The sequence below is a fragment of the Saccopteryx bilineata genome, chromosome 9 (assembly GCF_036850765.1).
Source record: "Saccopteryx bilineata isolate mSacBil1 chromosome 9, mSacBil1_pri_phased_curated, whole genome shotgun sequence".
NCBI classification, from domain to species: Eukaryota; Metazoa; Chordata; class Mammalia; order Chiroptera; family Emballonuridae; genus Saccopteryx; species Saccopteryx bilineata.
The window spans coordinates 92,546,777-92,690,955 of record NC_089498.1 but is presented as its reverse complement, the minus strand read 5'-3'; the positions used below and the strand labels follow the sequence as shown (position 1 = coordinate 92,690,955).

Below are 144,179 nucleotides of genomic sequence, written 5' to 3'. Positions count from 1 at the left end.
CCCAGGAACCCAGGCAGTGTCTTTGACCTCTCTAGGGTATCGAGGAGGGAAGACAAGGTCACCACAGAGATGAAGAGACCTGGAGGTCCTTTACCAGGACCCCTAAGTCAAGCCCTTAGACTAAAAAGTGTTCTACACCTAGTTTCTCCTGGCCCACCCATCCCTGTCCTGGATACCCTGACCTCGGGCCCCTGGATTGGAGCCCAGTACAGCAGCCTCTCTGAAGAATAGGTTCCTACCCTGACATAGGGAGTTAGGCCTCTCCAGTTTCCCCAGGCTCTGCCTCTCTGGCCACAGTCAGGTTATGATCTCAGCCTGAGGAGAGGCCTGTTGGATGCGGTGTCTCCCCTCCATGTCTGCTCGGCATCGCTGAGGCCCTGGGTGTATGCAGCCTGCTCCTTAGCCAGCTGTTTCTGTGAGAAGCCACTGTGTGTTCTCCACTTCCAGCTGTGTTTGCTCATTTCCCCGTGCTTCTCATGCCTTCAGCCCCACAGCCTGACAGACAGGTGGCTGAGCCTGGGAAGCACAGGCCTGCTCTCAGCCCTGAGCAGCTTAGCCCCGCCCGGTCCAACCCGGGGGCTGCGGTGACCCAAACCTAGCTTTGCCAAGGGCTCCTGGGTGCTCGGCCCCAGCAAATGTTGGATCTCAATTCCTCTAAAGTAGGAGGAGTACTTTCCCCTTCCCAGGAGTGCCCTGAGAATGAATTATTTACCATTTGTAAAGCTCTTTGTAGGGCTCAGTCTCATTGCACAGGAACTAGAGAGCTCAGAAGCAGCCCTGGATGCCTGACATGGTGGTTGTTACTATTAAGCATTTATATAGCACTTTACATTTGCCAAGAGCTTCCCAATCATTTATTAGTTAATTCTCCCAGCACTTCAGAGCTGTCAGCGAACCTTAGTCGCCATGTTCCCCCACACCTCGGTGAGGTTGCCAAGGTCAGGAGAGGCTGGCCAGTAACCTTGCCCAGGGTTACCCAACACGGTGGCTCTGCCTCTGGCCCGTGAACTTGCCTCAGGTTTCACTTCTTATGGCCTTGTCATCAGCCTGCCCCAATCCACCAGTGAGGCACCTGAGAAGGCTTGCTGTGATATATGACCTGGGTGACATCCCAGGACATGCTCTCTGTTTACAGCCAACTGTATCATGAAGGGAGGAACGCTGGCTTCGGAGTCAAAACACAGCTGTGTAGATTGTAAGACGTATTACTGTAAGCAAATGTCTTAATAAAATCCTGAAGGTCAAGGTCCTTGATGATTGATCAGAGATAGCAAAAACCCGTGAGTCTCTTATGAGGACTGTGAGGATCAGGAGTATTAAAGGGAGAGCGTAAAACAGAGACTTCATACTTGTTAGCTCCAAGCCTTTTATCATTGTCACGGCACAGACAGGCTTCAGCTTTAGACATGACACAGGCAAGCCCACGGGGAATGACACCAAGGAAAACTTTGGCTCCAGAAAACCCACTGTGACTCTATATCATTACTGCCATTACCTTAGGAGCCTAGGAGCAGAAGGTTAAGAAGAAAGAAAAAGCTGAAACTACAACTATTTTCAGTATAAAATAAATCATGCTAGTTAAGATCCATACTGCACTTCAATAAGTTCTTTTCATTAATGAATAAATATTTATTAAGCACCTGCTATGAACCAGGCACAGGTTCATGAGTGAAGGACGTGGCACTGAACAAGATAGAGACAAAGACTAAAGGGATGCTTATCGGGCAATGGGTAGGGCAACCATGTATTAGGAGAGAATGGTATTTGCAAATGTCCTGGAGAAGAGATGACTTCAGAATGCCTGAAGGGCTGAGAGAACACCTCTGTGGCTGGAGTAAGGGAGGGAATGGTGAGGAAATGAGCTGAACAGTTGCAGCTCACACAGAGCCCAGGACCATTGAGGGACTGTGATTTCATTTCCCATACAGCACCGCTGAAGGGCTGTAAGCAAGGGGGTGGCATGAGCCCTCAGGTTGCAGGGTACATCGTCATACCTTCATCAGGAAAGAATCTGAGAGCCCAGTTCTGTTAGATTGTTAATATCTCAGCTCTAAGAAGTTCACAGTGTGCTTTCTTAGTGATATAGGCTGACCCCAAATGCATATGTTAAAATTTCATTGCCAATGATATAGTATTTGGAGGTGGAACCTTAAGGCGATGATTAGGTCATGAAGGTGAAGCCCTCATGAATGGGATTAGTGCCCTTCTAAAGAGATGCTGGAGAGCTGGCTTGTCCCTTTTTCCTATGAGGACACAGCAAGAACCCGTTGTTTGTTAACCACGAAGCAGGGCGTTCAGTAGACATAAAACCCACTGGTGCTTTTTATCTTAGCTTTCCCAGCATCCAGAATGGTAAGAAATAAATGTTATTTATAAACCTCCCAGTCTGAACAGAGTGGGCCACTTAGATCATGTCTGAAACACAGAGCCCAGTGAAGAAAACCCTGCAGAAAGGCTACTCCGCAGCCTGCCGAGGGGCTGCTGGCTGCTGGGTGCAGACGCCACCCCGCCAGAACCGTTGCTTCGGAATGTCCTCTGATCCACAGCTGGCTGTTAATTCTCATAAAAACCCAACAGGCTCAGAGGAATGAAGCAGCTCATGTGGGCTCCACGGCTGCTAAGGGCTGGTGTTAGGCGTACAGTACATCCCAGCACTGAGAGGCTCCTTCCCTCTGCACTTGGTGGTCCTCTCCTGCCTCCCATTGTGAGGGTTGCCCACAAACTGGTGATGGAGGACTAGTTTATCTTTTTTTCTTTTTCTGGCAGTCTGGAGAAACCACTTACTGCCTCATCTCAGAACTCAGCAGATGCCTGTGGGCCCCAGACCCTTTTCCTAGGGTGCTGACATGCACTCTGAAGGTAGGACAATCTGTTTGGCTTCACAGATCTTTCTGAGCAGAGTGTCCTGGCCTGCTAAGAGCTTGCAGTCTGGGTGGAGAAACAAGACTTCAATGCCTTAGAAATGGTACTTATGGAGGTGCAAAATTCTATGGCTGGAAAAAACCTTAATGTCTTCTGGTCACTCAAGATAATGGTTGCAACCACCAGGCCACACTTAATTAAGTACTGAACGCATCACTCTGACAAGGCCAGGAGTCAGTGCCCAGCCTAATGGTGAGTTTCCCTGAAACATCAGCACAGGGAAACCCACTGTTGAAAAACTTTTGAGAAAAATAGGGCTGGAGACCTGAAGTCATCAATGAATCCATGAAGCACTTACACATAAATTCTTTTTACATTCAATACAATAAAACAAAGGCCACATACTAAATAAATGCTGGAGTGCTGGCCTCTGACACACCATGAAACTGTAATAACAGGAAGTTTGTAATTAATTTCCATTTACCATCCTTTCCTTTCTAGAAACTTTTGATGTCTCTTCCTCGCAATTTTGGCAAGATGCTTGTGAATTCACTTGGCTTGTATTCAGAGAACATGTCTGAAGGGATAATATTTGTGAAGTGTTTTCATATCCAGTGCCCTGGGTGCCCCACCTGTGTTGGACAGAATCCTCACCAGCAGACACCAAAATCCGTACTAGTCAGTTTAATCAGAGAGTGGGTTTAAAAAATCATGTTAGTTTGCTTACAGGGTCTCCTGGGAAACCGGGAACTAAACTTGGCTGCCTCACAGCCAGGAAAATTGCCTGAGCATACACAGGATGATTTTGTGAAATGCTGATGCCGCCACCCACTGCTGACTCTTAGGGCACCAGGCACTCAGAATCCCGTGTCAGTTGCTAAGAGGAGCCATTGGCTTCTGCAGGCGAGCATTCTGGAAAATAGCACATCTGGTTGTGTGGCCCAGAGTTCCTTGCTGTTCATTTCATTTTCCAGGTCACAAGTCAGAGTGTCAATGTGGCAGATGCCAGATTTGTCTGGCAATAGCTTCCCTAGTCCCTGTCTCTACAAAACAGAAAAAACAGAAAGTCTAGTGAGATGAGATTTGCCTGAGGGGTTGCCTCATGGGATTTGTTGCACCCCCGCCCCCTGTTGTAACAACAGGCTTCAGTGCTCCTGGCAGAAGGCAGATATGAGCTAGGAGACTGTGTCATTACTCAGTTGTGGCTTTTCAAATTAAATGCTTTTCGGCTCTCTAACAGGACAGTGTTCTTAAGAGGCAGAATTCGTAGAGGGAGGAAACTTCTTATCCATCCTCAAAGACCCCATCATAATTTTGGTTGCCAGGTCTCAGCCAACATGAACAGCAAGGTTACAAAAACACACAGGGTAAAGACACTCATGGTATGCTATAATCATAGCCACTGCTACATTAGGACAAGGGAGGAAAAAGTTCCCCTGCCCACTCTGGAGGGCTGCAGCAGGAGAGGAGAGGAAGATGTAAGGCGCACTGGTCAGATACAGTCTTTATCTTCCCACTCTTGGGGATACAGCTGGATGGCAGTAGTGATGCTTACAAACATTTCTCCCCTCCCCCCTGCCCCCCAAGTATTAGGATTCCTAGCTCACTCTCCTGCATGTTATCCTTGGAGGCTGTGGGCCTTGAGAGAACATAAGTGGCAATTCATAACCATTGTTTACCTGCAGCAGCTGCCACTGTGGGCCCATGACAGGAGAGGTGGCCGGGTAGGCACACCAGAGGAAAGGCTCCTGGCCGGAGGGCACCACACAGTCACTCAGAGGCCCACGCTCTTCAGTTTAGTGGCTTTGTGATCCCCTCAGCTCTGAGTTCTCTGCTGTATCCTCTCTATTGACAGACCAAAACAAGCAAGTAACAAGAGGGAAACTGATAGGAGGTTTCAGGAGTTTGGCTGGCAGGTGGTGTGTGCCACTTCCTCCGCATCTTAACCAGATCTCGGTCATATAACACCCGCTCCCACTCCAATGACAGAAAAGGATGGACAGTGTAGCATGGCTATTTGCCTGTTAGGGAAAGGAAAAGGTTTCTGTCCCAAACCAGGGATGCAGAAGTGCTGTGTGCCTTGATGAGAGGACACAGGTTCTGACAGGCAGTGGCAGTGCAAGGTTGGAGGGGCTAGGAGGTGCCATATGCAGGGACTCCATGGCCAAGTGAAAATGGTGGAATCTAGAGCTCAAGACGTTGGGACTGAATGGGGTGAATAGCTTCTCTGTGGACAGCACCTTGACCAGCCAGGTTGTGGCAGAGGTCAGTGAAGCCTCAGCCTAGGTACAAGGCCTCCTCTTTCCTGCTGCTCCAAGGACACAGGAGCTGACCACATGCCCAGATTTCACTGTAGTCTGAGGGCATGGTTGGCTATCTTTTACCTTTCTTCTCCCACCATCTTTTGGCTCTAATTCCTTGAGGATTAGGGCAAGGATGGATGGCTAAGGAAAAAGGCCGAGCCTTCCTACATAATTGACCTTGTTTCTCTGGCTAGTGATGAATCTCCACTGATACATTTAGTGCAATTGGTGTCCACGCCATGGTGTGTGTAGTTTTCTGGGAGCTCCTCTGCAGGAACTTTCCTGAAATGGGAAGCTCAACTTCAGCACAATCTCCTTCATTCCTCTCCTTCAGCTCCTTCAACAGCCTCCTTCTGCTGAGATCCATCTCATGATGGGCTAAGCTCTTGGATGGCATAGCAACAAAATATCAAGCCAGGCCACCTTCTGGAGCATTGCTTGACACACAGATAACTCATATTCTTGCTGGTCAGATTATAAGAGCAAGGGCTGCTTGGCTATCACCCTCTTCTTGGCCATATTTGTTTTCCACTCCATTTTTTCTGGCTGACATGGATATAGGGCTGATGAATAATTCTAACCAGTTCAATCAGGGAAAATAAGGAGCAATCTCTTCTTTTCGTGGGCAATTAAATCCCTTGGAGTCCCCCTCTCATTCTTGGCTTGGTGGGGTGAGGAAAGAACCTTCCTACCCAAAATGGGGAGGAAGATTCCTCCTGAGGCCAATGACACATTTCTTTCTCCTCCCTAGTCCTGGTCTATCTGCTTCTATAATATTTAATGGGATTAATGTGGTCCGGAGTGAGAATGTGTGTATTAGTCAGGTTCTTCAGAGAAACAGAACCAATGGGATATATGTGTGTGTGTATTTATTATAAAAATTGGCTTATATTATTATGGACGCTGGGAGCTGGCAAGTCCAAAACATGCGGGGGCTGGCTGGAAGGCCAGACTCAGGGGAGTGCTGATGGTGCAGATCATGTCTTGAGGTTGTTTTGCTGAAGACCCAGAAAGAGCCAATATTACAGTTCAAATCTGCAGCCTCCTGCTGGAAAAGTCTCTCTCGCTCAGTGGAAGTTAGTCATTTGTTCTATCCCAACATTCAACTGATTGGATGAGGCCCACCTACATTGTAGAGAACAATGTCCACTGATTAAAAGGTAAATCTCATACAGAGATAATCTTACAGAGAAATATAGAATAATATTTGAGCAAACATCTGGCATCTATGGCCCAGCCAAGTTGACACATAAAATTAACCACCACAGTTGGGGTAACTGAGTGGGTTTGCTCTCTTTAATAACCTCTGGAGGAACAGTCTGATTCCAATTGCTACTCACTCCTTTGCAAGTCCTTAATGACTCTGCAGAACGGGGGGCTCCAGCTTTTTTTCACAGTCACAAATTTGAGGGCAATAAAAAAAGTTATAGTAAAAGTGAAACAAATGCCTTCCCTATATAATTTGCCAGAGATAATAATTATAGATGGCATAATGCTTTTCAATTTTTTTAAAAGACATATATTCTTTCTCTCTCTCCCCCTCTCCTGATTACATCCATATCTGGGTCTATCTACTTTTTGTTTATACTGCTTTATTGGATATAATTCATGTGATATACAAGTCACCCATATAAAGTGTATGCTGCCATGCACAACGAGCACCATAATCAGTTTTAGAACATTTTCACCATCTTTAAAAAAAACCCATACTCTTCAGCTATTACCCTCTCAGCCCCCATCTTCATTCTCTGCCCTAAGCAGCCACTATTGTATTTTGTATCTTTATTGATCTCCTCATTCTGGGCTTTCATATGAATGGAATAATATAAAATGTGGTCTTTTGTGACTGACTTCTTTCTTTTTTTTTTTTTTAATAAATTTTTATTAATGGTAATGGGATGACATTAATAAATCAGGGTACATATATTCAAAGAAAACATGTCTAGGTTATTTTGTCATCAAATTATGTTGCAAACCCCTCGCCCAAAGTCAGATTGTCCTCCGTCACCCTCTATCTAGTTCTCTGTGCCCCTCCCCCTCCCCCTAACTCTCTCCCTCCCTCCCTCCCATGTTCTCCCTCCCCCCCCACCCTTGGTAACCACCACACTCTTGTCCATGTCTCTTAGTCTCATTTTTATGTTCCACCAATGTATGGAATCATGTAGTTCTTGTTTTTTTCTGTTTTACTTATTTCACTCCTTATAATGTTATCAAGATCCCACCATTTTGCTGTAAATGATCTGATGTCATCATTTCTTATGGCTGAGTAGTATTCCATAGTGTATATGTGCCACATCTTCTTTATCCAGTCTTCTATTGAAGGGCTTTTTGGTTGTTTCCATGTCTTGGCCACTGTGAACAGTGCTGCAATGAACATGGGGCTACATGTATCTTCACGTATCAATGTTTCTGAGGTTTTGGGGTATATACCCAGTAGAGGGATTGCTGGGTCATAAGGTAGTTCTATTTGCAGTTTTTTGAGGAACCACCATACTTTCCTCCATAATGGTTGTACTACTTTACAGTCCCACCAACAGTGAATGAGGGTTCCTTTTTCTCCACAGCCTCTCCAACATTTGCTATTACCCGTCTTGTTGATAATAGCTAATCTAACAGGAGTGAGGTGGTATCTCATTGTAGTTTTGATTTGCATTTCTCTAATAACTAATGAAGCTGAGCATCTTTTCATATATCTGTTGGCCATTTGTATCTCTTCCTGGGAGAAGTGTCTGTTCATGTCCTCTTCCCATTTTTTTATTGGATTGTTTGTTTGTTTGTTGTTGAGTTTTATGAGTTCTTTGTAAATTTTGGATATTAGGCCCTTATCTGAGCTGTCGTTTGAAAATATCAGTTCCCATATAGTTGGCTGTCTGTTTATTTTGATATCAGTTTCTCTTGCTGAGCAAAAACTTTTAATTCTGATGTAGTCCCATTCATTTATCTTTGCCTTCACTTCTCTTGCCATTGGAGTCAAGTTCATAAAATGTTCTTTAAAACCCAGGTCCATGATTTTAGTACCTATGTCTTCTTCTATGTACTTTATTGTTTCAGGTCTTATATTTAGGTCTTTGATCCATTTTGAATTAATTTTAGTACACGGGGACAGGCTGTAGTCGAGTTTCATTCTTTTGCATGTGGCTTTCCAGTTTTCCCAACACCATTTGTTGAAGAGGCTTTCTTTTCTCCATTGTGTGTTGTTGGCCCCTTTATCAAAGATTATTTGACCATATATATGTGGTTTTATTTCTGGGCTTTCTATTCTGTTCCATTGGTCTGAGTGTCTATTTTTTTGCCAATACCATGCTGTTTTGATTATCGTGGCCCTATAATATAGTTTAAAGTCAGGTATTGTAATGCCCCCAGCTTCATTCTTTTTCCTTAGGATTGTTTTGGCTATTCGGGGTTTTTTATAGTTCCATATAAATCTGATGATTTTTTGTTCCATTTCTTTAAAAAATCTCATAGGGATTTTGATGGGAATTGCATTAAATTTGTATATTGCTTTGGGTAATATGGCCATTTTGATTATATTTATTCTTCCTATCCAAGAACAAGGAATATTTTTCCATCTCATTGTATCTTTTTCGATTTCCCTTAACAATGCTTTGTAATTTTCATTATATAGGTCCTTTACGTTCTTTGTTATGTTTATTCCTAGGTATTTTATTTTTTTTGTTGCAATCGTGAAGGGGATTATTTTTTTGAGTTCGTTTTCTAACATTTCATTGTTGGCATATAGAAAGGCTATGGACTTTTGTATGTTAATTTTGTATCCTGCGACCTTACTGTATTGGTTTATTGTTTCTAATAATCTTTTTGTGGAGTCCTTCGGGTTTTCGATGTATAGGATCATATCATCAGCAAAAAGTGATAGCTTTACTTCTTCTTTTCCGATATGGATGCCTTTTATTTCTTTGTCTTGTCTGATTGCTCTGGCCAGAACTTCTAGCGCCACGTTGAATAAGAGTGGAGAGAGTGGACAACCCTGTCTTGTTCCTGATTTAAGGTAGAAAGTCCTCAGTATTATGCCGTTTAATAGGATGTTGGCTGATGGTTTATCATATATGGCCTTTATCATGTTGAGATATTTTCCTTCTATACCCATTTTGTTGAGAGTCTTAAACATAAAATTGTGTTGTATTTTATCAAAAGCCTTTTCTGCATCTATTGATAAGATCCTGTGGTTTTTGTTCTTTGTTTTGTTGATATGGTGTATTATGTTAACCGTTTTGCGTATGTTGAACCATCCTTGAGATTCTGGGATGAATCTCACTTGATCATGATGTATTATTTTTTTAATATGTTGTTGTATTCGGTTTGCCAGTATTTTGTTTAGTATTTTAGCATCTGTATTCATTAGAGATATTGGTCTGTAGTTTTCTTTCTTTGTGCCATCCTTGCCAGGTTTTGGTATGAGGGTTATGTTGGCCTCATAAAATGTGTTTGGAAGTATTGCTTCTTCTTCAATTTTTTGGAAGACTTTGAGTAGAATAGGAACCAAGTCTTCTTTGAATGTTTGATAGAATTCACTAGTATAACCGTCTGGGCCTGGACTTTTATTTTTGGGGAGGTTTTTAATAGTTTTTTCTATTTCCTCCCTGCTGATTGGTCTGTTTAGGCTTTCTGCTTCTTCATGACTCAGTCTAGGAAGGTTGTATTGTTCTAGGAATTTATCCATTCCTTCTAGATTGTTGTATTTGGTGGCATATAATTTTTCATAGTATTCTACAATAATTCTTTGTATATCTATGATGTCTGTGGTGATCTCTCCTCTTTCATTTTGGATTTTATTTATTTGAGTCCTGTGTCTTTTTTCCTTGGTGAGTCTTGCCAAGGGTTTGTCAATTTTGTTGATCTTTTCAAAGAACCAGCTCCTTGTTTTATTGATTTTTTCTATAGTTTTTCTGTTCTCTATTTCATTTATTTCTGCTCTGATTTTTATTATCTTCTTTCTTCGGCTGGTTTTGGGTTGTCTTTGTTCTTCTTTTTCTAGTTCCTTAAGGTGTGAAGTTAAGTGGTTTACTTCGGCTCTCTCTTGTTTGTTCATATAGGCCTGAAGTGATATGAACTTTCCTCTTATTACTGCTTTTGCTGCATCCCAGAGATTCTGATATGTTGTATTTTCATTTTCATTTGTCTGTATATATCTTTTGATTTCTGCGCTTATTTCTTCTTTGACCCATTCATTTTTTAGAAGTATGTTGTTTAGTTTCCACATTTTTGTGGGTTTTTCCCCCTCTTTTTTGCAGTTGAATTCTAGTTTCAAGGCTTTATGATCAGAAAATATGCTTGGTACAATTTCAATTTTTCTAAATTTGCTGATATTGTCTTTGTGGCCCAACATATGGTCAATTCTTGAGAATGTTCCATGTACACTAGAGAAAAATGTATACTCTGTCGCTTTGGGATGAAGTGTCCTGTAGATGTCTATCATATCCAGGTGTTCTAGTATTTCATTTAAGGCCACTATATCTTTATTGATTCTCTGTTTGGATGACCGATCTAGAGCCGTCAGCGGTGTATTGAGGTCTCCAAGTATGATTGTATTTTTGTTAGTTTTTGTTTTAAGGTCAATAAGTAGCTGTCTTATATATTTTGGTGCTCCTTGGTTTGGTGCATATATATTAAGGATTGTTATGTCTTCTTGATTCAACTTCCCCTTAATCATTATGAAATGACCATTTTTGTCTCTGAGTACTTTTTCTGTCTTGTAGTCAGCATTATTAGATATGAGTATTGCTACGCCTGCTTTTTTTTGGGTGTTGTTTGCTTGGAGTATTGTTTTCCAGCCTTTCACTTTGAATTTGTTTTTATCCTTGTTGCTTAGATGTGTTTCTTGTAGGCAGCATATAGTTGGATTTTCTTTTTAATCCATTCTGCTACTCTGTGTCTTTTTATTGGTAAGTTTAATCCATTTACATTTAGTGTAATTATTGACACTTGTGGGTTCCCTACTGCCATTTTATAAATTGCTTTCTGTTAGTTTTATATCTAGTTTGATTCTTCTCTTTTGTTTTTCTATCATTTGTTTTTGTTTGTTTGTGTTCCATACTTCTTTCCTCTGTTGCTACCTTTTTTAAGTCAAGTGTTTTTGTGGTGGTTTTTTTAAGGGTGGTTACCATTAAGTAATGAAAAGGGTACCTACCATATTCATTGTAGTACCCTATCTTATAAGTATTTCTGCACTTCATCATCCTTTGCTACTGTTAATCTCCATCCTCTCCCCCCTTTTTTTCCTTTGTTGTCACAGTTTAAGTTTGGTTTTATTGTGTTCTTGGTGGAGCTGTTACTTGTGGTGTTGTTTTCTTTTGTTCTTTGAATCTGGTTGGAAAACCCCCCTTAGTATTTCCTGGAGTGGGGGCTTTCTGTTGATAAATTCTCTCATCTTTTCTGTATTTGTGAATGTTTTTATATCTCCTTCATACTTGAAGGATAGCTTTGATGGGTATAGTATTCTTGGCTGAAAGTTCCTCTCTTTCAGGGCTTTAAATATTGGGGTCCACTCTCTTCTAGCTTGTAGAGTTTCTGCTGAGAAATCTGATGATAATCTAATAGGTCTTCCTTTATATGTTGTACTCTTCTTTTCCCTGGCTGCCTTGAGAATTTTTTCTTTGTCATTGGTTTGTGTCATCTTTATTATGATGTGCCTTGGAGTGGGTTTGTTGGGGTTAAGAAAACTTGGTGTTCTGTTTGCTTCTTGAATTTGAGGCTTTAGTTCCTTCCACAGGCTTGGGAAGTTCTCGTCTATTATTTGTTTGAGTATATTCTCCATTCCATTTTCTTTCTCTTCTCCCTCTGATATACCTATTATTCTTATGCTATTCTTTCTGATGGAGTCAGACAATTCCTGTAGGGCTTTCTCGTTTTTTATTATTTTTGAGTCTCTTTCTTCTTCTCTCTGTTGTGCCTCAAGTTGTTTGTCTTCTATTTCACTAATCCTATCTTCAATCTGGGCTGTTCTGTTAGCTAAGCTTGTTACCTCGTTTTTCAGCTCGTGAATTGAGTTTTTCATTTCTGTTTGATTTGTTTTTATAGTTTCAATTTCCTTGGTAATATATTCTTTGTGTTCATTGAGTTGTTTTCTGATCTCCCTATATTGCCTTGCTGTGTTTTCTTGTATATCTCTGAGTATTTTTAAGATTTCTATCTTAAATTCTCTGTCATTTAGCTCCAAGGCTTCCAATATGTTAAGTCTTTTCTCCATAGATTTTTCCACATCTATTTGTGTTACCTCTCTTTCTTTTGTATCCATAATATTCGATTTCCTCTTTCTTATCGGCATCTGAGGGTGGTCTTATTGATAGCACTAATTAGAATTAATAAAGAGTAAAAAGTAAAAAAAAAAAAAAAAAAAAAGGTAAAACACCCCACAAAAAAAAAACAGTAATAATTTATTATTTCCCCCCTTTTTTCTCTCTTCTCTTTCCCTCCTCTCCCCTTCTCAGGGAATTATCGTGCCTATAATGGAGGGCCTGATTTGGGGTGAAGAGTTCAAGGGGCAAAAAAAGGGAGTAGGGACCTACTAAATGCAAAAAAAAAAAAAAAAGGAAGAAAATCTTAGACAAGCATAAGATGATTTGCTTGTAAGTGATGGTCAACTAAGAGATATAATGAGAGGGATAAGAGGGAACCAGAAAAAAGGACCAAAAAAGAATAATAAAGAAGAAAAAATAAAAATAATAAGTAAAAATCTGTTGTATTAAGTGGAGCGAAGACTAAATACAATGGAGACCTTGGGTTGGGAGGACCCAAAATGCCACAAAAATAAAAAAACAAGAAAAAAAAATAAAAACAAAAGCAAAAAAGAGAAATAAAGCCAAAAAAAAGCCTTGAGTCCCAAATTAACTAATTTGTTCGTGATTGAGGATTATATAGGAGGAAAGTAAAATGAGAAAAGAAAAAACAAATAGAAAGGAAAAAATAGAAACAGAAAACAAATAGAAAAAGAGAAAAACGAAGGAAGAAATAAAATAGGAAGAGAAAAAAACAAAATAAAGCAAGACAAAAAAAACCCCAAAAAAAAAACCAAAAGAGGAGAGAGTGAGAGTTAAGTGTTTTGGAGTATAACCTTAAAGGAGGGTGAGGATGAAGAAGAAAAATAAAATGCAACACTCATGGGTAGTGTAGTTCAAGAAAGGGGAAGCATAAGATGGGCAGAGAATAGAAGGACCGAGGTGGAGGAAATAAAGGCAAAAAGATAGAAGAAACAAACAACAACAACAACAACAAAAAATTAGTGGATCAAGTTGTAAAGTCTGTGGGTTTTTCTTGATTTTGAGAGGTTAACTTCTTCCTTTTTCTCTCCCTCTTCCTGGTCGGTGACTCTGTACCCCAGGCTCTGCCCCTGTGTCACTCTTAGGTAGGGATTTGCAGTTGATGGGATTCTATGGCAATGTCATATAATTGGCTTTAGTCTTGCTGGAAGTAAAGGCTTGTTGGCGTTTGCAGGGTCCAACGATGAGAGAGTTTGCTTTCCTGGATTCTCTCTCCTAGTCCCCCCTTTCTGAATTAGCAGCCTGGTGATCCAGCTATAAGGCTGCAACTGCTTCTGCCTGGGGAGTAAGAGGCTCAAAGAGCTGGGAAATCCCCACTCTATCCCCACTCAGTGCAAGGCTTTGGGAAAGGCTCTGACAGTCAGGGCCTCCAGTGTAATCAGGCGAGGGTGGGAGTCAATTGTTGTCAAGGTGACTGTTCAGCGCCTATCATTTAGTTGGACCTCTCAACCCAGGCTTTCCACACTTTGTAGCCTGTTTTTGCAGGGAAGAAGAGGCACTAGTCTCTGCTTACGACTAGTGTAGTATAGACCTTATTATCTGCCAAGTCCTTCTTGTTAGCGTTTATCCCTGAATATGGAGGCTCTATCAATCAGAAGTTGCCCCCGCCCCTTTAGCGAGAGGCACTAAAAAATATCACGCCTCTTGTCTTGGATCGCTGAACTGAGAGAGATCTTATCAATTAGAACCGAGGGTGCGCAGATTTTATGGGTTAAGCTAATTTCAGTGATTGGGTCGCAGCTGTGCTTCCGAAGGTATTTTAGGCTGCCTGCGCGCACCCCTCCCCCAACGCTTGATTGTTAGCTTGAATGGCTGGGTGAGGTGCCCCACCCACGGAGAGAATCTCCCAAGCCTCTCCCGCTGGCCCCGCCGCTGGCGGCTGGACCGCACCAGGCGCAGGATAATGGAGCCCCCTGGGTGTGCGGGCCAGCAGGGCGCCCTGGGCGCATGGAATGCTCAAGGCACGCGCGTGAATGGGGCGCTCCGGGCACCGGTGGCCGGCGACCCCCACTCACAGTGTGCGGGCCGCTGGGAACGTCAGCGGTGCTCAACCGGACCGGGCGCGCGCGGCTGCTCTCGGTGGCTCCCGGCGGCGGCTCGTGGCGGCGGCTCGCGGGGGCTCGCGGCTGCTCGCGGCGGCGGCTCGCGGTGGCCGCTCGCGGCAGCTCGCGGTTCCCAAGTATATGGGCTGACTCACCACAGGCGCACTTCCTTGCGGTTTGAAAGAACGTCCCTGTGGTAGATTCCTCCACACCCTCGTCTCTCAGATTCAAGTGATAACAGTCCTTTCGCTATCAGTTTGTGTGGAACTCCGGAATGCTCCGAGGATAAATTTTTCTGTTTCTAGTTGATAAATTTGTTGTGATTTGGGCGAGAGCTGTCGGACGCGCTGCTCACGGCGCCATTTCCGTGACGTCACTCTTGACTGACTTCTTTCAGTTAGCATGATGTTTTCAAAGCCCGTTGATTCTGTAGCACATAGCAGTATTTCATTAATTTTTACAGATGAATAATATTCCATTGTATGGATATACTGCATTTTATTTATTCATTCACCAGTTGGTGATTACTTAGGTTGTTTCCATCTTTTGGCTACTATGAGTAACACTGCTATGAACATTTGTGTGTAAGTTTCCAGGCATATGTTTTCATTCTCTTGGGTATATAAGCAAGAGTGGAATTTCTGGGTCACGTGGCAATTATTTGTTTCATTATTTGAGAAACTGTTTTCTGAACTGACTGATCATTGTACATTTCCACCACCAGCAGTGCAGAAGGGTTCCAGTTTCTCTATGTCCTTGACAACAATTATTATTATCTGACTTTTTGCTTCTAGTCATCCTAGTGGATATGAAGTGGTATCTCACTGTGGCTTTGACTGGTGTTTTTATGATGACTGATGATGCTAAGTGCATTTTCTCTGTTAGTTACTGATAAAATATGGGTTGGAGTATCTGGCTGCCACCAAATTCTGCTTAGCTTTGCTAGAAAAGTTGAGCACTGGTAGTACTTTTCCCATTATTGTCTTTCCCAAAGTTATTATTTGTCTAGAACCTCAGCTCACCTGGCTAGGTCAAATAGCCTGAATTTGCAATCGACCCACAGCCTCGCTCCTGTCTCTGGTCCTTTCCTGCATCTTCCTTAAGTGTTTTCTCCTCTCACACCCCAGCCTGCCCTCCCATACCTCCTTCCAGAACTCAGCACAGCTAGAGCCATGGCTGATGTGAGCAGGGCTGAGGGAAATTCAGGGATTCTATTCCATTGTCGTAGACCTGGAAGGTCATTCCAGTATAGGCTGATTATGCCCCAAAACATATGACATGAGGTAATGTGTGATGCAGCAAATCAAAGTGATTTTGCCTGACCTGTGGTGGCGCAGTGGATAAAGCGTCAACCTGGAAATGCTGAGGTTGCCGGTTCGAAACCCTGGGCTTGCCTGGTCAAGGCACATATGGGAGTTGATGCTTCCAGCTCCTCCCCCCTTCTCTCTCTCTCTGTCTCTCTGTCCTCTGTCTCTCTCTCTCTCCTCTCTAAAAATGAATAAATAAAATTAAAAAAAAAAGAAAAAAAAAAAAAGAAAAAAATCAAAGTGATTTTTTTAATATACTCCTTACTGCCTTCTAAGAAGCATGTGATGTGCTAACTGGAAATTCTTTTCTCTGCTCTGAAGTAAACAGTTCTCCTGCTCTGTGTAATGGCTTCTGAAGACGTGACTCTATATTGTTTTGGGTGTGTAAGTTTAAAGACAGAAACTAGAAAATAATAAATTGCTCTCCTTAATGAGAAAGGAGTGGCAAATTGAGTGGCACTCGGGAAAATCTAAGAGTGAGAGGTAGTCACAGAGGAGATTTTTGACCATAAGTTGGCACTCCTTTTCTTAAGGGCCAGATAGTAAATATTTGGGGCTGCATTTTAGGCTTTGTGGCTCATTCTGCCTGTCCCAGTGACTCAACTCTGAAATTGTAGTGTGACAGCAGTCCTGGAAGAGGTGGAAATGGTGGTGTAGCTATTCCGACAAAGCAGGTGATGTAGTCTGCTGAGCTTGGGAATATTGAAGGAATGGAGAGAGAGAGAGAGAGAGAGAGAGAGAGAGAGAGAGAGAGAGAGAAGGAAAGGGGAGGGAGGGAGGGAGGGAAGGAGAGGGAATCTCCTGGCTAGTGGCTGAAATGTGACACTTGGAGAAGAGACATGACTAATAGAAAATTTTCAGCTGTGGCTCCAAGTGCCCCACAAGCTGCTTCTGATGTGGACAGAGCTGCACCTGGGGTGGCCAACATAGAGATTCTAGCAAGAAGTAGTGGCTAACCCAGCTCTTGGTGTGTAGGAAATATTAGTATTGTGTTCAGCTCATGCTAACCAGAACCAGCATTGTGGTCCAACTTGCAGCAGTGTGCCTTTATCTCTGGAAGGCCGTGTTATTGTAGATATGTTGTTTGACTTATGAAGCCCCTCCATCTGCTTGTCACAGAACTTTGTTGGAGGCATCCTGTCGGATGGGAGCTCTGCATTCTCTATCAGCATTCACTTTGTCACACATCGTGCATGATTGCTTAGGATGTGCTGCAGAGATGAAAAATAGGGAGAAAGAGGCAATGCCAAGGCAGCAGAGCCTGGGGTAGCAGGGTGAGCACCCAGTAGATGGTGGTGTGGCCTAACCATACGTTACCTACTTGATGAACATGGGTTGCTTACTGGGACAATGTGGGGTCAGACCTTGGCATTCTTTTCTGTCACAGTTTTGGGTTGATTTATTTAGAAATGCATTCTTAAAGAAATACTTTTTTTTTTCCTGTAGAAATAAATATTGTGTTATCTTTTTTCCCCTCTAAGGATTAACTTTATTTGGCTACTATAATGTCCTACTTTTGCTAATCATGAAACCAATTTGGTTGCTAGGAAAACAGTACAAAGACCACATCAGCCATTTTTAAAGCTAGTTATTTTGGTCATGAAGACAAAGCCAGGACCTTTGGTCTATGCTGTAGTCCTTGGCAAATTATCTCAAAAGAAAATCATTTCACGATATTTTATGTTCTGGGTAAATACAATTATTTATTTTCTAAACAAATGGTTGCCTCACCAGGACATGAAGCTTGTCCAAGGGAGAATAGGAGAGGTAAAGTCACAGTGGCTGTCTAGTTGCTATAGCCACACATTCTTCTATTTAAGTGAATTTTTCAGGAAAAACATTTGAGACAAACATGCTATGAAAGGTAATATCTTTATTACTCAAAGAGCTCATGCAGATTTTGAAGAACATTAAGACCTCATCAGAGGCATAGAGACAGAATAACTCACAAAGGAAGAATCAGAAAGACGCAAATAACACAACCCCAGCACCAGTTAAAAAATTAATGCCTGCTCCTAATGGTTAGTCTCATATGGTGTAAATTGAGTCTCATATGGTGTACTACTTTTTGGAAAGCAATTTGGCAAAATGCTTCAAGATTCATAACAGGATCATGCCTCTGATCCATAAATTCCACTAAAATTCTTTCCAAAGGAAAGAACCAAAATCAGGAAGAGCATTACATATTTGAGTGCACTGAGTGCAAGCTACAACTTCAACAACAGGTGAATGACCTAGTATATTATCTGGCTTATGATCTAATATGCAGCCATCAAAGAGCCAATTATGAAAACTTTGGGCCTGACCAGGTGGTGGCGCAGTGGATAGAGCATCGGACTGGGATGCGGAATACCCAGGTTCGAGACCCTGAGCTCACTAGCTTGAGCGCGGGCTCATCTGGTTTGAGCAAAAGCTCACCAGCTTGGACCCAAGGTCGCTGGCTCGAGCAAGGGGTTACTCAGTCTGCTGAAGGCCCATGGTCAAGGCACATATGAGAAAGCAATCAATGAACAACTAAGATGTCACAACGAAAAACTGATGATTGATGCTTCTCATCTCTCTCCGTTCCTGTCTGTCTGTCCCTATCTATCCCTCTCTCTGTCTCTGTAAAATAAACAAAACAAAACAAAACCTTTGGTCACATTAAAATGGACAGTATTCAAATGGTGTATACATCATTCCAAAGGCTACAAGGGATAATGCATAAAATAGCATTCTTTTTCAATTGTTGGAGTGATGAGTATGGAATTAAGAAGGACTTTTTAAAAATTCTTTTTGATTATGAAATTTTCAAACATACATGCAGGCAGAGAAGGTAATAAACTTTCCCAATTAATAACTTTTTGTAGTATCTGTTTCATAAAAATCTCTAATACACAATATATCGTTTTTTAAAAGAGCATAACCAACATGAGACAATCACACCAGCAAAGTAAGTGATTTCTTTCATGTGTGTCTTTTCCAAAATTTGGATATAATTTTAGACTTCCAGAAAAGCTAAAAGAATGATACAAAAAATGTCTGTAAACCCTTATTATAGAGTCTCCAAATGTTAATGTACTACCTCATTTGTTCTATTCATTCTTAATCCCTATAAACACACACAGTCTTTTGTTTTTTCAAAACCATTTGTCTTAGTCTGTTCTGGCTGCTAACAAAAATATATCATAGGCGGGGTTGTTTACACAATTATTTGCCACAATTCTGCAGGCTGGATAGTCCAAAACCAAGGCACTGGCAGATTCAGTGTCTAGTGAAGGCCTGCTTCCTGGCTCATAAACAGTAATGTTCTTGCCGTGTCTTTACATGTTGTGAGAGTTGAGGGAGCTGTTTGTGGTGCCTTTTAAAAGGGCACTAATCTCATTCATGAGACTGCATCCATAAGACCTAATCCCCCCTCAAAGGCCCCACCTCTGGATACTGTCACATTGGTTGTTAGGCTCCAACATATGAATTTGGGGAGGAGGGACACAAGCATTCAGTGTCCCTATATTTGAGAATAAGTTGCAGGCATGATGCCCCTCTATTCCTAAATACCACAATGCGCATTTCCTAAAAACAAAGGCATTTTCTTGCATCCATGGAGTCCAGTGATTACAACCAGGAAATTAATACACAGTCATAGGTATGTGATCTGTATGGTGATTGCTACTTTTCTCATTTCAATTTTTTTCTACATTTATTTATTGATTTTTCTGCTATAAGAAAGAGGTTTTCTTCCCATTGATTGATGGGTTGATTGACATCAGCATGGACTTGTGGATTTATATTTCATTCAATGGGTTATTATTTGTTATGCCATTATTTATTTTGATGCTCTAATTCTTCCATATTTGTCCAGTGAAAGTTCTTCATGGTGAATCCTGTGTCCTTCTGATATGTCTCTGTAATATCTTGACTATTTTCTAACTTTCTAGCACAACTAGATATTCCAGTTTTATCTTGTCCTTTCCATCCTCAAGCTCTGTAATCACCCATTTTACCGAGGAAAGCTGGCTTCTTTAATTAAGGATTGTATTTAGGAACTAATATGAGTGCCAGGTATACTCATTGCTTCTTGGCCCTCACATGGACCAGACAAGGAAATGCATGTTTGTACACAAACTTTCATCCACACATGCACCTGCACAACATGCTTGTCTACATATTTCCATAGCCATTTATACACACACATGCATATATTGCAATATATAAATATGTTCAGTATGTACGTTTACATGACTTGACTCTTTCCTCCAAATCCAATTCAACACCACAAATTTCATTTATTCTCTCACTTTTCATATTTGTAACTCCTGTCTCTAGCCATAATAATAGATTTAGCTAACTACTCACAATGTGATTATTTGCTCAATCAAGTAATTTCAATTTTGGACATTTCTGTCTTCTTCTAATTATATGGAAAGTTACAGGTTTTAGGTTTTTTTTCCTTCATTCCCTTCTTCCTCCTTCCCTCTCTTCTTTTTCCCTTTCTTACTTTCTTTTGTAGGTTACGTTGAAAGATTTGATTTAATGTACTATCATCTTGGCTTCTAACAATAACTTCTTAATATTATCTAATAACCTGTTTGTGTTTAATGTTTCATGATTTTCTCTAAAGGGTCTTTTTATAGTTGACTTTGTCCTAGTCAGGATCCAAACAAATTTTATACTTTTGTTTGGTTATTAGTTTTTCAAAAGCTATTTAAATAATTTATAATAGCATCCCCTATTTTATGTGATTTATTTTTGGAGGAACTGATCACCTACCCTGTGAATCTTCTACAGTCTTTATTTGGCTGATTTTATCCTAAAGATGTCATTGAATGTATTTCTCTCACCCTCAGATTTCCTTTAATTGGCAACCAGACCTAGATACCTGGTGATGTCTATGTTCTGTTCTGTTCTGTTGTGGGAGGAACCCTTGTTTGATGGTGTTATGTTCTTCCTATTGCAATATATCATAAGGAGCATCATGTCTGATAGGAGCATGTGCATGATGATTGATTAGACCCTACTGATAGGTGATGTCAGTTTCTATTATTATGAAGTTCCTGTCGACCTTTTACCTAATGGGATGACAGCTATTGATGACTATTGCCTAGATTCACCATCTTGAGATGACATGGTGTGATTTTCTAATTCTATTTGTATGGAACATCTCTCCCCACAGTTTATGCAATGTCACAATATACCTGTAATTTAAAAATATATAAATATGTAAGAATGAATGTTTACACCAGTATCAGTAGTAAGATGAGGCCATAATGCATTGGCCACATAAAATTTTTTTAAATTTAGTTTTACAGATAACCTATTGACTATTCCTCTTGAGAGTGCACTGGAGTTTTCAGAGGCTTAGGGGTTTATTTTGGAAATCTGTGTGGCCAATGAAATCCCTTCACAGAAAAGAAAGAAATTAAAATGCACATACCCTATCACTTACTCTTTTCATTTTGGTATTAACCCCGTGACACAATCATCTTTCTCGGGGTAATGACTTTCATCATCTTGAAGGCAGAAGTGGTCTGGAGTGTCAGCGTAGAGGTAGAAACCAGGAGAGATGTGCAGGTCTATTCAGTGTGGCAATGTTTGCAATAATAACCAACCCTAACAACCTAAAGATGGCAAGAATGTGGAAAAAATGTAACCCATGCAAACATAGGAACCCGGTGGAGCAGGCCAAAGGCATAGATTTGAACTTCCCAAATCCACATGAGTCTATCTCAAAACCCTGATGTTGAGTGAAGCAAAAACTTGATGTTGGAGAAAATATTAAAAGCTGCTAGAGAAAAAAAGACTATCACCTACAAAGGAGCCCCCATAAGGATGACTTCTGACTTCTCAACAGAAACACTTGAGGCCAGAAGGGAATGGCAAGAAATATTCAAAGTAATGCAGAACAAGAACCTACAACCAAGACTACTTTATCCAGCAAGGATATCATTTAAAATTGAAGGAGAAATAAAAAGCTTTACAGACAAAAAAAAACTCAAGGATTTCACTGCAACCAAACAAGGCTGCAAGAAATACTAAGGGACCTCTTGTAAACAGATCAAAGGAAAAAAAAGAATATAGCAAAAGAGAAAAACAGTTTTAAAGAAAAAAAAAATGGCAACAAACAATTACATATCAGTAATAACCTTAAATGTTAATGGATTAAATGATCCAATCAAGAGACATAGGGTAGCTGCGTGGATAAGAAAACAGGACCCATACATATGCTGTCTACAAGAGACACACCTTAAATCAAAAGATGCACACAGACTGAAGATAAAAGGATGGAAAAAAATATTTCACGCAAATGGAAATGAAAAAAAAGCTGGGGTAGCAATACTTATATCAGACAAAAATGGACTTTAGAACAAAGACCATAGTTAGAGATAAAGAAGGTCACTACATAATGATAAAAGGAGCAATCCAAAAGGAAGATATAACCATTATAAATATCTATGCACCTAATATAGGAGCACCTAAATATATAAAGCAGACTTTGATAGACTTAAAGGGCGAGATCAACAGAAATACTATAATAGTAGGAGATTTCAATACCCCATTAACATCATTAGACAGATCCTCAAGAAAGAAAATTAACAAAGAAACAGCAGACTTAAAGGACATATTAGATCAACTCAATTTAATAGATATCTTCAGAACCTTTCACCCTAAAACAGCAGAATATACATTCTTTTCAAGCGCTCATGGTACATTCTCTAGAATAGACCACATGTTAGGGCACAAAAGCGGGCTCAACAAATTTAAGAAGATTGAAATCATATCGAGCACTTTCTCTGATCACAATGGCATTAAACTAGAAATCAACCACAATAGAAAAATTAAAAAACATTCAAACACTTGGAAACTAAATAGCACGTTATTAAACAATGAATGGGTTAACATTGAGATCAAAGAAGAAATTAAAAAATTCCTAGAAACAAACGATAATGAGCATACATCAACTCAAAATTTATGGGACACAGCAAAAGCAGTCCTGAGAGAGAAGTTTATAGCATTACAGGCATACCTCAAGAAGCTAGAAAAAGCTCAAATAAAGAACTTAACCATGCATCTAAAAGAACTAGAAAAAGAACAGCAAGTAAAGCCCAGAGCTAGTAGAAGGAAGGAAATAATAAAGATCAGACCAGAAATAAATGACATAGAGGCTAAAGAAACAATACAGAGGATCAATGAAACCAGAAGCTGGTTCTTTGAAAAGGTAAAAAGATCGATGAACCTTTAACAAGACTCACCAAGAAAAAAAGAGAGAGGACTCAAATAAATAAAATTAGAAACGAGAGTGGAGAAATAACAACTGACACAACAGAAATACAAAATATTGTAAGAAAATACTATGAAGAACTGTACGCCAAAAAACTAGACAACCTAGATGAAATGGACAATTTCCTTGAATCATATAATCTTCCAAAAATCAATCTGGAAGAATCAGAAAACCTAAACAGACCAATTACAACAAATGAGATTGAAACAGCTATAGAAAAACTCCCAAAAAAGAAAAGTCCTGGGCCTGATGGCTTCACAAGTGAATTCTACCAAATATTCAAAAAAGAACTAACTCCTATCCTTCTCAAGCTATTTCAAAAAATTCAAGAGGAAGGAAGACTTCCAAACTCCTTTTATGAGGCGAGCATAATTCTGATTCCAAAACCAGGCAAAGACAACACAAAAAAGAAAATTATAGGCCAATATCTCTGATGAACTTAGATGCAAAAATCCTCAACAAAATATTAGCAAACCGGATCCAGCAATATATGGAAAAAATCATACACCATGATCAAGTAGGATTTATTCTTGGGAGGCAAGGCTGGTACAATATTCGCAAATCAATCAATGTGATTCATCACATAAACAAAAGAAAGGAGAAAAACCACATGATAATTTCAATAGATGCAGAAAAAGCATTTGATAAAGTCCAGCACCCATTCATGATCAAAACTCTCAGCAAAGTGGGAATACAGGGAACATACCTCAACATGATAAAGGCCATCTATGACAAACCCACAGCCAACATCATACATACTCAATGGGCAAAAATTAAAAGCAATCCCCTTAAGATCAGGAACAAGGCAGGGGTGCCCCCTTTCACCACTCTTATTCAACATACATAGTTCTGGAAGTCCTAGCCACAGCAATCAGACAAGAAAAAGAAATAAAAGGCATTCAAATTGGAAAAGAAGAAGTAAAACTATCATTATTTGCAGATGACATGATATTGTATATAGAAAACCCTAAAGTCTCAGTCAAAAAACTACTAGACCTGATAAAAGAATTTGGCAAGGTGGCAGGATATTAAATCAATACTCAGAAATCAGAGGCATTTTTATACACTAATAATGAACTGTCAGAAAGAGAAATCAGGGAATCAATCCCCTTTACCATTGCAACCAAAAAAATAAAGTACCTAGGAATAAATCTAACCATGGAGATTAAAGACTTGTACTCAGAAAATTATAAAACATTGATCAAAGAAATCAGGGAAGATACGAATAAGAGGAGGCATATACCGTGCTCATGGTTAGGAAGAATAAACATCATTAAAATGTCTATATTACCCAAAGCAATTTATAAATTCAATGCAATACCAATTAAAATACCAATGACTTACTTCAAAGACATAGAACACATATTCCAAAAATTTATATGGAACCAAAAGAGAACACGAATAGCCTCAGCAATCCTGAAAAGGAAGAAAAAAGCGGGAGGTATCACACTTCCAGATATCAAGTTATATTATAAGGCCATTGTACTCAAAATAGCATGGTACTGGCATAAGAACAGGCACATAGATCAATGGAACAGAACAGAGAACTCAGAAATAAACCCACAGCTCTATGAACAACTGGTATTTGACAAAGGAGGTAAGACAATACAATGGAGTAAAGACAGCCTCTTCAACAAATGGTGTTGGGAAAACTGGACAGCTACCTGCAAAAAAATGAAACTAGACCACCAACTTACACCACTCACAAAAAAAACTCAAAATGGATAAAAGACTTGAATATAAGCTGTGAAACCATAAGCATCTTAGAAGAAAACATAGGCAGTAAGCTCTCTGACATCTGTCGCAGCAATATATTTGCTGATTTGTCTCCACAGGCAAGTGAAATAAAAGACAGGATAAACAAATGGGACTTTATCAAACTAAAAAGCTTCTGCACAGCTAAAGACAATAAGAACAGAATAAAAAGACAAACTACACAATGGGAGAATATATTTGACATAGCGTCTGATAAGGGGTTAATAACCAAAATTTATAAAGAACTTGTAAAACTTAATACCAGGAAAACAAACAATCCAATCCAAAAATGGGCAAAAGAAATGAATAGACACTTCTTCAAAGAGGACACACAGATGGCCAATAGGCATATGAAAAAATGTTCAACATCACTAATGATTAGAGAAATGCAAATTAAAACCACAATGAGATATCACCTCACACCAGTCAGAATGGCGCTCATCAATAAAACAACACAGAATAAGTGCTGGCGAGGATGTGGAGAAAAGGGAACCCTCCTGCACTGCTGGTGGGAATGCAGACTGGTGCAGCCACTGTGGAAAACAGTATGGAGATTCCTCAAGAAATTAAAAATCGAACTGCCTTTTGACCCAGCTATACCACTGTTAGGAATATACCCCAAGAACACCATAGCACTGTTTGAAAAGAAGAAATGCACCCTCATGTTTATGGCAGCATTGTTCACAATAGCAAAGATTTGAAAACAGCCCAAGTGTCCATCAGAGGACGAGTGGATTAAAAAGCTCTGGTATATATATACTATGGAATACTACTCAGCCATAAGAAATGATGACATCGGATCTTTTACAACAACATGGATGGGCCTTGATAACATTATACTGAGTGAAAGAAGTAAATCAGCAAAAACTATATGTTTCCACACATAGGTGGGACATAAAGATGAGAATCAGAGACATGAACAACAGTGTGGGGGTTACAGGGTGGGGGGAGGAGAGGGAGGAGGTTGGGGGAGGGGAGGGGCACAAAGAACATGGCTTTTCAGCATTTGCCATATTCCCCCCTTAATCTATAGACAGACAGCAAATATTTACGTATGGTGTTCCCACTATAAAGACTGCTGTCTTAGGGACAAATGCTGATAAACTATTTCAGCAGTTCCTCCTTCTTCAAAGACTTATATGTCAACATAGAGCTCCATGTTTCATAGGGCATACTCAAGCTCACTCCATGCTCCCTGGTGCTTTAGCACAAGGGAATGCCCCCCCCCTTTTTTTTTTTTAGTATTATTTATTTATTTATTTTTTGTATATTTCTGAGGATGGGGATGGGGAGGCAGTCAGACAGACTCCTGCATGTGCCTGACTGGGATCCACCTGGCATGCCTACCGGGGGGAATGCTCTGCCCCTCTGGGATGTTGCTCTGTTACAACCGGAGCCATTCTAGCGACTGGGGCAGAGGCCATGGGGCCATCCTTAGGGTCCAGGGTGGATTTGCTCCGGTGGAACCTTGGCTGTGGGCAGGAGGAGAGAGACCAAGAGGAAGGAGAGGGGGAGGAGTGGAGAGGTAGATGGGCGCTTCTCCTGTGTGCTCTGGCCGGGAATCGAACCCGGGAATCCTGCACACCAGGCCAATGACTCCGACGGGTCTACCATATCATGCTTTTTACTTAAAAAAAAAAAATTTACATTTCTTTTGAATGCTGATGAACAGGAGACACCAAATCTTTTTCGCCTGCAAACTACTACCTTCTTTATTAGATCTAGCAAATAACACTGTTCTGTCCTTTTTCCAAATAGCTCCAGATATATGGAAAAGATTTATATAGGCGGATGGGAATCCTCAAACCCTTCAGCGAGATCTTCTGAGAATGGCTTTTAAGATACCTAGAGGCAGAAAAAGCCCAATAGAGATCAGGGGAACTACCAGCTTTAAGGATACACCCTTAAAGGCTCCAACACCCCAAAGGGTCTCATAGGATGCCATCTGGGTCCTGCTTCAATAGTGGAAAGGAAGGTCATTGAGCTAAAGCCTGCCAGGCTTACACGCCTCTGTTGTGAGGAAACAGGGACACTGGAAGGAGGGCTTCCCCCTCGCTCCTCTAAGGGAGGGTTCAGTCTCTTCCAGCCCTGCTCTAGCCACCTATGACCTAACCTTGCCCAGAAAGCTGGGGTTTGCCACTGAAGGCTGAAGGTGCCCAGGGCCGTCGGCCCCATCTACGACACTGTGGACGAGCCTAGGGTATTTCTTCCAAGAAGCAGGTAAACTGATCTCATTCGCACAAGGGCCACTTAAGTATGTTTTGCCTGAATAGTCAGGTTTTTTATTCTTCCCTCAAAGATCTCTGTTGTGGGTGTTGATAGTCCTATTTTCTGCTGCTTTGCTTAATATATAGTGTTTCCTTTATCCCTCCTACCTCAATGCCCCACTCATATTTCAGGCTGAGACCTACTCTTAATTTAGAGCTCTCTTTCCTCCTTTTGCCAACTTGTATTATGAATTTACCTTTGCCACCCAGCTTAGTGTATCCCAAGGTTCTCTTTACCAGGCCACAGCCACAGAGCTCCAGGAAAAAGCAAACTGGTCTCAACTCTCCAGGCAGAGGAGAACAGAAGCTCCATATCCACGCATGCTGCAAATGGCTTTTTCCTGTCTGCCTGAATCATTACCAGCTAGAAGCAGCGGTCATTGGGACTTGGACATGAGCTGCAAAGTATAGAATGGTGACAACAATTCCAGTGCCATGCGGTCTTTTCCTGTGGGGAACTTTCCTGGACTCCTGCTCCCTGTGACAGCTCCTAACAGACTGAACTGTGGTTGGGTTGCATTTTTCAGGGATTTGGCATGGTGATGGGGCCAACTTGGACTTGGGGAACATGTTAAAGGACACTACTCATTCATGGATTCTTGCTGTATTGACCAAGAGTTTGCTTAAAGGCTGTTAATCACTGTAAAAAAATAGAGGACTGGATGAAGAAGATGGGGCACATATACACCATGGTATATTATTCAGCTAGGAGAAATGGTGACATCGGATCACTTTTAGCAGTATGGTGGAGTCTTGGTAGCATTGTGCGGGGTAAAATAAGCGAATCAGAAAAAAAACAGGAACTGCAGGATTCCATACATTGGTGGGACATAAAAGCGAGACTAAGAGGCATGAACAGGAGTGTGATGGCTATGGGGGGTGGGGGGAGGGAAGAAGGGAGAGCGGGAGGGGGAGGGGTACAGAGAGAACTGGATGGAGGGTGGCGGAGGACGATCTCTCTTCGGGTGATGGGTATGCAACAGAACTAAATGACAAGATAACCTGGAAATGTTTTCTTTGAATGTATGTACCCTGATTTATTGATGTCACCCCATTAAAATAAAAATTTATTTATAAAAAACAAAACAAAACAAAAACAAAAAAAAAACTTGATGTTGAGTGAAAGAAAAACAAACCAAGGCACAGGAAAGTGCATTTCCATGCCAGTTACAAAAATACGAACATGTCAAATAACCTTACTTATTTCTTTACAGATATGTGTATCTATCCATATAAAAGTAAAAATAAATTGAAGGCAACATGAAACTCATTCTAGAGCTAACCAGTAGGTTAAGGTGATGGGAAAAGGCTTTAATTTCAGTGAAAGTGTTCTAACCGTGGTTAAAAAGAAAAAGAATTAATATAGAACTTGAGTAATTTTTAAAAAATATATAAGCACAGAAAAAGATGGAGAAGAATATACCAAAATAGTCACAATGGTTAATTTTAGGGGTCTGAAACATAAGCATTGGTTTTTTTTTCCTTTGTGTATTTTCCGCCCAAAATCATAAAAGAAGGGCAGTGCCTTGCTCAGCAGCAAGAACATGTTAAAGAAGACATGAGTGTGCAAGCTCCTTGGAGGGGAGGGCTCTCACTGCTCTGTGAAGGCTCCATCTGGACTGGCAGCTCTCACCAGAGTGGCCACCAGCCCTGGCAACAGGGTCATCCCTCTGGGGCCTGATGGGCTCCTGCGGGCTGAGGCCATCCTGAGGCCAGGCCTCCTGATACAAACTCGTCTGCCTTTTTCCCAGTGGAAAACCTTAGCCCTCTAGAGTCTTCTTCCCCTCCTTCCCACAGGCCGGCTGCCCCTGAGTACCATGGTCTCACCTTTCATCACCACCCCACCCAGACCGCTGGTGCACTCTCTCTCTCTCCCTCCCTTTCCCTCTCTCTCATCCATGTTGCATAAGGACTCCAGACTGGCCTTCCTAAATGCTGTGGCACACCTGTCACTCCCAGGTACACAGATTCTCTGTAGTCACTCATGGAGGATGGGACAGAATCTAAGTGGCTTAGCCTAACATCTGTGGTTTTCTCTTGACTCCAAGCCCAACCTCTTGCCTGAATTCTCTTTCCCTTTCTCCCCATGTCTCACCCCTACACTATTTTTCTAAGAACCTCTTGCTAGAGCCAAACAGTACACAGTGTCTCCTGGTGGCACCTGGTTTAAAATGCCCTCTCCACTCTCCTGGCTCCTTTCGGCTCCTCTGTGAGCCTCCCCTGGCTCTCAGTAACTTGTTTTCCCTCCAAGTGCCTGTGTCATGTGTTATCCATGTCCCACACATTTCTTCCTTACCTATTATAAAACAGTAGTGAGGCAATAACTACTGCTTACTGTGCACTTCAATGTCAGGTGCACATGGAGTTATTCACCCAGGACATTAGTTTGATGTAGGCCAGAGAGACAAGAAGGCAAGAGAGGGTTGGCTGGGTGTAGCCTGTCAGGCCTTACCTGGATATGAGCTTCCCTGGCATGCAGAACTCCTTCGGCTCAAGAGAGCCACACAGAAGATGGTCTACTTACTTGAGGTCGTTTGGGGAGCCCAGGTGGGAAATACGGAAAGGGATCATGTTCAGATGGCTATAAGGGAGCACTTTGGGGCTATACCTACTGGCTATCTAAATGGTCTGCTTGAGGACCATGTCCATGCTGATCCATAGCGTGACCAGACCGGTAGCACCAAGGAGAAGGGAGTAGACACCAGCATCAACCCTGACTCCACCCCCACCTCACCCCTGCTCCCTTTCCCTACCCACAAGCAGGTTCTGAAGAGTAGGGGGCTCTGGAGCCTGGCTGCCTTGCCCGGCCCTCTGGCCCAGTTCTGGGTGCGCTGCTCCCGCAGTCTCCTGTCCTCCAGGCACTGCTTGCTAGACTACTGTCGTTCCAAGTCCCTGTGGGGAAATCTGCCAACAGTCCCTGTTTCAACATTCTTTTTCTGCACAATCTCCAGCCCATCTTCTCCCCCCAGCATTTTGGGGTTATCTCTAGTTGTTTTCTCTAAGTAGCCATCATGGTTTTTGTCTTTGGGCCCCAGAGTCTCAGCAGCTTGGTGGGGCAGGTAGAAGGAGAGGCTGAATGAACTCTTCTTTAGGGCTCTGCCTATTTGTCTAGGTGGCCCAGGTCCCCTCACCACCAAATACCTTCACAGGAAAAAGCAACTGCATAATTCCCAGATAAAACCAAAGGATTTTTCCCCCTGCATAGACCAGTGAAAGAAAGCCAGACCTGCACAGAAGGCTTCAGCAGCATGTCTTTGAATTTAGGGGCCACTTAGAGATAAGACTCCTGGCCTCAGCAGAGCTGTGCTTCCCTCCAAATGCTCAGCCTCCTGCAAACAGCCAGTGGCATCAGCCACTTACCAGGAAGCTTGAGGAAAGGCAATGCGTTGAAGGGAGTGTCCAGAACGCTGTCACCTACCGGAATGAGTAACGTGTAGTTTGCACATGAGTAGTTTTATTTTTACCCCGTGTTTCTGGAGAAAACCTAATGGCTTGGAGTGCTCCTCTCCATTCGTGAAATTAAAAAGGGGGGAAGGGAATGCACATATTATAATCCCACAGCAGGGTAATCGGCTGCCTCTGCCTATTAGGTCCTATTAAAGATGTAATATCTTCAGCGTCTCAGGAGAAATTCTTATTTATGCTCAGTATAGGGCAAATGTTAGCATCAAAACAGGATGCAGTTAAGTCTAATCTGATGTCACAGGCAGAGTCTGCCTTATAAACAAAATAAGTGGAAATTACTTTCAAGCAGAACTAATAATTTTTTTCAAGAGATTCCATTTCATGTTCTTCAGAAACATCCAGCGAAGGAAGGTGTGTTCCGGGAAACGCAAGCTTCTCCAGGGCATGCTTTCTGATCACACTGTCCTTAAATGTCCAGATGCAGGCCACGTGGCTGCCTTCTCCCTCTTCCTGTCTAGGCTTCCCTTTGGGACCATATGCAGGAAATACAACCCAATACAGGAAATGAACATTGCTGTTTTTATGAGGATTCTAAACTAAATAGCTTTGTTCCTGTAACTGAAGGGGCTGCTCCTCTGGAACCTGGCAGCTAGCTCTACGCTACCTGGGGCTTCAGATATTTTGGAAAATGACTACTTGATTTCCTAGAGAGATGTTTCCTGAAAAAAAAAAAAGGTGGGAAGGCCCAGGAGAAGGCCTGGGGGCAGGACCCAATGGGTCAGGAGTGGGTCCCAGCTCCCAGTCTGGCTGCAGGTGCCCGGGCTGGCTCTCCAGGTAGTTTGGGCAAATCCCTGCCAGCCCTTCTGCATTGCAGTTTCTCAAGCAGAGGGAGCTGTAGGCAGAGAGGTGAAGAGGTGAGAAGGGAGGGAAGTTGTTGTTTTTTTCATCCAAACAACAAAAACTGAGTCTGGTTGGCCAGATGAGTGGGGATGAGCCTGTCCAGATGGCGGCTCAGCGGACAGAGCATTACCCTGGGACGCTGAGGACACAGGCTTGAAACCTCAAGGTTGCTGGCTTGAGCTCAAGTACACCAACTTGAGCGTGGAGTTGCCAGCTTGAGCATGGGATCATAGACATGACACCATGGTAACTGGCTTGAGCCCAAGGTCACTGGCTTGAGCAAGGGGTCACTGGCTTAGCTGGAGCTTCCTGGTCAAGGCATGTATGAGAAACAATAAATGAACAATTAAGGTGCTGCAACTATGAGTTGATGCTTCTTTCTCTTTCTCTCTCTCTCTCACTAGAAAAGGAAAAAAAAAGACTAATGGGGATGTTATGGGTTGATGCCAGGCTATTTCAGGGAATCTGAGAAAAATGTGAACAACCAAGACTCAGAGGGCAGGAAACCAGGCAGGAGTTGCATCCATGGCCTTGGCAGGACCTCCCTGGCCTTCCCTCTGGATTATGGCCATGGGATGAGTACCAGTCTCTGTCCTCCTCTTAGCTCATAGAAAGAGTGTGATTGGGAACCCTCAGTCAGCTGCTGACCTAGGACAGAGAGGCAAGGCTACTCTGGGGAGTCGGCTCTGTGTTCTACCAAGGGGGTATTCAGGGCCTGCTAAGTAAAGCATTTGGACAGCAACCGTGCACAGTGAGGAGCATGGGTGGATTTTGGCAAGAGAGTTACTTGACATCCCAATGTGTTCACGACTGCTGCCCTGACTGTTCAGAGGTGCTCACAGCAGTGTCCCTCGAAGGTCTGACCTCAGAGAGTAGTCCCGCGTCCCAGACCTCTATCCCACCCCAACACCTATGTTGCTGTATCCAAAACTTTATTCATGATGGCTGATATACTAATCTGTGTCCCAGCCCATTAGTGTTGGCTCCTGAAACCTGTGGGGTTCGTAAGGCAGGTTCCTAGTCTCCTGAGACTGTTCTCACTAAGGAAACCCCTAATCCCAGCTCCAAGGCCCTTGACATGGGGAGTTAAACCAACAGAATGGAAACTATCAGAAAAATTCTGCAAGAAGACATGCCTAGATGGCCAGAGACACACCAGCTCCAACCTCACTGGTCACCATGACAACAAGGGTGTTGAGGCAGCCCCATTGGTGAGTGGTGTGGTGAGGCTTCCCTGCCGCAGCTACCCAGTGTGTCCTATTCTGGTTCCTCCAGTTTCCTGGAGGGGTCTGGGCAAACCCCCAGGACCCCTATTCCCTTGGCAGGTCCAGTGACACTGGGACCAATCCATTCTTTTAACACAGGTGTGCCATGAGCCCTGCTGTCTTACTGACCTGTTACCAGGTGTCACAGCCAGCTTCTGGAAAAGGAGTGTGCATCCTTCCTCTGCCCTGCTCTTTTCTCCTCACACCCATCTGGCATACATTTCCTCACTCTATTGAGTGTGTTCTTTTTAAGGAAACAAATTTCCTCAGGGAAGAATTTCAACTCTCAAGGCTGCATGTGCGGTCACTTGACCTTTCCCCTGCACTCAGCACAGACTGGGTGATGCTCTTCTCGCCTCCCCAGGCACTGTCCACCCTCTGCTCTCTCTCTATCTGTCCCAGCTCATGCCACCATGCTCGTGAGAGCCACCAGGACACCTCACATCTGCTGGTCTCTTGCTAGCCCTGTCTTTAAATGCCAGTCCTCCCTCAGATCATCCCCCCACGGTCACAGAGCGCATGAAAAAAAGAACAGCCTCTTCCTCCCCCCTTCTCTTCTTGAGCTTGTGTTCAGAATGAATAGCCTCGCCATTGTGCAGCCACTCAGGCCAGTGCCCTCCTCTGCATGCTCTGCACCCAGGCCCCTCACGCTCTCGCTGCTGTGCCAAGGGGCAGGCCTGGTCCCCACCTCATCACCACCTGCACAAATAAACGCTTTCGTTCCCACTCCAGGTTCTCTCTCTGTATGTCAGTCTCTTACATTATTTGAAAACAAGTATTTAAATATTCAACAGGTCACCCTAAAGACTCTGCAAGGTGTTTCCTGAGACTGACTCTAGGACACTCACATGTGGAGCTAAGGACTAAAACCACAGTACACGCCTGGACTCAGAGGCTCACCTACCACTGCTCTGGGCCGGCTGCCGGGTCCCTGCTTGCTTACGTGATGTGGGCTTCCCGGGTCTCACCCAGCTCACCGAGTGTCGTGGGACTTGACTGTTCCTTTCACTAATCTGCACAAGTGGGTGACACTGGAGCTCCTATTCACCAAGCCCAAGCCACACCAGCTTTCTTTTGCAGCCCAAGGAAAGGGAGGCAAGCTGTCACCAAGAGTGTGAGGCCTAGTATCAACAAAGAAAGAGGGAGGCCTTGTTAGATGGGAGACTAGGCTCAGAAAATAAATCATGTGAGAGGTTCTCTGTGTATGGTTGTGAATGCTTGAAAATACCCTGCACAAGTTATGTTGAAGTGGTGGAAGGAGAATAGAATGGAGCAGCAGGGATCAGGGGCTTCCAGCCATGTCCCAGTCAGCAGATGTCTGTGTTTTGTTAGCAAGCCAGCAGAAGGTGCTGGGCTGGTGGATGGCGGATGGGCGGGGACTCCATCAATCTGATACTGTCTTGGTGTCCTGAGAGGGACGCCTGGATGGGTTGGTGGGCAGCTGTGTAGGAGACGGAGATGGACACTCCTAGGGTGGGCTTGATGGTGCACGAAGATGATGCTGAGACTGCTGGCCAGCCTGCAGGTGACCCAGAGTGGTCTGTGCCAGAGCCGCCGGCCACCATGTGCATCAGTGAAGGAGGCCACTGTGTGTTTGAGCAGGCCAGGCCTGCAGGGTGGGCCGCGGTGGCCTCTGGGCTGGCTTCCCTGCTGGCTCCAGGGGAGCCTGCTGCCTGGGCTCCTCTTCACTGACCCTCACAGCACAGATCCTCTTGAGAGGACAGGATATACCAGGATCCTCCCAGGACCCGATCACATCACCTTGACCCGTTTCAGGGTCATAGCATCTACTTGCAAACTATTTTAAGAGCTCCAGGGTGATATCAGAAAACAACGACCATGGAACGAGTTGCCTGGAATTCCCCCCAGCGTCTGTCTGGGAGCTGACCGAGGAAGTGGTCTGATGGGCCACCTTGCTGGGACACCATGGTAACCTCTAGGTGGGAAAGACAAGTAAGCGAGCAACAGCTTCTAGGTTTGGTGCCTGAAGCTCTTTGACTAGAGGAATAGAAGTATTTTGTTTTCTAAGTAATATTTCATTGTTTTCCTAACCTTAACACTGGAAAAGCCTTCTTTTAGAATCTACTTTACTCACAGTGAGGTTTAGAGTGGGACACGAGCCTGCCAGAGCTACTTGGCAGTCAGGGAGGGTTTTGACCCCAGTCCTGGGCACTTGCTGGCTCCTTATTGTCTAAAACAGATGATTACATTTGTTTCTTCCTTTCATTACATTTACTCTTCTGCCTTGTATGTTTTATCACATGCATTTAAATTGTATACCTATTTAAATACACAAGGCATTATCATTATTACTGTTTGAGTCAAAACTCATCTATATTTACTTATATTTTCTCTTTCTGTTGCTCATCATTTTTTTTTTTAAATTTCTCTCTCTCCTTCTATCTGGACCCATTTCCCTCTATCAAAAGAAAACCTGTCAGTATTTTATTTAGTGTTCAGTCTACCAGTGGTATAATTCTCCATTTTTGTTTGCCTGAAAATATTTTTATTTTGCTTTTATTTTTGAAAGACGTTTTTGCTGGCTGTAGAATTCTAAGACTTCAGCTGATTTCCCTTCAGACTTTGAGGATGGAATTCCATTGTCTCCTGGTTCACATCATTTCTATTGGGAAGTCAGTATTAGTCTTATTGTTGCTGTAACCCCAAAGATCACACGTCTTGTTTTCTTCCTTTGGCTTCTTCAAATATTTTCTATTTGTATTTTATTTACTATAGTTTGTTTTTTTGTCAAGATTATTGGTATTTATCCTGATCAAATGAACCCCCTCCCCACCCCTTACCCCCTTGAGTTCATCTTTATTGTTCCACTTTAGGGATTGGAAAATTAAGCCAGAGCAAAGATAAAAGGTGGTTGATAAGAACTTGAGCTTCTGGATCATTTGGATTGGTACTTACCAACTTCTAACTGGCAACATCAGATCTGTCTCCATATTTCCTGATGAGCTTTCAACTCACCTACCTTCACTATCTCCTCTCTTACTACAGAAGTTTTTAGTGGAGAATGTAAACAGTTTATCAGATATGGAAGAGTTTGGGTTAAGAAGTACCTTTTCAGACCATCACCATGCTCAAGATGGCAGGATAACATCAGATATGGCACCCATAGCCATTTTTAGAGAGAGAGCCTAGAATAATGGTTAAGATCTGGCTTCTAAATCAAACTGCCTAGGTTTATACCCCAACTCTGTCACCCTTTCCCCCACTAGCTGTGCGAACCCAGAGAAGTAAACTTTTTATCCCTCAGTTTCTTTCCTATAAAGAGAGGGCACTAACAGTGCCTGCTCACAGTAGAAGTACCTTAGATTGTTGTTGTTTTTTTCCCCTTACAGAGAAAATCACTTAATATCAAAATAATCATTTATTATAGGCAGCACCCTCACCCTGCGTTCATAGTACACACAGTCACTGGCACTGGTGAATCTATAATTACAGACAATGCATTTTGTGACAAAGGTCCAAACTGTGGCATTCCTAGGTTCTCTGTGACCTGATTCCAATAGCATGGTTTGTGTCCTCCAGACCACAGATGTGTGCTGCATGCATGGAAAACCTGGCCCCTAAGCCAGTGTGTCAGGCATGTTGGTGACACACTTCCAGATGAGACCTTGGGACCAGAGGTGTGAGCCGCTTGCTGAGACAGTGTTCACAGAGTCCCATTTCTACATTTACCAGATGCCGCAGCTCCCATTTTATACTCCAGCAATTAATAGAGGAAGTATCCAGAGCTAGTTACTGGAACATGAAGAGCCACTCAAAGAAAGCAAAGTGTTCAAAGTCATGCTTGGAAATGCAACATAGAAACAGTGCTTCATTCCAAGACATCTGCCCTTCCTGAAACACTCAGGAAACAGATGTTATTCTCAGTCTAACCATTTTGCTGATTTTTTAAACAATGCTTTTCCTTTGGAGTATGATCACATTGTGAAAGGCAGGTTTTGGAGACAAGACACACCCAGATTTGTATATCAGTCTCTCTTGGTGTTAATCTGGACAAATTCCCCTGCCCTCTCTAGCCCACTCTTGAGATTTTCCAATGGTGCCTCCCAGAACAACTGAAAGAAGTTCAGCTGAGCTGTGTGGAGAAGAGGTGCTTATTGTCCCTCAAACTCTGAGCAGGATGGCTCTCCCTTAATCTCACCTAAAGGGAAAGACTCGCAGTACTACAGATTCTGACTTCCCAGGGACTTGCCTCTTTTTGACCTCTTTGCCTGCAGGCCCTTACCTTCCTGGGGTGGGGGTCTTTGTGTGTATCACACTGATACAAGGGTGGGACTGAGCTCTAGAGAGCCCAGTCACACACGCACTGTTGAAACAAGTCTGTGAGGACTCACACAGAACACCACAGTGCAAACAACTAAAATTACTTACTGATTCCTTTTGTCTACAAGTTTCCTACAGGTACCTGACAGTCGACCCATCTGTTGGCCTGTCTTCTCAAGGCCCCCACTGTCTTCTCATTCCTCTTCTGCTTCTGCACCTCCCCCTCTTCATCTGCACTAATAACACAGGAACTCCAAACCCTTTCCCTCAGATTTATAACCAAACCACTTAGAGGATCAGCAGGCAAAATGCCCTTTCATTAAACAATAGTCACCATTCTGAGAAGGAAGCTAAGGATATATGTTGCAAAGTCCTTTCTTCTATTATTTTAGTTGCTTTGGTTTGTGTTCCTCCAGAGCAGAACAGAAGACCAATCCTTGGGTGCAAACAATAACATTTGGGAGGTGAGGCCAGGAGGCAGGAGTGTGGTACATGGTGGTTTCTAGGAACAGCAGAGGCAGAACTCTGCAGTGTTCTCTGAGATGTGTCACCAGAATTGTCTGTTTAAAACTCAGGAGGCTGAGGCATCTGTGTTTTCATTTTCCATTACACTGGGGAACAATTCTTTTTTTTTTCATTTTCTGTTGCATGAGGTTTTAGAACTGTTTCTATAATTTCTGTATTGCTGATTCCAAATCCGAAATCTGGGTTTTTTTTGGTGCATGCTCTAGTTTTTATGCAATTTTAATTTCTTTTTGTTACAGTTAATGGCATGCATTGGTTTTTAAATTGGAATTAAAGGGCAACGACTCTTGGATTGAACATAACCACAAGGCAATTAATGTTTTATAAATATCACTTTTATGTAATTGTAGTTGTTTTTAAATGTAAAAAATTATTATATGATAAAAACACCCTCTTATTTTGTTTTAAGATTGAATCATGGCTTCTTCAAGTAGGTGTAAATGTAAGAATAGTTCTGACAACTTCTGTTATATATGTGGCTGTTACACACTTCAACGTCAAAGGTGCAATATTTTATCATTTGGGACACATGCATATATTGCCTATTTTCAGTGGTTCCAATTGGTTATTCAACTCATCTAAGAGAAGATTATAATGACATAAAAATTGTCCTTGGCTTTCTGAAGTATGAGGAGCATAACTGGATCATTTGTGTGGATCTTAAAATGGTAAATCTTCTGCTAAGACAACAGAGAGGTTTCACAAAGTATCCTTGCTTTCTGTGTTTGTGGGACAGCCGAGCTTGGGAGAAACACTGGACACAGAAGGAGTGGCCAAAACGTGGAGCTCTGGAAGTAGGGATGCAAAATATTGTGGATGAACCTGTAGTTAATCAAGACAGGATCATTTTTCCCCCACTTCACATCAAATTTGGCTTAATAAAGCAGTTTGTTCAGGCTTTGAATAGAGAAAGTGAATGCTTTCAACATATTATTTCTGCTTTTCCTGCCTTGTCTTTCGAGAAGATAAAAGCAGGTATATTCAATGGACCTCAAATTCAAACCCTCATACGTGATGAAGAATTTGCCAGGAAGATGAATAAAGAAGAGGAAGCAGCATGGCAGTCTTTTGTGGCAGTTACAAAGAACTTCCTTGGCAACAAAAAAGCAGAAAACTATGAACTTCTGGTTCAAAGGATGCTGTTGGCTTTCTGTGACATTGGATGTAACATGAGCATTAAGATTCTCTTCTTGAATAGTCACCTTGATAAGTTTCCCGAAAATCTTGGAGCTGTTAGTGATGAGCAGACTACTGCTGAGATTGTCCTCAACAAGTACACAAACACAAGAGCTACAAATGCAAATTTTTGCCTGAATAGAATTTAAATAAGTTTTACATAAATTTTATGATTAAAATAAGTGTTTTAATATGTTCTATTTTGAAATTGTAGACAAATTCTGATGCAATCATATCTTTTAGTGTATTTACTACATTATATAAATTATTATATTTTCACAAAGATGATGCCCAAGAAGACAACCTACTTCGTTATGTTAAACTAAATGTTGAAAATTTTACAATAAGATGAAAACCTAAAATCTTGAATTGCAAACAAACTGTAGCTTACAGAGAAAAACTAATGTCATATTTGAGATCAGCACACTCGAATTAGGTAAGAACAAGTGTTTTTGTGGATGCAACAAAATTTTTGTTCCCCAGTGTTATTTATGAGCTGTCCAGGACACAATACTTTCCCATATTTCCAGACTGACTATGAGCTGAGTGAGAGGCTGTGTCTTCAAAGGCAACTCAGAAGCAGAGAAAGGATGAGACCCAAGGCTCAGGCTGAGTTGAGATAAATACTTGGAAACGTCCACCTGCTGTGGCTGAAAGTGAAGGTGGCCAAGTCAATGTGGAATGAGACAGGTACGGCACGTGCCACCCAGCGGAGCACGTGGAGATGCCTAGCGCAGTGCCATTCTTCCCTTTCTCCCTTTCATCTTTAGACTCTTCCTACCATTGGCTCGCCATGAGATGTTGACTGGCAGGGACTCCAGCCTGGGTAGTCTAACTTAATTTTTAGCACCCCCTTTACAGGACCTTAGGTCATACTGGATTTATGTAAGAGCTGAGGCAAAGTTGGTTTGGTTCTCAAACTGTTGATGTGTGTCTCTGGGAATAAGATGTTTGCAACTCTGGTAAAAGGAGACACAGAAGCACAAATCCCACCAGCCAGTGTATGTATGGAAAAGAATATCAAATCAAACTTTTTTTCTCTTTAAGGTTGCAAAAGGGGGGAGAAATGAACAGAAGGTGGAGTCAGGATGATGCATGGAATAGAGAGAAAAGAGAGAGAACACTGTAACAAAGCAGAACTTGAGAGACAGGCGGGATGGTGAAGGACAAACCTGAGAACCATTCTGTGTTGGTCATTTCAGATACATCAAAACTTCAGAGCGTGGCCTCTTGGAGTAAAGTTGGGGAGAACAGGATGATCATAAGAGGGTCATAGGAAAGATTCATCTAACCCTACTGGCTTTTGGCCATTACTGTTCATCTAGTATTCTAGACCTGACCTGAGGTTAGCATTAGGTATTTTCTCACATCAAATTCACTTTTGGAATTTGCCTCTTTGAAGAGAAGTAGAGGAAGTGACCTAGACCCAGGGTTGATAAGATAGGGGGCTACGAGGAATGAAACCTGAGCCAGGTCATCAGCCAGTGATATAACACGGGCAGGTCCTTTCACGGCTCCTGTTGGGTGGTCGTAGGTGTTTTCTAAGGTCCCTTGCTGTCTGACCAGTCTGTGCTTCCTCACCTGGGAGGGTTTTCACAGATGTGCTTGCCTGGGGTTAAACAAATCCATGAGCAATGTGGCTCTAGGAAGGTACCCAAGGGGTGGTGAAGCAGTGGAAACCAACAGTAGCAGGAAATGCTTTTGAAGGTGAAGGTGAAGGACAGAACATATTTGAGTGATCAAAAGCTTTTCCTTAACCGCCCCTATCCCCTGCCCAGGCGGGGAGCCTGTCACTTCCAATCCAAAGTAGTGGGATTCCACGTTGTGTTTTGTCCAGAACCCCTTTCGTCCTAACTAGCTTTCACAGAAGTCAGCTCCACAGATAGCCAGTTCCTCACTGCTGATGCTGACACGTGCATTACCCAGCGGTCACTCTTTCTGTGCAGGGACTCTTCAAATATTCAGAGGTAGAGAGATTCTAGATCAGTGTTTCCCAACCTTTTTTGTGCCATGCCCCACCTTAACCTTTCTAAAATTTTTATATCCCCCCCCTATGTAACATACATAATTTTTAACATTAAAAAATTGATTTGTTGCCTGACCTGTGGTGGCGCAGTGGATAAAGCGTCGACCTGGAAATGCTGAGGTCGCCGGTTCGAAACCCTGGGCTTGCCTGGTCAAGGCACATATGGGAGTTGATGCTTCCAGCTCCTCCCCCCTGTCTCTCTCTCCTCTCTCTCTCTCTCTCTCTCCTCTCTAAAGTGAATAAATAAAAGTAAAAAAAAAAAAAAAAAAAGAGAGATACTTTAAAAAAAAAATTGATTTGTCCACTTAATAAACATAAATGATAGGTTCTAGGAAGAAATCACTATGAAATTGTTAACAAAACACAGTAAGTAAAATTTCAAAACGTATAATGAAAAACAGAAATTTAAATTCCAAATAATTTTAATACAGATTTTTCTATATTAATTTATTATTTTAATTTAGTGTGATCCTTGCGCTTGATGCTTGCTGCACAGAGATTTTATATTAGGTTCCAATTTGGTTAGCTTTAGTCTCAAGTCTCCATGTTGTGTTATATCCAGCCAATTTCTTTTTTTTACCAGTAAATCATTTACAGCACTAAATCCACATTCAGCTAAAAATGAAGATGGAAACGGTAGCAATAGTTTTCTTACACATTTGGTTGAATTTGGGTATTTGATTTCTGTTTCCTCACAAAGCCATGCCATCGCTCCTTTGATATTAAATAAAGCTTTAACTGACTCATCATTTTGCAATTCTGCGAGTTCTTCTTGATACTGCATATTTGATATATCAGACAAATCCACTAACATTGGCTGCATCATCCATGTTGGGAAATCAATTTGTTTTAAATCAGAAAATCTTTCTTTTAAATCAGCCGATAGAATATTCAAATGATTGACAATAACAAGTAAAGCGGTATCAGTTACTTCACATTTTTGGAGCCAATGAAACTGTTTAAAGTTTTTGTTGTTAATATGTTTCTGACATAACTCAATATTGGTAATGAAACCAAATATCTTTGCTTTTGCATTGACAAGAGTTTCATTTGTTCCTTGAAGTTGCTTATTTAATATATTTAGTTTTTCAAAGATATCGGCTAAATAACTCACTAATGCTTTACCATCTATTGTTAACAGATACTTCATTTCAGGTTTGTCGCTTAAAAAATCACTAAGAGTATCAAACAGTTCCATAAATCTTTTCAAACAGTTTCCTTTAGATAGCCATCTTACTTCAGTATGAAGTAAAAGTCTCACATGGTCTTCATTTTGTTCTTCACAAAATAGCTTGAAAAGACGCTCACATTTGGCACTAGCTTTAATAGCATTAACACACTTTATTACTGTATGTAATACTTCATTCAGAACAGGCGAGATGTTTTTAGCTACCAAGTTTTCCCTATGAATAACACAATGCACAAGAATCATTTCTGGATTCACATCTTTCATCAATTTTAAGCAGCCATTTTTCTTGCCCATCTTATTGGGAGCACCATCTGCAGCACAAGATGTTATATTTTTCATTGGTATATCATTGACATCTAAGTAGTTTTTTAGCTTATTATATATATCTTTGGAGGTAGTGGTGCTTTCTAATCTTTTACAGAACAACATTTCTTCAGCAAAATGTCCTTTATCAATATATCTTACGTAAGTTATCAATACTGCCTCACTGTCTCTCAAAGTTGATTCATCCATTTGCAAGGAGAATTTTCTTGTTTTCAGCTTTTCAATAAGTTGTTTTTCAATATCCTCACTCATTTCGTCTATTCTTCCGCTAACAGAATTGTTACTGAGTGGCATAGCTTTTACATCTTTGTCATCTTTTTCAAGAACCGTTTTAAGAAATGCTGATATTGACGGTTTTATTAAATTCTCTCCTATACTGTGACTTTCTCCAGTTTTAGCAATGAATAAAGAAATTTGATAACTAGCCTCTAGAACACGATTATTAGTTGAAGTATGAGCAGTAAATAGAGACTTTAATGTTCTTTTTTCAAATTTTTTCTTTAAAGTTTTAAAGTAACTCAAATCTGAATTAATATGAGCACTATGTTTCGCCCTCAAATGCGCATCAAGACAACCTTGTTTCATTGATTCGTTGGTCAAGCATTGCTGGCATAAAAGACAAAAAGGAATCCGCTCATCATGAACAGCGGGTATGAACCCAAATTTTAAATATTCCTCCGAATATTGATGAGTTTTTTTCTTGCTTGCACCACTCATTTTACTATGGGCTATAATAAAAATAAGATCAATTAAAAACTAATATTAAAATATGTGTTAAAATATATTCAATGTGACATAGAGTAAAAGTATACTAAAAATTCATATTTATTTAAATGTATATAACACATTTACTACACTACCACCGCAAATAAAAAGGTATCTATATTTTTTCCACTTGACAAAATTTTCTGGAAAGTTATGCTTCTAAAATTAAAATTGTCGTGCATGCACTATTATAGCCCCAATAATATTTATAAAATATTATTGCTTTCTAGCCCCGATGCAAGAAGTACTTAATAAAGAGTTTAATATTGATAAAAATAAAATCAAATACTTACCAATTATATCTATGCAATATATATATGTATATTTATTAAATCAACGAGCTTTTACAACAGTTTTGACTGACACTTATTTCAAATTAACACCAACTGAATGATGTGAAACACTACAGAAGTTGCGATGGGCCAATTAGGTGAGAATAACTGCATTGTTTAGCGAGTTTTTAAAACGTCCGGGGTTCCCCGCGGCAGACGGCACGCTCCGCCTGGATGTGTTTACTTGGCGATGCCAATCACCCAGTTGATATTTTGGTCTCGTCAAACGAAATTATACTTAATAATTATTTACCGCAATTATTTAAGAATTGCATTTTTTGTTAAATTTGGCACCGATATCTAGCATTGCATTTAAATGGCCCAGGGTGAAAGAGTTAAAGTCGTGTCGAGTCCATTTTCAAATTGCCTCCCTTAACTATCGAATTGTCCCCCTGTGGGGCGTGGGCCCCACGTTGGGAAACACAGTTCTAGATAGTCCTGATGACTCAATATGGCAGATAGTATGGTGATTCCTCTTGTGAACTGCCTTTGAAATGCTGGATATCTTTTCAGCTGTGCTTCGAAAATCATTTGATTCTGTAACCCTGTGCCACTCTGAAGATCACAGCTTATTTGCTCTTTAATCTAAATCCTACCATGTGCTTTGAGCTCAAAGCCTTAAACCTGACCTAAGCAGCAAGCCCTTTAAATAGAGTATCATACATACATTTTTTTCTTTTGTATAATTTTGTATATTATAAAAAATAATATGATTAAGTAAAATTAGTTAAGCAGAGGCTTATATTGAGTCCATCCTGAAACTGTTATTAATTTCCTTCCTAATGGAGGAAATTGATTCCCAGGAAGAGTGAGCGAGGCTGTGCTCAACAACTGCTCTTGGTGCTGAGAACTGAGTTTAGGTCTCTAGGTTTCTTAGTCAGACTCCTTCTTGCACAGTCTGAGATGACTGACCATAAGCCTATCAGTTTGTTTCCTGTCTATGAAATGGAAAGCAGTTTCTGCAGACCTGACTCCAAGTCCATTGGGTAAAGTGATAACTGAGACCATTATATGGTCATTCAGCCAGTAACTACCTTCCTCCCCAGTAAAAAATAGGTTCACAGCCATGGCTGGTTAGTGTGGTTGGTTAGAGCATCATCCCAAAGCACAGAGGTTGCTGGTTCGATCCCTAGTCAAAGCACATACAGGAACAGATCAATGTTCCTGTCTCTATCTGTCTATCTAGCTCTCTCTCTCTCTCTCTCTCTCTCTCTCTTTCTCCCCTCCCTCTTCTCCTCAGGGCCTATAAGTGTAGAACTTTGTGGAGCACCTGAATGTATGCAAGGTCCTGCTGGGGACCCTGTGCTGATGCCATGAGCAAAGACAGATGGGAGGAAGGCCTGCCTTTGGCTCTCTGGAGGGAGAAGAGGAAAGGCTGGTGAGGAACTCGGTTCCCTGCAGCAGCAGGTGAGGTGGCCATGAAGAGCCAGCCAGCTGCAGGTCTCATGCACTGCTGTGATTGCAGGCCCAGCAGGGGTAAAGGCTGGGGACGTGATGTGAGGGAGAATGTGGAGCAGTTGGGCCCCTGGGTCTTTGTCACCAGCATTTGGCTGTCCGTGTTGGGAAAGAAGGCTGTTGGTTCCAAGATGGAGCCAGCCCTGGTGCAGGGTGTTTGTGAGCTCGCTGTTTCCGGTCACTGAGGGAAATGGGTGAGGCAGAGATGAGAGCCAGGCCAGGCAGCTGCAGGTGGCCACCAGGAACTAAAGCTGCCCAGCTGGAAAAGGTGAAAGGATGGGCCACACCAGGCACAGCTGGATTCGAGCTGGGAGGAACAGAGGACAGATGCGCAGGCATACTCTGCTTTTGAGGCAGGTGTTCCCAACCTATGTCAGACACTGTCCTAGGTCACCAAGTGCACACTGATATGTGGCAAGTTCAGTCTGGGTGACATTAATGTGTCAGCTCACTCTATGTAGGGCAGATCTTACTGACATGATCTTAAGGATGGAAGCCTGAGGCACAGGGCGGGCGTGTGACCCACCTTAGGTAATGCTGTGCAAGTAAAGGTGTGGAGACTGGGCCTTGCAGCATGGCTCCCGGACAGAGCACCCGACTGTGCCCAGGTGCTGCTTCCCTTCTTGGGCTGATCGGGCTCGGCACATCCCTGTGGGGCACCCCTGGCTCCTACTGCTTCACTGGGAGCCCTGCTCTCAGACACAGCTTGAAAGAACAGAGCCAGAACTCAGAACCAGCACTTTCTGGACCCAGAGTCTTGGACCCTTCTTTAGGCATCAAGAACGGCCGAAACCCCCAGGTCTCAGCCCTGGAAACTTAGGACATGGCTCAGCTTTCTCTGTTCTTTCTAGAGAACCATTTCTTTAACCCAACACCACTCACTTCTTTCTGCCTATTTTTGATCCTCTCTTAGATCCCTCATTCCCCCAACTTTTATTTGAGCTCCTGATCAACTTATCATCTTGTTCCCTCCACCCACCCCCTTTGGCACTGACCCCTCTTGTCTCCTAGCTCCGCACAGACCACATGGCCTGCAGCAAGGCCCGTGAGTGAGAACTCAGGAGATTGGAGAGATGACCTCTTGGAACAGCAAAGGTTAAGGTTGCTCAAGAACCACAGAGGCCACCTAGAAGATGATGTCTGATGTGGAGAAAGCTTTTCCAGCCCATTTGCTCAAAAGCAGGCAAAATTCAAAGCAGGATGTGATGAAAATATTCAATGCCAGGGGAAATGACAGAAGTATGCAGATAAGTGGTAGCTAAGTGTTCCAGCTGGGACCGCTGGCAGAAGTCAGATGCAAATGAGCCTCGGTGATCTGCATAAACCCCAAGTGGAATAAAATGTTAAAAGCAAGAGGAACATTCATAACACTTCCTTTAGCTCCGTGACTTAGAGTTGCTGTTCATTTCCAGCAGGGTTGAATTTAGGATTTTGTCTCTGGTGGGCTGAACACAGGAAATGGTTTGCCAGGAAAAAGTCACTAAACAAATTCTTGTACAAGTCTCACTGCAAATCCTGCTCACCTGGCAGGTAGGTCAGTAGGCATTTGGTAGTGACTGAGACCGTGTGGGCGGAGGGCAGCTTCAGAAGTGGAACAGCTGTGGTGGCATCAACAGAGGGCTGAGAAGTACAGACAAGCTGGGAGGAGCAGACCCCAGCTGTCCCTTCAGTGGACAGCCCAGACACAGCCTCTTGTTCGTATGCTTTATTCCAGTCTCCTCTTCCGTGTGTTTTTGTGGTAATTCTGTGCAAACCAGTTTTGTCTATTGTTGTCCTCAAATGGGTTTCTCCGGGCCTCACTTTGTAAGAATTATTGTTAGTAAGTTGCACTGTATCCCGGCAAGTGTACATGTGTGTCCTGATGTGCTATGTTCCTCTTTGAACATTTGGGTTATTTCTAATTTTTCATCATTATCAGTATGTTTTTACACAGGGTATTTTCATCTTAGAGGTTCTTAGAAAAGAGTTCTGAGCAGTACAGTTTACAAGGCAGAAACATTCATTTTGGAAAATGCAGTTAAAAATGACCACCTGACCATTAAGGACTAAGCATTTCTTTCCATGGGTGGGGCCAAGCCTTCATCAGATCCCACTGAATAGCAATGGTTTTGACTTCTTTTTGCTACAGGCTGATCCTGTTCGTTCGTTCGTTCATTCATTCATTCATTCATTCAATCATTCATTCATTCATTCATTCATAGTCATCAAATCCCTGCAGTAGACCAGGAATTGCTGTGCATGTTGTGGAGACAAAATGAATCCGACACATCCCAGCTGCACAGAGAGCTCACAACCTGGAAGAGAAGGCAGGTAATGAACCAGCTTGATTTGTGTAGGTGAAGGTGGGGCCAGGCGCCATATTTTTCCATCTGCCTCTGCCAAGAGTCTATTATGGCTGAGCCATCCTTGTGGCGACATTTGTAGCTCTGCTCCCACTCAGCCAGGCTCCCACTCTCCAGTACCACTGTCTGCAGGGGCTCTTCCCATGCTCCTCCTTTCCCTGGAATCTCTCGCTCCTCACCTCTCACCCAGGGTCCCCTTGGACTCTCATAGTCATGCTACAGAACTCTCAGATCCTTCTGAGTCTACAACTGTGACTTCAGCTTCCTACACAAGCCTTGCAACCTTCTTCAGATTGACCATGGAGCAGTATTGTCTAACCCATTTTATCTTCTGGTGCTAATGATGTTCTCTGATGCCCAGGGACTTCCTGAGCCTCTGGGTGGATTCTCCGCACACCTCAGGCCATCCCGAGTGTCTGAGTTCCCAGCCTGCAGTGCCCAGCTGATATTTGGATTGAGGCATCAGCGGCATGGCACAGATATTTGAATGCCACTCAGAGCATTTCCACCATTATCATGTCCTTGGATAGACTTGGAGAAAAGATGTGGGCAATGGCCCTCTAGAGAGTTAAACAAATGAGGATATTTCAGGGACGAGAAGACTGCTTCCATGTGTCTTTGTTGCATGCAAGCTGTTGGCCCAAAAGTTTTAATGCTTTAAAAAAATTTTTTTTTCTGTCTCCTACCCTGTTTTGAGGTAAAAACTGTTCATTCAGTTTGCTTCCTTTTTTCCCCACAACTCTTGCACAGAGGCGAAGTTGATAAGAAGGAAGCAGTTTCTCCCATCCCAGAGGATTGTAATAGAAACACTTTCGCTTGCCTCTAATTACAGCCACCATGACAGTTCATATGTTGTAGCAATAAAAATAACCATAAACCTTACATAATCATTAAAGTTAAGCAAACAGCTCCTCACTGCATCATAATGTACAGGTAGTTGCTAATAATCCAGGAACAGCATTGGGGCATTCAAGGAACATCTTTTCTATCTTCACAGTTTCTTAAACAACTTTAGAGACATATTTTTATTAAGTATATGCAAGGCAGATGATCTTAAACCTCAAAAAGAGTGTGCATAATAATTGTGTACTCTTCTAATACTCTCTAAAGACCTATTTAGAGTCCATTCTGAAAGACACTAATATATCAAGAAGTTCTGCAAACTCCCTCCTAATGAAGACATGCCAATTTGAGACCAAGAATGTGGCCTCAAAGGACGAAATAACCACGGCTCTCAGTCTCTCAGTGTTTTGCTACTTTATTTCAGAGTGATTCAAAATCTAATTAAATTTCTAAACTCTAATGAAATTACAAAAGAAAAATCATTTAGGATTATATTATGTACAATTACTCAAAGCTGAAAATTACAGTTACCCTCTTTCACTATGATGGGGTCTCCCGGGAAGACCCTTGTTATTTACCTACCATATAAATCTGACAGTTCTCTACTATTTGCAGGTTGGAGGTAAAGCTGAATTAATTAAATGTATATATTCTGGACTTCAACAGATAAGTGGGGAGGGAGAAAGCATGTGGGCTGCTACTACCTATGCAAGAAAGTCTGAGATTGAGTAATGACTGACACTGGATTTCTTCTCATTGGGAAGATGCTCAGAGTCTGGGATCTCTTGAGAGCTGAAGCATTGAGCCTAAAACAGGGGGGCAAACCCTAGATGACATGACCTCAAGGTGTGGGATGGTCATTTCAAATTCTGTTTGGTTTTGTTTCTTTTTCTGTAGGTAAGATGAGATGTTGCCACTCGACGTTTGTTTAGGGATGGTGGTCTGAATTTTTACTTTTAAAAGATGCAATAAGTTGATCAAGTAATAATAATGTAAATAATCAGACTCTTGTTAGTCTTTAGCAGCTGGTTAACAATGTCATGAAATCCATTTACTCAAAGTCCTTAATTTCTGTAAATACAGTGGTTTGAGGGTGCCTCTGTTTTGTTTAGCTGTCAGAATTTGTACTTCCAGAGGTACAGATGAAGTAATTTAAATTTTTCTTCTCAATGAGAAGGAACAGAAAAGCTGGACATTTTATATTTTTAAACATCTATTTAAAGTTATCAGGGAGCTAATAAGGCAACGAAGAGACATGAGAACGAGATCTAGGAGAAGAAACTCCCAATGAGCCTGGAATTTGAGCAGTTTTTCTCCCAGAAGCATCTTCTCATCCTACAGGTGGCTGCTGGGAGGCTGAGCAATGAGGAAGCTGTCAGTGCCTTCGGGCAGATAGGCCTGGGGCTCTGCTGTGGAAGAGGAGCCCTGGTCACCCTCCTGACTTTGGGTCAAGATGTTGAAAGGCTGATCCCTACGAGAAATGCTGAATCCTAATTAAACCAGCCCTTGAAAGAACTGAATTCCAGCTTTTATTCATCTTTATCACTGACATTGCATTTAGGTGTTACATTTTTTACTAGAGAAACCTAGAAGTCTGTCAAAAGCAATATAAATCCACCTGAAGAATGATAACATTATCCTAGGATTAAATTATTACATTTTATTTTTGTGTGTGTGCATGACAGAGATAGAGACAGAGAGAGAGGGACAGATAGGGACAAACAGGAAGGGAGAGAGATGAGAAGCATTAATTCTTCATTGTAGCTCCTTAGTTGTTCATTGATTGCTTTCTCTATGTGCCTTGACCAGGGGACTACAGCAGAGCGAGTGACTCCTTGTTCAAACCTTTGGGCTCAAGCCAGCGACCATGGGGTCATGTCTATGATTCCACACTCAAGCCAACAACTCCATGCTCAAGCTGGTGAGCCAGCACTCAAACTGGATAAGCCCATACTCAAGCCGGCGACCTCGAGGTTTTGAACCTGGGTCCTCTGAGTCCCAGTTTCTATTCAATGATTTATCCACTGTGCCACCGCATGGTCAGGGATTATTTTATTCTTCTAATTTTTCATATATAACATCAATGCCTCAGTAAAAAGAAAGGTATATGAAAATATTGAAAAGAAACACACACTGGTAAAAAAAACAACAAGATAACAGGAGAAACAATAGACAATAGAAACAAACCCACATTCAATCCAGGAAGTTAAGCTATCACACTATAAACCTTAAAAGAATTATTCTTGGCTCTGGCCAGTTGGCTCAGTGGTAGAGCGTTGGCCTGGTGTGCAGGAGTCCCAGGTTCGATTCCCGGCCAGGGCACACAGGAGAAGCGTCCATCTGTTTCTCCACCCCTCCCCCTCTCCTTCCTTTCTGTCTCTCTCTTCCCCTCCTGCAGCCAAGGCTCCATGGGAGCAAAGTTGGCCCGGGCACTGAGGATGGCTCTATGGCCTCTGCCTCAGGCACTAGAATGGCTCTGGTTGCCACAGAGCAACGCCCCAGATGGGCAGAGCATCGCCCCCTGGTGGGCATGCTGGGTGGATCCCAGTCGGGCACATGCGGGATTCTGTCTGACTGCCTCCCAGTTTCCAACTTCAGGAAAAAAAAAAGATTATTCTTACCCTGTTCAAAGATATAAGAGGTAAGAGGTTTTGGTGGAAAACTGGAAAGTATAAAAAATATTCAAATGAAAATTGTATAACTGAAAATTACAATAACCAGAGTTAATTCAATAAATGGTTAAATAGCAGATTACAGTCAGCTGAAGAATTAGTAATCTGGAAGATAGTTTATAAGAAAATATCTATACCAAAGCATGGAAAGACAAAAGGATTTAAAAGAGAAGATATTGCAACTGACACAGGCGATAAAGTGACACAGTGTAACAGATGTGTAATCAGAGTACCAGAAGGAGAGAAGGAAACAGAAACAGTATTTGAAGAGAGAATGGCTGACGATTTTCTAAAACTAATGAAAACACTAAGTCACACATTTAAGAAATGCTTAAAGCTCTAAGCAAAATATCAAAAGGCAACCACAGACACGTCAGATTAAAACTAGTGGAAATACAATAAAAGAAAAGAATTTATAAGCAGCAAGAAAAAGAAAAAATAATCTTCAAAAGAGCTCAAGGATGCATCTTAGGATAAGCATGCTCATGCTGGCCACTCTGGAAGTGTGTAGGCAGTAGAGAAAAGTAAGCAGGCAGGCAAAGGCTTTGAACATGCAGAAGCTGGAAGTAGGTCTACAGAAAACTCTTCCAAATCTTAGAGCTCACATAATAAAATAAGCTTGATATAAATTTTCCCAATTTTGACAATCACAATTTTTTTTAAAAAAATTGCATTACTAATAAAGAATGATGCTAATGGAACTTTTATAAACAACTAATAGCAAAAAATAAATTTCACTGATTTGTGGTGGCTCAGCGGATAAAGCGTCGACCTGGTATGCTGAGATCACTGGTTCTAAACCCCGGGCTTGCCTGGTCAAGGCACATAGGGGAGTTGAGGCTTTCTGCTCCTCCCCCCTTTTCTCTCAGCCTCTCTCTCTCTCTTCTCTCTAAAATGAGTAAATAAAAAAATTTAAAAAATAAATTTCAAACATGGAGAAAACTCTTTTACTCTTCATATTTCAAAATGAATATGAAGTGATAAAATATTCCCTAATTTTTGTGAGCAGTATAGTTCACATATCAAAAAAATATAGCCAAAACTAAAGGAAAAAGTATAACAGAGTTTTGTCTGGAAGTTAGGTAATAAAAATATCATTTTCTTTTTCTCGCTTTTTAATTTTATACTATTTTTCACTTTTTATCAATTTGTAACTTTCAAACCTCATTTTATATTTAAAATTTTGTGTACTTTTTTAGATAAACACTACAGTGTGTTTGTAAAGTCATGGTGCACTTTTGACCGGTCACAGGAAAGCAACAAAAGATGATAGATATGTGAAATCTGCACCAAATAAAAGGAAAACCCTCCCAGTTTCTGTAGGATGACGTGGCAGCATGTGCGCATACGCAGATGATGATGTAACACCATGTATACAGCAGAGCAGCCCACGGCCATGCCAGTCAAGATGTGGATGGTACAGAAGAAAGTTCAGTGTGTTCTGTGGCTCGCTAAATTGGAATCCGTAACCGAAGTGCAATGTGAATATCGGCGCGTTTATAACGAAGCGCCACCACATAGGAATAACATTACTCGATGGGATAAGCAGTTGAAGGAAACCGGCAGTTTGGTGGAGAAACCTCATTCTGGTAGGCCATCAGTCAGTGATGAGTCTGTAGATCAGGGGTCCCCAAACTTTTTACACAGGGGGCCAGTTCACTGTCCCTCAGACCATTGGAGGGCCAGACTATAAAAAAAACTATGAACAAATCCCTATGCACACTGCACAGATCTTATTTTAAAGTAAAAAAAAACAAAACGGGAACAAATACAATATTTAAAATAAAGAACAAGTAAATTTAAATCAACCAACTGACCAGTATTTCAATGGGAACTATGCTCCTCTCACTGACCACCAATAAAAGAGGTGCCCCTTCTGGAAGTGCAGCGGGGGCCGGATAAATGGCCTCAGGGGGCCGCATGTGGCCCGCGGGCCGTAGTTTGGGGACCCCTGCTGTAGAGGCTATACAGGATAGCTACCTAAGGAGCCCTAAAAAATCTGTGCATGAGCCCATATTGAACTGCACTGAATAGGTATGAAACTGGGAGAGTTTTCCATTTATTTGGTGCAGATTTCACATTTCTGTCATCTTTTGTTGCTTTCCTGTGACTGGTCAAAAGTGCACCATGACTTTATGGACACACTGTACTATGTTTTATAAGTTTTGGACTACATAAAACTTAGATCTTTTGCTAATGTTGACTTTATTTATTTATTTTTATTTTCTTTTTTTTCTTAAGTGAGAAGCGAGAAAGCAAAGAGACAGAATCCCATGTGTGCCCCAACTGGGATCCACCCAGCAAGCCTGCTATGGGGCAATGCTCTTTCCATTTGGAGCCCTTGCTCTGTTGCTTTGCAACTGAGCTATTTTAGTGCCATGGAGCCATCCTCAGTGCTTAGGGCCAACTTGCTCCAACTGAGCCATGGCTGCAGGAGGAGAAGAGAAAGAGAGAGAGAGAGAGAAGTGAGAGGGGGAGGGGTGGTGAAGCAGATGGCCACTTCTCCTGTGTGCCCTGACTGGGAATCAAACCCAGGACATCCACATGCCCGGCTGACACTCCACCACTGAGACAAACAGCCAGGGCCTAACATTGACTTTTAAACAAAAATAATGAAAATCTGTGAAATAATATTTTTAAATGGTAAAGGAAAATTATTAGTTCTCTTGCCCTGGCTGGTTGGCTCAGCGGTAGAGCGTCAGCCCAGCGTGCGGAGGACCCGGGTTCGATTCCCGACCAGGGCACACAGGAGAAGCGCCCATTTGTTTCTCCACCCCTCCGCCGCACTTTCCCTCTCTGTCTCTCTCTTCCCCTCCCACAGCCAAGGCTCCATTGGAGCAAAGATGGCCCGGGCGCTGGGGATGGCTCTGTGGCCTCTGCCCCAGGCGCTAGAGTGGCTCTGGTCGCAACATGGCGACGCCCAGGATGGGCAGAGCATCGCCCCCTGGTGGGCAGAGCGTCGCCCCTGGTGGGCGTGCCGGGTGGATCCCGGTCGGGCGCATGCAGGAGTCTGTCTGACTGTCTCTCCCTGTTTCCAGCTTCAGAAAAATGAAAAAAAAAAAAAAAAAAAAAAAAAGAAAATTATTAGTTCTCTTGAATCCAGCAATATTCAGAAAGAAAAGAAATCCAATGAAAATGAAAGTGAGATAAAGGCTCTTTGCCAAGAAAAAACTGAGAGCATTTTTGTCATTGGCAGACTCATGTGGAAAAGTAAACAGAGGATGTTCTTTCAGAAGGAAAAAAAAAAAAGTTGATCCCAGATGAAAGGCAAGAGATGTAGCAGGAATGAAGAACAGTGAAAAGGATATTTGTATAGATAAATCATCATCATCATCATCAATATGATTATCTTCTGACTGTTATCACCATCACTTAGCATCTGTTAATGCCATTCCTCTTCACCAAAACCTGTCATCCCTGTACTGTCCTTTGCCAAATTTCTTTTAGCTCTTCTTGGTTTTCTAGTCTGCTCCTAAAAATGCATCTGGAGATTTTATCATTATATTGAATTCTTTACATTAATTTGCAGACAACTGTCAATTTAAAAAAAAGATCTTAACCTGTTCCACATAGAAACCTGCATTTATTGTCTTCTTAAATGTCCTTCACCAGAGATTTATCTCCAAAACTGATTCGTGCATTCTTTATTGAGTAAATTTCTAGATAATATACAATTCATGAGGGAGTGAAAGAGGGAGAGAGAAGAAGGAGAGGGGTGGAAAAGCAGATAGGTGCTTCTCCTATGTGCCCTGACCAGGAACTGAACCCTGAACTTCCACATGCTGGGCCAACCAGCCAGGGCCGGCAATGGCAGTTTTGTTTCTAGTCTTTCCTTCATGATTCCATCTATGGTGGCCTCCATTGTTTCTGTTGATATTGGGTATTACCTGTTTCCTTTTCCTCTGTCATTGATGTATATTTTCTCTCTTGAATCTCTTAGAGTATTTTCTTTTTCTATGACATTATTAAGTTTCAATAAAATATACTGCCCCACCCTTATATGTGCTTCTTAAAATTCTTGAGCCATTTAGGTCTGAAATCATAATCTTTATTTCTGAGAAATGTAGTTTATTATTTTTCCAAATAATCCTCATTTTTTTTCTTCTTCCAATACTCCAATTATGTTGATGTTGACGCTTTTAATTTTATCCTTGAAGTTCTATTTATTTATTTTTATTCTTTTTCTCCTTTTTGTTTTCAAAGGGAGTTCGTAAACCTTTCAAAGCACAGTAACAAATTTATTTTTCTATATTTTTCTTCTATTCATTTTCTCTACAGTGTTTCTTATTTATGTCCTTTTATACCCAATGGCTCCATTTTTATTCTTTTTCATTATTGCTTGCTCTTGTTTTCCACTATCCTCATTTTTTTTTTTAGGTCAGGCATTATTTAATATTTTTTCATTAATATATTTTTAAAATTAATTTTAATGGGGTGACATTGATAAATCAGGGTACATATATTCAGAAAAAACATCTCTAGGTTATTTGACATTTGATTATGCTGCATTCCCATCATCCAAAATCCAATTGTCTTCTGTCACCTTCTAACTGGTTTTCTTTGTGCCCCTCCACTACTCCAACACCCTCCCTCTCCTTCCTCCACCGCCCCCATAACCCCCACACTCCTGACCATGTCTCTGAGTCTAATTTTTATGTCCAACCTATGTATGGAAACATATAGTTCTTAGTTTTTTCTGATTTACTTATTTCACTCCGTATAATGTTATCAGGTCCATCCATGTTATTGTAAATGATCCGTAAATGATCCAATGTCATCATTTCTTATGGCTGAGTAGTATTCCATAGTATATATGTACCAAAGCTTCTTAATCCACTAGTCAACTGACGGACACTTGGGCTGTTTCCAGATCTTCGCTATTGTGAACAATGCTGCCATAAAAATGGGGGTGCATTTCTTCTTATCAAACAGTGCTATGGTGTTCTTGGGGTATATTCCTAAAAGTGGGATGGCTGGGTCAAAAGGCAGTTCGATTTTTAATTTCTTGAGGAATCTCCATACTGTTTTCCACAGTGGCGGCACCAGTCTGCATTCCCACCAGCAGTGCAGGAGGGTTCCCTTTTCTCCACATCCTCGCCAGCACTTATTCTGTGTTGTTTTGTTGATAAGCGCCATTCTGACTGGTGTGAGATGATATCTCATTGTGATTTAAATTTGCATTTCTCTAATGATTAGTGATGTTGAGCATTTTTTCATATGCCTATTGGCCATCTGTATGTCCTCTTTGGAGAAGTGTCTATTCATTTCTTTTGCCCATTTTTGGATTGGATTGTTTGTCATCCTGGTATTAAATTTTACAAGTTCTTTATAAATTTAGTTATTAACCCTTTATCAGACATATTGTCAAATATGTTCTCCCATTGTGTAGTTTGTGTTCTTATTGTCTTTAGTTGTACAAAAGCTTTTTAGTTTGATATAGTTACATTTGTTTTTCCTGTCTTTTATTTCACTTGCCCGTGGAGATAAATCAGCAAATATATTGCTGCAAGAGATGTCAGAGACCTTACTGCCTATGTTTCTTCCTAAGATGCTTATGGTTTTACAGCTTACATTTAAGTCTTTTATGCATTTTGAGTTTATTTTTGTGAATGGTGTAAGTTGGTGGTCTAGTTTCATTTTTTTGCAGGTAGCTGTCCAATTTTCCCAACACCATTTGTTGAAGAGGCTGTCTTTACTCCAATGTATGCTCTTACCTCCTTTGTCAAATATCAGTTGTCCATAAAAGTGTGGGTTTATTTCTGAGCTCTCAGTTCTGTTCTATTGATCTATATGCCTGTTCTTATGCCAATACCATGCTGTTTTGAGTACAATGGCCTTGTAGTATAACTTGATATCTGGAAATGTGGTACCTCCCACTTTATTCTTCTTTTTTAAGATTGCTGAGGCTATTCCTGTTCTTTTTTGATTCCATATAAGTTTTTGGAATATGTGGTCTATATCTTTGAAGTATGTCATTGGTATTTTAATTGGTATTGCATTGAATTTATAAATTGCTTCAGGCAATATAGACATTTCAATGATGTTTATTCTTCCTAACCATGAGCACGGTATATGCTTCCACTTGTTAGTATCTTCCCTGATTTCTTTGATCAATGTTTTATAATTTTCTGAGTACAAGTCTTTAATCTCCTTGGTTAAATTTATTCCTAGGTACTTAATTTTTTTGGTTGCAATGGTGAAGGGGATTGCTTCCTTAATTTCTCTTTCTGACAGTTCATTGTTAGTATATAAAAATACCTCTGATTTCTGAGTATTGATTTTATATCCTGCCACCTTGCTGAATTCATTTATCAGGTCCAGTAGTTTTTTGACTGAGACTTTAAGGTTTTCTATATACAATATCATATCACCTGAAAATAATGATAGTTTTACTTCTTCTTTTCCAATTTGGATTTTTTTTATTTCTTCTTCTTGTCTGATTGCTGTGGCTAGGACTTCCAGAACTATGTATGTTGAATAAGAGTGGTGAAAGGGGGCACCCCTGCCTTGTTTCTGATCTTAAGGGGATTGCTTTTAATTTTTGCCCATTGAGTATAATGTTGGTTGTGGGTTTGTCATAGATGGCCTTTATCCTGTTGGGATATGTTCCCTGTATTCCCAGTTTGTTGAGAGTTTTGATCATGAATGGGTGCTGGATTTTATCAAATGCTTTTTCTGCATCTACTAAAATTATCATGTAGTTTTTCTCCTTCCTTTTGTTTATGTGATGAATCATATTGATTGATTTGCAAATATTGTACAAGCCTTGCCTCCCCAGAATAAATCCCACTTGATCATGGTGTATGATTTTTTTCATATATTGCTGGATCTGGTTTGCTAATATTTTGTTGAGGATTTCAGCATCTAAATTCATCAGGGATATTGGCCTATAATTTTCTTTTTTTGTGTTGTCTTTGTCTGGTTTTGGAATCAGAATTATACTCGCCTCATAAAAGGAGCTTGGAAGTCTTCCTTCCTCTTGAATTTTTTGAAATACCTTGAGAACAATCGAAGTTAGTTCTTTGAATATTTGGTAGAATTCACTTGTGAAGCCATCAGGCCCAGGACTTTTTTTGTTGGGAGTTTTTTGATAACTGTTTCAATCTCATTTGTTGTAATTGGTCAATTTAGGTTTTTTGATTCTTCCAGATTAATTTTTGGAAGATTATATGATTCAAGGAATTTGTCCATTTCATCTAGGTTGTCTAGTTTTTTGGCATACAATATTTTGTATTTCTGTTTTGTCAGTTATTATTTTTCCACTCTCATTTCTAATTTTATTTATTTGAGTCCTCTCTCTTTTTTTCTTGGTGAGTCTGGTTGAAGGGTCATCGATCTTGTTTACCTTTTCAAAGAATGAGCTTCTGGTTTTATTGATCCTCTGTATTGTTTCTTTAGCCTCCATGTCATTTATTTCTGCTCTGATCTTTATTATTTCCTTCCTTCTACTACATTTAGGCTTTACTTGCTGTTCTTTTTCTAGTTCTTTTAAATGCAGGTTCAAGTTGTTTATTTGAGCTTTTTCTAGCTTCTTAAGGTATGCCTGTAATGCTATGAACTTCCCTCTCAGTACTGCTTTTGCTGTGTCCCATAAATTTTGAGTTGATGTATGCTTATTATCGTTGTTTCTAGGATTTTTTTTATTTCTTCTTTGATCTCATTGTTAACCCATTTGTTATTTAATAACATGCTGTTTAGTTTCCAAGTGTTTGAGTATTTTTCAGGTTTTCTGTTGTGGTTGATTTCTAGTTTTATGCCATTGTGATCAGAGAAAGTGCTTACTATGATTTCAATCTTCTTAAATTTGTAGAGATCACCTTTGTGCCCTAACATGTTTTCTATTCTAGAGAATGTACCATGAGCACTTAAAAAGAATGTACATTCTGCTGCTTTAGGGTGAAAGGTTCTGAAGATATCTATTAAATCCAGTTGACTTAGTGTGTCTTTTAAATCTGCTGTTTCTTTGTTAATTTCCTTTCTTGAGGATCTATCTAATGATGTTAATGGGGTATTGAAATCCCCTACTATTATAGTATTGCTGTTGATCTCACCCTTTAAATCCATCAAAGTCTGCTTTATATATTTAGGTGCTCCTATATTAACTGTGTAGATATTTATAATGGTTATATCTTCCTGTTGGATTGCTCCCTTTATCATTATATAGTGACCTTCTTTATCTCTTACTATAGCCTTTGTTTTAAAGTCCATTTTGTCTGATATAAGTATTGCTACCCCAGCTTTTTTTTCATTCCCATTTGCGTGAAATATTTTTTCCATCCTTTTATCTTCAGTCTATGTGCATCTTTTGTTTTAAGGTGCGTCTCTTGTAGACAGCATATGTATGGGTCCTGTTTTCTTATCTATGCAGCTACCCTATGTCTTTTGATTGGATCATTTAATCCATTTACATTTAAGGTTATTATTGATATGTAGTTGTTAATTGCCATTTTATTCTTTAAAACTGTATTCCTCTTTTGCTATATTCTTTTTCTCCTTTGATCTGTTTACAACAGGCCTCTTAGCATTTCTTGCAGCATTGGTTTGGTTGTAGTGAATTCCTTGAGTTGTTTTTTTTTTTTTTTTGTCTGGAAAGCTTTTTATTTCTCCTTCAGTTTTAAACAATAGCCTTGATGGATAAAGTAGTCTTTGTTGTAGGCTCTTGTTCTGCATTACTTTGAATATTTCTTGCCATTTCCTTCTGGCCTCAAGTGTTTCTGTTGAGAAGATGGAAGTCATCCTTATGGGATCTCCTTTGTCGGTGATAGTCATTTTTTTTCTAGCAGCTTTTAATATTTTCTCTTTATCACTTAGCTTTGGTATTTTAATTATGATGTGTCTTGGTGTAGATTTCTTTGTATTTCTCTTTAATGGAGTTCTCTGTGCTTCTTGAACTTGTGAGACATTTTCCTGCCTTAATTGAGGGAAGTTTTCAGCTATGATAGGTTTGAACAAAGTCTGTATTTCTTGTTCTTTCTCTTCTTCTTCAGGAACCCCTATGATGCGGATGTTATTTCTCTTCATGTTTTCACAGAGTTCTCTTAGAGTTTCCTCATTCTCTTTTCTTTATTCTGCTCTGCTTCTGTGCCTTCATTTATCTTTTCCTCTAACTCACTAATTTGATTCTCAGCTTCATCCATCCTGCTTTTAATTCCTTTCATTGTATTCTCCATTTCTGATTTTGTATTTGTCATTTCTGACTGATTCTTTTTTATTATTTCAATGTCCTTTTTTATATTTGCTATCTCTTTATTTAGGTGTTCGTAATGACCATCTATTGTTGTTCTAATATCTTTGAGCATCCTAACAATCGTTATTTTAAATTCTGCATCTGGTAATTTGGTTATATCTTACTCATTCAGGTTCTTTTCTAGGGATTTCTCTTAATTCATTCATGTTGCATTTCTCTGCCTTCTCATTTTGTCTGTGTAAAAGAAGGTTTTGGCCACTGAAGTCCACTGGGTGTGGCTTCTGTGTTCCCTAGGTGGTCTGTCTGCAGGCCCACCACCCCCTCTGCTGTTGCTGCCTAGGGTGTTTGGGTATGGGTGTTGCCGATGCCTGCCCACTGGGGCTGTTGCTGTGGTCTCCGCCTCTCCTTCATGGGAGTGGTTATGATCATGTGTTTGGGTGTACAAGCCTCAGTGGCTTTGGCCTTCACCCCCCACCCCCGCAGGTGGCGTTATGCTTGGCCCTGAGGGCAGGGGTGAGCACTTTTGCTCAGCTGTGGGTTTCTGCCTGATTCCAGGCTTTTGCTTGGCCCCTGCAGGAGAAGCCCGCTCATGGGATGGCTGCAAGCCTTGGCTCCACCCCTGCAGGAGAAGCCTGCTCCAAGTCAGGCCACAAACCTTGGTTCCACGGACAGGGCAAGGCTGTGCTCCTGCGCCCTTGCTTAAGGGTGGGTCTCTGCCCTTTCCTGGGCTCCTGCCCTTCCCCCACAGGCTCAATTGCAGGCGGCCCACAGCTAAGCTTGACCACTTTTGCACATCCTCTCTTCCCCAGTCGGGCAAGACTGAGCTCACACCTGGGCCTCAGTGGTGGCCATCCGGCTTCCGCCCTTGCCAACAGAACCGCACTTCTGCATCCTGCCGCCGCCCGCTCTTGGGCGAGCCCTCAGCCATGTGGGTGGGGGCGCTGCAGCTCAGACCCTAACACTCACTACTGTAGTTCCGAATGTTCCCTCCTTCTAGGCGACTCATCTCTGAGTGCCGCGGGAGAGCTTGTTTGGCTGGTGTCCTGCTTCCTTTTGCTGGTATTGCTGTTTCCAGGGGAAATATTCACTTCAGATTTGGGGAGTGACTCATCCCAGGGGTTAGGGTGGCTGTCTCTCAAAATGTTTCTCCCTGTGCCTACTAGATTGCACTTTCTTTCTGCTACTCCGGTGCTCTCCTCTCTCCCTGTCCTCCGGAGCCCCGGGTGAGTGGTTGTGAGAGAGGTTTTCTGCACGGTTTCTTTAAGAAGAATCCTGGGTCTGAGAAATCAGTCTCTTTCTCACAAACAGTATTCTGTCTTGTTTCCAGCTAAATACTGTCCATACACCTCTTCTAGGCTCTGGGGCTGCAGGCTGGGGCTTTGTTCCTGGGACTCAGGACCCTCCCTTCTCTGCTAAACTCGCTTTCTGCCACGCGAATCTCTCCCAGCTGCCGTTCACTCTAGGGAGCTGGGGAGCCCTCTCCACGTTTCCACTTTTCTTACCAGTCTCAGTGTGGCTTCTTTAGTGTTTCTTGGTTGAAGAGTCCTCTTAGTTTAGTCCAAAGTTGGTTTTTCCAGATGATGCTTCTTATAATTAGTTTGTAATCCATGTTCATTCTGGGAGGTGAAAGTTGGTACATCTGCCTACTTCATTGCCATCTTGTCTTCCGTCTTGTCTGGGTTTTGAAATTCTTGTGATCTAGCATATAATCTCCACCATCCTCTTTTACTTCTCTGGGCATGTATATATTTTTATGCTTATTTTAAACTATTGTGGGGTGTTTTTTTCTTCTACATTAACTCTAATTCCTTTGTCATACATTTGGCTTTTCCTTTGATTCTTTTTTTTTTTTTTCTGAAGCTGGAAACAGGGAGGCAGTCAGACAGACTCCTCCGACTGGGATCCAACTGGCATGCCCACCAGGTGGCGATGCTCTGCCCATCTGGGGCATTGCTCTGTCGCAACCAGAGCCATTCTAATGCCTGAAGCAGAGGCCATGGAGCCATCCTCAGCGCCCAGGCCAACTTTTTGCTCCAATGGAGCCCTGGTTGCGGGAGGGGAACAGAAAGAAAGAGAGAAAGGAGAGGGGGAGGGGTAGAGAAGCAGATGGGCGCTTCTCCTGTGTGCCCTGGCCGGGAATCAAACTCGGGGCTCTGCATGCCAGGCCAACGCTCTACCACTGAGCCAACTGGCCAGGGCTCCTTTGAATCTTTTGATACTCAGCACTTGTGCTTTTTAAACAGGTCATGGTTTTTCCCTGTGAAGTTATGTTATTTTAGGACAATCAGATGCCTTGGTTAGGGATGTGGACTGGAGGAGAAGCAAAGTCCCAGTTCCATCTGTGTCTTCCTAAGATAGTTGGGGACATGATGCATGAAGATCCCTCTGACTTTATGATTCAGGTTCAAGCTTATCTGCATGCTTCCTCTATACCTAAGCCATAAATCTTTAGAGCCCACCCAAGACTGCTCAGTAATTTGGCCCTCCTCCCAGTTCTAGCTATCACCTGGTCTCCATGCTGTAGGCTTGTGTGTACTGAGATTGGGGCAAGGATGGAGGTAGGGCTAGAATGCTCTCAGGAGCTGGCCAGTCAACATCTGCTTATTGTTGCTGGTTTGTTCCCTCCAGTGCTGCCCTGAGGATCAATCGTGTACGCCTCTAGTAAGCTGGCTATATTTTGGCTGCATCCAGGCAGTCTTCATGAGCGAAGGTCAAGTCAAGAGCTCCCCATGAGCCTAAGCCTGATGTGTGATACTGGGCCTTTCAGCAGCAGGCTGCCATTTCCTACACTCACACACTGAGACCCGGACACCTCTGTCTCCACAGCGATTTCTCATTTACATGGTGTAAGGCCGGTGGCCGAGGCCAGGCAGGACCACATTGGATTTGGGCAGACAGTAGAGAAACTGCAGAGCCGTAAAGGGTTGGACCATTCCATTTAATAAAGTCTCATAATGGCACATGAGCACATAAGCAGGGGAAAACTGCTTAGACAAACAAACAGCAAAATTGCTCTTCACAGTAGCACGCAGGCAATCCACCTACAATCCCCCAGAGTGCAAGCACCCATAGCCTTTCATAGGCTATGCAAACAGGCCTCTGCCAGATGCTCATGCACTAGTCAAGCAAAGCACTTGCAGCCAGTACACCAGTGAACAAGCCGAACACAGCTGCCCTACACATAGTGATGCAGAAAACAACATCCAAACAGAGCATAATAGACAGCCAGAGAACTTAATAGAGGAAGAAGAATGTATTAGTAGCTGGGGGAGCATGTGAGGTTAGTAGCACCAAACACAAGCTCCCTGAAGTTAGATTTCTTACATATTATATACCTTTTACAATGTCCATGCAAGTGGTGCATGATTCCTTTGTCTGAAGTCCTATGTGTACCTCATGACTCAAGGTGGGGTGGGGAAGTTTCAGTGGGGCAGCAGGGGGAAGCGGTTTCCAGACCCCTGGTCCTATCTGTTTACAGATCCTGTTTTTCTTGTAATGTAAGAGTCTCCAGGAGCTCAGTTAGAGATTTATGGGGTAGGGATACTCTTTAACTGGCTGAGTCAGTCATTCCTGCAGGCCCCTTCTCTTGCATTCTTATGATTTCTCCCCTCTCAATAGTATAGATTTGTAGTATTCATTTTATGCCTCACTCACAACTGGGCTCACTTTTTGTAAATAAGCATCACAAAATATCACAACAACATCAACCCCATACATGTACAACACAGCGATCATTGTTTTAGGAGGTGCACATGTATTAATTCACCTACTTTTCATAGCAATCCTACGAATGAATTTTTATTCCTCTTTTACAAATAAAGAATCTAAGAAGCAGAGAAATTAAGTTCAGGGTCAAGACCATCTGGCCCCCAAATCTGTGCTCTGAATCACTACATTATAATGGACTCTAAATTTCTTTTTAAAGAAGCGTGACTCAACTCCAACCCTATTTCTCTCTCCAACATTTTTGCCTTATTTTTTCTGCTTTAGTCAGCAATATCCTTGTGTGAGTATTATGCAAGCAGTTAGATTTTTGGGTTTGTTGAGGTAAGGAGATTTTTCACGTAGGTTCATTATTAGAATCTTTACTTAGATGATAACATTTGTTAAGACAAGGGAAATTAGAGTTTGTACTAAATCTTGTGATTCCTGGGCAGAATCCCATCTGCAAACTGAAAAATTGTAAATGACCCAAGCCTCCCTACCTAGGCAGAAAAGACAGGAATGATTTTAATTTGTCCTGAGAAAATGAGATAGAGTATGAGAACCCCAACATTTGCAACCTTTTCTAAGAAGCTTCCTGCCTTGCCTAAGATGCCCAGATAACAACAATCCATTACTCAAGGCTGAAGACAAGAAATGGGGAATCTGAGTGGTTTGCATTTTTGCTGGTCTTCAAATTTGATAAATGCTAACTTTTGCAACCTTCTAAAAGATATGGGCTGCAAAGGAAGTTCCTCTTTTCAACAGTGAGGGAAATATTGCATGCGCCATGGTTTCCGAGTTGTCACACAGCCTGCAGATGGCCAGGTGTGATAAAATTGAATGCCCAGCTTGAGAAAGATGTTCTGTCCCCTGAGCTCCCTTTGAACTGGGCTCTTAGCAAGCCGTGCTTGGGTTTCTTTGGCTAGGAGCCCTTGAACCAAAGGAGTTTGAGCTGTTGAATGTGGCTTCATTTAGTCTAGGGCTTCCCCAAAGTCACATCAGTGACTACCCATTTTCTTAGTTCCCATGAGTCACTGGGAGAAAACTAAAAATGAAAAGTTGCTTTTGGTTTTTGGAGGTTTCATTATTTCAAGATTAATTACTTTAATAATGAAATTTGCACTAATACCTTAATGGACTTTATACTTTTTATCATGACCTGGCTGTATTTGTGAAAATTTAGAATCACAATATTATTCTTGGATCAGCAACAGAACTGTGGACAGTCAAACAGAGATAAGAAAAGAAATTAAGCCATATATAAAGGCATAAGTATAATTTTTATAATGAGGAAATAGTATTGAAACACCACATATATATGTATTTATGGTGTGATTGGATTGCATTTATTTACATGGTTCCCAGTGGCCACCCTTAAATGCACATATCCTCTTATTTTACCTTATTACTTCTGCTTACCATAGTGACTATGGCATAGACAAGCGGGCTGCACCCACAAACCACGTTTGCCTGCGACTTCACCTTTCTTTTTTCCCCTGGAAACAGGTACCTGCACCTGAGTTTTAATTTGCTTATGGAAACTCAAGCAAGGTGACAAAGGTGAAGGTACAAGAGTACACCACTTACTGGTGTGTGCTCTCCCAGCTGCTTACTAGTTCAATGTGGGCTTGTTCCTGACTTTTACATGTCACTTTGATTTTTAATTTTTAATAGTTGTTTGATGAGCATCCTTATATAAACACAACCTCATACATTTGTCTCTTATTTCCTTAAACTATGTTCGTTAAGTGTAATGAATGGGACAAAGTTTGCATAAACCTTTAAAGCTGTTAATTGAAACAATTTAAATTTCTACCAATACAACCATGCTGGTATTAGTATTTGTTTTAATTACATTTTAATTAGGCAATCTTTAATAAATATCAAATTTTTCATAACATATGTGGGTTATAGATAAAGAGACTATATAATTTGTTATCCAAATCTTTTGGCCTTTGTCAAATTTTTGAGAGTCAAAGGAGATGTTATTGTAATTGCACTAAGTTAATGGGCATAAACCAAGACTTACCTGGAAAAAACTCAGCATACTTTCTTCCTACTAATAAAGCTTACTAATAGCACGAATAGCCAGGCACCCAGCTCACAATTAAAGAACTAGAATATTTTCTTTGCATTCCATCTGTCTGTTTCTTCTCTTTCCTGTAGCTCTCCTGAATGCCATATTTTGTATTCTAATGATTTTTAAAAATAACATTCAATGAAAAATATGTATATATTCCCTAGACTGTTGTTTAGTTTTGCTTGTTTCTGTGCTTCACAAAAATGATATCATTCTCTTTGTCATCTTTTGCAATTTGATTTTTTACACAATATTTGTTTCTAAGATTTATTCAAGTTGCTATAGTTTATTTCTATAGCTATATAATATTTATCATCAATAATTTATCTTTTCTCCTGTTAATGGCTTTCATGGTTGTTTCAAGATCTTTTAGCTTTACAGATCATGTTCTTATAAATACTCTCTTTTTTGTATTTCTGAATGTACGTGTCTAAGAATGTCCCTCATTATCTCTCCAGTAGTAGAATGTTGGGTCACATGATAAGAGGTTTTTTAGCTTTACCCAAGATTTTTACTGTTACCAATCAAAAAAAGTGTAAAATGAAATCTCACTTTGGTCCTGATTTATCTCAAAAATACAGTTGAGTATAAAGCTGCACTGACACTATAGGCCAATTTGAGAAGACTTGATGTCTTTAAGATTATTAAGTTTTCCTACATACAATGACACACTTTTAGTTTGTTTAAGGCTTCTTTAATGTTGCTAACTAAAGTTTCCTCCAAGTGATCTTGAGTAACCTTTGTTCAATCTCATCTCATCTCTTCCCTCCCCTCCTCTCCCCTCTCCTTTCCCCCTCCCCTCCCCTCCCCTCCTCTCCCCTCTCCTTTCCCCCTCCCCTCCCCTCCCCTCCTCTCTTCTCTTCTCCTCTCCTCTTCTCTCCTCTATACTAATCTATTATATTCCATATATATGTCTGTGGCCATACCACCCTGAATGCACCTGATCTTGTCTGATCATATTCCATATATATATATATATATATATATATATATATATATATATAATACATATATACACATACATATCATTGTTGGTGGCAATTTTTATTTTTTAAAAAATGTTTTCTGTTTGTTACTAGTGTATAATAACCTAATTACTTTAAAATTTTTTGACCTAGTATTTAGCCATATCATTATTTTTAACAAATAGTCTTTGAGTCTTAGAGGTTTTCTAAATAGATAAATAAATCACCTGAGAATATATTTTTTCTTTCTTTCTAATTTTTATTCTTTGTGTTTCCCTCTTTTTTAGAAAAATCTGTAGTAGCTTGGCCTCTTTACAATATTAAATAGAAATAGTAATAAGAACATTCTGTCTTGTCCTTAATTTTAAAGGGATTGCAACCATGTGGCTCACACAATAATGATGTTTGTTGGTTTTGTGATAAATGCCTTTTATTAAGTAAAGGCAGTTCCTATCCATTCCTAGTTTATTGGATGATTTTTTTTATCATGAATGTGTAATGGGTTCAATCAAATATTTTTCTGTGTCTATTGAGATCATTGTATGTTTTTATTTTAACTAATTAAAGTAATGCTTATATCCCCTTTTATGAATATTATTATTTTTGTCTTCTCTCTCTTTTTCTTACCTATTCTGTGAGAAGTTTGTCATATCATTAGCTTTTTACATATTTTAAGATGTTGAGTCTTTCTAGTGCAGCTTTGGTTTCTGGTCATTCCTTTCTGCTCTCCCATTTATTATCTGCCTTCATCTGCCCTGTTCAGATTTATTCTTTTCCAAATTCTTTTTCACATTTTTTTTTAGCCCATTCCTTTTCAGCCCTTTTTTTTCTAGGTATTTACACACATACATTTCTTTCTAATTACTACTTTATTTACATTCCACATTATCTGATAGAAAACATTTTTATTATCATTCGGTCTAGTTATTTTTAATTTTCACTATAATTTATTTTTTTAAATTTTTTGAGTTACTTAGAACTGTTTTTTAAAATTTCCAGGCCTTTGCTGGTTGGCTCAGTAGTAGAGTGTCAGCCTGGTGTGTGGATGTCCTGAGTTTGATTCCTGGTCAGGGCACACAGGAGAAGCAACCATCCTACTTCTCCACCCTTCCCTATCTCCCTTCTTTCTATCTCTCTCTTCCTCTCCCGCAACCATGGCTCCACCTCCATGGGAGCAAGTTGGCCCGGGCCCTGAGGACGGCTCCATGGCTTCTGCCTCAGATGCTAAAATGGCTCTAGTTGCAATGGAGCAACAACCCCAGATGGGGCAGAGCATCGCCCCCTAGTGGGCTTACTGGTGGATCCTGGTGGGGGGGGGCATGCAGGAGTCTCTTTCTGCCTCCCTGCTTCTCACTTAAGAAAAGTAAAAAAAAAAATCCAAACATATGGAAATAATATATTTTTGTGATTATCATCTGATACAGTTGCACTATGGTAAGAAACGTGTATGTCATCCATTTTTGAGTTACTTTGTGATCCATATATAGCAATTAAAAAATAAATATTGCATGTAAGCTTGAAAAGAATGACTATTTTCTAATTTTAGGTCCAGTTAATCAATGTGTATCTCAAATTTCCCCTATCTATAATTTTTTTTTAATCTCCTGTAACTTGACAGTGGACTTGACAGTTTCTTCCAGCTTCACCTCAGGCCAACAGGAATGGATTTGTGTGCTCTGTGACTGGGGCTGAGGAGCTAGGGAAAGACAGGTGCTTCCTTGGTGTGACCAGTACCTCACTGGAGGAGAGGCAGCCCCTGCAAAGCATCAGAGCAGTTGGCCAGTTCTCTTCTGATTGGCGGAGCAGGTTACCTCCCACCACAGGAAAGGTGAGAGCCACAATCTTTCTACTAGTAGATTGGAGGCTGAGCTGGTTTGGCCTGGGTGTAAACTTAGTAATGAATGGATTGTTTTATTCAACAAATACTACTGAGATCATGTACTGTGTCACACTGGGGTAGGTGCTCTGGCTGCTGTCCTCCCTGGCTCCCAGTTTAGTGGGAGTCATCCCATCCCTGTGACTGAAGAAGACTCAGGTTAAGAATCAGGTGTTCACTACTGGAGCATGGGGTAAGGGTCCCCCTCTGGCTGGGAGCATCAGACCACAATGAGATGACAAATGAACCATCCCACCAGGTGCAATGACTAAATGTCAGGTCATTGTTCAGATTCTAGCTAATGGAACATCTTGCCCCTGTATTTCTGCCTTCTTCATTCAAGTTGTAGCAGATGCTGCATTTTCCTGGTCTCAGAAAGTTGTGAGCAGGTGAGAAGCAGAAGCTGGTGCAGGAACTTTCCATCCTGGGTTTATATATGAACAGCTAAGCCCTGGAAGAGATCTAGATCTTGAGAGGTATTCTAGAGCAAAAGTTTATTACTAGAGTTTGCTTTGACCTGCCCCCAAGTACAAACATTTAGAGTCAGTTGCCATCCTTGGAAATCAGTGATTTCACAAAAACATGAGACTTCTTTGCATACCTGGAAGCCCTGGGCTGCTTGCAGCTGCCCTCACTTCCGGAAGCCCCTTGCCACTGGCTGCAGATTAGCATGTCCACACTAGCATTTTCTTATGGTGCCCTTAGGGGAAAGCAAAGTATTTTTCTCTCAATTGTCTCCACTAAGTGGTATAAAAATGTTAGAAGTCTGTGTGTTTCAGGAGAAGCACGAGAGTATTTTTCCTGGTACAGGTGAAGACTGATTGAAGTTTAATTATGAAATGAAGTATGTCAGGGGTGGGGGTAGGGTGGACTCCTAAGCCTCAAAGTGAGGCAAACTGTCTCATGCACAGCCTGTTCCATTCATGTCCATCATTCATGTGAGACTCAGAGGGAGCAAACGTGGGTATCTGTGGCCAGGCAGGCACCTTGACCACTTCTGGCTGGATGATTGGACCTCAGCAGAAGTGATGCCCACACATGGAGGCACAACACAGCACAGCACAAAAGACACAGGCTGTCAGGGTATAGCTTGGGTTCAAGGCCCAACCTCACATTCACCACTAAATAGACTTGCGGGTGCCACACACCTAACTCATAGGACTGTGCTGGAGGTCAAATAAATGTCACAGTTAGAATATCTCTACAGACGCCCAGCACAGTGGGAAGTGCTCGTTGAGCTACCTATGTTAGAGTTTTGTCTGCGGGAGCCGGAGACTGAAAAGACTACAATTCCTGCCAGCTCAGTTGGATGAGCTTCAACAATTGTAATTAAGGTGATTTACATTTGGCCCTGGCCAGTTGGTTCAATGAATATAGTGTTGGCCTGGCGTGTGGGTGTCCTGGGTTTGATTCCCAGTCAGGGCACACAGGAGAAACATTCACCTGCTTTCTCTCCTATCCTCTCCCCCTTTTCTCCCTCTTCCTCTGCCACAGCCAGTGGCTCGATTGGTTTGGGTGTGGCCTCAGGAGTTGAGGATAGCTCTGTTGGAGCACAACAGACTTAGTGCTAAAAATAGCTTGGTACTCAAGCATTGACCCCAGATGGGGTTACCAGGTGGATCCTGTAGGGGTGCAGGCAGAAATCTGCCTCATTATCTCCCCTCCTCTCACCTTAAAAAAAAAGTTGATTTACATTTAAAAGATTGATATTTCTTGCACACTTAAGTTGGTGGCTTGACAAGCAAGCAGGTGTCTAAAAGAAGTACAGACACATGTGGCCCCAAACCTGTGGGTTAAGACTCTATTGATTGGCCTGGCCTGTGGTGACACAATGGGTAAAGTGTCAACCTGGAATGCTGAGGTCGCTGGTTCAAAACCCTGGGCTTGTCTAGTCAAGGTACATATGGGAGTTGATGCTTTCTGCTCCTCCCCCTTTCTCTCTCTCTGTCTCTCTGTCTCCTCTCTTTAAAATGAATAAATAAAATCTAAAAAAAAAATTTTTTTTTAAATGACTCTATTGACAATCAAGGGTAGTCTAGGGCTGGCTGCTCAGCCTGAGAGTATCTGAATTTGGACGGAGAAAGTCATATCTCTGTCCTCTAACCTCTAGTAGAAAGTTAACATTTTCTTCTGACATGAGTGTAGCCTAACCACAATGATATTACCACTTGAAAGACTCTCATCTGTAGATGTGAATTTTTTCATCCGCATTCCAGCTACTGCACATCTGTCTATGGGTTTCCCGTTTGTTACGCTGTCAGGATTGCGGTAGTCATTTTGCTTGCCACTGGACTCTTGACATTTACTGTGTGGATAAAGAAGCACATATACTTCTATATCTTAAGTTTACTATCTAAATATTTTGATAACTGTATGTCAGTATTAACCCCTATATGCTTTATTTTGGACATTAAAAATATTATTCTGAGAAGAGAGAGTCGTAGGTATCCACAGACTTGCAGGGGTTCATGGCACATAAACAGTCACTGGGCTGAGCTGTGGGCCAGGGAGGGGTGTTTTCTCACCCTGCCTGGGGTGATGAGGGCCAGCGCTGCAGCTGGAGGGCCAGGCCAACCAGCTTTGCCCGCACCCCTCTCTGAGACTTACTGGCCTGAGTCTCTGGGCAAGAATCTGCAGCCAACTGTGTTTCTGTGCTGTGTGCTACATGGAGAGGGTTACAGGAGACAATGCTGGGTACAACTAACACCTGGCATGTAACAGTGAGTCCTTATTATGGGCCTCAACTGTCCAGCCCCCAGCAGAGGTCAGGAAGATAGGGCCTTCCTTCAGCAAGCCCTCAGAAAGCGTTGAGAGGAACTCAGCCACACGGGGCTGTGGCAGCGGCTTCCTCCACTTCCTGTCCCAGGAGCCCTGAGTCACACAGCCGCCAGTCCTTGCTCTGCAAGGAACCAGGAACAGAAAGCCAGCATGGGCTTGGTGGCCAGCAGGCTGAGACCACTCCTCTTTCTTCTGGGTAAGTGAGGAATGTGATAATGGGGTGTGTTACTCTCTGTGGCTGGGGGTGCTACCCAGTGGGAAACTGGGTGAGCATTTGCCTCTCTGGGCTCAGTCCCTAAAGCCTGGTATCACTGTGGACAGATGGCCTTTCTCACTTGGACTGGACAGTGAGCAATGCTCTTGTCTGTTTCATTCCAGCTCAGCTTACAAACGCTTCTGAGCCAGGAGAGTAAGAGAGGGTCTGCAGCGGGGAGAGCTTTGGGCTTGGGACCCAGACACGCCTGGCTCTCATGGGCTGCACTACAAGCTTCTTAGACTCGCTGAGCATCTGTTAACAAATCAATGAAATGAGTGATAATAATGTTTACCTTTTAGGATTGTGTAGAAATTAAGTTAAATTTAATTAAGTCAAATTAAAATAATTTAATAAAATGAGGAAATGTAGGTATGTACAGTTAATGGTGAATCAGTCTTATTATGGAGTAAAGTAGGCCCCTAGTTACCCGGTGGTGTCTTTGTTTTTCTAAAGTAATCTTTAATCTTGTGCATTAAAGAGAAAGGCAGAGACTAATGAAAGAGTGCAGCTAGGTATAGAGGGAGAAATATAAGGCCAGAGAGGAAGAAATCAGGAGAGAAGTAAGGCACACAGTGATGATTAGGACTATGCATAGAGACAGGCAGAGAAGAAGAGCCAGGCAGCTTTGCAAAAGCTTTGACATCAGCACGGGCGTCCCTCATTACACAAAGCTGCTCTTGCCCAGAGCTTGTGCTGAGTTGAGACTCAGAGGCCAGCAGTCGGTCTCTGAGTTTCATCTTCTGTCTCGCGAGCCTGTATCCCGGACATGGCAAGATTATTCCCAGGGGCAGAATTCTGCCTGAAGCTTGTAACAAGACAAGCAGGAAATACAGACAGATGGACAGCCACAGCATCTGTCAGCTAACCTGCGACAGCAGCAGCAAGGGTTGGGGAGAACCAGCAAGCAGGAGCTCGAGGCCTGCAGGGAAGCTCATGCAGTGTGCTCAGTAAAGCGGCAGGTTGCAGCAGAAGTTCTAATCCTTGTTTCTGATTTTTACCAATGTAGATAACCTGTCTTGGAGGTGGGATGTTGGGAAGAAAAAGGAAGTTAAACTTAAGAAATCCAATGAAAAATGTACAGGTTATAAATTCACTGGAGAATTACACACAGTAAGCCTTTAAAATGCCCATGCTCACGAATAATAAAAAAGAATGACAACACCAAAAAATTTTTTGAGTGCTTCCGTGGTCTGCTAAGCTGCGTTCTCTGTTAAATACTTTCTATGAATGGGCCTGTTCAGTTCCCACAATAGCCCTATGGAATAGGTCCCACCCTCACCTGTATTTTACAGATGAGGTTTTAAATCCTTGGCTAAGGGTCCCAGATAGTTAGTGCTTTCAGAAACTATTAGTAGAGACAGAGATGGATAGGAGTGGCAGTCTGCTCTAAACTTCCTGAACATTAACCCTTGCTCTACTATTAGCAGCTCAGAGAGTGCGGCCAGTTACTCACCTTGTTTGTGTGCCATTTCCCCCTCTGCAACCTGGGGATAATAATAGTCCCCACCTTACAGGGCTGGTAAGAGAATTCAGTCTTCACATGTTTAAGGCACACAGCAGCCAGTATTTGACAGGAGGTGAGCTCTCACTCCTGAGTATTTGGGGAACTAATGGACCCAGTCTTCCCAGAAGGCAATATATGTCCAAATGTGAGCTGTTTACAATCTTCTACCCAGAAAGTCCAATTTCAGGGCTCATCTGAAGAAATAGTAGTGAAAACCAGAAACAAGTGATTATCCATAGGAATCTACAAATGTGGGCAGAGGAGAAGTGATCAAGTGATAGTTACTAACTAAGCTGTAATTATGTAGTTAAATTTTGCATATGTTTGCTTACCTATCCAAAAATGGACTAAGGGGAAACATAACAATTGGTTGATAGTATCCTTTATTCTTTTTAAGAAATAAGATTATAATGCATTTTGTTAGTTTCTCTGTATTGAAAAATTTCATAATGTTCATAATGTCTTAATTCTAATAAATTTCTATGAAAAAACAAATAACATGACAGCCTATTAAAAGCAGTTAGAAAAGGGGTTTTCCCTTTCTGGGCTGGTGGAAGGGATCTGAGGGATTATGTAGCACAACTCACTAATGTGTGACCCGTGAGGGCAGGCGACCAGGCCAGTCACTCCAGGTGTGTGTGAAAGTTGTGGCTGAGAGGGCTCTTGGGGACACAGAGGGGAAAACATCTCTTCCGGTCACCCAGTACTGTCCAGGCTCTCATAGGATCACACACACAGAGTAATTGGAGAGTTTGGAAAAAATAGTTTTTTAATATTCTAAAATTTTTTTTTATAAACTTAGGGCAATGTAACAAACATTCATGGACCCAACACAATGAATGAACACATTTTAAAAATTGGTTGTTTTAAAGTTATATGTATTTAAAAGTATTCATTAAAGAAACATCAGAGGTGGAGCTGAAGCCCTTTTGGCTCCTTCCTCTGTCTTGTTTTCCTGCCTACCTCCCCAGAGGAAACAGAACTCCCAGCTCTGGCTGTGTCACTTCCTTCCTGTGTCACTTTCTGGTGTGAAAGACTTGACTTGAATGCCACAGTAGCCCACTCAACATGCTGCATTATCCATCAACTCATTCTGATAATATGAATCGGACGTATTCACTGCAACTACCTGCGAAGATACTGTTGAAACACTATCTATCTATAATTTAGTAATCTACTAGGTACCACTGGGATTTAGGTTGTTTCCAGTCTTTTGCATGACTGCCAAAGCAGCCACAATGAGCCTTCTTGGTCCTATCTTTGAGAACTCTTGCATGGCTGTTTTTCTGGGAGACACACTTGGAAGAGGAGCGGGTGTGTCATGAGTGTGTATGAGCCCCTTTCATTGGATATTACCAAGTTGCTTTCCACCAGTGAGGTTTGGATATAGTTGTCCTCTTTCATATTCAGTAATATCTTACAGTATCAGACTTCTCATTTTTTGCCATTTGGAGGGTTGTAAAATATTATTGCCAAGTTTTCAGGTTATGTGTTCCTGATGATGAATAAGAATAACCATTTTTCCTATATTTATCAGACAGCCAGTTTTCTTTTTCTGTAAACTTCATCTGAGTTGTATTTGGTTATTGGTCCTTTGCGTATTTTTTCCCCTGGATATTACTTATTTGTGTCATGTGTTGCAAATATTTGCAAATATCTTCTCTCAGTATGTTGTCTATCTTTTCCTGGCATTCTTTGCTCTGCAAAAGTCTCTTAATGTGATATAGTCAAATTTATCATAGAGGTAACTTTTTCTGAGCCATTTGACAGTAAATTGTATAAACATGTTTTGGGTGTTTTGTTTTGTTTTAGTGAGAAGAGGGGAAACAGACAGACTCCCACATGTGCCCTGACCAGGATCCACCTTACCAGGCTGTGCTCTGCCCATCTTGGGCTGTGGCTTGGCAACTGAGCTATTTTTAGCACCTTAGGCTCCATGGAGCCATCCTCAGTGCCAGGGACCAACTTGCTCTAACCAATCAAGCCATGGCTGAAGGAGGGGAAGAGACAGAGAGAAGGGGAGAGGAGGGTTGGAGAAGCAGATGGTTGCTTCTCCTGTGTGCCCTGACTGGGAATTGACCTAGGACATCCACATACCAGGCCAACACGCTACCACTGCACCAACCCACCAGGGCCTTTTTCTTAATCCCCTAAGTACACTAGTGTGCACTTGTCTAGAGATAACCTCTTATATAATCACAGAACTGTTATCAATATCAGGAAATTGAACATTGACAAAATACTTTTACATAATCAATATAGTCCAGTATTTTCAGTTGCACCAACAATGCCCTTTGCTGCTTTCACTCTTCCTTAGCAAAGAAAAAGGGAGGGGGGTAGGTATTATATTTGGTAACTGTGTTTCCTTAGTTGTCTTTCATCTGGAATATTTCCTCAGCTTTGGTTTATCTTGTATGACATCGATAATTTAGAAATTTCTGTCCCCCTTTTTTCATAGAAGAGTTTTCATAGAACATTTGGGAGTTTGCATGGTATCCCAATGATTAGAGTCTGGTTATCCATTCCTCACCAGAAAACGACCTAACTGAACTTGTGTCCTTCTCAGGGTTCCACATTTGAAGTCAAAGGAAATTTATCTGACAAAAGCTGATGTACTTTTGGCATAGTGATAAAAGACTTATAACTAGGTTTTGGATTATGGGTGTCACAATTCTAAATAAATTATTTGCAACTTAACTGTCAACCAATCAGTATCTTTAAATTTTTCTAAATATAGCTCTAAAAAAATAGCTACTGAAAAAAATCTGTTAAAATTTCTAGACATTTTATAAGAGGTTTGTACCTTCCTTTTTAAAAAGCTGACATATAAAATATTTCTATGGACTGTAATTCCACCAAAATGTCAGCTATCTATCTTCATTTTAATTCCATTGGAAAGCCACTGTTAAAATCTACATGTTACTATAATCATGTTAATAAAAGAAATACAATATCACTTAAATTATGTTCCAGTTGCCTAAAACATTCTTCATTAAAGGAGCCAGAGTTATTGAAGAGAGGAGTCTTTCCCCTCCCTTTAATTTATAATGAAAAGATGGCAGAGGCCAGGATAAAGAGAATTAAATTCGTTTTTATCTTACAAGTCAAAGTCATCACTTTATTCCTTGGCTCATAGTCCCTTAGATCTTTGTAAAAAAATCTTTCTTGACAGCTTTTCTCCTGTTCCAGATTCCTGCCAAGATAATGGTTCAGAATCCTGTGGTGTGTGTGTTTCAGTGAGAAAGAATTCTTGATCTATTACTTTTCTATGTTTGTGTGTGTGTTTGTGTGTGTGTGTAACATATCACCAAAAATGTAACCAAAGAAACTAATATACCAGCATCTCTCAGAAAAGTCAGTACAGGGCAAAGGAAAAAGGCTAGGACCTTAGGAAGGCAAGGAGAAATGTCCTGACAAAGCAAGAATTTTCTTCATGTCTTTTGCTCATTTTCTAATTGAATTCTTTGGGGTTTTTTGTTTTTGTTTTTTTTACTATTGAGTTTTCAGAGTTCTTAATATATTCTGCAAGATTCTCGCGTGTGCCCTAACTGGGGATTGAATTTATAACCTTGGCTTATTGGATGACACTTCAGCCAACTGAACTACCCAACCATGGCAAAAGTATTTAATTTTAAGTCTAAGTTACTGATATTTTTCATGGAAAATGATTTTGATATCATGTCCAAGAAGTTTTCATCAAACCCCGAGTCTCCAAGAATTTTACCTTATATTTTCTTCTAAGAGTTATATAATTTTATACAATATTTCACATTTAAATCTATTATCCACTTTAAGTTCCTTTGTGAATTTAGGTCAAGGTACCCCTCCCCCCATAAATATCCAATTGCTCCAGCACAATTGGTTGAAAAACTATCCTTCCTCTATTTGAATTGATTTTGCTCCCTGGTGAACAATCGGTTGATCATACTTGTGTGGACTACCTCTGGGTTATCTCTTCTTTTTCACTGATGTGCCTGTCCCCTTTACCAGCACCACACAGCCTTGATTTTTGTAGGTATATAGGTTTCAGGATAGTAGAGTGATTCCTACTTTATTCTTCCTTTTTTAAAAAGTTTTAGCAATTCTAACTCCTTTACCTTTTTTTGTCATTAATATATTTTTGAAGCATTTGATTTTTTTTTATTTAGAGAATTAAATTTAGCAGGTTGACATTGATGCACAAAAGTACATAGGTTTCAGGTAAACATTTCTATAGCATTTGAACAGTTGATTATGTTGTATACTCATCACCCAAAGTCAAATCATTTTCTGTCACCTTGTATATATATTTGTCCTTTACCTTTCAATAATCTTAGCTATATCAACCAAATATTTTGCTGAAATTTTGATAGAAATTACATTTATTTTTAAATCAATTCAGGGAGATTTGACATATTTATCATATTGAGTTTTCTATAAGCTTCATATGTATTTCCATTTGTTAAGCTTCTTTTTTATTTCTCTTATCAGCCTTTTCGAGCTTTTAATATGAGATCTTTATATGTGTTACAATATTAGATTTATAGCTAAGTATTTTTGAGTGATTGTAAATTGAGTTGTATTTAAATTTTCTCTTTCTATGTATAATTGTTAGTATATAGAAATACAATCAATTTGTGTGTTGATCTAGTATCCTGCCACGTTGCTGAACATTAATTCTAAGAGTTATTTTTTATATTACACATAGACCATGATGTCTTCTGCAACTAGAAACAGTTGTAGTTCTTCCTTTCTAAATGATATGCCTTTTATTTCTTTTTCTTGACTACTGGGATGGATTGGCAGGAAATTCCAATACTATGTTGAAGAGTAATGTATGGTCATGGCAGACAACTTTACCTTGTTCTTGATTTTATTGAGAAAGCATCTTGTTTCTCACTATTAAGTATAATGTTAATTGTAGCATTTTTTTTGTTTTTGTTTTTTTTTTGTAGACATTGAAAAAGCTTCCCTCTATTCTTAGTTTTCTGAGTTTTTGTCATAAATGGGAATAGAATTTTGTCAAATGCCTTTTCAACTTCACTTACTATGATCATATGTTATTTTCTTGTTTAGCTTGTTAATATAGTAGATTACATTGATGGAATTTTGAATATTGAAGGAATCTTGCATCCCTGAATAAGACTCCATTCAATCATGATGTATAATTCTTTTATATTGTTAAATTCTGTTTGATAAAATTTTGATAAGGATTTTGAATCTATATTCATGAAAGATAGTAGTCTGCAGTTTCCTTTTTTCCTTGTTTTTGTCTGGTTTTCAGGTCACGATAATGCTGGCTTCATAAAATGAATTAAGGAGTGCTCTTTCTTCTCCTATTTTCTGGATGAGATTGTACAGTGTTGGTGCTAATTTTTCTTTAAATATTTCTAGAATTCTCCCATGAAACTCTCTGGGTTTTCAGAATTATTTTGGTGGATTGTGGGGTGAGGATAGTTTGTAGATTATGAATTCAATTTCCTTAATTCAAAGTATCTATTTCATATTGGGTGAGCTGTGATAGTTTGTACTTTTTGAGGCATTGATTCATTTTTCTAAGTCATCAAGTGTTTATGCATAGAGTTGTTCATAGTATTTCCTTATTGTCATTTCTGATGTATGCAGGGTTCATTTTATTTCTGATATTGGTAACTGATGTCTCCTTTTTTCTTTGTCAATCTTGCGAGAGGTCTGTCGATTTGATCGTTTTTTTTCAAATCAACATTTATTTTGTTTCACTGATTTTCTCTTTCATTTTTGCTTCAAATTGCATTGCTTTCTGCTCTTGATATATTATTTATCTGTACTTCCTTCTGCTTGCTCAGGCTTTATTTTTATATTCTTCTGGTTTCTCCAGAATTAGATTATTAATTTAATATTTTCCTCTTTTCTAATGTAAAAAAAAGCATTTTGTGTTATGAATTGCTCTCTTAGCATTACTTTAGTTGTGTCTCACAGGTTTTGATATGTTTTTATTTTTATTCAGTTAAAAATGTTTTAATATGAATTATTTAAGAGTATTATAAGTTGATTCAAAATTTCCTGTTATTTTTCTATTATTTACTTCCATTGAGTCAACTGTGATTAGAGAACACACTTTGCAAGATTTAAATTTTTTTAATCTTATTTTTATTCATTTTAATGCAGTGACATTGATAAATCAGGGTACATATGTTCTGAGAAAACATCTCCAGATTATTTTGACCTTTGATTATGCTGCATACCCCTCACCCAAAGTAAAATTGTCTTCTGTCACCTTCTATCTGGTTCTTTGTGCACCTACCCTCCTGCTACCCACTCCCTCTCCTTCCTCGCACCCTCCCCAACCCTCCACCCCACTCCCTGTTACCATCACATTCTTGTCCATGTCTCTGATTCTCATTTCTATGTCCCATCTATGCATGGGTTCATATAGTTCTTAATTTTTTCTGATTTACTTATTTCACTTTGTATAATGTTATCAAGATCCATCCATGTTACTGTAAATGATCTGATGTCATCATTTCTTATGGCTGAGTAGTATTCCATAGTATATATTTACCAAAGCTTTTTAATCCACTCGTCCTCTGACGGACACTTGGGCTGTTTCTAGATCTTTGCTATTGTGAACAATGCTGCTATAAACATGGGGGTGCATTTCTCCTTCAATGGTGTTCTAGGGGTATATTCCTAAAAGTGGGATGGCTGGGTCAAAAATGCAGTTTGATTTTCAATTTTTTGAGGAATCTCCATACTGTTTTCCAAAGAGGCTGCACCAGTCTGCATTCTCACCAGCAGTGTAGGAGGGTTCCCCTTTCTCCATATCCTTGCCAGCGCTTCTTCTGTGTTGTTTTGTTGATGAGCGCCATTCTGACTGGTGTGAGGTGATATCTCATTGTGGTTTTAATTTGCATTTCTCTAATGATTAGTGATGTTGAGCATTTTTTCATATGCCTATTGGCCATCTGTATGTCCTCTTTGGAGATGTGTCTATTCATTTCTTTTGCCCATTTTTTGATTGGATTGTTTGTATTTCTGGTGTTGAGATTTACAAGTTCTTTATAAATTTTGGTTATTAACCCCTTATCAGACATACTGTCAAATATGTTCTCCCATTGTGTAATTTGTCTTTTTACTCTGTTCTTATTGTTTTTGGCTGTGCAAAAGCTCCTTAGTTTGATATAGTTCCATTTGCTTATCCTGTCTTTTATTTCACTTGCCCGTGGAGATAAATCAGCAAATATATCGCTGCGACAGATGTCAGAGAGCTTACTGCCTATGTTTTCTTCTAAGATGCTTATGGTTTCATGCCTTACATTTAAGTCTTTTATCCATTTTGAGTTTATTTTTGTGAATGGTATAAGTTGGTGGTCTAGTTTCATTTTTTTGCAGGTAGCTGTCCAATTTTCCCAACACCATTTGTTGAAGAGGCTGTCTTTACTCCATTGTATGCCCTTACATCCTTTGTCAAATATCAGTTGTCCATAGAGCTGTGGGTTTATTTCTGGGTTCTCTGTTCTGTTCCATTGATCTATGTGCCTGCTCTTATGCCAGTACCAGGCTGCTTTGGGTACAATGGCCTTGTAGTATAGCTTGATATCAGGAAGTGTGATACCTCCCCCTTTATTCTTCTTTTTTAAAATTGCTGAGGCTATTTGTGTTCTCTTTTCGTTCCATATAAATTTTTGGAATATGTGATCTACATCTTTAAAGTATGTCATTGGTATTTTAATTGGTATTGCATTGAATTTATAAATTACTTTGGGTAATATAGACATTTCAATGATGTTTATTCTTCCTAACCATGAGCATGGTATATGCTTCCACTTGTTTGTATCTTCCTTGATTTCTTTTATCAATGTTTTATAATTTTCTGAGTACAAGTCTTTAATCTCCTTGGTTAAGTTTACTCCTAGGTACTTTATTTTTTTGGTTGTAATAGTGAAGGGGATTGTTTCCTTAATTTCTCTTTCTGACTGTTCATTGTTGGTGTATAAAATGTCTCTGATTTCTGAGTATTAATTCTATATCTTGCCACCTTATTGAATTCATTTATCAGGTCCAGTAGTTTTTTGACTGAGACTTTAGGATTTTCTATATACAATATCATATCATTTTCAAATAATGATAGCTTTACTTCTTCTTTTCCAACTTAAATGCCTTTTATTTCTTCTTCTTGTCTGATTGCTGTGCCTAGAACTTCTAGGACTATGTTGAATAAGAGTGGTGAAAGGGGGCACCCCTGCCTTGTTCCTGATCTTAAGGGGATTGCTTTTAATTTTTGCCCATTGAGTATGATGATGGCTGTGAGTTTGTCATAGATGGCTTTTTACCATGTTGAGGTATGTTTCCTGTATTCCCAGTTTGTTGAGAGTTTTGATCATGAATGGGTGCTGTATTTTATCAAATGCTTTTTCTGCATCTATTGAAATTATCATGTGGGTTTTCTCCTTCTTTCGGTTTATGTGATGAATAACATTGATAGATTTGCAAATATTGTACAAGCCTTGCCTCCCCAGAATAAATCCCACTTGATCATGGTGTATGATTTTTTCCAAATATTGTTGGATCTGGTTTGCTAATATTTTGTTGAGAATTTTAGCATCTAAATTCATCAGGTATAGGCCCTGGCCGGTTGGCTCAGTTGTAGAGTATCGGCCTGGCGTGCAGAAGTCCCGGGTTCGATTCCCGGCCAGGGCACACAGGGGAAGCACCCATCTGCTTCTCGACCCCTCCACCTCTCCTTCTTCTCTGTCTCTCTCTTCCCCTCCCACAACTGACGCTCCATTGGAGCAAAGATGGCCCGGGCGCTGGGGATGGCTCCTTGGCCTCTGCCCCAGGCGCTAGAATGGCTCTGGTCGTGGCAGAAGGATGCCCTGGAGGGGCAGAGCATCACCCCCTGGTGGGCACAGCGTCGCTCCCTGGTGGGAGTGCCGGGTGGATCCTGGTCGGGCGCATGCGGGAGTCTGACTATCCCCGTTTCCAGCTTCAGAAAAATATAAATAAATAAATAAATAAATAAATAAATAAATAAAAATAAATTCATCAGGTATATTGGCTTATAATTTTCTTTCTTTGTGTTGTTTTTGCCTGGTTTTGGAATCAGAATTATACTCGCCTCATAAAAGGAGCTTGGAAGTCTTCCTTCCTCTTGAATTTTTTGAAATAGCTTGAGAAGGATAGGAGATAGTTCTTCATTGAATATTTGGTAGAACTCACTTTTGAAGCCATCAGGCCCAGGACTTTTTTTTGTTGGGAGTTTTTTTTTTTAATTTTTTTTTAATAAATAAATTTTTATTTTAATGGGGTGACATCAATAAATCAGGGTACATACATTCAAAGAAAACATTTCCAGGTTATCTTGTCATTTAGTTCTGTTGCATACCCATCACCTGAAGAGAGATCGTCCTCCGCCACCCTCCATCCAGTTCTCTCTGTACCCCTCCCCCTCCCCCTCTTCCTCCTTCCCTCCTCCCACCCCCCGTAACCATCACACTCCTGTCCATGCCTCTTAGTCTCGCTTTTATGTTCCACCAATGTATGGAATCCTGCAGTTCCTGTATTTTTCTGATTCGCTTATTTCACCCCGCACAATGCTACCAAGACTTCACCATTCCACTGTAAGTGATCCGATGTCATCATTTCTCCTAGCTGAATAGTATACCATGGTATATATGTGCCCCATCTTCTTCATCCAGTCCTCTATTTTTTTTACAGTGATTAAAAGCCTTTAAGCAAATTCTTGGCCAATACAGCAAGAATCCATGAATGAGTAGTGTCCTTAACATGTTCACCAAGTCCAAGTTGGCCCCATCACCATGCCAAATCCCTGAAAAATGCAACCCAACCACAGTTAAGTCTGTTAGGAGCTGTCACAGGGAGCAGGAGTCCAGGAAAGTTCCCCACAGGAAAAGTCTGCATGGCACTGGAATTGTTATCACCATTCTATACTTTGCAGCTCATGTCCAAGTCCCAATGACCGCTGCCTCTAGCTGGTAATGATTCAGGTAGACTGGAAAAAGCCATTTGCAGCATGCGTGGATATGGAGCTTCTGTTCTCCTCTGCCTGGAGAGTTGAGACCAGGTTGCTTTTCCCCGGAGCTCTGTGAATGTGGCATGGTAAAGAGAACCTTGGGATACACTAAGCTGGGTGGCAAAGGTAAATTCATAATACAAGGTGGCAAAAGGAGGAAAGAGAGCTCTAAATTAGGAGTAGGTCCCAGCCTGAAATATGAGTGGGGCATTGAGGTAGGAGGGATAAAGGAAACACTGTATATTAAGCAAAGCATAGGACTATCAACACCCACAACAGAGATCTTTGAGGGAAGAATAAAAAACCTGACTATTCAGGCAAAACATAGTTAAGTGGCCCTTGTGCAAATGAAATCAGTTTACTCGCTTCTTGGAAGAAATACCCTAGGCTCGTCCACAGTGTCGTAGATGGGGCCGACGGCCCTGGGCACCTTCAGCCTTCGGTGGCAAACCCCAGCTTTCTGGGCAAGGTTAGGTCATAGGTGGCTGGAGCAGGGCTGGAAGAGACTGAACCCTCCCTTAGCGGAGCGAGGGGGAAGCCCACCTTCCAGTGTCCCTGTTTCCTCACAGCAGAGGCGTGTAAGCCTGACAGGCTTTAGCTCAATGACTTTCCTTCCCACTATTGAAGCAGGACCCAGATGGCATCTGTGAGACCCCTTTGGGGCGTTGGAGCCTTTAAGGGTGTATCCTAAAAGCTGGTAGTTCCCCTGATCTCTATTGGGCTTTTTCTGCCTCTAGGTATCTTAAAAGCCATTCTCAGAAGATCTCGCTGAGGGGTTTGAGGATCTCCATCCGCCTATATAAATCTTTTCCATATATCTGGAGCTATTTGGAAAAAGACAAAACAGTGTTATTAGCTAGATCTAATAAAGAAGGTAGTAGTTTGCAGGAGAAAAAGATTTGGTGTCCCCTATTCATCAGCATTCAAAAGAAATGTAAATTTTTTTTTTTTAAGTAAAAAGCATGATATGTAGACCCGTCGGAGTCATTGGCCTTGTGTGCAGGACTCCCGGGTTCGACTCCCGGCCAGAGCACACAGGAGAAGCGCCCATCTACCTCTCCATCCCTCCCCCTCCCCCCCCTCCCCGTCCCTCTCCTCCTGCCCGCAGCCAAGGCTCCACCGGAGCAAAGCCACCCTGGGCACTAAGGATGGCCCCATGGCTTCCACCCCAGTTGCCAGAATGGCTCCGGTCGCAACAGAGCAACATCCCAGATGGGCAGAGCATTCCCTCCTGGTAGGCATGCCAGGTGGATCCCAGTCAGGTGCATGCAGGAGTCTGTCCGACCGCCTCCCCATATCCATCCCCAGAAAAACAAAAACAAAAAATAAATAAAAGAAAAAATACTACAAAAAAACGCCAAAAAACAAAAACAGGAGCATTCCCTTGTGCTAAAGCTCCAGGGAGCATGGAGTGAGCTTGAGTATGTTCTATGAAACATGGAGCTCTATGTTGACATATAAGTCTTTGAAGAAGGAGGAACTGCTGAAATAGTTTATCAGCATTTGTCCCTAAGACAGCAGTCTTTATAGTGGGAACACCATACGTAAATATTTGCTGTCTGTCTATAGATTAAGGGGGGAATATGGCAAATGCTGAAAAGCCATGATCTTTGTGCTCCTCCCCTCCCCCAAACCCCTCCCTCTCCTTCCCCCACCCTGTAACCCCAGCACTGTTGTTCGTGTCTCTGAGTCTCATCTTTATGTCCCACCTATGTATGGAATCATATAGTTCTTAGTTTTTTTGATTTACTTCTTTCACTCAGTATAATGTTATCAAGGCCGATCCATGTTGTTGTAAAAGATCCTATGTCATCATTTCTTATGGCTGAGTAGTATTCCATAGTATATATATACCAGAGCTTTTTAATCCACTCGTCTTCTGATGGACACTTGGGCTGTTTCCAGATCTTTGCTATTGTGAACAATGCTGCCATAAACATGGGGATGCATTTCTTCTTTTCAAACAGTGCTATGGTGTTCTTGGGGTATATTCCTAAAAGTGGTATAGCTGGGTCAAAAGGCAGTTATTTTTAATTTCTTGAGGAATCTCCATACTGTTTTCCACAGTGGCTGCACCAGTCTGTTTTCCCACCAGCAGTGCAGGAGGGTTCCCTTTTCTCCACATCCTCGCCAGCACTTATTCTGTGTTGGTTTATTGATGAGTGTCATTCTGACTGGTGTGAGGTGATATCTCATTGTGGTTTTAATTTGCATTTCTCTAATCATTAGTGATGTTGAACATTTTTTCATATGCCTGTTGGCCATCTGTGTGTCCTCTTTGGAGAAGTGTCTATTCATTTCTTTTGCCCATTTTTGGATTGGATTGTTTGTATTCCTGGTATTAAGTTTTACAAGTTCTTTATAAATTTTGGTTATTAACCCCTTATCAGACACAATGTCAAATATATTCTCCCATTGTGTAGTTTGTCTTTTTATTCTGTTCTTATTGTCTTTAGCTGTGCAGAAACTTTTTAGTTTGATAAAGTCCCATTTGTTTATCCTGTCTTTTATTTCACTTGCCTGTGGAGATAAATCAGCAAATATATTGCTGCGATAGATGTCAGAGAGCTTACTGCCTATGTTTTCTTCTAAGATGCTTATGGTTTCATGGCTTACATTCAAGTCTTTTATCCATTTTGAGTTTATTTTTGTGATTGGTGTAAGTTGGTGATCTAGTTTCATTTTTTTGCAGGTAGCTGTCCAGTTTTTCCAACACCATTTGTTGAAAAGGCTGTCTTTACTTCATTGTATTGTCTTACCTCCTTTGTCAAATATCAGTTGTCCATAGAGCTGTGGGTTTATTTCTAGGTTCTCTGTTCTGTTCCATTGATCTATGTGCCTGTTCTTATGCCAGTACCATGCTGTTTTGAGTACAATGGCCTTATAATATAACTTGATATCTGGAAGTGTGATACCTCCTGCTTTTCTCTTCCTTTTCAAGATTGCTGAGGCTATTCGTGTTCTCTTTTGGTTCCATATAAATTTTTGGAATATGTGTTCTACGTCTTTGAGGTAAGTCATTGGTATTTTAATCGGTATTGCATTGAATTTATAAATTGCTTTGGGTAATATAGACATTTTAATGATGTTTATTCTTCCTAACCATGAGCACGGTATATGCCTCCACTTATTCGTATCTTACCTGATTTCTTTTATCAATGTTTTATAATTTTCCGAGTACAAGTCTTTAATCTCCTTGGTTAGATTTATTCCTAGGTACTTTATTTTTTTGGTTGCAATGGTAAAGGGGATTGATTCCTTGATTTCTCTTTCTGACAGTTCATTATTAGTGTATAAAGATGCCTCTGATTTCTGAGTATTGATTTTATATCCTGCCACCTTGCCAAATTCATTTATCAGGTCTAGTAGTTTTTTGACTGAGACTTTAGGGTTTTCTATATACAATATCATGTCATCTGCAAATAATGATAGTTTTACTTCTTCTTTTCCAACTTAAATGCCTTTTATTTCTTTCTCTTTTCTCATTGCTGTGGCTAGGACTTCCAGAACTATGTTGAATAAGAGTGGTGAAAGGGGGCACCCCTGCCTTTTCCTGATCTTAAGGGGATTGCTTTTCATTTTTGCCCATTGAGTATGATGTTGGCTGTGGGTTTGTCATAGATGGCCTTTATCATGTTGAGATATGTTCCCTGTATTCCCACTTTGCTGAGAGTTTTGATCATGAATGGGTGCTGGACTTTATCAAATGCTTTTTCTGCATCTATTAAAATTATCATGTGTTTTTTCTCCTTTCTTTTGTTTATGTGATGAATCACATTGATTGATTTGCGAATATTGTACCAGCCTTGCCTCCCAAGAATAAATCCTACTTGATCATGGTGTATGATTTTGTCCATATATTGCTGGATCTGGTTTGCTAATATTTTATTGAGGATTTTTGCATCTAAGTTCATCAGGGATATTGGCCTATAATTTTCTTTTTTTGTGTTGTCTTTGCCTGGTTTTGGAATCAGAATTATGCTCGCCTCATAAAAGGAGTTTGGAAGTCTTCCTTCCTCTTGAATTTTTTGAAATAGCTTGAGAAGGATAGGAGTTAGTTGTTCTTTGAATATTTGGTAGAATTCACTTGTGAAGCCATCAGACCCAGGACTTTTCTTTTTTGGGAGTTTTTCGATAGCTGTTTCAATCTCATTTGTTGTAATTGGTCTGTTTAGGTTTTCTAATTCTTCCAGATTGATTTTTGGAAGATTATATGATTCAAGGAAATTGTCCATTTCATCTAGGTTGTCTAGTTTTTTGGCGTACAGTTCTTCATAGTATTTTCTTACAATATTTTGTATTTCTGTTGTGTCAGTTGTTATTTCTCCACTCTCGTTTCTAATTTTATTTATTTGAGTCCTCTCTCTTTTTTTCTTGGTGAGTCTTGTTAAAGGTTCATCGATCTTGTTTACCTTTTCAAAGAACCAGCTGCTGGTTTCACTGATCCTCTGTATTGTTTCTTTAGCCTCTATGTCATTTATTTCTGGTCTGATCTTTATTATTTCCTTCCTTCTACTAGCTCTGGGCTTTACTTGCTGTTCTTTTTCTAGTTCTTTTAGATGCATGGTTAAGTTCTTTATTTGAGCTTTTTCTAGCTTCTTGAGGTATGCCTGTAATGCTATAAACTTCCCTCTCAGGACTGCTTTTGCTGTGTCCCATAAATTTTGAGTTGATGTATGCTCATTATCGTTTGTTTCTAGGAATTTTTTAATTTCTTCTTTGATCTCAATGTTAACCCATTCATTGTTTAATAACGTGCTATGTAGTTTCCAAGTGTTTGAATGTTTTTTAATTTTTCTATTGTGGTTGATTTCTAGTTTAATGTTATTGTGATCAGAGAAAGTGCTCGATATGATTTCAATCTTCTTAAATTTGTTGAGCCTGCTTTTGTGCCCTAACATGTGGTCTATTCTAGATAATGTACCATGAGCGCTTGAAAAGAATGTATATTCTGCTGTTTTAGGGTGAAAGGTTCTGAAGATATCTATTAAATCGAGATCATCTAATATGTCCTTTAAGACTGCTGTTTCTTTGTTAATTTTCTTTCTTGAAGATCTATATAATGATGATAACGGGGTATTGAAATCTCCTACTATTATAGTATTGCTGTTGATCTCGCCCTTTAAGTCTATCAAAGTCTGCTTTATATATTTAGGTGCTCCTATATTAGGTGCATAGATATTTATAATGGTTATATCTTCCTTTTGGATTGCTCCCTTTATCATTATATAGTGACCTTCTTTATCTCTAACTATGGTCTTTGTTCTAAAGTCCATTTTTGTCTGATATAAGTATTGCTACCCCAGCTTTTTTTTCATTTCCATTTGCGTGAAATATTTTTTTCCATCCTTTTATCTTCAGTCTGTGTGCATCTTTTGATTTAAGGTGTGTCTCTTGTAGACAGCATATGTATGGGTCCTGTTTTCTTATCTATGCAGCTACCCTATGTCTCTTGATCGGATCATTTAATCTATTAACATTTAAGGTTATTACTGATATGTAATTGTTTATTTCCATTTTTTTTCTTTAAAACTGTTTTTCTCTTTTGCTATATTCTTTTTTTCCTTTGATCTGTTTACAACAGGCCCTTAGCATTTCTTGCAGCCTTGGTTTTGTTCCAGTGAAATCCTTGAGTTTTTTTTTTGTCTGTAAAGCTTTTTATTTCTCCTTCAATTTTAAATGATAGCCTTGGTGGATAAAGTAGTCTTGGTTGTAGGTTCTTGTTCTGCATTACTTTGAATATTTCTTGCCATTCCCTTCTGGCCTCAAGTGTTTCTGTTGAGAAGTCAGAAGTCATCCTTATGGGGGCTCCTTTGTAGGTGATAGTCTTTTTTCTCTAGCAGCTTTTAATATTTTCTCTTTATCATTTAGCTTTGGTAATTTAATTATGATGTGTCTTGGTGTTGGTTTCTTTGGGTTTCTCCTTAATGGAGTTCTCTGTGCTTCCTGAACATGTGAAATGTTTTCCTGCCTTAATTGGGGGAAGTTTTCCACTATTATATGTTTGAACAAAGTCTCTATCCCTTGTTCTTTCTCTTCTTCTTTAGGAACCCCTATGATGCGGATGTTATTTCTCTTCATGTTGTCACAGAGCTCTCTTAGAGTTTCCTCAGACTTTTTGAGTCTCTTTTTTTTTTCTGCTCTGCTTCCGTGCCTTTATTTATTGTGTCCTCTAACTCACTGATTCGGTTCTCTGCTTCATCCATCCTGCTTTTAATTCCTTCCATTGTATTCTTTATTTCAGATATTGTATTTGTCATTTCTGTCTGATTCTTTTTTATTATTTCAATGTCCTTTTTTATATTTGTTATCTCTTTATTTTGGTTTTTGTAATGGCCATCTATGGTGGTTCTAATATCTTTGAGCATCCTAACAATCGTTATTTTAAACTCTGCATCTGGTAATTTGGTTATATCTGATTCCCTTAGGCCCTTTTCTGGGGATTTCTCTTGGTTTATTTGTGTTGTATTTCTCTGCCTCCGCATTTTCTCTTCACGAGAGTGGCTGTGATCACGTGCTCGGGTGCACAAGGGTTGGTGGTCTTGGCCTTTGCCTTGCCCCCGTGTGTGACGTTATGCTCAGTCCTGAGGGCACTGGTGAGCACCTTTGCTCAGCTGCGGGTCTCCGCCTGTTTCTGAGCTTTTGCCCTGCCTTTGCAGGATGATCCCAATCAAGGAACAGCTGCTAGCCTTGGCTCTACCGCCAGGCAGGGCTGCGTGCCCAAGCTCAGCTCGTAGCGGAACTCCGCCTCTTCTGGGCTTTTGGCTCCACCCCCGCGGGAGGAGCTGCCTACCAAGTCAGACCGCAAGCCTGGGTTGCATGGGCAGGGCAGGCATGTGCTCCTCTGCCCTTGCTCCGGGGCTGGTTGCTACTCTCTCTGGGTTTCCCGCCCTTCTCCCAGAGGCTGGATTACAGGCTGCCAGCAGCTGAGCTTGGCTGCTTTTGCAAGCCCCCTTCTCCCTAGCTGGGCAAGATTGAGCTCACACCTGAGCCCACTGGTGGCCAGCCGGCTTCCGCCCCTGCCAGCAGAACTGCGCTTTTGTCTCCCGCTGCCGCCCGCTCTCCGGTGCGCCCTCAGCCGCCTGGGTGGGGGTGTTGCAGCTCGGACCCTAAGACTCACTACTGTAGACCCGAAAGCTCCCTCCTTCTATGCGACTCTGCTCTGAATGCTGCAGGGGAGCTTATTTGGCTGCTCTCCTGCTTCCCTTTGCTGGTATTGCTGTTTCCGGGGGAAATATTTACTTCAGCTTTGGGGAGTGACTCGTCCCAAGGGTTAGGGTGGCTATCTCCCAAAATGTTTCTCCCTATGCCTCCTACATTACACTCTCTTCCTGTTACTGTGGTCCTCTCCTCTCTCCCCCCATCCCCAGGAGCCCCAGGTGATTGTTTTTGAGAGAGATGTTCTGCACGGTCCCTTTAAGAAGGATCCTGGGTCTGAGAAATCAGACTCTCTCACAAACAGTATCCTGACTTGTTTCCAGCTAAATACTGTCCTTATGCCTCTTCTGGGATCTGGGGCTGCAGGCTGGGGCTTTGTTCCTGGTGCTCAGGACCCTTTCCCCTCTGCTAAACTCACTTCCCGCCACGCGAGTCTCTCCCTGATGCCATTTGCTCCGAGGAGCTGGGCAGCCCTCTCCGCATTTCCGTGTTTCTGCTTTTCCTACCAGTCTCGGTGTGGCTTCTTCAGTGTTTCGTGGTTGAAGAGTCCTCTTAGTTTAGTCCAAAGTTGGTTTTTCCAGATGATAGTTCATAAAATTAGTTTGTAATCCACTTTGGTTCTGGGAGGTAGATGCTGGTACGTCCGCCTAATCCAGCGCCATCTTGTCTCTCTGTTGGGAGTTTTTAGATAACTGTTTTGATCTCATTTGGTGTAATCGGTCTGTTAGGTTTTCTGATTCTTCCAGATTGATTTTTGGAAGATTGTATGTTTCAAGGAATTTGTCCCTTTTATCTAGGTTGTCTAGTTTTTTGGCATACAGTTCTTCATAGTATTTTCTTACAATCCTTTGTATTTCTGTTGTGTCAGTTGTTATTTCTCCTCTCTCATTTCTAATTTTATTTATTTGAGTCCTCTCTCTCTTTTTCTTGGTGGGTTTAGTTAAAGGTTCATCAATCTTGTTTACTTTTTCAAAAAACCAGCTCCTAGTTTCATTGATCCTCTGTATTGTTTCTTTAGTCTCTATGTCATTTATTTCTGCTCTGATCTTTATTATTTCCTTCCTTCTACTACATTTAGGCTTTACTGCTGTTCTTTTTCTATTTCTTTTAGATGCATGGTTAAGTTGTTTATTTGAGCTTTTTCTAGCTTCATAAAGTGTGCCTGTAGTGCTATGAACTTCCCTCTTAGTACTGCTTTTGCTGTGTCCCATAAATTTTGAGTTGTTGTATGCTCATTGTCATTCGTTTCTAGGAATTATTTTATTTCTTCTTTGATCTCATTCTTAATCCTTTTGTTATTTAATAACATGCTATTTAGTTTCCATATGTTTGAGAATTTTTGAGCTTTTCTGTTGTGGTTGATTTCTAGTTTCATGCCATTGTGATCAGAGAAAGTGCTTACTATGATTTCAATCTTCTTAAATTTGTAGAGACCACTTTTGTGCCCTAACATGTGGTCTATCCTAAAGAATGTACCATGAGCACTTGAACAGAATGTATATTCTGCTGCTTTAGGGTGAAAGGTTCTGAAGATATCTATTAAATCTAGTTGATCTAGTGTGTCCTTTAAGTCTGCTGTTTCTTTGTTAATTTTCTTTCTTGAGGATCTATCTAGTGATGTTAATGGGCCATTGAAATCCCCTACTTTATAGTGTTGCTGTTGATCTTACTCTTTATATCCATCAAAGTCTGCTTTATATATTTAGGTGCACCTATATTAGGTGCGTAGATATTTATAATGGTTATATCTTCCTGTTGGATTGCTCCCTTTATCATTATTCAGTGGCCTTCTTTATCTCTTACTATAGCCTTTGTTTTAAAGTCCATTTTGTCTGATATAAGTATTGCTACCCCAGCTTTTTTTTCATTTCCATTTGCATGAAATGTTTTTTTCCATCATTTTACCTTCAGTCTATGTGCATCTTTTGTTTTAGGGTGTGTCTCTTGTAGATAGCATATGTATGGGTCCTGTTTTCTTATCCATGCAGCTACCCTATGTCTTTTGATTGGATCTTTTAATCCATTTACATTTAAGGTTATTATTGATATGTAGTTGTTTATTTGCCATTTTATTCTTTAAAGCTGCATTCATCTTTTGCTATATTCTTTTCCCACTTTGATCTGTTTACACCATGTCCCTTAACATTTCCTGCAGCATTGGTTTGATTGTAATGAATTCCTTGATTTTTTTTTTGTCTGGGAAGCTTTTTATTTCTCCTTCAATTTTAAATGATAGTCTTGCTGGATAAAGTAGTCTTGGTTGTAGGTTCTTGTTCTGCATTACTTTGAATATGTCTTGCCATTTCCTTCTGGCTTCAAGTGTTTCTGTTGAGAAGTCTGATGTCTTCCTTATGGGGGCTCCTTTGTAGGTGATAGTCTTTTTTTCTCTAGCAGCTTTTAATATTTTTTCTTTATCACTTAGCTTTGGTATTTTAATTATGATGTGTCTTGGTGTAGGTTTCTTTTTAGTGGAGTTCTCTGTGCTTCTTGAATTTGTAAGAGTTTCTCCTGCATTAATTTAAGGAAGTTTTCAGCTATGATATGATTAAACATAGCCTCTATCCCTTGTTCTTTCTCTTCTTCTTCAGGAACCCCTATGATGCAGATATTATTTCTCTTTATGTTGTCACAGAGCTCTCTAAGAGTTTCCTCAGACTTTTTGAATCTCTTTTCTTCTTCTTCCCTGCTTTCATGCCTTCATTCCAGTTGTCCTTTAACTCGCTGATTTGATCTTCAACTCTATCCATTCTGTTTTTAATTCCTTCCATTGTGGTCTTCATTTCTGATATTGTATTTGTCATCTCTGACTGATTCTTTTTTAATATTTCAATATCATTTTTTATACTTGCTATTTCTTTATTTAGGTGTTTGTGATGACCATCCAATATTGTCCTAAGATCCCTAAGCATCCTTACAATCATTATTTTAAACTCCGCATCTGGAAGTTTGATTATTTTCATATCATTCAGTTCATCTCCTGAAGGTCTCTCTTGTGGTTTCATTTGGATTGCACTTCTTTGTCTTCTCATTGTGTGTTTGGGTGTTTTCTTTGTAGAGCTGGTTGAGTTTAGGTTTGGTGTTGTCTGCCTTCAGTTTTCACTCGTGTTTTTCTAGGTCTTCTTAGGTTGGCATCAGCTATTATTTATAATCCATTTTTGGATTTGGGCCGCTTTGCAGTCTTGATTTGTTTTTTTTTTTTAAAGGTGATTGTCTTGTTTGCTGATCTCAGCAGGGGGCTTATTTGAAACTGTATCCAGGTATGAGGTGGGTGTGACCTGAGGCTCTGAAGTCCTCTTCTGCCAGTTAATCTTTATGGGGGCAGGTTGCTTTCTCAGCTTCAGTAGGGGGAGGTGTATCTCAGATCGCCATGGAGACCTGAGTTACTGCCTTTCCTCCCCACTTTTTGTTTTCAGCTATGTCTTCTTGCACTGATTGGAGCTGGAGAGATGTCTGTATCTCTGTTACCTGGAAGTACTTTTGTATTTTGCTTTGTGGAAGGATCAGCCCCTCCCCCAGTTATAGCTGCCTCCAGCACTGAATGAGTCAGCTTTTCATGTCATCACCTGTATTGCTCCATCCATCTCTCTCTCTCTCCTTTCTTTTTGAAAAACAAGCGGGCCCCTTCAACACACCTCATTCCCTGGTCACCAGGCAAGTGGCTGTGAGCAGTATTTACTGCTCTTTTCCTTGGAGTGAGAGCCCAGCCTCACCCCCCCCATTCCTGTAAGTAGGGGAGATTCAGGCATTCCCTACCAGGTTTGTTGTGGCTTCTTCTTTGCTCCTTGATTTTTGAAAGCTGTTCTTATAGTCCAGATTTGGTTTTTCATGCTGATTTTTCATAAATTAGTTTATAATCCAGTTCAGTGGTGTGAGCTGGGAGTCTGTGCGTCTGCCTACTCCGCTGCCATCTTCAGGTCCTACCTTCACATAATTTAAATTTTTTACATTTGTTGTGGTTTGACTCAAGTATAGTCTATCTTGATATGTCTTATTTGTGTGCTTAAAGAGAATGTGCATTCTGCTAGTATTAGATCCTGTTCCTTGATAGTATGGTTGAATTTTAAAAATATCATTACTGACTTTCTGTCAGTAATTGTTCTATTAATTATTGAGAGAAGATTGTTACATTCTAAAACTGTAATTGCACTTTTGTCTATTTTTCTTTTCAGTTTTTGCTTTACATATTTTGTTGCTGTTGTTTGATATATAGACATTTAAGGTTTCTATGTCTCTTCCATGGATAGATTTACCATTTTGTAATGTAATGTCACTAGCTCTGATAATTTTATTTGTTCTGAAATTTTTTTGATATTAATATAGCCACTTCTTTAAAAAAATAACATCTATGTGTCATTTCTTTTTTCTGCATTTTTCTTTCAACCTGTATTCTATTTGAAATGGGTTTCCTGTAAACAGCATATAGTCTAGTCATTATTTATTTATTTATTTATTTTTAATTTAAATTTTTTTTTTGTATTTTTCAAAAATGAGAAGCTGGAGGGAGGTAGACCAACTCCCGCATGTGCCCAACTGTGATTCACCTGGCAAGCCCACTGGGGAATGATGCTCTGCCCATCTGGGGTGTTGCTTCATTGAGGCTGAAGCCATCCTAGTACCTGAGGCAGAGGTCATGGAGCCATCCTCAACACCCAGGCCAACTTTGCCTCAATGGAGCCTTGGCTGCCTGAGGGGAAGAGAGAGACAGAGAGAAAGGAGAAGGGGAGGGTGGAGAAGCAGATGGGGGTTTCTCCTGTGTGCCCTGGCTGAGAATCAAACCTGGGACATCCACATGCCTGGCTGATGCTCTACCACTGAGCAGACTGGTCAGGGCCCAGTCATTATTTAAACTCACTTTGAAAATCTGTTTTTTAATTGGCAAATTTAGGTAATTTATGTTTAATGTAGTCATCCATATGATAGATTTTTCAGTCTGCCAATTTATATTTTTCATTTTTGTTTGTTGTTTTTTCAATGATTCTTTTTCTCTACCATCTTGTACAACACTGGAACTATTTTTAGAATTCCATTTTGATTTGTCTGTAGTGTTTTTTAGTGTATTGCTTCTCATAGCTTTCTTAGCAGTTGTTAGATCACATTATGTACACATAACATATCACAGTCTACTGGTGTCAACATTTTAATAGTTCAAGTGAAATGTGAAAATTGTGCCTCTATATCCCTTTATGCTCTTAAATATCTCTTCTAGATATATTGAGAACTATATCAGACATAGTATCATTTTCAACTTCAGCTATCACACCTAATTTAGAAATCATAGAGGAGAATAAAAGTCTACTTTATTGACTCATTTTTATGAGCTATGACAGGCACCAACTACTAAGCCACACACCGACCACAAGATACTGTTGTTCCCAGCAGGGATCCCAAGCTGCTCAGTCAGTTTGCCTTCTCTCTCCATCTTTCAGGATCTTTTTGTGTTGGTTTTTAAAATAATATCTAGGGATTTTAGCTATACATAGTGAGAAGGACAGAGAAAAGTAAGCTGGTTCTAATCTTTCCCCAGAATGAACTGTTAAGAGGCTAGGGGGTGGGTGATTTGGGAGAGTGTACTTTGAGGAGGGCTTTGAGCTCCCTAACTTCTCTTAGACACACATACCTGATCCTAGAAGCTCCTGAAGTGGGGCAGGGGGAATGCCTCATGATATGAAGGCAGGAGGTGTGACCCTGGCAGAGTGCCTGCCAGGAGGCCCCTGGGGTCCTCGTTCCTGGGATGCAGCCACTGCAGAGAAGCTGAGAAGACAGAGCTGACCTGGCTGGCATGTGCTTCCTCTGCAAAGTCACTGTAGCGTCTCTGACCCACCCAGACCCTCATTTATCCACAGAATTACTTGAACTTCTCCTTTTATTAAATTTGGTTCCATGAAGTAGCCTGCTGATAGATCTCTGATGAACTAGGCTCCTGCTTGTCTGAATGAGACAAATGAGCAGCTGGGGAATTCTGCCTGAACTCGACTGTGCCCACCCAGGAACCTGTGTGAGCCTGCACCAAACCTTCAGGCCATGCTGGCAAGGAGATGAGGCAAAGGACCTGGAGCCATGGGTCATCCCAGAGGATCAGGACACCTGAACACAGGGGCTTTTTTGTACATTAAACAATTGTTGATTTTCACTAGGTGTTGCTGGTATACAGAGATAAGTGAGTTAAGCCCCCAACCTAAAAGAGTTGACAGTCTACCAGGACAGTTACAATGTGGTATTAAGTGCTGAGATAAAGGAAACAGAGAGAAACAGAAGAAGGGTCCCTTATTCTCAACTAGAATATCTGGGAGGACTTCCTGGAAGAGACGTTTTGTTGAGAGTGAATTAATTATGCCTCTGCCTAGTTGTAATCCTTTACCTGCCAGGACAGACCAAAGTGTTTACTGTGTCCACAGGGCACCCCCAGCTCTGTTACACTGTCTGCCCCAGTGTTTCTTTTCTCCATCCATCAAGTTTCTACTCAGGTTCAAAGCCTCCTTATGTCACCTCCCTTGTGTGGGCTGTGCCCTGCCCCTTCCCTGGGCCCTGAGCTGCACTGTCACATGCTCCTCACAGTTTGAGTAGCGTATCTGTCTGTTTGCATGTGTGTTCATCTGGCATTTTGTCCACCCCCACACCCTTGCCCCCTGTAGCATTGCCTCTGTCAGGGCAGGAACCTGGTTTCACCAGGCGCCCACTCAGCCATGCCCAGGAACTGGCAGTTGCTTGTGGGTGGCTTAGTGCATGAAGGGGAAGCTCAGCTCCCAGAGGCTAGTCTGTGGGAATAGATCGGGTTGGGGCAGGAAGGATGGGGTGAAGGCAGCACGAAGTGGAGGGTAATGTTAGATGAGGCTGAGCTGGCAAAGGAGAGCTTGGTGAGCCGTGTGGAGAGAACTGGTCTTACCCTGCAGGGCATTTACACAGCCCTGGTGGAGGAGCCCCCAGCTGCAGGGAGGCTTTCTAGGCAAGAGCAGACGGGCTGAGTTCATCCACCGCCATGCCAGCAGGGTCCATGTTATTTGACGTGGCTCATTCCATTCCCCCACCAGACACAGCCTGTGTCCCGAGAGCCAAGGTGTAGCTGAAATGCAGCATCTGTCACATTGTTATTTTTATTTATTTTTAAAAAGATTATATAGATTGATTTTAGAGAGAGGAGTGAAAGAGAAATGTGGGAATTGGGGGGGGTACAGGAAGTATCAACTGGTAGTTGTTTCTCATACATGGCTTGATCAGCGTTTCGAACCAGCAACCTCAGCATTCATTCCAAGTTGATGCTTTATCCACTGCACCACCACAGGCCAGGCTGTTGCAGTTTTTGACTGGTCCATTCTAGCCCCACAGAAGACTATGTGGGACAGGGCAGCTAAAGTGACCCAGGGAAGGCTCTGGAGACATTCAGAGAGGATCCCTGAGGTGACTTTGGGATATGAAGAACACAGACCCTCCTAAGCTTCAGCTGAGCCACACACGACACATGAAACTTCAGTCATATTAAAGCTACTGTCTCCCTGCGTGCTGGCAAGACGTACTTCTGCAGAGCCAGGCTGACCCATGTTCAAACCCAGAGCCCTCAATTCAAGTGTGTGACTGTGAGAGGGCAAATTATCTTCTGGGGCTTCCTGGTGAAAGGAGGGTTCTGGTCTCCGGAAGAGAGCCCCTACCTAGCCCTGCGCCAACCCCTGCCTTGCCTTAAAAGGCCCCCATATCACACATACACAAACACAAAGACTTTGCTTCTGATTGGTCTTGTTAACAACTCTTTAGGAAGTTCAGGAACTGGATCAGCACACAGATATGAGGGAAAGGGACTTGTGCGCACCAAGCAGCTGAAAGTGAGTGTGGTGCATCCTGGAGGGGAGACCAGCAGCCATCAGGACCTTGTGAACCAGAAAGTGAGGGACAAAGAGCTTTTATTCCCCTGACCTGCAAGCATTCCCAGTCATGCCCAATTTCCAGGTAAGCAGTTTTGGGGTAGGAGGACCTGCAGGGAGTCTGGGTCAGGCCCTGTTCCCAATCTGGCAGGGCCCAGTCATTCTGGGAGGCCCAGCTAGGTAAGCTTCTCCCTGGGATCTGACCCCAGGGGAGTGGATAGCAGAGCTCTGTAGGGGGAAATGAGCTGGGCCCAGCGTGTGGCCTGAGTTACAATTTTTAAATATTCAGACATGTGGATTCCTTGGGCTTTGCCAATGTCATAAGCTGACTTAGGGAAGATAACTGCAGTGGGATTGCCAGGCCCAGACCCTGGCTGTAGGAGGACCCAGTGAACCTCTCTCCTGGTAGATGAAGACAGATAGCCCTCTGTTGCCAAGACCCAGGGCTCTGGTGTGCCACTTCCTAGGCAGCGTCATGCCTATTCCCTGTGGGTCCTGCCAGCTGTGTTCTCAGAGCCTTGGCCTCTGGGCACATGCTTCTTCTGCCTCATCCCCAGGGACTCCAGAACAAAGTTTCCCAGAGGCTGAAGAGCACAGTATAAATGTTTCATGAATAGTAATAGCCCACCACTTAGCGGTTATGCAGTGCATTCTCCACCTGCCACACTTCACAGTATTAATGAACTATTCTGCACTGCTCCCAGTGCTCTGCTCTCTCTGCAAAGCCTAACTCTCAAAAACAGGACTTCTCTGGTCTTAATCCCCAATGTTGTGTGAGTGTGCTGTCCCCCACCAGGAGTCATGCAGTCTCGTGGGGGCATCTTCTTGGTTCTGTGACTTGTCCTAACATCAGAGGCCTGAGCCTTTGTGGCAAGGTCTTCTTCTTTCTGATCGGACCATCTCCTAGAGCTGCCTTCTGGTATGCTCTGCTAGCCACATCTCCCATGACCTGTGGAAACCTGAGGACCCCACCCAAGCAGGTGTCTGAGTGCTTGTGAAGGATACATCCATCTGCACCCATACACCTATAGGGGATCCCACAGCCACACTGTGTGTGTGGCTGGGCAGACTTCTTGTGGTCAGCTATACTGCAGAGAGGCCATGGAGCTGGGAGCTATGTCATGTCTTCCTGGACAGTAGCAGAATGGGAACTCAGATGTTCTGATTCCAAGTCTCATTTCTTCCCATCCACAGTGGGTTCATAGGAAGGTTTCATGCCTCCACTGAGATATTCCAAGATAGAACAAACCCCTCTATCAGGGAGTAGGGTTAGCTTAGTGTTCTGGCTGTGGGTCTGCTGGCCCAGTGTTCCCTGAACACTGCCATCTACCCTACCAGGGTAGTATCAGGCTCCCCTGGCTTCTGCCACCTCTGGTTCCCTTGAATTTCCAGCAGCTCCTTGGCCAGGAGGGCATGTTGAGCTTTTCTGCCAGTGTGACAGCATTTGCATGTCACTATCTCCTAGCCAGCTTGGACCTGGAACACTCTGCCCACTCCTCTTTTGGGAATGCTCCCAGGTCTGGAGTACCCTGGTTCTCCCTTGGGCTGAAGCCGGCTCCCTGCCTCCAACCCCTCCACATAGCTTGGAAAAGTGTTGATCATTTTGGCTTCTATAGCTGAGTATTTTAATTCCAGTGTGTGAGTCTTTAAAAATTAATTAGCAAAAAATGCCCAGGAAAAACAGAGTAGGCACAAGTTTTGATACCATCTGGTCACCTACCATTATTGTTTTCCGCTTAATTACGATGCTATTTCTGGAAGCTGGAGGCACGTTCACTTGCATTTCATAGCCTCGATCAGCTTCTCCATTGTCTTGGTGGCCTTCTATAACTTCCTGTGTCTAATCCCTTCCCAGGGTGGCTATATCCTGGCTGGCAGTTACTCCTTTCTCTGAGAATCCGCGAGAGCCTCAGTTCACGCGTGACCTCGAGCTGCTCTGGCCCACTGAGCGGCCTCCTTCATTCCCAGGCCCTGTGCTTCCTCTGCCTCCTGGCCTGTGCTGGTGCCTCTTCTTCTGCCTGACCCCTCCTCACCACCTCCCCACTGTCTTCACCAGACGATACTTGTTCTCTTAGTTTTAATTTAAATCACATTCCAGGTGGCCTTCTCTGACTCCCTCAGACTGGGCTCGTTCCCCCTGGGTGAGTAATGGCTGTGTACTTCCCTGTGTTAACAGGGGCCCCATGCATGGTCTTCCTTTCCCATTGCCCATCTTCTGGGTATCAGGGCCACACTGGCCAGCCAGGTGGTGGTGAGCTGGGTGTGGGCAGGGAGCACTCCGCTGAGTCAGCCTGCTCTCTGGCCCTGGATGGGCATCCACGGCCACCAAAGATGTGTCCCCAGACCCCCATGTCCCCCTTGGAGCATCCCAGCTTTGCCTCCATTGCTTGAAGCCACGCAGCTCTGGCAGCTGTTGAACTGCCCGAGTCCAGGCGCTCTCAGAGGAAGACAGGAGCACCACAGTCGGAGCGGGTGTCCCGGCCACTTCAGGTTTGGCAGCAGTCTCCTTGATGAGACTAGAAGAAGCTATGGAAGAAGAGCAAGTCCAGGGGGTTTCTAGGCTTGTGAACAGGGAACCTGAGGATTCTGCAGATCACAGCTGAGTTATAGGAGGGCTCCAGCCCCAGGGCAGACCCAGCAGCGCCGGGAGCAGGGGTTAGGCCACCTGGCAGTGCTCCAGCGCCCTGCTCTGCAGAGGACTGGAGCCGCATTCCACATCTGGACTTCATGGGCTTCATTACCAGCACCAAAGAGCCCCATAGAGGGCAACCTTGAGGAAGAAACTGGGCTGTCAACATCCATAACATCCAAACTAGCATAATTAGAGAAGCCGGCCTTGTCTGTCCCCGGGGCCCCTCAGGTCAGCTTGGGTTGCTGGGAGGCTCAGAACAAATGGTCAGAAAGCAAGGAACTATCTCGGTGAGTTCTTTCTACATGCCAGGGTCTTACATCTCTATTTTCAGTTGAGAAAAGTGAGGCTCCGGATTCTACGGCATGAAGCCTCACTGGCCCGCCACTCTCGCTCTGCATGCCACACCCGCACCAGCCCTCTCTCTCAGTGCGATCCTGGCTGCAGCGGTTGGGACCCACAGCCTCAGGGGGAGAAGACAGGCATCCACTGTGGTGGCGGCCGGGACTGCTCCCTGTGCTCCACGCGGGTTCCTGGGCATCCCTTGAGTGCCCCCCTCTTAGAATTTCAAGAGCAATGTTGTAACAGGATTCATTTCTCTGTGGCTGACCTTTATTTCCCTCCTGAGCCCTGTTATCACTCAGTAATAGAAACTGGATTTTATCACTTCAAACCACTCTGGTTTAATGCTCCCTAGTTTTGGGGTAACTTCCCGGTCAATTCAGAATTTTCCCTTCCACCTTCTCTTTGCATCTCTCAGAAGGAGAAAGTTAAATGCCAAAAGTCTCCCATGTCATCTTGCCCTGGGAGAAACAGCTCACCCTGGGCTCTCTGATGTGTGTCCTTATGCCACAAAACAAGCTGTGAGGCAGGGCCAACGGGCAGAGACAGATGTATGATGAGCTGGCAGGGGTGATCCTGGACCAACAGAGAGCAAGGGGACTTTTGAGGAGGTGGCTTTGTGATCAGTCTTCAGGGATCAGTAAGAGCTTTCCGTGGGGTCAGGAAGGCATCGCCTGACAGAGGACAGCGTGCACTTAGCTTGCGGGCCCCAGTGGGCTGACTCGAGGCTGCGCCGCGAGCTTCCTGTGAGCAGTCGGTACTCTGCTCTTATTCCTGCCTCGCCAACCTCATTTCCAATGATGACCTCTATGAAGGACCCGCCACCAAAGTCGTCAGGACTCTTAGGGTCACAATTAAGGTAAGATTTACGATAAAGAAGGTGTCTTCTTACTGAGGTGACTGAAAGCCCAGAAGAGGTGCTTTGGGCACAGTTGGAGTCAGGGGCTCAGAACTTATCTTTAGAATTTGGTCTCAGTCTGACCCTCTTCTGGGGGGTCTTCAGTCTCAGCAGGTTTGCCCCACCCAGTGGGCCTCCCTCAGCCCTACTATGACCAATTCTGGAATACACTCTTATTTCTCGATATTTTCCCTGAAGGCCTGGAGTTGAGTCTTACTGACCTGGTTTGGGTTGCTTCTCCTACCCCTTGACCAATTACTGCTGACAGGAAGAAGACATATGCTAATTAATCAGGTATTGGCCATAGGTCCATCCTGGAGTTAGTCCTGAGGGAATCACATGCAGGTGACTCACCAAAGGAAAACCCAGGGGCTGCCAGCAACTCAAGGGTTGAGGGAAGTGGGCAAGCCACACGGCAAGTGTCCACCCCACATGCCCACTCAGACTTCCTTCAGCTGGCGGAGACAGGTTTACAGGAGGTACTGGATATCACCAATGACACTGATATTTTCTTCAGAGTACTTCTTGTCTTCTCTGTCACTGTGCGAGCTCCTTCATGAGGGGCGGGGGTCTTGGGGGGCTCTTGGCTCCCTGGGGGCATCAGGGCCATCCAGAGCATTCTTCAGGTACTTCCCTCCTATGTGTGGACTCTGTTAGGACATGGGGACGCCTCTTCTAGACATTCGAAACTCTTCTAGCTGAGAATGTTGGAATTTGCGGAATCTAAAGTTAGAAGTCGTTTTCCAATATTCAAGTTCCAAGATGAAAATGGCTGGATGTCAGTTGACAAACACTTAGGGCAGTTTTCTCTATTTTTAGTTCAGATACATATAGAACGACATCTGAGTGCCACACACCAATGGCCCACGCTGGAACCACACAGCCTGATTCTGCCCAAATAAGGGTGCTGGAGAGTACCAGCCCTCACCAAAAGTGGGCCCAACAGATGGGTGCAGCATGGAGTCTGAATGTCAGGTACAGGCTCTCACAGGTCAGACTCCTGAGATGGCCATGGCCACACTGCTCTCAGCTCACTCCCCCTGAGAGGGCCTGCGTGCTGCCTTCCTCCGCTCCTGCCCTCTCCATCTGGGGTGGAGGGTCTGGACCCATAGAACTGCTGGCCTCAGGGCCACTGTCTCCTTCCGGAGGCTCATCCCTGTGGGAAACCACTGGCAGAGAGCCGGGTGTGCTCTGTGGGACTAGGGGCAGGGGGACTGGAGAGAGTGGGCTGGAAACCAGCTATTTTGGCAAAGCGGGGTGGGGTTAAATAACAGGCCATCTGGCAACAGCATGCCCACATGGATATGAGAAGGAAGCAGAGACCCTAGATTGGGAGCTACAGTGCCTTTGTACACCTCACCTTAGAAAAAGGAGCCAGCCTCTGGCAGGTATAGCCTCAGGTGTGTTTAGTGAGAGCTTGTGGATGCTGGACCTGACCTGGGCATGTACAGACACTGCGGGCAAGGCCTGGCACCCCAGCGGACCCATCAAGAGACAACCCTCAGCTCTTTGCCCCAGGCAGCAGCACGGACAGTGCTCAGGGCCTCTGCTCCTGCCTTCTGCCCTGGCTCAGCATGGATATTCCAGGGAGTGCCAGCAGTCAAGTCAGATTTGGCTGGTGCTGTGCCTACTACTGCCTCATGGATCTATTGGCCAGCAAGGTCCTTGCACGGCCCTGGGGAGATCAACTTTGAGACAGGTAGTTCCTGCGGAGCTCCCCTGGACTCTTCCCTGGGTGTGAGAACCTGTCTTCTGAATGCTAAAGTCCTTCCTCCTGTTTGCAAGAGAGCTCAGAGAATTCCAAGTGCAGTGGTTTCTGGCTTCTTCCTGTGTCTCTAATATGGACTGCTTTGGGTATGCTCCGCAGGCCAGCCTGCTCCAGCCACCCGTCCTCCAGCTCCTGTGGGGAGCCAGGGAAAATCAGCGCCTGGAGCTTGCCAGGGCTCTACAGCTCAGGAGGGACTCCCCAGCTCATGACCTTGGCAAGAGGCAGGGGTGGGGCCTGTGCACCAGTGTGCTCAGGATGGATCCTCACCCAGGGGCCCATAGAACTCAGGAGAGACACAGAGTGCAGGGGGACACTGTTGGGAGGCTTTCCCTCCTCCAGCAGGGGTAGCAGAAAGGCTGCCACCCAGTGGCCACTGGCAGGCAAGCCAGAATTCCTGGGAGGGGAGATGACCCTTTGGAGTGCTCAGCGTTGCGCCCTGTTTTATTTGCCTGCAGCTGTCAGAGCTCTGGCCCCATGGGCACTCCATCCCTGACCCTGGCCGAAAGGAGGAGATCCTGGAGGGCTCATCTGAAGCCAGAAATGAGGGGCAGCCTCAGGGCTTGGGGTGGACACAGATGGAGCATGGAGGGTGCTGACCAAGGGTCCCTTTTGTGTGTGTGTGTGTGTGTGTGTGTGTGTGTGTGTGTGTGTGTGTGAGAGAGAGAGAGAGAGAGAGAGAGAGAGAGAGAGAGAGAGAGGAGGGAGAGTATGGGCTAAACTAAATCCCAGCCCCGCACTCACTGCCAGAGAGGGACAGGAGCTGAGTGTCCAGAACTCTTACTTGGTGGTGAGGTTGAGGAAGGGTGCTGGGCAGCCAAGTCCTTGTTGACACTAGACGTTCTCTGTCCTCTCTCCTTCTGTATAGCTCTCTGGCCAGCCATCTGTGCTCCTCAGGCACAGCCCCCATGTGTCCCCACGTGTGCATGTGTCCTTGTGTTTCTCTCATGTGTGTGTCTCTCTCTAGACTCTAGCTCTCTCTGTCTCACTCATCTAGACTGTGCCCTTTCTTACCTCTGTTCATACTTCATCTCAAGCTCATATGAAGTTTCATGCTTCCTGTTCTGTTTGGAGAGCAATGGTGGGAGAGCAATGGTAAGAAGTCCGTGAGTGGGGGCCAGGGGAAGGCCCTCTCTCAGTGACACTGGCCCCGTGCTGATGCCTTGCCTTCTGCTTATGGAAAGCAGAGCGAGTTTATACCAGCATCAGGAAAGGAGCTGGGGCCATGCAGTGCACATCACCCTGACTTGTAGGCATGGGTCTGGGCGTTGTCTCCCAGCCACAGCCATGGGTGAAGTCAACCAGTTCGGCCATGTGAAAATACCAGGTGTTGTCCCATCCTTGAAATGGTTTTACACCTACCTGGAATAGCAGGACTAGTGTACAGAATTACACTAATTACACAGAGAACTTACAAAACCAGGGTCGTATTGTGTCCGGGAGTCTATGGTAGTAGATGTGTGAGTGGGCAGGCTCATGTGGGGGCATGCATCCTTGGGTGAGAAGAGGAGTTGCTGAATTTCCCAGTGGACTTATGAGTAGAACAGGCTGCATGCTTTTACTTCAGAGTCCCCCAGCTTTATCTGCTGACCAAGGAAAACCACTAGACAGATCCTAAACTCCACTACGATGGTTCAATCCCCACTAAAGGCATGTAAAATGAAGTCCTCTGTGGAGTGTTACCCCAACACCTCATCCCAGACAGTACTGAGCATGGAACCTCTTTGCTGGTTTCATGAGCAAGTGCCCCAGCCATCATTCAACCTCCAGGAGGTCAGGACTGCGGAGGACTTCTCTTGGAACTGAGCTTGGGAGGATCTTGTCCCTCCCAACAAAGTCACCTGCTCCTTTTTAGGAGAAACAAGGGTTATGGTACTTTCTGCTTCTGCCTTAGTCTGAAAGCTTGAGCCTGGGAACCAGGGGTGGGCCTCACCGTCCACTCACCCCCTGCTGAAGCCCTCCCAGCCCTTGGCCATGAGGCTGTTGGTGTCATTCTGTTGGTTAGTTCCCTGAGACTTGTGATTGCAGGGACTCCCCGGGGTTCAGACCCAAGTTCTGCCACTTTCTGCTCCTGGCTCTTGAGCACATCCTCAAGTCCTCGGTGCTTCTGGCTCCTTGTTCATCAGGGATGATGATCATAGTACCTGTCTCCCAAGTTATTGCTACAAGTACTAAATGTATTCATGTAAGTGCTGCACTGACTGCCTCAGGGTAAGTGGCTGATTAATGTGAGCCCTCCTCTCCAAGCCCAACGGCTCTGCCTTTGCTCTTCTAAGGTTTGTCTGCAGGGACCTCGGCCCCAGCTGTGAGACATGTCTCCTGTCGCTTCTTTTTAAAAAATATTTTAAAATTTTTTATTTATTCATTTAGAGAGAGAGAGAGAGAGAGAAATAATGATTTGTTGTTCCACTTATTTATGCATTCCTTGGTTGATTCTTGTATTTGCCCTTGCCAGGGATTGAACCCATGACCTTGGCACTCTAAGCAAGTGAGCTTCCAGACCAGGACACATGTCTCCTGTCTTCTGTTCAAGCCCTGGCTAGAAGAGTGAGAAACTCCTGCAATGTCCTCTGTTTCATTCATTCATTCATTCATTTGTTCATTCATTCATTCAGCAAATATTTATCATCACCCTCTCTATGCCAGGCATTGTGTCAATGCTGCTGGTAGGATGCCTCTTAGGTCAACGTGCAGCTCAGTGGGAAACCAGCCAAAAGACACGGTCAATGGGCTAATAATTGAGAAGCTCTCAGGAGGGTGTCTGACAACCTGTGTTACATAAGCCGTTGAATCAACAACGTGGGCAGTGTGATGGGTGAGCATGGCTGTCATGGAGCCTACAGAAAGGCAGACAAGCTAGGTGTGGAGGAAGTGACATGGGACCATGACCAGGAGAAGGGAGAAAAGGGGAAGGTGAGGCTGGGAAGCAGCCCCAGAGGCAGCAGATGCCCAGGTTGTGTGGAGAACAGGAAGCCATATCCTCTGCCTGGAACAAAAGGACAAAAGGGTTTATGGGAGTGATGGAGGAGGCGGGAGAAGCAGGCAGGGGTCACTGTATGGGTCAGGGAAACTGAATCAAAGAGCTGGATTAATTGAACTTGAGGGCACCTCATTCCTGGTCTGGGTTTGAAGAGGGCTCTGACATTCTAGCAAGGCTCCAAGACAATTCTGTGACAACCAGGAGCCCATGTCTGTGCCCCTAGGGTGGTAAGTTTTCCCAGACTTGTGGGAGAGGGTCATTGGGCACTGGGATTTCGCCCTCCTTGCCTGGCCTGATCTCAGCCAGTAGCTCTGTTTTAACCAGACTCTGGCTTTTCCTTCTTTGCAGATGTTGGAGGAGCTCAAGTGTTGGCAACGGGCAAGTCTGCTGAGGCCGAAACTGGTAGGTCACTGCCCAGCTTGTTCTGCATGGGAGGTGAGAGGCAAGAGTCAGGCACTCCAAAAGGCCTAGCTAGGCAGGTGAGGGAGGGCTGCTGGTATTGTTTTCTGACCAGTCATCACAGAATAAGGAAGGGTAACACTCACCTCTAGGCCTGCCCAAATGGCTAATACAGCTTTATCCCAGGGACGCTGTCCTGCCCAAGAGCCAATCCTCAAAGGGAACAGGAGTCATCAGGGCCACCTTCACCCCTCCTCCATGATGAGCAGCCTGGCACCCCACGCGCCCAGCACTGCAGTCCCGCTCTTAGACAGCGGGCTCCGCCGAGCTCTGTGCCCCCTCACCCCTCCTCCATGATGAGCAGCCCGGCACCCCACGTGCCCAGCACTGCAGTCCTGCTCTTAGACAGCAGGCTCTGCCGAGCTCTGTGCCCCGCACGTCCCCCTCCCACCTGCACAGTCTCAGCGCCTCTCCCTCTCAGAGCTCACCTAGAGAGGCAAGGAAAGCCACCACAGCCATGCCAGCCTTGCCCACCCCTGTTACCTGGCATGGGAATGGGTCCTTGTGTCCCCCAGCTGGCTGCAGGTTTCCGATGATGGAGCCAGGCCTCAGTCCTTTGCCTTCAGCACTCATCACAGTCAACACATAACTGATAAAAGCATTAAGGAAAGTATAAGCGAGAAAAGGCTGTCAGAGGCCAGAGAAATGGACAATTGGCCACTTGGAGGTGATTTCCGCAGCTGAAGAGACAGGGCAGAGTTCCAGGGAGAGATGCTGGGGTATCAGGAGAGTGGAGAATTAGGTTGGCTTCAGGGGGTCAGAGTGTAGAGTTCTCAGGCCCACACATACGACCTTGAACTTCATCCAGAATGGAAGGGGAGCCATGGAAGACCTTTGCAGGCTGCGGGGAACTCCATGCATGGAGCTCATGGTTTGAATCTCCTTTGCACTTCAGATATCAGGTATGCGCTCATCGGGATGGCTCTGGGTGTCGCCATATCTGCTGGTTTCCTGGCCCTGAAGGTCTGCGTGATCAAGAAGCACCTGTTTGACAATGACTCCTCAGACCTGAGAAACACAACCCCGGGAGTCAAGGGTACGGACACGGTGGCAGTCAGCCTCAACTCTATCCCTGACAAGCATGTGTGCTGGCAGCCACCCAGTGCAAGGCACTGAGGGCACTCTATTTGCCAGAGAAAGAATAAAAAATCATGGGCTGAAGGAAATATAGTAGCCCCTGCATGCCACCCCTGTCTCTGTCTCTCTGCTTTTCTATTTAGTTGCTTCTGATATTCCTGAGAATCAGGTTTCCTGGAGAAAAGTGGGAAAGATAAAATTGATCCCCAGAGGTCATGGGGTTGGTCCTAGCATGGGTGAGTGGTGGAGGGTGTGGCCAGCACTAATTATGAGAGCCACATTTCATTTTTCCCCCATATATTTATTTGAAAGTCCTCATGATCCAAGTAGAGTTGGGCTCACATGACTGCATGGTTCATTGTGTTCCGAGGCACCGCAGGGTGGCTGTGGTTCTCGGTGTCCTGTGGCACCCACAGGGTGGCACATCTCACACAGATGCCAAGTTTCAGTTGGTGAGTTTTGTTAGCAGAATGCAACTGTGATTCACATCCCTTTTCTCAAGGCGGGACCTGCAGAAACCACTCCATGTAAGGATGATGATGTGATTTTCCAGAAAGCTGTCTTACTGTTTTCCCAGAAAAGTCAATGATGATCTGTGAAGATTTGCAGAAGGCAGTAGGGGTGGGGTCTGGGCCAGGAGGAGGGGAGCAGCAGCACTTGGTGGTGGTTGTGGGGTTCCAGAGATACTAGCACATCCAATTAAGGGGCTTAGTGAGTCAGAGGAGTTTGGTTACCACTGATACCGCGTCCCTACAAACAAGGAAGGAGAGAAAGCAGCCTCTTCATCACATAGCAGGGCGCATGGCACATCTCCTGAGTACAAAAGCTCCAGGAGCTGCAAGTGCAGAAGAGGCTAAGAGGGAGGTTGCGGTGCTCTAGGAAAGGCTCAGTCTTATCCTCACCTGGTGCTCAGTTAAGAGTTCTGACTGACAGGATCTGGAGAGAGAAACTCCCACAGTGCCAAAGGCGGAGGCAGAGCACTCCATCCAAGACCACCATCCCCAGGGCCCCAAAAGCTTCTCAGCCCTGCCCAAGTTCAGGTGGCTCTGATCCCCTCCCCTTGCCTGGCACTGAGCAAGCTGCACACCGATCGATCTCAGTGCCCCCTTCCTAATAGCCTGTTCTCTCTGTTTAGATACCACTGCACTAAAGAAGAGAGTCACAAGGTAAGGTTGCTGCTACGATACCATCCCCCCAGTTTTATCTTTCTGCTCCCCTGCCTATCTTCCTAGCCCTTTTTTCCACTCTAAAATGCTTCCCAGGGGACTAGAATGCACCCTATGGCCCCTCCTTCCTTTGGGCCAGTGGGCAGGTGTCATGAGAGGAGGGAATGGGGCACAGAATGCAGTAGCTGAAAAGACTTGGGCTTGCCTCTCTGCACTCTGGGCACATGGCCACAGACTATTTGGCCAACTCTGGCACTGTGTCAGGACAGCAGAGTACTCAGATGGAGATTTTAGCATAGTGATCTTACCATCGCCCATGGGTGAGCGATGCTCCCGTGGCCAGCCAGACTACCCACACATGCTGAGAGATACCCTCTGAGTTAAAGTACTTGGTCTGGGAAACTCCAGAACTCTGGAAGTCTCCAGAGCTATTGCAGACTCTGTTTCAGGGACATCTTCTTAGTCCTGGAATTCACAAAAACTTAAAATTTTACAAAGCCCAATTCTTACTCCTGGTACCTGCCTGTGTCTATGCATGTAGGCAGGCACGCCAACAGAGGAAGGGCTGGGAGAGGCTATGCTGATGTGTAACGAATGACTGACACACATATGGTTGTGTTTGTGGAGATGCTGCTCTCAACAGGGCAACACAAACAAGCTATCCCAGAGGTTTTATACTGCTATGTGCAATCATGTCAGAGGAGTGCTGTGTGTGTGTGTGTGTTTGTGTGTGTGTGTGTGTGTGTGAGAGAGAGAGAGAGAGAGAGTTCTGGGTTACTCTGACATGTCAGAGCCATTGGGGGCAACTTCCACAATCCAAACAAGGTGGCCACAAGCTTCATGTGGCAATAAACACTGTGAAAGTGAAGGACAGGGAAAGGGGTGTGAAGGGAGCTGGAGGAGGCAGGTGGGTGGAGAGAGGGAAGGGAAAAATGAAGGACAGGAGAGGTGTGTGGCTGGATCTTAGTGCCAGCTGGCACTTTTCCCGGAAGATAATGTCCTCAGCACCTGCAGTGAGCTGCTCTTGCATGGGTCATCTTGGAACTGAGCTCCTCCATAAATGCAAGTATTTTTGAAGAGAAAGGAGGCATGATTAAAGTTTCTGAAACTAACACTAGATGGAGTCAGGCTGAATCAGGAAGAGGTTAGACTCAAAAGCCAAAACAAAGGACAAGCAAGTCATTTTTTTGTAGCAAACTTTGCCAGTGCTTTCTGGTGTCTAGGAGGGATGTAATAAATCATTTATCATAAACAGGAGAGATGATGCATATCTTATTCTTCTGCTTTGCAGGTTACACTACAACTTCTCAGAAAGGTGAGTGAGTTATGAGAGTCATCTCTTACTGTGAGAACAGACCGTCCCTCTCCTGCCATGGTGGCCCTCCCATTTGCCCCCACACAGAACCGGAGACGATGGCTAGTCTGTGTGCCAGGATGGCTGTGAGACCAGCAATCCTCAGCTTTTCGCGATGTTTGCAGAAAATCCTAGTAGGTGGTACTTTGACAAGACATAAAATGAAACTGTGGGGCATTTGCTCAATGATAGCTGAGAAACTTGGGTTGTAACAGTGAGATAGCTAATTTATTTATTTATTTATTTTTTATTTTAGTGACAGGAAGGGAGGTAGAGACAGACTCCCGCATGCCCCCCCCCCCCACTGGGATCCACCCAGCAAGCCCACGAGGGGCAATGCTCTGCCCATCAGGGGCACTTGCTCTGTTGCAACTGGAGCCATTTTTTAGTGTCTGAGACAGAAGCCATAGAGCCCTCCTCGGCGCCCACCCGGGGCCAACTTGATCTAATTGAGTCATAGCTGCAGGAGGAGAAGAGAAGAGAGAGAGAGAGAGAGAGAAAGAGAGAGAGAGAGAGAGAGAGAGAAGTGAGAGGGGGAGGGGTGGAGAAGCAAATAGGCACTTCTCCCATGTGCCCTGACTAGGAATCGAACCAAGGACATCCACATGCAGGACAAAGCTTCAACACTGAGCCAATTGGCCAGGGCCAAGGTAGTTAATTTTCTTTTTCATTTACCAAGACCTTCTCTTGACAGAAGCCAATTAGCCAGTTTGAAAAAACTCCATCTGATGAAAAAAAATTAGTTTTCCAAACTCCTCTTTGTGTTATCAAGCTGTTGGCTTGGCTAAGTGTCTGCCTTTCAACTCTGCTGTGGGGTCTGGGAGGGGACAAGGCTTGAGCGTGCAGGGCCAGACCTGCAGATGGGCACAGAGCTGCAGCCACAGGAGAAAGGAGTCCTGCTCTGCAGAAAGGGAGGCACACCTCCGGGTTTATCTGGAGTTTATGCTGGTCCACACTTCCCCCACCCTACGCCTGATTTCCTGAACCTCATGCTCTGTGCACAGGCTCTTACTCTCCATTTCTGGGGGAAATTTTTTAAATACACAGAAAAGTTGAAAGAAAGGTCTAATAAAAACACACATATATACCCTTCACCTAGATCAAGGGTTGGGAAACTTTGGGCTGAGAGAGCCATGAATGCCACATATTTTAAAATGTAATTCCATGAGAACCTTACAATGACCCGTGTTCGTTATGCATTATCCAATAAAAATTTGGTGGTGTCCCAGAGGACAGCTCTGATTGGCTCCAGCCACCCGCAACCATGAACATGAGCGGTAGGAAATGAATGGATTGTAATACATGAGAATGTTTTATATTTTTAACGTTATTATTTTTTTTATTAAAGATTTGTCTGCGAGCCAGATGCAGCCATCAAAAGAGCCACACCTGGCTCGTGAGCCATAGGTTCCTGACCCCTGACCTAGATTCATAAGTTAGCATTTTATCCCCTTTGCTTTATCTTCGTACACAGGTATTTCTTCTGCTCCACTTTAAAATGAGTATAGCTGTCATGGTATTTCAATCCTAAATACATTAACATGCTATCCCCCACATAATCACCCTGCAAGGACCATGTTTAAGAAAATGAATAATAATCCGATATCATCTATGACATAGCTTGTATTCAAATTTCTCTGATGGTTTAAAAACGCTCTTCTATAGCTCGCCTTTTCCAAGCTAGTATCTGTTGTATTTGATTTTGCCTCTTTTTGTTCTCTTTCATTATTACACAGCCCCTCTGCTTTTTTCCCCTGGGCAACAATTTTCAGCTTTTCTTCATCTCATGGCACACATAAACTAATTACTAAAATTCTGCAGCACAACAAAAAACATTTTTTTGGTGATCTGGAAAAAATATATATATATACACTTTGATTTATTCACACTAGACAGCTATTGTCCTGTTGGCTGTTGTCGTGTTTTTATTTGACAATCTAAGGGAGAAGAAGCCAGGCCCTTGACCAAATAGCCAGGTATTGCATGTTTTTAAAAACTTCAGACCGGCTGAGAGACACACAGGTTTAAAATCATTGTCCTACGGCACCATCAATTTTGAGGCACCTAAGCCAGCTGTCTTGTATGATGTCCTGTTTCTTAGCTTTGTCTGATTGTGCCTTCCTGAGTAAATTCAGATTGAGAATTTGTCAAGACAGCCACAGAGCTGACATTGGGTGTCTTTGGTTGTATTGCGTCAGGAGGTGCCTGACACCAGGTTCTCTCACTGTGGGTGGTGCTGCCTTGGGTCACTTGGTCAAGAAAGTGATTGCTACAGCTCAGCACTGTTGAGATAAAAGTTCCCCTTTGTCACCAGCAAATAATCTAAGGGGTGGTACTTTGAGACCATGTGAACATTCTGACCTTCAACAATTTTTCACCTAATGATTTAATTTCTTTATGTTGTGTGCTTGAATCAGTTATTGCATTCGGAATTACAAAACACTGAGTTTCTTTTTTTCTTTTTGTAACAGAGACAGATAGAGGGACAGATAGGGACAGACAGACAGAAAGGAAGAGAGATGAGAAGCATCAGTTTTTCATTGCAGCTCCTTAGTGGTTCATTGATTGCTTTCTCATATGTGTTTTGACCCGGGGGCTACTGCAGAGCAAGTGACCCCTTGTTCAAGCCAGCAACCTTGAGCATCAAGCCAGTGACTGTGGCCTTCAACCAGCACCTTTGGGCTCAAGCCAGCAACTATGGGGTCATGTCTATGATCCCACGCTCAAGCCAGCGACCCTGCGCTCAAGCAGGTGAGTCCCCACTCAAGCCAGATGAGCCCGCTCTCAAACCGGCAACCTCGGGGCTTTGAACCTGGGTCCTTATTGCCCAGTCCAATGCTCTGTCCACGGCGTCTCCATCTGGTCAGGCACATACACTGAGTCTCTAATTCCAGCATTGCTTCTACATTTAATAGCTGGCATTCTTCTAGGAAAAAAAAAGACTTTTCTTTCATTTTCTTGTTGACTATCATTCCTATAAACTTCAATGCATTTTAATTTTTTACCATCATGAATCTTTTTTATGCTCTATCCCAAGTTTGTCAAGTACGAGTCACTTCTTGGTGGCTTTTGACAGGACCCCATTAGTCATTGAGCATTTCCTAGACCTCAATACAACACAATATCCCAGGTTCACCTTGTACTGTCCCTGCTCTCAGATCTGGAGTTATCCATTTCCCCTAGGGCCTTTCCTTCCTTCCTTCCTTCCTTCCTTCCTTCCTTCCTTCCTTCCTTCCTTCCTTCCTTCCTTCCTTCCTTTCTTCCTTCCTTCGTTCCTCCCTCCCTCCCTTCGTTCCTCCCTCCCTCTCTCCCTCCCTCCCTCCTTCCCTCCCTCCCTCCCTCCCTCCTTCCCTCTCTCCCTCCCTCCATCCCTCCCTCCCTCCTTCCCTCTCTCCTTCCCTCCTTCCCTCCCTCCCTTCCTCCCTCCCTTCCTTCCTTCCTTGCTCCCTTTCTTTGATGTGAGATGATTGTTAGAAACCAGGGTCTGGGCACAGTGTGTGCTCATAGCTACTGAGGCACTGTTGCTTCTATGCCCTTTCACTGGACAACCAGGAAGTGTACATTAAACTCACAAACTCAATACCTTAAGGTGTTTCTTATTCTATATTTTTACTTGGCCTCCTTCAAAGTGAAAATCATGTTTCTCAACCGTATGAAGGCTTTTATTTGTTTTTTCTCTCATATAATACACACACAATACTTCCAGAATACAACAGTATACAACTACAAACTTACTTAGCAACTTGAAGATTTCTTTACAGTTCTCTTTGTTCTTGGGATTTAACCTTCTATGTGTGCAGAGTATTGTGCTCAAACTGGAATTTATTTTCTCTGTGTGGTTATGCTATCACTTTGCTATAGTTAGAAACACTTGTTTTAGTCTTTGTGCTGTTTTCATGTTTTATGTATTAATCTTTTTAGTTTCATTTTACTTTTTGAGTGTGTAAAACCTGTGTATGGTTCAGAGATGAAAACACACAGACATGTGAACTCAGAGGAAACTCACTCCTGTACCTGTCTGCCCACCATGCTCAGAGCTGTTTGCAACAGTTTCTGCTTTATACTCTCAGTTCATTGAAAATATACTACTTAATCTAAATTTTTAGATATATACAATATTTATAAAATTAATGTTTTTACATGTACATATATGTACCTAAATGTAAGTTTTTCCTAGTTCTTATGTGGGTTTATTTATTTATTTTTTATTTGGCCACTTGGTATTCATTGTGGTATGTAATATGACAGATTTAATTTTGTCTTTTTCCCACATGGCAATTCAGTTATTTCAGTATTATTTTTAAAAACCGCCCTATTTTCCTCAGTATCTTATTTGTCACCCTCATCCTGTTCTAAATTTCGCATGTACTTGAACAGTTCCTAGACTGGACTGTGCCCTCCAGCCACAGCTGCGCTGACTCAGGTGCTAGTGCAGGCTCTTGGTCGCGGAGGCTTTCTGGTGCTCTACCCTCTGACAGGGCTGGTCCCCCACGACTTCCTGTACAGCAGCGGTCCCCAACCATTTTTGGGCCATGGACCGTTTAATGTCAGAAAATATTTTCACGGACCAGCCTTTAGGGTGGGACAGATAAATGTATCACGTGACCGAGACAAGCATCAAGAGTGAGTCTTAGATGAATGTAACAGAGGGAATCTGGTCATTTTTTAAAAATAAAACATCGTTCAGACTTAAATATAAATAAAACGGAAATAATGTAAGTTATTCATTCTTTCCGCGGCCTGGGGGTTGGGGACCACTGCTGTACAGGGTCACACTCTTGATCTTCTGTCTTAGCTATTCTTGCATTTTTTTTTTCATATAAACTTCAGAATTCATTTCATAATCTATCCAGAGATACTGACATCTTGGTATTTGGGGGGGATTGCTTTACATTCTTGTTTTAAATAGAAGATGATTGACTTTTTTGCCATGTGAAGCCATCATTCACAGAAAAAAATATTTATTTTTTCTACAAGTATTATTGTTGCCCTGGCTAGTTGGCTCAGTGGCAGAGTGTCGGTCCAGAGTGTGCAAGTCCTGGGTTCAATTCCAGGTCAGGGCACACAGAAGAAGTGACCATCTACTTCTCCACTTCTTCCCTCCTCTTCTTTCTCTCTCCCTTCCCTTCCCACAGCCATGGCGTGATTGATTCTAGCGAGTTGGCCTAGGGTGTTGAGGATGGCTCTGTGGAGCCTTCATCTCAGGCTCTCTATCTGCAAGCAAGGCCTCTCAGATGGGCAGAGCATCACCCTGTAGGGGGCTTACTGAGTGGGTCCCCATTGGGGGTGCATGCAGGAGTCTGTCTTTCTGTCTCCCTTCCTCTCACTTCAGACAAACAAACAAAAAACAACAAACAAAAAAACAAGTGTTATTGTGTGTCTCAGAAGAATTTTCAGATGTTACTCTTGTGGGCTTGTCACATTTCTTGTTTATTCCTAAATAGCTTATAATTTTTTATTTCTTTTATTTTTTTATTTTGTAAATGGATTTTTCTAGTTTATCTCCTACTTGGTCATGGATTGCTTATGATTTTTTTTTTTTGTATGTTAACATTATAGCAGCTGCTTTATTGACTGCTTTAATTGTTTGAGTTTGTTTTCTTCTTGATCTTTCACTGGCCACCTTTATCAGGTTCTAACTTTTATGATATTGTGTCATTTGCCAAACTGTAGATTCTTCCGGTTCTTATGCCTCTAATTGTTTTTCCCTCCTTGATTGCATCGGTGGAGGGCACCAGTGCTAAAAACAAGTGGAAACAGTATATAGACTTGCTCTGTGCCTGATCTTGGTGGGAAATGTACTTCTCAACAGTGCTTTCCATTAAGTAAGAAGCTGGCTTCAGGGCTAAGTATGTGTATTTTATCATGTTAAGGAAGTATCCATCAATTCTTATTTTATTGAGTTCTTAAAATCAGAAATGTGTGTTGTATTTGGTTAAAAGACTTTCCAGCATTAGTAGGCATTAACTTACCCTCAGCAGATATATCCTGGGACTGCCCTAAGCAAAACAGGATGTATAGACACCTTTTATTAGCTCTTTTTCCTCCTCTTCTTTTTGATCTGTATAATCTTTGTAGGATGTGGTGGAAGATTTAGATTTAGGCAACCACTATAATCCTACATACAGGATTATGTAGGTCTCTAAAAGACTTTTTCTCTTTCTCTTGACAGTTAGTCTAGGTCTATAGCCTAACTCACCTACTAGCCTAGCCAGCAGATGCTATCCCAGTTCCTGCCAAGCATATCTTTTCCTGCAGATTGTGCCTGGATCTCTAGGGGCTGGGGACATACCCCTCAAAAGGGGATTGTTGCTCTGTCGGAGAACAACTTCCTTCATGGGGTAGTTCACAGGTGCCTTTTCCCCAGCTCTGGGCTATCAAGGGTGGGAGGAGACTGCTCTCACGGCCTGCCCATCTTCTTTGGGCATCAGAAACTCAAGTGCAGATGTAGGCTAGGTATATCCTCTGTAGATTCCTTCCTGTATAACACCTGGAGGGGCCCTTTGAACTCAGACTTGTTAAAGACAGTAGACAGAATGAGCCCCTAGACCTCTAGACCAACTTCAACTCTATGTTCTTCTGGCCACACCATACTGTCAAGAAGAAGCACAGATGCCTGACAGCATTTAGACCCTCTCTTGGAATCCCTTTCTCCACTTCTGTTTCTTACCATCCTTCCTTGTTTTTAACTTGCTTGTTTTCCATGTTGGCTCTCCTGTAATTAAGCCCTGTAATGCCAACTCAGCCTGTGCCCTTGGTTTTCCACACATGGGTAGGTACGTACGTGCCATCCCTTTTATGGCCATTGACTTGGCTTGTCCATTGATCTTTTACTCTGCCCTATCTCTGCTATTGTTGTCCCTTCTCCCATGGGGAAGTGTTAGTTAAACATCAAGATATTAAGGCTGAATACAGGCAGAGGAATGGCATGAACAAGTATGCAATGTAGGCATAAATATGCCATTCTGTTATTCTTATGTATAATGTTTATGTGAAACCACAATGAAGTATTGGTGGAGTTCAGTCTCAGTGTGGAGGTGTTGGTGAGGTCCTTAGTTGGGAGGGGCCACAGCAGGATCTGTCCTACTTTCAGCCCAAGCTGTGCTCTACTGGGATCTGGTTTGGTGACCTCATCTTTTCCTCTTCTTTCCTGGTTGTTAACACATATCAAGGCTTTCATTCCCTCCTGTCAAAGCTGATACACTAAGTACTGAGAAATCTCACCCTCTATAACAGCTCAAACTCTATAACTGACACTATAGTTCAAACTTTATAGTGTCAGTTTCCAGTTCTGTTCCCATAAGTCTGTATACCTTATTCCTCTTAGCATCTGCTCAGATGTGTACAGACTCCTCCTGTATACAAAGCGGTGCTTTCCCCTTAGGTATGCTATTAACCTTGGGGAATGACGTTTCCCCTTTCTGACATCAAGTGGATAAAGTGTGTGGCCCTGGTTTGGCAGCAGAAAACAACCTTCAAGTTGAACTCTACTGAAAAACTCCTCCTTACCTAGAAGCCACTGGTCTTCAGGCCCCTCTCTAGATTGCATCAGGAAATGTCTTACCTTGCTAAGATTTGCTAATGAATTCTTTTGTACCTGTTGAATTGTGTGTCATATAAGCTTATGCCGTAAGTATCTGGAGCATAGTCACTCTGTCAATAAGGCTTCCTGATGGTTTTTTTTCTTTCCAGAGATGCACCAGTGATTGAACTCTGAGTGAGCAGCCACTTCCAGAGAGCCTGCCAGTCTATACAACTGTCCACTGAAGTGTTGGGGATGTCTTGAATTTGAATGTCCAAAGCTAGTGATGGACTTTCACATGGAATTTAATCTCCAGGGTGAATAATATACTACTTGCAAAAATTAGGGGATATGTTATAGCTTCATATTCATTTTGAAATATCCCCTAATTTTTGTGAGTAGTGTGGAATAAACAGCATTAGTGCCTCTTCCCTGAGTGAAAACATTGCTTCTCACTTTTAAGAAACGTGCTACCCAGAGGGAGGCATGAGCACTTCACCCAGGACTAAGAAAGCATAGAAGCCAATTAGTTCTCACTGCCTATTCTGGTACCCCCATGTCAGAGCTGTCACGCTTCTCTGATTGCATTGTGTCCATGTCAATGACATCTACTCACAGCAAATTCTCATAGGATGAGAACCAAACTCATCTTATCAACAGATAAGCAGCATTTTCCAGAACTGTTAGCCTCACCTTCTTAGCTTTAGCTTCCAAGAGAATTTCCTCATGAATATTCAGGTACCCTGACACGTGAAACATGGGGCAGCCTCTGTTCCTATCAATGCAACATTGATCTTCCAAAGAAGAAACGCTGGGCTGGACTGGAGTGAGAAGAAGGGGCCTGGTGGCCATGAACGAGCCCACAGCTCTGTAGCTCTTAACAGGATGGAGCCAACAAAGGATAAATGAGAAAACAGATGTCATGCTTTGCAGAAAGTGATATAAATGTAAGCGATTATTGTGTGCTTATAGAACTATTTTGTGGTTATTATTACAATGTGCATACCTTGTCATGGAGAGGTTTAAGAAACCCACATCTCTTTTCTTATTCTCATAAACTGAAGGTTCTGTGGACCAGCCCCTGTTAACAATTCTCTGCCCTGTAATATTAATCCTGTATTTCTAGGGCTGCACTTGGAGTACCTTTCCATTCAACAGAAATCTAAGTGGTTTTGTGGACCTTCAGATTAGGTTACTCTCCTTGTGTGTGATAAAAATGAGCGATGTTCTAAAGCAAAGTGTTATGTTATAATAATTTGTCTGGGTTCCCAGGGCATCTTTTATGTGACTTGATAACAATGTAGTTCACTAGCAGCTTTTGTGAACTGATCACTTAAAGCAGTAATGCGATACCCATAAGCCATTTTCTGTGTGTAAGATAGAATAAACCATCATGTAAGCTGCTAATTGAATTGTTTCTTTTAGCAATATTTTAATTAAGACATCTGGTTTGTGAATGGCAGAGACACTTGTGAACTGAAGGTGAATACTGCTGGATTTTTAGAAATCATTCTATTTTCTATAGGCACAGCAGAACAGTGAGGTCCTCCCCGCCACCTCACATCATAATATATTTTCCCAGCACCTCTTTTTGGCTCTATTTTTGTTTGCTCTCCACACAAGGAACACTGAAGACCAGTGCTCTGTCCTTAGGTTATAAAGGTTGACATGCCCAGGAGGTGAGAGGGGCTGGGCCCTTTGCAACAAGTCTCCTTGGCTTCCATTCATATCCAAGCTCAGTGGCTTCTGTCTGTGGTAGTCCTATTGGAAGTTCTCTCGTGTCCCTTTTGAAGGCCCTTCTCCATAGGAGCAGCTCTGGGAATGGAGGTTCTGATGAATGGACCTTCTTGGACATTTTAGGAAGCAGCTGGGAGATGTAATTGTGTCTGTGATTGCAGTATCTTCAGAGAGGGCCGTTGTGACCACCTCAAACTGTGGTTTGGAAGCACACTAGCAGGGACCAGAGGCTAAAATAAAACAGCAGGCCCTGGGGCCCTCAGAGCACATTCACGTCCCAGACAGTCCATCTGGGTGGGCAGGCCACCCTGCCCGAAGCGGAAGGGGTAGAGAAAGAGCTGTCCCTACATAGGTGAAGCAGGCTGCAGAAGGCAGTAGCCAGGCAGCTTCTGGAACAGTGCTGTGGGCTTGCGGATTCCAGGATTTAGTGCCTGGAGGAGAAGATGGTGAGCTGGGAAAGGGTTATCTGGCAAGATCAACAAATTAAGTGTGTATTGATCACTGTACCTACACATTTAACATATATTAATGTTTAATACAGTGGTACCTTAAAATACGAACAGACCAGCATACAAATTTTTTAAGATACGAGCTGCGACTCGGTCCATATTTTTGTTCGAGATCCAAGTGAAATTCCGAGATACGAGTCGTGATTCGGGAAGCTGCTGCTAGTTGGCGCGTTGGCGATCATGGGTCCAGTATGGGCAGTTTGATATACGAGTTGACTGACTTACGAGCTCCATTACAGAACGAATTAAATTTGTATCTCAAGGTACCACTGTATTTAAACTAAAATCAATGCATAAACATTAAATCAATATGTGTGCATGCTCTTCTATGTGTGTTAAAAGTATGCATATCATAGAATTCTAATATATTCTGTGATACATTCTTTTCTAGAATATGGGGATTTGAATAACTAATAAATAACACCCTTTTTCATGATCCAAGTTTAAAAATAGTCAAGAGACAGACAAATAAGTTAAGCAGATGTAGATGGAAATATCAGAGTTGTGATTTTCAAATGAATCATGACATGTCAACATCACTCTACAGCCCTAGAGTCCTGCTTGGTGTCCTGGTCCCAATCTGAGCAAGAGGTGAGGGGCTTGGGTTGGAGTGATGGCAGCAAAGATGTGGAGAATGGATGGGTTTGGGATGAGGTTTGGAGGTAGAGATGCAAGACTTGTTGACAGACATATTTGGGGGTGAGGGAAAAGCTAACTCACCATCACCACTCCTGGGGTTTGGTGTCATTATCCAAAGTGTGAAAGATGCAGGAGGCATGGTCTTGGGAAAGGTCTACAGCTTGTCTTGAATCTGATGTAGCAACTGTTGTGGAGCCAGCGGATGGGCTGCATTTGGAGAGAGAATGAACCCACATTCCTGCAGGTGTTCAAGCTTGTGAACTGGGGTTAGAAACACACATATAGGAGACTGGTCCAAAACATGCCCTGGAACCCATGAGAGAAAAAAAGGAGAATTACCTGGAAGAGCTGTAAGGCTCTTCCCCCATGAGATGGGACATGCAGAGGGGTCACTTAGAGGCAAGCTGAATAGCATGGGGACGGGGATGCCCGCAGAAGGGCTCATGACAGGAAGCCTAACGAACGGCAGGCCAGGATATGCTCTGGGCCTGTCCTGCTGACTCTCCTTTCCTCTCCCAGTCATTTGTCGTCATCTCAGATGTGTCAAGTATGTTAATCATCCTTTAAAGAATATGATTTTATCACTGGGTGACAAATAAGTGACACCTCTCCCAAGCTGTGTGCACAGAGTGCAGGGAAGCCACTCGGCCACCGACGTTCCAACCTCACTTCCCAGCGTATTTTGGGTCTGAGTGTTCTGGGCCTGGAACTTCAGCTGACATAGGTGTTCTCTTCATGTGTGGTCCCCTCTAAGTAGTATAGAGTGATGCCAGAGTATGCAGGCTTTACAGCGCATGCTTCTTTGTGAGCTGGACAAACTACTTACCCTTGCATGCCTCAGTCTCCTCATTTTTAAAATTGCCTAATAGTTTCCCCACTCTACAGGTCTTTGTCAGCATTAAATGAGGTAATTCACATAAATCTCTTAGAATACCAGCATGTAATTGGCACTCAGCGACTACGATCTGTTACTCACAATTCATTCTGGTCAACTTTTACCCCGTTCCAAAATTCAGACTCTGAGATTAAGGAAGTTTTCATTCTTAGTGAAAATTTCAGGGGAAATACACAATTTTGTTATATATTTCTTAAAATAAAATTTTATTTTATGATTGTTTTGGGTTTCGTAAAAGTTGTGAGGATAGTTTGAAAAGTTCCCAAAAGCTACTCACTAAGTAACATGTTATGTTAGTAGGGTTTCTGTGTCACAGTTAATGAACCAATACAATTACAGTATGATCACCTACAGTCTACACCACATTTGGATTTCCTTAATGTTACCTAACACCCCTTCTAAGGAGCCCTATTCAGGCATTTTGTACAAATCCTCAACCCAGGATTTGTCTGATGCTTTTCTCATGATGATAATTTTTTTTTAAGTTAAATGTAATGTAAAAAGAGATGATAATCAAACAATCAACCAAGTCTTCACTAATCTTTACTATGATATATAAAATATTTATTTATAATAAAAATCTAATCTTTATAATAAAATCAATATTTACTCATATAAATAAAATTAGCCAGATAGCTGACAAATCTTATGTATGTTTGAACTAAGTAGGTTCAGTAAAAAGGAAAAACAAAATTTAAATCAAACGATGCAGGCATCATGTGACCACTGTGCACAGATCACAACAGAGACCCAGAAAGCACTGTGCCCTGTTAAAATGAGTATAGATTTGACAGCATGCTCCTCCCTACCCCAGATAAGACAAGCCAGCCTTTGCTCACTCCGTGGATGCGTGGGAGCCATTGGTTGTGCAGCCTGAGCTCTCCATGGAAGTGGCTCAGAGCTACCCAATTTTTTTTTCTTAGCAAACAATGACCCATAAGGAAACCTTACAATGTGGTTCGAATTTTTGGTCCTATTCCTGAATTTAAATGAAGAAGTGGTTCTTATATACTGGCCACATACTGTGAGTCAAACAGAACGATTGACTGACCAAAAAGTACTTAAAACCATGTCCAAGAAGCAGCCCAATGTGTTTGGACAGGGTGTTTGCAGACAGCTGGTGTGCTCTGGGACACCAGCAGACTCACCAAGGAGAAAGTTTGTAGGGACTCTGCCCACATCATCCAGAAACTCCCCTTCCCACCCCTGCTGATGTAGGTGATGCTCCTCTTAGGCCTCCTCAGGTCAGGTGAAATTAACAACTCCTACTCCCCCATCAGATCTTGATCTGGGGTCATTTAGGTTGGACATAAGGGGGGCTGATGTCCATAAGGAAATGGCTGGTCTCAGAAGGGAAATGAGAAAGCTCACTCAGGCACTTGCTACCTCCATCTAGATCTCATGGATATTTACTCATTGAAATGGTCTGAACCTCCACGTTGAGCTTTTTATTTATTTTTTTTATTTTTTTTATTTTTTAATTATAATTTTATTTTTTTAATGGGGCGACATCAATAAATCAGGTTACATATATTCAAAGATCAACAAGTCCAGGTTATCTTGTCTTTCAATTATGTTGCATACCCATCACCCAAAGTCAGATTGTCCTCTGTCACCTTCTATCTAGTTTTCTTTGTGCCCCTCCCCCTCCCCCTTTCCCTCTCCCTTTCCCTCCTCCCCCCGTAACCACCACACTCTTATCAATGTCTCTTAGTTTCACTTTTATGTCCCACCTACGTATGGAATAATGCAGTTCCTGGTTTTTTCTGATTTACTTATTTCACTTCGTATAATGTTATCAAGATCCCACCATTTTGCTGTAAATGATCCGATGTCATCATTTCTTATGGCTGAGTAGTATTCCATAGTGTATATGTAGTTGCACTCGCTGAAAAGACCAACCTGCTGCTTCACTGACGGAATCATGCACTCAGCATGGTTCAGACTGTGGGCTCTAACCCAGATGGCCAAACTCTAATTTTTCTGCCTACCACTTAAATTGTGCATGACTCTGACAAGTCCAGCGACTTTGTCTTCATTTCCTTATCTGTCAACTGGAGGTAGTGACCCCAGAGTAGTGTTATGATTTTCCAATGGTGATTGCACGTTAAACAGTTTGAACAGTGTCTAGAACTTGTAAACACTCTATAAGTGTTAACCATTACAAGGTATGGTCCTTGCCACTGCAGAAAAGCAGAGAAAAGATATGGTCCTTAAATAGAGGACATGGCAGGCAAATAGGATAAGCACTTTATTTCAGAGCTGTGGACAGAGGAAATCATAACTACCGGCAGAGAGGGCTGTCTCAGCCTGGACGTGAGGAGTTTCTGAGTCAGGGAAGAGAGCAGAGCATCCGGAACCTGATTCGCCAACACCCGCGAGTGGAGGAGAACGTGGTGACACTAAGGAAGGGCACTTAGTTAATGGTAGATAAATGCTGATTTTTTTCTATTCTACAAACACGGGGCTACAAAAACAGAGTCCGGGGACCTTTCTCCCATTCTAGCAACTGGATCAGCTCATCAGGTCTCAGAGTGCTGGAAGCCCAGTCACGCCTCCTTCCCCAGGCTGTGCTTGTGTTAGAGGTAGAAAGCTGCCCCCCACTCCCATGCTCCTGGCCCTCCTAGTGCACCCTGGGAGCCTCCCACCATATGTCTCTCTTCCCTGCAGCCAGGCCTGCTTGCCCATCTGGCTTTGATCGGGCTCTCGAGCCCGTGGCCACATTTCTCCATTTTTATTTGTCCTTGTTTATGTTTTCTCACAAACAAACGTCACATCTTTCCCATGGGACTTCTCTTTAGCCAGTTTATTTAACTGTTTGTAGACAAGGGTAGGGTTCTGCTCTTCATCCCAGGCCTGTTATCTGCAGCCAGGGAGCCAATCCTGCCCTCCGACCCAGGGGTGAATGCCCAGAACTGGATGGTGCCCACAGGATCTGGTGTGAAGCATCCTAGAGACAGATGGGCAGGGGTCGTGGGGTTTTGCAAAGTAAGCCTAGATATTTTCTTTTTAAATTCTATTGGTATTTCATAAAACTAGAGGTTATTTATTGCTTATTTTTAAAACATTTTTTCTTTTTATTTATTTTTTTAAGATTTTATTTATTGATTTGAGAAAGAGAGATGGTGTCAGGGGTGAGGGGGGAGCAGGAAGCATGAACTCGCAGCAGTTGCTTCTCATATGTGCCTTGACCAGGCAAGCCTAGTGTTTCAAATTGGTGACCTCAGTGTGCCAGGTGGATGCTTCATCTTCTACACCACCTCAGGTCAGGCTTAAAACATTTTCTTACATGTATTGTACAAAACTTAGAAAGTAAAGATAAACAAAAGGATGGGAGGAACCCCTTTCCCAAAGATCAACATTGTTCATATTTTGGTATGTGTCATTTGGTGTGCATGTGCATACACACATCTACAGCACTGGGTTTATGGAGCTGGGCTTCCATGATGCATACTCTTACTTATTACACTGTGAACATGTCTTTCATGCTGTTCATGAACTACATTGTATTCCATTGCTTAGCTGTCCCATCATATGTAACCCAGCCATTCTCAGACTCTAGCAGGCTTTTGGCTCAATTATAGGGCAGGCTTATTTAAACACAGATTGCTGGTTCATACTGGGGTGCAGCCTAAGAATTTACATTTCTAACAAGTCCCACATGAAGTTGATACCAACCAATCAATTTAGCCCAACTTCCTGCCTTGAGAGCCAGGTTGCTTCTGAGTTCATGAGTTATCAAGGCGCAACTGAAACCGAGCTAGCAAATTCTTTGGCATACTTCTAATTTTTTAAGAATAACTTTCTAGAAGCAGGATGGCTGGACAGATGGCATCTTAGGTCCAAGGTTGTTGCTACACATTGCCAGAGGATTTGCTTCAGTTTTTTTCCCACCAGAATATACCAGTTCTGGACCTTGTGTTTCTTTAATTTTTAAAAAAGTTTATGGTATTTTCTTTCTTTTTTTAGAATTTTATTTATTCATTTTTAGAGAGAGTGAAGAGAGAGAGAGAAAGAACGAGAGAGAGAGAAGGGGGGGCAGCAGGAAGCATCAACTTTCATATGTGCCTTGACCAGGCAAGCCAGTGACCTCAGCATTCTGGGTCGACACTTTATCCACTATGCCACCACAGCTCAGGCCTCTAATTTTTAAAAAATATATAATTCACCCACATCATCTAGATAATACAGTCTAAAAAGCTAGATCTCTATCCTATAGAAAACATCTCCCACCTTTCTGAGGCTCAGTTTCTTCACCAATTCAAAGGTAAAGAATATTCCTTTGCCCCCATTACTTTTTAGGTGAGAAGAGGGGAGATAATAAGGCAGACTCTCGCATGCACCCTGACTGGGATCCACCTGGGAACCCCATCTGGGGCCAGTGCTCGAGTACTCAGGTATTTTCAGCACCAGAGGCTGATGAATTCCAATAGGAGCTGTCCTCAGCACCAGGGCCATGCTCAAACCAACCAAGCCACTGGCTGTGGGAGGGAAAGAGAGAGAGAAGGGGGAGAGAAGGGGGATGGAGAAGAAGATGGTTGCTTCTTTTATATGCCCTGACTGGGAATTGAGCCGAGACTTCTACACACTAGGCCAATGCTCTATCCTCTGAGCCACTGGCCAGGTCCCCACATTTCTAGGTTGATGTGAAATTAGAAAATGGTGGATGAGAATACCCTTCCTGAATTTTGACCCACATGTAGGGTTCTCAGAACTTCTCTGAAGGAATAAGATATGCCTAGTATTATGTAAACGTCCAGAAAGTAGAGATCTTGAGGAAAAGTCACCTAAATAACTTGTCTTTACAAACTGAACCGTGGGCTCCAGTAGCTGCCTACAGGGGTCCCAGCATTGCAGTGCAGGGTCACAACCTGCTCCCTGCCTGTGGGTATGGGTGATGGGAGAGGGAAGAAAGGCCTTGGTTTTAGCCTTTGCTTATTACCATGGTGTCAATTCTTCTCTAAGCCCTCTAACAAGCTGCTATGTATGACACAATGTGGTAGGATAATTAGGAATTGATCAGTTTTAAGTATTTATTAATTTTATATTTAATATAATTTGTTTAGCCTGACCAGGCAGTGGCGCAGTGGACAGAGCATCAGATGGGGATGCAGAGGACCCAGGTTTGAAACCCCAAGGTCTCCGTCTTGAGCATGAGTTCACCAGTTTGAGTGAGGGGTTGCTAACTCGAATGTGGGATCATGGACATGACCCCATTGTCACTGGCTTGAGCCAGTTCTGCCTCATGGAAGCCATTTCTCCTCACTGTGAGCTCCTCTTGTTTCACTGGCCTGGTCAGGGAGGGCAGAGGGGCTGCAGAACCAGACATCCTTCCCAGAGCAGAGCTAAGAGGAGTTTATCTAGTTGTGGGATTCAAATTATTTAACAACTGGTCCTCTGCCCTAATGACCATTTTAAGTATAAAAAAAACAATATAACGAAAGGTAGTTTGTTATTTTCATGCATTTAATACTTCAAACCAAAAAAAAGGTACACAAAACTAGATTGTTATAAGAATAAATTTCAAAATATTAATGAAAAAATATTAAATAATACCTGACAAAAAACAATAAACCTGTTATTTAAGGTATTTCCAATGACAGCTTGTCACCCCTTGGTTGCTTTACACCTTTTCTCTTTATGTTATGTGTTTGTTTACTGAAGTAACAAATGTGAGGGAATTAAAATGTAGTATTTTATCAAAAGTATAACGAGCTTTAAGAAATGAATAAATAGCCTGACCAGGCGGTGGTGCAGTGGATAGAGTGTCGGACTGGGATGCCGAGGACCCAGGTTTGAGACCCCGAGGTCACCAGCTTGAGCACAGGCTCATGTGGTTTGAGCAAAAGCTCACCAGCTTGGACCCAAGGTCACTGGCTCAAGCAAGGTGTTATTTGGTCTGCGAGGCCTGCAGTCAAGGCTCATATGAGAAAGCAATCAATGAACAGCTAAGATGTTGCAATGCACAATGAAAAACTAATGATTGATGCTTCTCATCTCTTCGTTCCTGTCTGTCTTTCCCTGTCTATCCCTCTCTCTGACTCTCTCTCTGTCTCTGAAAAAAAAAGAAATGAATAAATAAATGTTACAAGCATAGTTCTGTCAAATTTTTTCACCTACAGACAGAATGAACATTACTACAAGTGCTTAGAACACACTGTTGCACAGATGGATGTTAAAAAGAGTAAGAAATGTAAATTTGTGATTTCCACACTGGGTGGCTGCCCAGGTGCCCACCTTAGAGAGAACCCTTATTACAAGTGCCATTTTAACAACTGGTTCGGCAAACTCAACAAAAAATTAGGTATCGGTTCTGCTGAACCCGTGCGAACCAGCTGAATTCCACCACTGGGTTTCTCTTGGGAAGGCAAGGCTCAATGTTTGAAAATCAAGCAACATAATATACCACATTAGTAGCATGAAGGGAAAAGCCCCACATAACATAATTATCTCAACTGATGCAGAAGAAGCATTCAATAAAACCCAGCATCCTTTTTATGATAAAAGCACTCGATATACTGAGATTAGAAGGGAATTCTCTCAATATGAAAAATGCACACATGAAAACCCATAGCTAGTAACATACCCAATGGTGAAAGACTACAAAGACTTTCCTCAGGGACAGGAACTAGCAAGGGTGCCAGCTTCTGCCACGTCATGCCAACATTTTACTGAGGTTCTTGTCCAAGCAATTAGGAAATAGAAAGAAATAAAAGCCACTCAAATTGCAAAAGAAAAAACTATATTTACAGATGATGTGATTTTATATAGCAAAAAAACCTAAAGAATATACACACACACAGAAACTGTTAGAATTGATAAACAAATTCAGCAATGTTGAGTAACTAAAAATGTTGTATTCCATCCCAAAAAGATATTTAAAAACAGTTCCATTTATAGAGCATCATAAAGAATAAAATATTTAGGAATAAATTTAACCAAGGAAGAAAACACTTGTATGCTGAAAACTACAGCCCCAACCCTGGTGTGGAGGGGAGTGGAGCTGGTCCCACAGCACTGTGGGCACAGCTGTGGCAGTCTGGTGTGTCTGCGTGGACCACCACACATTCTGGATGGTAAATGTTGACCACAGATTCCTTTCTTGGGAAATTTCCTGTGGGAATTCACAGAGCCTTATCCAATCTTCCCAGAAGTTCCCATTCTACCCCTGCTTCATTTCTGGAGGGGCCAGACCAGCTCTGAGGCTTTGAGTGGCATGCTGGGGAAGGACAATGTCTGGCCTCCTCCCCAACCATCTACTAAAGGACTGTAACGTCTCACAAAAGAGACACATTTTTTATGGAAGACTGAATGGGAAGAAGCCAGTCTGCAGATAAGGGTCTGCAGTTGCCAGTCTGATTGTGGAAATAAAAAAAAAATCATCCCAGATCTTTTATGGTTAAATAAGACAAGTATCATGTGATTTCACTCATATGTGGAATCTAACAAACAAAATGAACCAACAAGCAAAATAGAGACAGATTCACAGAGAGAGAGAGCAGGCTGACAGCTGTCTGGGGAAAGAGGAGGGCTGGGTGAGAGAGGTGGAGGAATAGAGCAAAAAAGGACAAAAAGAGGAAAACAGTGGACACGAACAAGAGTGTGGTGATTGCCAGAATGGGTAGGTGGAGGAGGGTATGGGGGGTAAATGAGGATGAATGACGACTTGATTTGGAGGACTGAACACACAATATGGTGTACAGAGATGTGTTATGAAATTGAGCACCCGAAACCTGCATAATTATGTTAACTAGTGTCACCCTAGTAAATTCAATTAAAAACAACAACCAAACCAGAAAAAGAGAGAGAGAGAGAGAGAAGAAAGAAAGAAGAAAGAAAGGAAATGTAGCTGCTGTAAACCGAAATATGATATGTCAAGTTCAAAATAAATAAATAAATAAATAATAAATGTCAGCACATAGGCTGTTTCTAGTGGTGTTGCAAGGGTCTTGGATGTGAACAAAGGGCCAGGCGGGACTAAGCCAGCACTCTTAGAAATCATGGTGACCCACTGTTGGCCTTTGAGGTTCTGGGATCTCACCTTCCCAGTTGAAGCCAACGCATCTAAGGGTTCAATCAGGATGAATTAGCAACTGGTGTCCTGAGAGTTGTGTCCAAGGTGGTCTAGGGCCAGCACATTTTGGGCACAGAAGGAGGGAAGACCCTCCCCCGCCCCCAGAGCTCCCAGCATGCAGCTCTCTAAGAACATGCATGGGGAGTGGTCAGCTGCTGGGATCCTGGAGCTCTGGGTCATGTATGGCCTCCAGCCAGGAAGTCCTTTCTCCCAGCTGAGATCACCCTTCCAAAGAAGCATATGTTGAAAAAAGGCACTTCTGCACCCAGCACTCTCATTAAACATTCTGGCCCGAGGGAGCCAGAACAGGCAGGAGGCAGGCAAGCTCTGGGCCAGGTCTGGGCTCTGGGGCCTGGAACACAGCTGTGGACATGACAGAGGGCCCAGTCTGAAGCTACCCCTCCCTCCTCTCTGATGACAGAGAAGGCCTAGGCTATTTGTGTGGGCGTTCTGAGGTTAAGGTCCAAAGCCAGAGACAGCACCAAACAAACCACGAAGAAGGGGCAGCCTGCTATTAAGTTGGATGGCAAACAAAAGCAAACTCCCTTTCCCACTCGTGCGGGGGCCCAAGTTTCTATGTGGCTGAGTTATTCCTTACATGGTCCACTGACTCACTTCTTTTTAAATAGTTATAAAAAGCAAGAGAAAGCAAACACACACACACACACACACACACACACACACACACACCCTATTGTAATCTTTAACATGTCTGACAGCTTCTGATGATCTCTCTGCTGACTTAGTACAGAGTCCGAGGTCATCCATAGCCCCAAAGACAGACTTTCGCCGGGAGAAACTCTCTACTGCAGAGCCCACCCGAGACCTGGCCAGCAGCATCTGGGGCAGCTCACTACTTCTATCCCCCTCACCCACCCCATGTGTTAAATCTGACAATAGGAGTTTTTTTGGGAAGGGGTGACAAGGTGGTTAGTCCTCCCCTTTCCAGTGCGAAGAGAAGAGTGTTGCCCATTTAAAACACTTGACAACAGTGGCTCAGCCATGGAAATGCCACAACGAATGCACATGGACAGGCCATTTCTGGATGCTCATTGGCTCACTTGGTTCTCCCTGTAGCCTCATTTGTCGCCCAAGCCAAGCTCTGGAGTGAGAAGGGTGGGAAAGTAGGAGGCAGCATCTGTGGAAGAGTTTTGGAAAAAAAGTTAAGACTAGAAAATACTCCAAGTTTCTTGATGAGGTTTAGAGCTCTTATGTGATGTGTGAAATGAGTTGACCAGGAGTCAGTGCTCCAAAAAAGTGCTGTGTTGGTCTTTTTGGGGTTTATCATACTAGCCTTGCTGGCTATAGCGGCGAAGCGCTGCAGTTCCTGGCAAAGCTTGTGAACAAGCGGGAGAACTGTGGGCAGGGACCCAAGTCTGGGATGCAGGGGGCTGGGACACAGGGACTGGACCACCTGGGCCATGACCATCTTCCCCCCCCCTTCCTCTGGGGAAGGGGGAAGGAGCTCTGTATGGGTGGTCTTCAGCTAAATGTTTGACTGGAACAAGAAAAGGGACAGGGACAGAGGGCCTTCCCATGGCCCTGGCCAGAAGCAGCCCAGAGGCCACATGAAAGTGAAGGACTTGCACACATTGGTGGGGCTTTGCTCTAAGCCACCCCCAGGGAGCAACCCACAGGGACTGTATAAGACAGCCTGGCAAAGAAGTCCTGCCTGCAGGTTTGAGGTGTGAGCCCCTACTCCAACTTCCCACCGGCACCTCCCCTAACCCTCAGAGCCTCAACCTTCCTCTGTGAAGTGGGCAACAGTACCTACCTGGCAGGAGTGTGGAGAGGAGTGAAGAGAATTTATGTAGAGTCTGAGTGAAAGAGGGAAAATATGGAAAGGTAAGGCTAAAGGCAAAAAATAATTTTATGTAAATATTGTAAATAGTTGCCTGTGGGGCCTCAGGTTAACCATCCTGTAACTGCTGCACATGCAGGACGGGATTAAACCAATAAGTACAGGAGTGATGAGTGGTGGGGATCCATGGTGCTCAGCTGGGCCAGGAAGACTCACAACAATACAGACACTGGTCAATGAGCTGCCTCACTGGAACATATTTCAGTGATACAAGGATAATCACAGACCCCTGAATTACTATGGCTGCATAACAGATTGTCCCAAAAGCTAGTGTAGAGAACACCTTTGACTATGCTCATGATTTCTGAGGGTCAGGAATGCAGGCAGGACAGATGGCTGAATTCCACAGGGATGGATAGTCTATGTTCTAAGATGTCCGGGGCCCCAGCTGTAAGACTCAAATTCTGGAAGGTGGAGTTATCTGAAGGCTTGTTCACTCTCACCTCTGGTGGTCGGCTGAGACCTTTGCTGAAACTGTTGGCTGGAACACCTCCATGTAGTTTCTCCATAGCAGCCTGGGCTTCCTCACAGCATGGTGGCTGAGCCTAAGGAGAGTGGAGAGAGGTGAGAGAAAGAGAGACAGAGAAAGAGAGAGAAGACCAAGAAGCCATATTATCTTTTATGACCTAGTATTGACCATCTCCAAGCATTCCTCCTTGACATTCTATTGATTGAGGCAAGTTCACCCTGGTTCAGGAGGACGGACCTTGTCTTTCTCGAGAGAGGAGTATTCACTTTATGTTGTAAGAAGGCACATGGAATAAGAAATATACTGGTGTGGTCACTATTGAAAAATACAATATTCCCCAGCCCCACCTAATTTTTCTTCCCTTCACTGAGGTCACCGCTGTTCCCATTTCTTCAGACCCCCTCTGTGCCATTACATACATGGTCACATTGAACTAGTCTGGGGGCTTTTGTGAGGAGGAATTAGCATGCTTAATTTTTACCTAAGTGAGATTTCTTTGCATCTTTCTTTCCCTTAATATAAATTCATTTATTTGTACATACAGATCTCTTTCATTTTGCTGCAGTATTCTACAACTTGGTTATATTATAATTTATTTAAGGATTTATGTTAATGAGTATTTGAAATGTTTCCTGTTTTTTTCTATGATGAACAGTACTGCAATAAATATTTCCCCGTGTGCTATTTTAACCCACATAGCACAACATGTAAATGTTTCTCAGGAAAAAGATGACAGTTCAAGTGTCTTTCACCAGAGTCCACTTCATCTTTAGTCCACAAAAGGGGCCCCTTTGCCCCAAGGGGTAACTGCATATAGCTGCATATTTCAGCAGTCCTGTTTCTCATTTAGAGGAGAAAAGGGGCCAGTTCCAACTGGTCCTACATAAGTCCTGGTTTTGTTCTAAATGCCTAGGTTAAAGCTTGTGTCCAACACTGAATTATCACTGTAGCCAGAAAATAGTCTTGGCTTCAGCCAATCTGGGCTTGTCTCTGAAACTAGGATTTAGCTCAATATCCCTTAAGTGGCTGAGCAGGTACATACCCCAGTAGAAAATCAAAGTCCCATCAGCAAAAAAGAGCAGAATGAACTAAGGAGGCAAACCACAGTTGTAGATGACAGTGGGTAATTACCTGTGCTATGAATTTTACCCAATGAACTTCTATGGTTTGTAAAAAAAAAAAAGATATATATTTAATATATAAATTTATATATTATAAATCTCTATATAGATATATGTCTATATCTATATCTATATCTGTGGAGAGAGAACATTGCCCACTTTAAAATTTAATGGATACTACCAAATTCCTTTTGAGAAAGACAAATTACACTGTTATAAAAAGAATATCAAAGTATTTCTTTCCTCTTGTCCTTCCTTACCAGGATTTAGTAAAGTCAATATTTTTAACTCTTACTTATCTTATGGGTGAAAATGATATTATGTAAATCATGATGTTTTTAATTTGTAGTTTTCTTACGTTAGTAGGTTGAACATGGTATTTATCAGCCCTCTGCATTTCTTCTCCTGGGAACTGCCTCTCATTTCCTTTCCTGAACTGTTTATTTCAGTATCATTAAAAAGCAGAGACAGAGAAATTGAAACAGTGGGATTTTTTAAACAATAAAGTTAAAAAGAAAGATGACAAATATTCAGAGATGCTTGTGAAAATTGATATCACTTAAATTTAGAAAAAAGCCAACCTTTAATTACAAATGTTAACTTAAATTTTCTTAGAAATAAAAAAAGCCTTTCAAAGTGAGAGCCAGTTGATCTTATTTAAGATCCATAAGAATAGCTAGTCAGGGATCATTAATTAAGGAAGAAGCCTAACTAATGTTCCGATTCAGAAACAAAGGCACTAGGTGTTGTTCATGAGAAAGACAAGAGGAACAATTATATCAATAGAAGGAAGGCTTTTCTATTGGTGCTGGTAACGAAATGTGGTGATGCTAATTCTAAACAATGTTTTAAATTTTCAGTCCAGTAGTCATCAGTCCAGCAGTCTAATATCTGCTTTCCTGTTATCTTTGCAAACAGTTCTTTTCAGACACAGTGTTCCCCTTAACCCAGTCCAAAGGTTATTTTACCTCAGTTATTAACATTCCAAAGCTTGAGGCATGAGGGGTGCAAGGCAGTTGGCTCTGGCATTCCAGCTCCAGTCCATTTTAAAGTAGCTTCATTTATATTATTGTGTACATCTTTGTGAACATATTTATTTATTTATTTATTTATTTATTTATTTATTTATTTATTTATTTTAGAGAGAGGGACAGTCAGACAGACAGGGACAGACAGTTAAGGAGAGAGATTAGAAGCATCAACTCGCCCTGGCCGGTTGGCTCAGTGGTAGAGCGTCCGCCTAGCGTGCGGAGGACCTGGGTTCGATTCCCGGCCAGGGCACACAGGAGAAGCGCCCATTTGCTTCTCCACCCCTCCGCCGCGCTTTCCCTCTCTGTCTCTCTCTTCCCCTCCCGCAGCCAAGGCTCCATTGGAGCAAAGATGGCCCGGGCGCTGGGGATGGCTCTGTGGCCGCTGCCTCAGGCGCTAGAGTAGCTCTGGTCGCAACATGGCGACACCCCGGAGGGGCAGAGCATCGCCCCCTGGTGGGCAGAGCGTCGCCCCCTGGTGGGCGTGCCGGGTGGATCCCGGTCGGGCGCATGTGGGAGTCTGTCTGACTGTCTCTCCCTGTTTCCAGCTTCAGAAAAATGGAAAAAAAAAAAAAAAAAAAAGAAGCATCAACTCATAGTTGCCCTACCTTAGTTGTTCATTGATTGTTTTCTTATATGTGCCTTGACTGGGAGGCTCCAGCTGAGCCAGTGACCCCTTGTTCAAGCCAGCAACCAGGGGATTATGTCTATGATTCTGTGCTCAAGCCGGTGACCCCACACTCAAGCCAGCAACCCCAGGGTTTCCAGCCTTGATCCTCAGCATCCCAGGCTGACGCTCTATCCACTGCACCATCACCTGGTCAGGCTCTTTGTGAATATTTTAAATTAAAACATAATGCTGAACTATATGAAAATATTCTTATCTGTTTCACATGAGATGAAACCAAAATTGATTTTTTTAAAAATGAATATAATTGTTCACTGTCATACATTCACTGAGTCTTCTTTTCCTCCCAGACTTGTGTTATTTTCTTTATCCCTTAAAAACTCAAATATATAATACGATCTTTTTCTGGGCTACCTGTATCTTCCATGGATCTATTATTTTTGTTTTGGTACCCCCTTGTTTGTATAGAGCCAGTCTTGGGATTCATTTGGTAAAAAAGAACATATATACAGTATTCTCTCTTCACATAAGGGAACACTGTCTTTTTTTTTTTTTTTTCTGCAAGTGTGAATTTTATCATCTGTAAAGCTCTGTGGGGTTTATCTCACACAGTGGCTTCTCATTCTGGAGAGAAAGCAGTATATTCTTAGGTGTTGGCTGTGGAGGATTCGGGGGTTACTTTTGAAATAACTTTTAATCCATCACCTTGATGAACTGTTTAAACACAAGGACATCCTGAAGAAGAGGGAGATGGCAGTAGGGAAGATTTGCCAGGGTGATGTGTCTAGAGTGAGGTTTGTGCAGGTGAAGAAACAGGAGAGGATTCTCGGAGTTACGTGGCAAGAACCAACCCACCTGGGGCTGCAGAGATCTGAGGTGCAGAGAAAAGGCAGTGTCCTCACTAGGTCTCAAGTCACAGGGGAAAACAGTCACCAACAGTTGGAGCCACATTCAGCTTGGACAGCCCAGACTCCACAAAGAACAGTGTAAAGTGTGTTGGACAGGTAGACTGAAAGAAAGAGCAGGAGATTGTAGCTAGGTGTGTTCTCTGGGAGAAAGGCCCGAGGAAGTGGTCACAAGATCACCCCTTGGAGTTGCTACCAAATTGTTGTATTGGCCATAAAATAGATACTGGGTATGACAGAGGCCAGTGTTGAAGTACATGAGGTGATCTCAGGGCATATGAGGATGAAGACATAAAATATTAATCATTATGTTTTAATATGCATTGAAAAACAGTTGACATGTCAATCCTGTAATTTCAGCAGGAATATAAAAATTTCTTTATAATAATTGATTAAAGTTACTCTAGAATATCAATTTGAAGACCACAGTGAAATGGGCAGCACCTAAGGGTAACAGATGGGCTCTTGGGACAGAGTGCCTGGCACCATCAGTCATTTAAATGTTTTGTGCCCCAAAGGGATTAAACAAAAAAGTGTGTGTGTGTAACACATAGACACAAACAACAGTGTGGTGACAGCTACCAGGAAAGGGGAACAGGGGTGGAGGTTGGCAAAAGGATAAAATGGGGTCAGAAAGAGACTTTGCTTGGGGCAATGGGTACACAATGCAGTGTGCAGATAATGTATTGGGTTGTGTACCCCAATAAATTCAATACAAAAATAAAATAAAAATAATTAAAGCTCTGTGTTTCAATTTCCTAAACTGTCAAGTGGGCATCTAACAGTACAATTTTTCAAGTTTTCTTGTTTGTTTTTGTTTTTGAGTATTAAAGAAGTTAAAAATATGGCAAACACTTACATGGTGATGGGGGTACAATGAGTGTTCAAGACAAAGGCAAGATGTCCCCTGAGATAAGATGGAGACACATTACAAATGCCAAAGGGGAAGTTGGGGCTCAATGGCCTGGCTGAAGTACTTCCCATGCCTTGCTTTTTAAATTGGCCTTATTGAGCTGTAATATGCATTGATTTTAAGTATACAATGTGAAGAATTTTGATACAGGTACATTTATTTGTGTAATCACTACCACAATCATGACACAGAACAATTTCATCCCCCCAATAGTTCCTTTGTGACCCTTTGTCCTCACTACCTTTGCTGTTGCACCTGATCTGTCCTCTCCCCTGTAGTTTTGCCTTTCCTGGGATGCCATCTTTAAGAAGTCATACATGATACAGTCTTGTTCGTCTGGCTGCTTTCACTGAGCAGAATGCACTAGAGACCCACTGCTGTTTTGCATGTATCAGGAGTTCATTCCTTTCCATTAATAATAACATGGCATTGTGTGGATGTATCACAGCCTATCTGTTCACCAGGTCACGGCCTTTCTGGGTTTGGTTATTTTTGGCAATTACATTTGTATATTATTTGATATTTAAAAAATTTTTAAATTAAATTTAAATTAAGGTATTTTTAGGTGAGAGAAGAGGAGATAGTGAGGCAGACTCCTGCATGCACCCCAATTGGGATCTGCCTGGCAATTCCATCTAGGGCCAACACTCGAGTACTAAGCTATTTTTAGCACCTGTGGCTGATGGGCTCCAACAGAGCTATCGTCAGTGCCCAGGGCCATGCTCAAACCAATTGGGCCACACTTGAACCAATCGAGCCACTGGCTGAGAGAGGGAAAGAGAGTGAGAAGAGGGAGAGAAGAGGGAGAGAAGCAGATGATCGCTTCTCCTGTGTTCCCTCGGACTATCCACTGAACCACCAACTAGGGCACATTATTTGATCTTTATCGTCATATCTATAACTTATGCGTATGTCTGTCTACACATTAGCTGATCTCTGTTGTGGCTCAATGAGGTCAACATTGTCATTATTCCCATTTTATGAGGAAATAGGCACAGGGAGGTGAGGGACCTGCCCAAGGGCCCCTGGAGCCAGTACCCTTCCAGAGTCCTGAAGGTGGGTTTGGCACTGATCCCTTTGGGACACTGATGACAATCTTCCTCCTCCTCTCAGGGACTATAAAGAAGAAAGAGCCATCTCTGCAGCCAGAGTCAGCCATTTCCCATCAGGAAGATGTCTGTTTTGCCTCAAGGATCTGGGGGATTCTGGGCTAGAATAGCTCCCTTTAGTCCCAGTTCTACTCTCGGTACTAGTCTTGCTGTTACTGTCTATATGGGTGACAAAGACACTGCCCAGCTAAGTGTGTGTGCCTTTGCAGCCATGTGCAGACAGTGGGAGGCCCAGGCTAGCTTCCAGCTGGTCAGCAGGAAGCTCCTGTATGTAGGAAGCTGAGTTCATCAGGAGGCAGAAGAGGGAAGGCTCCCCCTCTGAGATAGCTTCCAACACTGACCTGTGCTGGTACCTGGAATCCAGGAAGTACAACACTGACCAGACTGGATGACACAGAGCTGCCAGGCCCTTAGGAGAGCCACCTACAGGAGCTGTGGGACACCCCCAACCGGCTGGTCACTGCCAATGACAGGCTGTGCTGTGTGGCCTGGTCTTCCCCACACTGGAGGTGCTGTTAGAGAAGGCCCAGTACGACATCTATGACAGCTCCGGCTGCCAGGCCATTTCTGAGGAGATGCTGGAAAGAAGACAAGCACAGGGCCAGGAGCAGGAGGAGAAGGAACAGAACCCTTTACAGCAGTGAATGTCCAAGGTCCACTGCAGCAGCAGGCACAGTGAGCTGGATGGGATGTGGCCAGCCCTGCTGGCCCCCTGTTTCTGAGTTGCTCCTCCAATAAGCACAAGCAGAGCCCCAGGGCAGGGACAGAATGAGGGTGGAAGGGAAAAAATTAGCCAACCCTCGAGCTCAGAGGGTGGTGAGAAGAGAAGGGAAGAGGACCCTTTCAAGGACACAGCATTTCAACCAGAGTTCATTTCAAAACTTGACTTCAAACAGAAGAGGGCTTCAGAGAGTTCTGATGTTGGCTGCAAGACCCAAAGCCCACGGATGTGTAGCCACATGAATCTCTATTTTTGCTGGTGGATGAAGCAGGTCATGACCAACAGGAGTACCAACTACAAAAGAAGCTTTGCTTCTATTTTTTCATTGTTACAAACCCATCACCTAAGTCTACGTTTTAGTCTTATTTTAGTGGGATTCAAATTGTATAATCAAAGTGTAAGGCAATGATGAATTGAGTGAAAGGTGTTATTAGGTTAGCCCTATAGGAAATTGCTATTTCTGTTGGTTACACAATTGTGCAGACACTTGGAGACAGGCAGCTTCCCATAGTCAGACAGAAACTGGCTGAGTCCTACAGACCCAAGTGTTTACATATGTCCAGTATATGTTTCAAAATGTTGTTACAAAATGTGCCTTCACCCTCCTATTCATTACTAGCTAAAGGGGTCATGTTCCTTTAAAAAAATACATGGATGGGTCATTGTGTGAGGTATGTTAATGAAACCCATACCCCAACCGCCCAATGAGAGGCAAATAGAGTAGGCAATTACAAGGCAGAGGGATTTATCACATCAAGGAGGTTTGGGGAGCACTGCCCTAGGGTGAGCTCATGCTGGTTAATGAGGAAGGAAATCTTTCCAAAAGAGGTGATATTCTCATGGGCTTGGAGGACAAGCAGCATTAGCCCTGTATTACAGGTGAGCAAACTAAGACCTTGCCAAGGTCATTCAGCTAGTGTACACCGAGTCAAGCTTCCTGGTTTCAGAGTCCATGCTCTAACCGTCCCACAGTAAAGTTTTACTGTAAATACAGATACAAGGTATGAAGAAAAGCAAGCATGTCAGCTCCACAGGCTGTGTCTTCTTCAGATTAAGTAGAAACAGCTGGAAATCGGGGAAAATGACGGGCATTCAAGACAAATGAAAGATGATAAGCAAACTTTTAATTTAGAGGGTAACTCTAGCTGGTGAGGATTGAGGAAGAAGGGGATAAAATTGCTGTTAAGATAGTATTCTTAAAACATAACTTAAACTCAGCTGAGTTAATTATTCATTTATGGTTTAAATACATCATTTTGCAAAGACCTGGGACCTCCACCAACAGAGGTAAGTATCAGGTTGAGTAAAGTGAACCATTTCAGAGGGTTCAAGGGACATCAAACATTTTAGACCTTGAACCATTTTAAACCCCTATTTTTCTAAACAAGAGAAAAAGATGGCACTCATTTTATGAAACTTACACAGACCTTATAACAAAGCCAAACAGACACGGCACTTAAAAAGTAAACAATATATTAATCTCATTTATGAATACAAAATAATAGCTAATCATATTTAATAGAATATGAAAAAAACAATTTACTATGACTAAATTTGGGTAATCTCATGACTATAAATACAGAAATTATCAAATCTAGCAATATTTTGTATTGAAAGAAAAATCTTATCATCTAAATAATAATTGTCTCAGAAATAAGCCCATACACTTATGGTTAATTTATTTTTATTTTATTTATATATATTTTAACAAAGGTGCCCAGATAATTCAGTGGGGGAAAAGAATAATGGTACTAGGACAACTGGATATCTGTATGCAAAAGAGCAGAGTTGGATTTCTACCTCACACCATACATAAAAATTAAAATGAAGAATACCTACATGTAATAGTTAAAACTATAAAACTGTTAAAGGAGAACAGATATAAATCTTCATGGATTATACAATGGTTTCTTAGCTATGACACCAAAAGCACAAGGAAAGACAAAAAATATACAAATTGAACTTTATAAAAATTAAAAACTTTTGTGTTGGCCCTGGCCAGGTAGCTCAGTTATTCAGAGCATCATCCTGATACATCAAGGTTACAGGTTCAATCCCTGGTTGAGGCACATACAGGAATCAACCAATGAATGCATAAATAAGTGGAACATCAAATCAATGTTTCTCTTTCTCTCCCTCAAATTAAAAAAATAATAAAACTTTTTTAAATGGCATTTTTTATGATTTTAATTTATTGTGTTTACATAGATTCAAGTGACCCACCAAATATATCTCCCCCTCACCCCCATGTGCCCCCCATTACCCCTCCCCCCAGTGCCTTCCCCCTTCCCTCAAGAATTTGCTGTCCTGTTCTCTATATGCTGTATTGTGTATATATAATTTCATTAATCTCTTTCCCTTCTCTGATCCCATCTTCTCTTCTACTTTTCCTCTGACCACTTTCCCTCTGGTCCCTGTGATCCCTCTTTTGCCTCTGTTCCATTCTTCAGTTCACATTGTTTATTGAATTCCTCACATGAGTGAGGTCATATGATATTTCTCTTTTTCTGTCTGGCTTATTTCACTTAGCATGATAGTTTCCAGGTCCATCCCTGTTGTCATGAAAGGTAAGATTTCTGTCTTCCTCATGGCCGCATAGTATTCCATTGTATATATGTACCACTGCTTTTTAATCCACTCATCCACTGATGGACACTTCGGCTGTTTCTAGATCTTGGCTATTGTAAACAATGCTGCAATAATCATGGGAGTGAATTTCTTCTTTTAAATCATTGATTTGGTGTTCTTAGAATACATTCCTAGAAGTGGGATAGCTAGGTCAAAGGGCAGTTCCATTTTTAATATTTTGAGGAATCACCATACTGTTTTCCATAGTGGCTGCACCAGTCTGCATTCCCACCAGCAGTGCAGGAAGGTTCCCTTTTCTCCACACCCTCACCAGCCCTTATTATGTGTTGTTTTGTTAATGAGCGCCATTCTGACAGCTGTGAGGTGGTATCTCATTGTGGTTTTAATTTACATTTCTCTAATGATATGTAATGTTTAACATTTTTTCATATGCCTATTGGCCATCTGTATATCCTCTTTGGAGAAGTGTCTATTCATTTCTTTTCTCTATTTTTTGATTGTATTGTTTACCTTCCTGGTGTTGAGTTTTACAAGTTCTTTATAAATTATGGTTATAAGCCCCTTGTCAGACTATTAGCAAATATATTCTCCCATTATGTGGGTTGTCTTTTTATTTTGTTAATGCTCCATTTGCTGACAAAAGCTTTTTAGCTTCATATAGTTCCATTTGTTCATTCTGTCCTTTATTTCACTTGCCTGTGGAGATAAATCAGCAAATATATTGCTGTGAGAGATATCACAAAGTTTACTGCCTATGTTTTCTTCCAAGATGTTTATGGTTTCACAACTTACATTTAAATCTTTTATCCATTTTGAATTTATTTTTGTGAATGGTGTAAGTTGATGATCCAGTTTCATTTCTTTGCAAGTACCTGTCCAATTTTCCCAACACCATTTGTTGAAGAGGCTGTCTTTACTCCAATGTATGCTCTTACCCTCTTTGTCAAATATCAATTGTCCATATAGGTGTGGGTTTATTTCTGAGTTCTCTGTTCTATTCCATTGATCTGTATGCCTGTTCTTATGCCAGTACCAGGATGTTTGAGTACAGTGGCCTTGTAGTATAACTTGATATCAGGAAGGGTGATACCCCTCACTTTATTCTTCTTTTTCAGGATTGCTGAGGCTACACGTGTTCTTTTATGGTTCCATATAAATTTTTGAAATATTTGTTCTATAGCTTTGAAGTGTGTCATTAGTATTTTAAAAGGAATTGCATTGAATTTATAGATTGCTTTGGATAATACAGACATTTTAATGATGTTTATTATTCCTATTCATGAACATGGTATATGCTTCCATTTGTTTGTATCTTCCTTGATTTTCTTTATCAATACTTTATAATTTTCCAAGTACAAGTCTTTAACCTCTTTGGTTAAATTTACTCCTAGGTACTTTATTAATTTTTTTTTGTGGCAATAGTGAAGGGGATAGTTTTCTTAATTTCTCTTTCAGACAGTTCATTGTTGGTATATAAAAATGCCACTGATTTTTGAATATTGATTTTATATCCTACCACCTTGCTGAATTCATTTATCAGTTCCAGTAGTTTTTTGACTGAGACTTTAGGGTTTTTGTGTACAGTATCATATCATCAGCAAGTTATGATAGTTTTACTTCTTCTTTTCAAATTTGGATGCCTTTTATTGCTTCTTCTTGTCTGATAGCTATAGCTAAGACTTCCAGAACTATGTTGAATAAGAGTGGTGAAAGGTGACACCCCTGCCTTGTTCCTGATCTTAAGGGGATTGCTTTTAATTTTTGCCCATTGATTATGATGTTGGCTTTGGGTTTGTCATAGATAGCCTTTATCATGTTGAAGTATGATCCCTATATCCCCACTTTGCTGAGAGTTTTGATGATAAATGGGTGCTCGATTTTATCAAATGCTTTTTCTGCATTTATTGATATTATCATGTGGTTTTTATCCATTCGTTCTTTATGTGTTGAATCAAAATGATTGATTTGTGCATATTGTACCAGCCTTGCCTTCCCAGAATAAACCTCACTTGATCATAATGTCTGATTTTTTTTTCATGTATTGCTGGATCCGGTTTGCTGATATTTTGTTGAGAATTTTAGCATTTAAGTTCATCAGTGATATTGGTCTGTAGTTTTCCTTCTTTGTATTGTCTTTGCCTGGTTTTAGAATTAGTATTATGTTCGCCTTATAAAGGAGTTTGGGAGTCTTTCCTCCTCTTGAATTTTTTGAAATAGCTTGAGAAGGATAGGAGTTAGTTCATCTTTGATTATTTGTTAAAATTCACCTGTGAAGCCATCTGGCCCAGAACTTCTGTTTGTTAGAAGTTTTTTGATAATTGTTTCAATCTCATTTGATGAAATCGGTCTGTTTAGGTTTTCTGATTCTTCTATATTGATTTTTGAAAGAGTATATGTTTTGAGTAATTTGTCCATTTTGACTAGATTGTCTAATTTTATGGCATACAGTTCTTCATAGTATTTTTTTACAATCCTTTGGATTTCTGCTGTGTCATTTGTTACTTCTCTCTCATTTCTAATATTATTAATTTGAGTCCTCTCACTTATTTTCTTGGTGAGTCTGGTTAGAGGTTTATCAATCTTGGTTAGCTTTTCAAAGAGCCAGCTCTTGGTTTTATTGATCCTCTGTCTTTTTTTTTTAGCCTGTATGTCATTTATTTCTACTCTGATCTTTATTATTTCCCTCCTTCTACTTCCTCTGGGTTTTACTTGCTGTTCTTTCTCTAGTTATTTTAGATGCAGGGTTAAATTGCTTATTTAAGCTTTTTCTAGCTTCTTAAGGTATGCCTGTAGTGCTATGAACTTCCCTCTCAGGACTGCTTTTGCTGTGTCCCATAAATTTTGAGTTGTATGTTCATTTTTATTTGT

At 42.3% G+C, this 144,179-nt stretch overlaps 1 protein-coding gene and 1 non-coding gene across 3 annotated transcripts; both read left to right on the top strand.

Annotated features, from left to right (window-relative positions):
* Positions 1-71,158: 71,158 nt before the first annotated feature.
* Positions 71,159-122,087, top strand: TMEM273 (transmembrane protein 273). 2 transcript variants are annotated; one of them, XM_066243769.1, is made up of 7 exons: positions 71,159-71,355; positions 106,884-106,937; positions 107,890-108,030; positions 109,207-109,237; positions 110,529-110,552; positions 113,197-113,342; positions 118,284-122,087. In XM_066243769.1, exons 1-7 carry the CDS (start codon positions 71,310-71,312, stop codon positions 118,295-118,297), a joined length of 456 nt encoding a protein of 151 aa, XP_066099866.1. In that variant the 5' UTR covers positions 71,159-71,309; the 3' UTR covers positions 118,298-122,087. The 2 variants fall into 2 exon arrangements, with proteins under 2 accessions (XP_066099866.1, XP_066099867.1); XM_066243770.1 differs by lacking the exon at positions 113,197-113,342 and having other exon boundaries at positions 71,203-71,355.
* Positions 122,088-134,623: 12,536 nt separating this feature from the next.
* On the top strand, positions 134,624-134,699 carry TRNAA-AGC (transfer RNA alanine (anticodon AGC)). Its single transcript has one exon. It is a non-coding gene; the product is annotated as a tRNA-Ala (tRNA).
* Positions 134,700-144,179: the final 9,480 nt, after the last annotated feature.

What these genes read in the sequence shown, in the direction of transcription:
- TMEM273 (XM_066243769.1), top strand. Translation starts at nt 71,310, where the DNA reads ATGGGCTTGGTGGCCAGCAGGCTGAGACCACTCCTCTTTCTTCTGG. An exon ending in CTAAAGAAGAGAGTCACAAG is followed by an intron (nt 109,238 to 110,528) that starts GTAAGGTTGCTG and finishes TCTGCTTTGCAG; the next exon opens with GTTACACTACAACTTCTCAG. An exon ending in CACTACAACTTCTCAGAAAG is followed by an intron (nt 110,553 to 113,196) that starts GTGAGTGAGTTA and finishes GGGCTACTGCAG; the next exon opens with AGCAAGTGACCCCTTGTTCA.